The 115,858-nt window shown below is 41.0% G+C and overlaps 1 protein-coding gene across 6 annotated transcripts; it reads left to right on the top strand.

Annotated features, from left to right (window-relative positions):
* The first annotated feature begins 47,204 nt into the window (after positions 1-47,204).
* On the top strand, positions 47,205-105,241 carry ZBTB44 (zinc finger and BTB domain containing 44). Of its 6 annotated transcripts, none has more exons than XM_086383115.1 (6): positions 47,205-47,733; positions 77,201-78,274; positions 90,626-90,710; positions 94,352-94,515; positions 95,908-96,208; positions 97,976-105,241. In XM_086383115.1, exons 2-6 carry the CDS (start codon positions 77,257-77,259, stop codon positions 98,253-98,255), a joined length of 1,848 nt encoding a protein of 615 aa, XP_086239241.1. In that variant the 5' UTR covers positions 47,205-47,733; positions 77,201-77,256; the 3' UTR covers positions 98,256-105,241. The 6 variants fall into 6 exon arrangements, with proteins under 6 accessions (XP_086239241.1, XP_086239244.1, XP_086239242.1 ...); XM_086383118.1 differs by having other exon boundaries at positions 95,908-95,991; XM_086383116.1 differs by having other exon boundaries at positions 94,403-94,515; positions 97,976-99,793.
* The last annotated feature ends 10,617 nt before the right edge of the window (positions 105,242-115,858 follow it).

Consider the following 115,858-nt stretch of genomic DNA (forward strand, 5'->3'; position numbering starts at 1 on the left):
TTTAGATGAAAGAATGCTATGTGAAAGTGCACTGCCAATTATCACATGCTGCAGAAATGTAGGGAATTCAATACGCTGAATCTTGGGAGAGTGGACTTGCTGGATCAGGATTTTGGTTACAATTAAATCCCTGGGTTGGAGAAGGATGCAGGCAGAGAAGGAGAAAGAAAAGCATGCAATTACCTAGCTAGGGAACACCAGAACTGGTAGCATAAGTCCTCTGTATGATGACAAGTTGATGGGGATTGGGCGGAACCAAAGAGCCAGCCTGAACGTGCCAGCCCCAGTGGTCCAGGGCTTCACCTCCAGTGGCAGACTGGGCAGATGTTCAAAGGGTGGGCCACACTCCTCTCCCCTCCCAGTACTGAGCCTTGGGAAATAAACACAAGCTCTGATGATCAAATAAACTGATTTATATTTTTATTACAATAGCAAAAGATTAGAAACTACCAAATGCCTGTCATATGGGACGTGTTAAATTATGGAAATTCATTCAATGATACACTACGCAGCCATTTTAAAAGGTGAAAAAAACAAGGATGCTGAACAATATAGTATGCTAGCAACTGTGGGGAAATATATGATTTGTTTGCTAATGTACATTTAAAACATGTGCAGAGGACCCTGGTGGGCTCTACAGAGGGACTAAAGCGCTAAGGGGCAGGAGCGTGGGAAGATGTACATGCCCGTTGTGTCTTCTGCACGTTGAACTATGTGACTGTGAGACCACCCGCCCTGTGTGCACCTGTGTGTGCGTGCGTGTGTGCGTGCACACACGTGTGTGTGTACAGTTTTATTGGACTGGATCAATGTCTTGAACCTGAAGCCAATGGACTCTCTCCTTCCTAACACTTGGGTCTCCACCCTAATCTCAGGCCCTATGAACCGCACGTGCAAAAATCAAATCCAGACAGCAACATGCATGATAAAAGCAACAGAACACGTGCTGTCGGTTCCTGGGAAGCAGCCTAGGGCTGTGGACAGCAGTGTGGTTCTCCCAGTCTCAACAGTGGGAAGAGAGGGCTTGGACGCTTCTCCAACCGGATGGCCTTTCCCTGCCGTGTCAATGTAAACGGTGGGCTGACAAGCATCCTCCCTAACAGTACAAGAAAAGTCAGCATCAAGTGGAGGAAGAAGAGACAGACCACATGTGTGAAACAGTTGAGGCTGGGGAGGTGGGTTCAGAGAAAGAAGTTGATCAGAGTCTGCAAAGCTAAGTCAAAGGATTCTGAGAAAAATTAAGTGGTGTCAGGGTGTCATGGGTCACAACTTCCGCTAGGGCCAAGGACCCAAATATTTTCTATTGCATCCATTAGTAAGAGGGAAGCATACAAGGGACGTAACCTTTGACCTGGCGTAATGAGCGGGTACACTGACAAAATGGGTGCGTGATTCATTCCGGTTCTAAGGAAGCCCCTCGCCTTCCTGGTCCCTCACTGCCTTCCTGCTCCCCACTTGCTTCAGTGTTCCAGCATTCTGTTTTACATTTGGCTTTGTTCAATCCCTGCATCTGCTTAGCCAATTTCTGCTTAGAAGCTAAAGTGCCAAGAAGCTACACGAGAAGACAGGGCCTGGGCAGGATCAGAACTGCTGGAGATTTTGCCACCAAGATTGCCAGGAGAGCTTTGCAAATGGAATCAATCTGAATGCAGCTGATGAGAAACATGTGAATGAGCAAAGCCAGCACAAACAGAAACCGTTGAGTTTCCCACCGCAGTAGCCTGGAGTGGCTTCTCCAGAGAGTCTACTCATATGTGTTTGCCTTGCTGTCACAAGGAGGACACATGCTTCTTCTTGGAAACGCTTCCAGACCCGCTGATTAACCCTAACCTTACAAAGCCCACGTCTCCTTGGGCCCACTTAGCGTTCTTTTGTGTGTAGTTTGCCCAGTAGCTGACTGGTTCCTCTGTTTGATATGTGTTTATGGGAGACAGGTGGGAGGTAAGTTTTCTTCAATATATGGTGCCTCCTCTTCCCTGGAATTTGAAAAGGTTAGAAAAGCTCTCCCCTGACTAGGTATGTCCTTATCATCCCCAAATAAAAGAAAATCAAGATATCTCTCAAATTTAGTCAAAGAATTTGGGGCATTCTCTTGTAATTTCCTCAGAGAGACATTCCTGATGCCAGCCATTCATTGACGTCATTCACTGTGACACGTCTCAGGTGAGGTTATAATAAAGGAACACGATTATTTGCCTAGAGCTGAGAAAGAGTCAGATGGTAACACCTGAACAGAGAGGTTGTCAAGCAACTTCTGAGGAAAAAGGCACTCTGATTTCTACTAATTCTTGCCCTGGAGCCCAGTCTGCTGTGTGTTCAGAGTAGAACAATCCCAACACCCCCATGAGATATGCACCTCAGAGAAGCATCGTTCTGGCAGTGTCTGGTTTCCTTTTCCTGGTTCCGTCTTCACCACACGGCCTTTTCCATCTCAGCTGAGAGCAGTTGGCCAGCTTCCACGGTCCTGACAGTGCCCATTAGCTACCCAGATGTTATGCTGTATCTCTCAGGTGCTGTGTCTTTAGCTGGCATGATTTGGGGCAAATGCCACATGGGGATTTGGCATCTGCAAAGCTTTGGTCCAGACCTGGGACTGATGGTTATTGATGGCTTTGTGATTTAATATTTGGGAGTCATCTAGCCACCAGTCCAGAAACAATTAAACCACTGGTCAGGGAGTTGTTCTGCTCCTTAGGTTCGCTGAAGGATAACTTAGCTATCTGTTACTCTGAGCATAAACATTACACTGACCTCGATCCAGGAATTTAAACAGTGTCATTTAATGTAAACGCTAGCAAATACCTTCTTGCTGAAGTGGTCTGTTTTCAGAATGGCTTAGTGTTTCTTCCCTCCAAAAGTACTTTAGGGCAGTGGACTTTAAACTCTTCGTCAGATCTGTGTTTCTTCTCTCATTTACATGGCTTGGCCTCCGGAGCTTCTAAAGTTGAGGGAGCCCTCTGCTGATGGCCCGGGTGTAACTTCACAGCACACAGCAAGGAGACTAAGGGAAGTCTCCAGAGCTCCTGAAGTTGAAAACCGTCACCTGTCTCTAGACGCACAGCAGACTTCGCTGTGAAAAGTCTGGCTCTAGAAATTTCCTTTATTTCCTCAAAGAATCCACATTGTTTCCGACTTTATTCTTCCAGGAAGTAGAAGAAAAAAGTCGTCTGTCTGTCTCTCTCTGCAACTGCAGTGCCATTATCCACTCCAGAACAACTCTGCTCAGCATGTGTCCTGCAGTAAAGGAGTGGGAGCTGCCAGAATATATACAGAATCCCAGCATCATGGGACTGGATTTAGGAACATTTACCCTTTGTGGTCAGAGAAGGCAGTGGCACCCCACTCCAGTACTCTTGCCTGGAAAATCCCATGGATGGAGGAGCCTGGTGGGCTGCAGTCCACGGGGTCGCTAGGAATCGGACACGACTGAGCGACTTCACTTTCACTTTTCACTTTCCTGCATTGGAGAAGGAAATGGCAACCCACTCCAGAGTTCTTGCCTGGAGAATCCCAGGGACGGGGGAACCTGGTGGGCTGCCGTCTATGGGGTTGCACAGAGTCGGACATGACTGAAGCGACTTAGCAGCAACCCTTTGTGGTGTGTCCAGACGGAGAACTTGATGAGGCCACAACTTCAAGGAGGAATTATTCCCAGTAGCTGTGGCCTTGATGCTGGAGGTTAACAGCTTAACACCAGGGTGTGCAGCCCAATCCTGAAGTCTGAAAATTTACGGTGATATGGACAGGCTGCCTGCCAAGGCCTGCAGTGTGAATCCCAAGAGGAGCACCTTCTATTCTGAGACCTCTCTCAACCCAGGGCACACCATCCTGTGCTTTGATGAGTGTCCTACCTCTCTGCCTACATGCTTCTTTCTCCAATTCCTTTATTTCTAAACTTTCTTTTCAATCTACAGACAATGAGGAAAACTTACTCCCTGACCCATCTGACTTTCGGAAAAGAAGTCATGAGGTAAAGTGAGTGAAATACCTGCCCCAGATGTCAGCAGGGAGAACCAAGGTACAACTTCCCTTGCCACAGGCATCAAAAGGAACGTAAAGAAATGGCAAAGAGTATCAAACCTGGATGAAAGGGAACAAAAGAACAATAAGATCCTTTTCCTTGAGACGGCTCCGCTGGAAAAAAAAAAAAAGTGAAATCTCATGCCTCATAACACAACCAACACTGCTAATAACCACAGGCAGAAGGAGCCGTCTCTGGAAAATCAAAAGGTCTTTGGTGCTCAGAATTCTTCAGTGAGTCCCCATGGCCCAGTGCAACCTGAAGTTTTCAAGAGGATATTCAGCTTGCTTTGCTTTTTCTGCTGCAGTCCCTACCTGACCCAACACATGGACACAGAGCTCACTCTCATTTTGCAGTTAGACCATTTTCTCCTCATGTCTTCCTGTTCCCATCCCTTTCTCCTCCATTTGTCAGGGGCACAGCCCCCCACCCCATTCTTCAAGACTGAGCACAGATGTCCCATCCTCCGTGAAGGCTTCTCCAGCACTGCCAGCAAGAATAAACTCCTCTCTCCCTTATCTTCCCAAGGGTTTTTGTTGACATCCTGCTCCACCCCCACCATTATCATACTGAATGTACAGTCCTGATAGTCATCTCCTCTGCAGTTTACAAATAAGATGAAGCCACACGTTCCTTCCTCCGTCTCCCCTCGAACCCCCTCCTCCCCCAGGTTTCCTCACACCCTCCCATTCACCATCCTCATTCCTCCTGCCAAGGGACTGCCATAGCATCTTTCATATTGGACATTCTCAACACTCTGCTTGTTCCATTAAATTACCTTAATAACAAGAAGATCAGAGATTATGGTTCACTCTAAAGACAGAAGAAGGCAGTAATATGACAACAGGTAAGTGAGATATTACTTCAGATCCTAAGTCATAAACACCCTCATTTGTCAACTCCAAGATGGCTTATCTAGAATCATCTCAAAATTTCTAATTTCTCCAGTTTTCAGACCCTGCCTTCTACATGTGACCATAGAGCACTGAGAACAATTTCTGAGCAACTGTGAGTTAGGGACCACTCCCCCACCCACCTTGTTCAAGACACTTTACTTCCATCTGCTATAAATTTGTCATAAAAATGATCCAAACATGCTATGAGCAGGGGCCAAGTGCTGACCCCAGAGCTGTGCCATGACTAGCCCAAAGTGGCCTTGAACATGACAAGTTGAAGATATCCAGTCAAGATATCTTGTCCTTCAAGATGATCATCACAGTGGTCGATGGACTTTGGAGTCTGACAAACCTGAATTCAAATCGAAGTTAAACATTTTAACCTTCAGTTTCCATACCTCTGAAATGGAGCTAATAAAATCCCTCTTCATCATCAGGTTGCTTTTAGGATTAAATGGGATTTTGAATATTAAGTACTTAACTACTCACAAGAAATGCTCAGTAAGTGAAAGCTATTCTTTACAGTAACACTTCCATAATTTAATACATTTCTGAAAGTTCTCTTTTGGAATCACCTTCAAAGCCCTTTTACAAGTCACATGTAAAAATCATGGGTTTTTTTTTTCTAATTTTTTTTTATTCTTTATTTTGTGCTAAAACAGTACCATCTTCAAGTCTCTATTTTATTAATCAGATTTATCTAAACATTTTATTTAGAGGTTCACAAAAGTCAAATCCACTATTTAAAGAACAAGTGTTGCAATCACTGCCTATATGTTTCAGGTACTTACAGAATTCCAAAGGCATTGTTCAAAACCCAAATACTGTATAAAAGCATTTATATCTTACACAAACATCCCAGACCCATTCCCCACAATACCTAGTAAAAGGTTAGAACCACTATTCCTAGCTTAATTCAAATCAAGTATTTTACTGAGCAAATATATGAAGGTTATTGAGCGATGACAACTGTAAAAATCAGGTCTTTTGAGTCCATAGACTAGAATGCCAAGAAACCCCAAACTGTGGAAGCAACCCAGCCTGGAAGCTGAGTTAAGCTGCCATTCTAGACAGCTTCAGGGCACTTCAGTGGAGGGATAATTTCTCTGAGCTCCCTTCGGGACCTGAGAATAACTTCAAATATTACCTAATATTCCCATTTTTCACTGCGTAGCCAGAGAATGTCCTTGAAAGGCCACTAGATTCACTCACAGACACTGCTAGAGTGCTGCTTCTTCAAGAGTGGATTATTATTCATTTAGAGATGGTTGGATGAAATCACTGACTCAATGGACATGAGTCTGCGTAAACTCTGGGAGTTGGTGGTGGACAGGGAGGCCTGGCCTGCTGCAGTCCCTGGGGTCGCAAAGAGTCAAACACTACTGAGCAGCTGATGACTGACTGAATCGACAAGCACTTCCTGGCTCCTCTTGTATATATAGCACTTAACACCATAGGAAGATAATGCATGGCCCCTGACCTCATGGGGTTTTCATTCTAGAGGAGGCTAGAACCTAGAATTTCAATGTGAAAAATGTCCATTCTAAATAGAACATGAGACTACAAAGAATCTATCATAAGTAACGTAGTGATTCATTGAGTAAACAGTAGAAACAATGCATGCTATGGAGAGAAAGACACCTATGAAGGGAGTGGTCCTGGAGGCCCTGGAAGGAAACTCAGCCCAAACAGCGAGAAAGGCTTTCAGTAGGCAGAGAGAAGGGGAGTGATTTCAGGGAAGGGGACCACCGCAATAAAGCCAAAGTTATATAAGAGGCCTTGGACCAAGACTCATAAATAGAGTCTAAAGTAAGGATGGAGTGGTTATAGAATGAGAAAGGTAGTTTGGGACCAGATTGTAAAGCATCTGAATGGCAGGAATTCATACTTAATCCTATAGAGTCTAGGACTTGACACTCCCCTGTTGTAGGCTGGAGAAAGTTAGGCAGGAGACTAAGCTTTCAATGGGCCCTTTTGACATGAGCTCCATAATCAAAGGGTCTCACAGGCAACTGAGTCTAAATTTTCTGCCTTAGAAAAAATAGGGGGATTAGCTGTACATTTTAGTCTTCTATGTTCACTCTGGCCTCTCTGACTGAGGGTCACCAGTGATGGGCAGCTGAAGCAGGAAGAGCCAAAGAAACTCAGAGCTGCTGGTGGCTGGAAAGAAATTGTCCCTGGCAGTGAAATCTGCCCCACTGATGCCTGGGATAGAGCAGTGGGATTAGGTGGTTTGCTGGGCCCCATGGCATGGTCTGCGGTGCTGTCAGCAGCCTTTCATCAAAACCTGATGGTGCAGCAGGCAGTGGTGGCTGTTTTATGTTCTGGATATGAAATGCAGGCTTACGTGTCCTCTATTTATACATGCACCCAGGCCTGCTGGATGACTGCCATTCCATTCAAAGGAGGTAAAATAAAACCTTCTCGTGTAGCACACTGACACGCACACCACGCATTCCTGGAAGCAGCGGGCAAGAAAGGGTTTGACCTCCAGCCACAGAAAGAGAATCCAGTAGGGGAAACCGCACAGCGGCCTAACAGACCACAAAGAAATCCATTCTCAGAGTGTGGAAAGCTGGTCGTTATAAAAGCAGTAAGTGGCATTTTGAACAAACCAAACCAATTTTGAAGACAAGATGAAAGGCACTGGGGGCACCACCTGTCCCATTTGCATCAGCTTCACTGTCAGACTCCAGTCTTATCAAAATTCTTACATCGGGAGCCCACATAGTTTACACTAGCTTCATCCCCCATGCCTCAGGCATATCCTACAGCAGAAACTAAGCCAGTTTCAACCCAAAGAGAAGCAGATTGCGGAAGTCAGCATGGCTGGTTGTGTGGGGAATGGCTAAGTGGAATTTGAAGGCTCCTAGAGATACAGCTGGAGAAGGCAATGGCAACCCACTCCAGTACTCTTGCCTGGAAAATCCCATGGACGCAGGAGCCTAGTAGGCTGCAGTCCATGGGGTCGCGAAGAGTCGGACACGACTGAGTGTCTTCACTTTCACTTTTCACTTTCATGCATTGGAGAAGGAAATGGCAACCCACTCCAGTGTTCTTGCCTGGAGAATCCCAGGGACAGAGGAGCCTAGTGGGCTGCTGTCTACGGGGTCGCACAGAGTCGGACACGACTGAAGCGACTTAGCAGCAGCAGCAGAGATACAGCTGGGACTCCCTAGGTGGCACAGCCATAAAGAAGCCGCCTGCCAGTGCAGAAGATTCAGGAGACAGGGGTTCGATCCCTGGGTAGGGAAGAGCCCCTGGAGGAGAAAATGACAACCCACCCCAGTATTCTTGCTTGGAGAATTCCATGGACAGAGGAGTCTGGTGGGTTACAGTCCATGGGGTCACAAACAGTTGGACACAACTGAGCAACTAAACAACAAGAGAGATACAACCAGCAGGCGGAGTACTCTGACAAAATCCACTACTTCATGGACCTTACGTTTCAACCCCCAGCCTCCCGTTCCTCCCAGATCCCCCACACATGAGCGTCTATAAACAGACCCATATTTTATCAGCCACCTCCTTCCTAATGCTTTCCCAGGTTTCTAGGACTAATGCCACCTCTTCTGAACTTGTGATAATCTCATGGCACTTTTCACATACTTCATTTTGTCTGATTATTTACATATACAGCTTTTCCCCTGCTAGTTTGTGAACCCCTGTGGGTGAGATATAATCTCCCTCCTCCCCATATCACCTTAAACATCAGAGATATTCAATAAACTCTTATTGAAAAATATATACAGATACTTTTTGTATCATTGGGAAACTATAAATCATTTAGGAAAAAAATGGACACTATCAAAGGTTTATGAGTGGGAGACCACTTAGGAGATGACTGCCACAGTTCAAGGGACAGTAAGTGAGCATCCAAACTTAAGGAGGCAGGGGTGGTAGGCGGACAGAACGAGACATGCGGCCTCGATACATGCTGCTGACTCCCTCACTGACTTTTAGAGCAAAGTAGCAACTTAAGCAAAGCACAAATATCCTCCAGGATGAAGATCACAGTCAGATAGCATGCTCTCTGTCCAAACTTTGACTGGCTCTAAACAGATAATTGGGTACTAAAACCAGTACTATTCAACTGTAAAAGTAGAAGGACCCTCAGATTTGATGTGGTGACCACCGACCTCGAGGAAAAGAAGGAAATGTGAGCATTTTCCCCTCCAGCATACCCTCACCTTCATCCTTCCTTCCCTTCCCCAAAGTCATCTTTTCCCTACCCAGACCTCACAGCCCCTTCTCTCCTCTACCACCTGAGTTAAATGCTCACTGTCCCTTGAACTGTGGCAGTTGTCTCCCACTGATAAATAGTCTCTGGTTTCCATTTTTTTTCTAAATGGCTTATAGTTTCCCAAACATGTCCCACACATTCCCACCCCCAGATCTCTGGTGAAGGCTTTGTGGGCCAGTGGAATATTTTCCCCCATGTCTGCCTATCTAAATTTTATTCTTCAAGATTCAATTTAACCACTTCATCCTTCATTGAGTCTTCTCTGAAATTTCCTGGAAGCAATTTCTCTTTTTCTGAACTCTCATAGCACTTGGCATCTTTTTACTATATTTAGCACATTCTATATTACATCTTTCCATGTACATCTTCACTCTCCAATTAAAATGGAAATTCCTGAGGGCACGAATTTTATCTCCATGGTATTATGCATTGTTAATTTCATATATGTCCTCAATGAATATTTGTTGGGTGGATGATATTTGTTGTCTGAATGAATGAGGATATAAAACAATATAAATAATTGAATGAAAGGGATGGACTTTCAGTATTTCCCAGATTTAAGGAAAGGGAAAGTCACTCCAGATATTTTTGAGGTTGAATATCTTACTTTTTACCTTTCAGACAAAGCAACTGAGATCAATGTAGACTAAATGCTTATGGAAATCATACTGCCCAATGCAAGGCTCTTTATTTTATGCCATTCTGCTTGAAGTTAGTCTCTATTTTTTTTAGTATCTGGCACATATATCATGGGATTATCTTCAAGAAAACAAGAAAAATAACCTAGTTCTTTTTATTCCCTTCTCATTAACCCTGTTTTAGTTCCATGCCTTCATAGAGGGTACAGATGAGCACTTACTTACAATAGGAAGATGTCCTACTCAATAGAAACAAAGCAGACATGGTCTAAGTATATCCGAAAAGCAAAAGTCTTTCAGGATCAAAAGTAATTACCAAAGAATTTCCTGGATGTCCAATGGTTAGGACGTGGCACTTTTACTTCCATGGACAGAGTTCAACCCAAGGTTGCGGAACTGACATCTCACAAGCCATGTGATGCAGCCAAGACAAAACAAATTTCCAGATTAGAGTCTATGGACATGATGAGGAGTAAACTTTTATCAAAAGAAATGGCCTAATTGTGTAGAATATGAGGAATGACTCAATCACAGGTGCCTCCTTCCAGGCCAGGAAAACAGCTGGCTGCCAAGTGTTCCTGTCTCCCCTGGTCGTAACACCACCAGGATCTCGTTGGTAGATGGCTCCCTGGACTTGGGTCAAAGCCCATGAATGGAAACTCTCAGGGCAAACTTATTCTTCTTGCTGCTGGCAAACTGCCACAGAAACATTCCAACCCCCTGTGCTCCACCAGGAAGCAGGCATCAGCAGAGCACCAGCTACCAGGGCCAGAGTGGACTTGGCTCAGTAGAGGCCCAAGGCTCCAAGAAATGGGAAGATCACTAAACAGGCTGATTCTGCTGCAGCAGGAAGACTTAAGGCCTGCTCCTGAGAAATCTCTGGCAAATTTCCTCACAGTTTGAGTTGTGAACAGCAGTTCCTGATGAAAATTCAGAAAGAAGATAGTAGCTATTAACACCCTCTGGGCTGAGGTCTACAACTCTCTTGACAGTCTTTCTGCATGTTAGACAAAGGTGTGCAGAAAATCAGAACAGTTTACAGGCGGGTGGGGACTAGAGCTGCAGCTTGGAATCAGAAGGTAGTTCTCACCTGGCCTTTCTAAGAGATAAAAAGATACATGGTTTTGTGCCTCTATCTCCCCAACTGTTAAAGGGGTTTTCCTGGATTGAGACTGCTGTGCTTGTGTGTAAAATGCTGGAATTCATGCTCTGTAAGTATCAGCCAAATGTCCTGCAACCACATCAGCCTGGAGTGGGAACCCCAATGGTCACTTCAGGCTCACCTTCTCAGGGGCTGCTTCATCCTGGCAACTCAGTCTCTGGACATTGTTGCCCTTCCTCTGGCTGCAGCAAGCCCACTGGATCCCCAGTCTGGGGATCCCACAGCACAGAGCTGTGCTGCCCCTGCAAACACTGGTGCGGCGTTATAGTGCTTGGCTCCAGCCCTCTCTCCCCAGAGGGTAGGCATCTGCTTCTCTCAGATTGCTTTACATCCTCTTCTTGAGCTCCCACACACAGACCTTGAGGGAAGTCTGACTGGTTTCTGTGGTTCACTAAGCTTCCTTGGAGGGTTGGGGTAAAAGGCCATTCAAAAGGCAATTTCATCATGTTATACTCTTCTAAAGTGTCCTTATCTTGGGACTTTCCTGCCATCCAGTGATTAAGACTTTGCCTTCCAATGTGGAGGGTGTGGGTTCAATTCCTGCTTGGGGAGCTAAGATCCTACATGCCTTGTGGTCAGAAAGCCAAAAATATAAAACAGAAATAATATTGTAACAAATTCAATAAAGACTTTAAAATGGTCCACCTTAAGAAGAAAGCAAAGTGTCCTTATCTTAATGTTGAGGACATTTTTAAACATAATCACTATGCTTTCTTATTGCACTCTGTATTGCAAATTTCAGACTTAAATTGAAGAAAGTAGGGAAAATCACTAGGCCTTTAAGATATGACCTAAATCAAAACCCTTACAATAATATAGTGGAAGTGACAAATAGATTCAAGGGATCAGATCTGATAGATAAAGTGCCTGAAGAACCATGGATGGAGGTTTGTGACATTGTACAGGAGGTGGTGACCAAAACAATCCCCAAGAAAAAGAAATACAAAAAGGCAAAATGGTTGTCTGAGGAGGCCTTACAGATAACTGAGAAGAGAGGCAAAAGGCAAAGGAGAAAAGGAAAGATAAACCCATCTGAATGCAGAGTTCCAAAGAATAGCAAGCAGAGATAAGAATAAGAAAGTCTTCCTAAGTGAACAGTGCAAAGAAATAGAGGAAAACAATAGAATGAGGAAGACTAGAGATCTCAAGAAAATTAGACATATTAAGGGAACATTTCATCCAAAGATGGGCACAATAAAGGACAGAAACGCTATGTACCTAACAGAAGCAGAAGATATTGAGAAGAGGTGGCAAAAATACACAGAAGAACTATACAAAAAAGATCTTAATGACCCAGATAACCATGATGGTGTGATCACTCACCTAGAAACAGATATCCTGGAGTGCAAAGTCAGGTGGGCCGTAGGAAGCACTACTACAAACAAAGCTGGTGGAGGTGATGGAATTCTAGCAGAGCTATTTCAAATCCTAAAAGACGTTGCTATGAAAGTGATGTACTCAATATGCCAGGAAATTTGGAAAACTCAGCAGTGGTCACTGGACTGGAAAAGGTCAGTTTTCATTCCAATTCCAAAGAAGGGCAATGCCAAAGAATGTTCAAACTACCACACAATTGCACTCATTTCACACACTAGCAAACTAATGCTCAAAATTCTCCATGCTAGGCTTCAACAGTATGTGAACCAAGAACTCCCAAATTTTCAAGGTGGATTTAGAAAAGGCGGAGGAACCAGAGACCAAATTGCCAACATCCATTGGATCACAGAAAAAACAACAAAATTCCAGGAAAATATCTATTTCTGCTTTGTTGACTACGCCAAAGCCTTTGACTGTGTGGATCACAATAAACACTGGAAAAGTCTTAAAGAGATGGGAATACCAGACCACCTTACCTGCCCCTGAGAAACCTGTATGAAGGTCAAGAAGCAACAGTTAGAACTGGACTTGGAACGATGGACTGATTCTGAATTGGGAAAGGAGTACATGAAGACTATATTGCCACCCTGCTTATTTAACTTATATGCAGAGTACATCATGCGAAATGCTGGGCTGGATGAAGCACAAGCTGGAATCAAGATTGCAGGGAGAAAAGTCAATAATCTCAGATATGTAGATGACACCACCCTTATGGCAGAAAGTAAAGAGCAACTAAAGAACCTCTTGATGAAGGTGAAAGAGGAGAGTGAAAAAGCTGACTTAAAACTCAGTATTCAAAAACTAAGATCATAGCATCCAGTCCCATCACTTCATAGCAAATAGATGGGGAAACAATGGAAACAGTGAAAGACTTTATTTTCTTGGGCTCCAAAATCACTGAAGATGGTGACTGCAGCCATGAAATTGAAAGACACTTACTCCTTGGAAGCAAAGCTATGACAAACCTAGACAGCGTGTTAAAAAGTAGAGACATCACTTTGCCGACAAAGGTCCATATAGTCAAAGCTATGGTTTTTCCAGTAGTCACGGATGGATGTGAGAGTTGGACTATAAAAAAGGATGAGTGCTGAAGAATTGATGCTTTTGAATTGTGGTGTTGGAGAAGACCCTTTAGAGTCCCTTGGACAGCAACAAGATCAAACCAGTCTATCCTAAAGGAAATCAACCCTGAATATTCATTGGAAGTACTGTTGCTGAGACTGAAGCTGCAATACTTTGGCCACCTTATGCGAAGAACTGACTCATTTGAAAAGACCCTGACGCTGGGAAAGAGAAGGCAGGAGGAGAAGGGGATGATAGAGGATGAGATGGTTGGATGGCATCACCGATTCAATGCACATGAGTTTGAGCAAGCTCCAGGAGTTGGTGATGGACAGGGAAGCCTGGTGTGCTGCAGTCCATGGGGTCGCAAAGAGTCAGAGACGACCGAGTGACTGAACAACAGCAACTGTGCTTTCATCACACTTACCAAAAATAACAATAATTCCCTAATGTCCTCTTTTACCAATCCCCATGCATATTTCCTTGATTTTCCCAATCTTCTTGTTGATTTGTTTCCATCAGGATCCAAACAAGGGCCTCACAATGTATTTGGTTATGTCCTCTGAGTCTGTTCTACCTGATAATAACTCACTCTCCCTTTTTCCCTAATGCCATTTTTGTTGGAGCAGAATCCTCATTTGTTGGAGAAACTCGATCACTTTTCTTACTGAATGTCCCAACTTCTGGATTTAGCTACAAACATTGTATCCTTGTCATTTGGACTTCCCAGATGGCACTAAGGGTAAAGAACCCACCTGCCAATGCAGGAGACTCAGGTTCAATCCCTGGGTCAGAAAGATCCCCTGGAGTAGGGCATGACAATCCACTCTAGTATTTTTGCCTGAGAAATCCCATGGACAGAGAAGCCTGGTGGGCTATGGTCCACAGGGTTACAAAGAGTTAGATGTAACTGAAGCGCTTAGCATGCATGCACACACACATCCTTGTCATTTAAGTAGTTCTTCCAGCCCCTGTATCACCTATAAATTAATAGCAGTTCTGATGACTTGATTAAAGTCAGGATCGATTTTTAGGTGAGAAACATTCTAGGAAACACTGTTGCATCAGTGCATATAATGTCTGTGCTGCCCCTTTTGCAGAGGGTAAGATTGATCACAGGGTGTAGGTGGTGTCAGCCTGATCCTCCCTTTATAATGTTCCCCACTGACATTTCAGTTAATAATTTTAGCCTCTTTAATGGATGTTGCTGGATCAATTATTTCTTTAGAGGTTGAAAACAGTGTATTTTTAAAAATTCTGTTATTTCTTCTGCATTTATTAGTTGGGATTCTTCTATTATAAGACCTACTTTTATCAAAGATGTAGTTACCCAAAACATATGGCATAGGAAAGATAAAATATATACTTTCTCAGTATTTATCCATTTTCAGAATAATAAGTTATTACCTTAGCAACTCCCAGTGGCAAGTTATTACATTGTTTACAGGGTTTTTTGGTTTCATTATGAACTCGTGGTTTTTGTGTATGTGACAGTTTTTAATCCATTATAGTTATCCTTCTTTTTGATCCAGAATTTGCCCTATTTGAACCAATAGGAGTGCCTTTAAAGTGGCTCCTGTGTTGTTTTGACATGATTTCAACTAGTCTGGTAGAGCTTTCTTGCAAAACAAGTTGTCCATGGCTCATCATGCAGATTTCTTGTCCGAAAGCTGAACTCAGCCATTTCACCATGAGAAAGGGTATTTAGAGACTCACTTCAGGATTTTTTTTTTCCCAATTAAGCATTGCAAACATAATTGAGACTTCCTGTGCAGACATCTCTCAGATCTCATTGTCTTTTTTTTCCCATTGGAGGTAAATACTACCGTGAATATGTTATTTATCACTCTTGTTTAGGTTTTTATTCTTTTACTATGTATTTTGGGCACGTATATTTTAAATGGCATTGTCTTGCAGATATTTGAATCTTATTAGATGGCATTACACTGTGTGTATCTTATTTCAACCAGTATTTCCCACACAGTGTTATATTCCTTATATTTACCCAGACTGGTAGATTGATTGCTGGTTCACATTAACCTCTGCGTGTTGTTTCACAGTATACACATACCACAACTTTTTTCCTGTTGATGAATTCTTTGGTTTTCAAATTTTGCCATTACAAACAAAACTTCAGTGAAGATTGTTGATCATACCTCACTGCACACTGCATGAGAATCTCTAGGGTATACTTCTAGATGCAAACCAGCTCAGTCATTGGGTATGAGCACTTCCACATCTACTAGATATTGTCAACTGCTCTTCAGGATGGTTGTACAAATTTATGCTTCCACCAGCAGTGTACAAAAGTCCACACTTTCTTCCTACATCCTCACTCAAACTTGCTATTATCAGATATTTTAATTTGTGAAGTGATTTCTCCTTGGCACCTTAATTTTTAATTTCTCTGCTAGTGAGATGAAAATTCTTCTGGTGTGTGTGTTGACTCTGTGGGTTGATGTTTCTATTGCATTTGAAAGTATAGTAATTAAGACCATAAGACTTGGAGCCAGAATCCTAGGCTCAAGCTCAGCTACATCTCTTAACTATCAGTGACATTAAGCATGCTATTTAACCCTTTCTCTATTTCTTTACCTGCAGAGTGGGGGCGATAAACATTTGTCTCATAGAAATATAGTGAAGATTAAATGAGTTAATATATCTCAAGTGCTTAGGACAGTGCCTGGCTATTATAATCACAATCATTGTTATTGGTTTGTCGAGTTCTTCCTATATTCTGGGTACAATTTCTTTGTCAGATTTTGCATTTTACATGTCTTTTCTCAAATGTCTGTGATTCATTTCTTACTTTGTTTTTTGGTATCTTTTGCTACTGCAGAAAGTTTAGGGTTAATATAATAAAAATTTGTCCTTACTTTTTCCTATAAGTTGGAAGTTTTGTTGTAAAGCATAAAGAATCTTTCTTAAATCTTTCACAAGGTCATAAGGCCTATATTTTCTTTAAAAGTTTTTAAAGATTCTTTTATCCCTTGTAGGATTTTTAACTTACTTGTGAGGTAAGAGAGAAACCAAACTTTGTGTTTTTCCCCACAGATAATCGATTTTCCGAGCACCATTTATTGAACAATCATTGTTTTCCCATTTATTTATAATTCTGCTTTTATCATGTATTGTGTCCACATACATGTGACTGGGTTTCTGGGCTTCTTTTCCAGTTCCATTGATTCATTTTTCAATTTTTTCATCATCCCACTATGTCCAAATACCTAAGATACATATAAAAATAAGCCTTCATATTTCACAGAACAAGCCCCATCTCTTCTTTTTTGAGATGGAATCTAAGTTCTTGGCCTGCTTCTCCATAGAGTCTCCTAGAGCCTGAAGGATAGTGAACACTGTGTCTAACATCTGAGAAATCTGGACGAGAGACTGGCTGGTAGCTGCTCTCCTGGCAGAGCAAACTTAGGAAGATCCCACCGTCCCAAGATTTATCTGAGCAAAGTACAGATATATTTCCCATGAGCCATCTGTGGGCCATAAGAAGAGTATTTGCCCTCGTGGGATCATCTGAGACCCATGTAAGAGGACTAGCTTTGACAAGGAAGTAGAGTTGTTAATAATCTAAGTAACCAGGGTGCCTAAGAACCTATGGTTTCACTTTAGTAACCACTCTAGAAGTCTTGTAAATGGACAAGTTTGTGGCAATACACAGAAAGAGACTAAGCATGGGCTTTGGAGTCAGGCCAGAGCTGCATAATGACTCACTCTCTAACAGTTGTGGGCTTAGAATATGCCATTTAATCTCCCTGTGCCTCTGTGTCCTTATCTAGAAAAGGGGGTTTGTTGTACCTCCCTGGTTGGGTAGCCATAGGATTAAACAAGAGGACTAATGTAACACACTCTGCGCAATGTCCAGCACTTGGTAAATGGTCATCTTTATTATGGACACTCTTCAGGGAAAAGGTGTCAGGCTTAAATTTCTAGCCTACAAAGGCATTCATTTGAGAGGTTAAGATGAAGGGATAGTGCCTCAGTTCTTCTTGTTTGCTCAGCAGTCAGTCCCATTGTTCTGGTAGCAGGGATCATTTTTTCTTAGACAGTCATCACCACCTTCTAGTGCCAGTTCATGTAGTTCAGGCTGATGGACTTGACCCTGCCCTCCACCTCTAGGGCTGAGAGTGATGAAGGCCTAGCCAATCAGCATCCTTCATTCCCCCTGGCTGCCTTAATTGGTTCTGAATAAGGAGCATGACCCAAGTTGGTCCAATGAAATCCAACCCTGGGACTTGCACTAGAGCTGTGGGCCCAGAGCTGAGCTGCCAGCTGCTCTCTCTCCAGAGGAAGGGAGGGCCTGAACCAGCAGTAGAGGAGAGAAGGGCCAAGATATGGGGACCATGGGACCAAAACTCAAAGATATTCTGAGCCCTGGAATGAAGATATGCTGAAGCAATTCCATCCTGGGACTTTTCAGTTATGTGAAACAATGCATTTTTTTTAACTTAAGACCGTTTGAGTTAAATTTTCTGTTACTTGCATTCAAAAGGGTTCTGACAATGATTTTTAAGGCATTTCTTCTTCTTTAGTCTCCAGCTTACTGTATAATCATGTAAGCCCCTTTTGTCTGCTGCATTTCCTAACTTTATTAGGAAGAAGAAATCCCATGGCCTTAGTATTTAGACTTGATGGATAATGGAAATTGCTAAGGCATGATCACTCCCTGAGGATTAGAAAACGCAAATCCTTTCCATCTAAATGGATTCTTTTCTCTCAGGGTGGGAAGAAGCTGATATTTAGGTAAGTCTCTGTTTTTGTTCTCCAAACTCTGAGAAAGGTTGCTGTTAAAGGGCAACACAACAATTAAAAGCTGTTGGATATGAGAATGACAAGCTTGGCTGGTATGCAATACTGTGCAGCTGAGATGATTATTCTCAATTAATGGGCAAACATTACACAATTGTCTCTTTCAAGTCCAGAGTGCTAATATATAATACACAATCAGAGGGCATTGTACATCAGAATATAACTCATTAGCCAGTGCCAATTCTTTACCCCCTAGAAATAAAAGTCCGTTGTGTATGAAAGCTGCAATTTTGAGTCTTTTAAATTTGCAGCTATATAGACCAGGTGAAGGATTTCTATTTAGGAAGAATCCAAATGGAATTGGGAGTTGAAATTCCTATTGGGAAATCATTATTAAGGCAAATTCAGCTTTTGTAGAATTGGGGCAGGAGTGGACTCTGATCTCCCGTGACTCTTGCCAGGAACCCCATTCAAGGACTCTTGGCCAATCTGACTGAGGCAGCATCTGCCCTGCTGAGGGACATCCCAGAATGGACATGTCCCTGTGTGACTGCTCAGTGAATGCCAAATTGATTGGGTCATTTTATTCAAACCTGGGGAACTTGGCTGCCCAGGCACATGCTCTGTGGATGAACTCACTTTTGCTTTAGTCCACATGGCTGGCAAAGTCTGTGGCTCAGACAACAAGGGACAGAGGTGAGGAGAATGCAGGGCGGGAGATCAGAGAAGTCTGTGGTGGAGGATTGAGTTACTGTCAGATCACAGGGTGTCGGAGACTCTGGGACAGATTGATGGCAGAGCCTACCCGGCTGGCAGGGAGCTGAGAACCATCAGCACAGACGGCTGTGCTGACCAGCTGCCTTGTGTGCACATGCAGAGTGCAAGCTAAACAGGAGTAGTGAGTCTTAACTGTTACCAAAACGCTAGGCCGTCCATCAGCCCACCTAACTGGAAAACAAAGCAGGCCTTTAGACTCCAAATCCCCTAGACCAAAATGATACCTACACTGTTATCCAGTGTCTTACTTCCCAGGGCATGTCTCTACCAGTCTTTCAACACACACCTATTAAGAGCTGCTAAATGTCAGGACTGGCTGTGCTAGGTGCTGGGGATGTGAAGGAAACATGAACAGTACTTCACTCTAAGGCTCTTACCACCTACTAAACAATTACAAAAAGGGGTGGGGAAATGCAGTAGGAGCTGGAGTAAAAGAGAGCACAAATACTGAAAGAGCCCACTAAACAGGCGCCAGCTCATGTAAATTGTGATGTAAAGCTAAGGAATTTGTATCTTCAAACATGCATGAACCACTCTTCAAATGCCACCCAACAGTTGTCTCTCATCCAATCCAGGCTCATATCCATGACTTCAACATGATAAAAATATCCCCCAGGGTACTTAAGGTCTAGCAATAATTTAATATTTTGTTCTTCTCTGTATGTTCTCTGATACATTTTCATATCTTCGATGTCTTTCTTTTTGAGGGTGTTATTTACTCTGGTTGGTAGGATATGATACTAAAGGTCAAGGCTTTAATTTTGTGGAACATTTAGCTTCATTTGGAAAGAGAATTAAGCCCCCACAACCAGAGGTTTGCCCCTCAATCACAGAGTCACAGTCATTCACAAATGTCAACTATGTCCTTCCTTACTGGGACCAGAACAACAGACAAAGAGAGGTTCACTCCATTCAAACCCATCATCATTACCAGACAGTACATCATTGGCAGGACACAGCCGTTAGGTAATGTGGCAGCATTCCTGTGCTCATAAAAAATAGTAAACATTGGAGTGTATGTATTTGTGTGCATGTATAATGTCTTGCAGTCTTCTTGAGGACACTGGAAATAGTAATTACTATGAATGACAAGCAGAACCCCAGATGCTAACAAGTCACACTCCCTCGTACCTTGCATGACTGTACTTACATCGCCTCAGAAAGTCTTTCCCTCATCACCACTAGAATGTAAATTCATTGGGATTTTTGTCTATTTTGTTCACTGTCCACAAAATTAAAGGCCTAAGCTTTTTAAATATCATATTCCACCGAGTATATTAAACAACATATTCAAGAAGAAAGATGACATATATAGGATGAATAAACAACAGGTGTTACTGTATAGCACAGGGAACTATATTCAGTATTCTGTAGCAAACCATAATGGAAAAGAACATGAAAAAGAATATATATATATATATATATGTATAACTGTATCACTTTACTGTACAGTAGAAACTACCACAACATTATAAATTAACTATACTTCAATAGAATAAATTTTTTTAAAAAAGAAAGATGACCAAGCTGTGAAAACATATACAAAGAATCTACGCAGAGAACACAAACATTAAATTGTTACTAAAGCTATATGGCCTGGGATATTTTTACTCTGTTTAGGTCATGGATATGAGACTAACAGGATAAGAGAAAACCACTGGACAGATGTATTAGAAGCTGTGGCATCTGAGAGTGGCTTCTGTGGCTGAGAATAGTCACCAATTCTTCAGCTTTACATCACGTTTTACATGATGTGGTGTTACCCTCCGGGCGTGGCTCCTAGAACAGTGCCTGCCATATAGGTGCTCAGTAACTTTTTTTAAATGTCAAGTGCTCTTTAATGAAGCTTTCATTTGGTTCCTTTAACAATTTAATTTTGTAACGAGGTAGTATGTTGACATAGTTCAACATTCATTTTAGTGTAAAAAGGTAACACAAAACCTTGTTCTAATCCTGCTCTCTGCCTAACCAGGTTCCACATCTTACACAGCAAACTTGTCCTATAACCATTTCTATTACTTTTCTTCCAGACTTTGTTTCTGCAAATCAAATACAACTATATTTTTACTTTATTGTGCAAAAGATAACTCTGATATTAACCTTGATTTTATTTGATAATATAACTTGATGAATGGGTAAAGAAAAATGTGGTATATTTATATAATAGAATATAATTCCACCATAAAAAAGAAGGAAATTTGCCATTTGTGATAACATGGATGTACCTTGAGGGTATCAGGCTAAGTGAAATGAGTCAGACAAAAAGTCAAACACTTCATGATCTCATTTATATGTGCAATCTAAAAAAAAAAAAATCAAACCCAGAGAAAACAGAGAACAGGTTGGTGGTTGCTAGACGCTGGGGGTGGGTGTGGAGAAATTGAGTGAAGGCAATCAAAAGGTACAAACTTCTAGTTCTAAGATAAAAAAGTTCTAGAGATATCATGTAAAACATGGTGACTATAGCTAATGCTATATAGTGTATTTGAATGTTGCTAAGTTCCCATCACAAGGAAAAAATAGTTGTAATTATATGAGGTGATGGATGTTAACTAAGCCTATTGTGGTGATCATTTTGCAATATACTCGTACATCAAATCATTATGTTGTACATCTTAAACTAATACAATGTCATGTCAATTGTTTCTCAATAAAATGGAATGGAAATATATAGTTTAGAGATTCTTCATATTCAACTTAGTGTCTTCAATTTTTTTACAGTTCTAATCAATTCTACTGTTTAAATATTCCACAGTTGATTAAACCAGCCCATATGGATGAACACTTGTGTTGTTTCCAATCTTTAATTAAAAAACGAAACAAAAGTACTTAATACTATATAATAGTATAAATTCCCAGAGATAGGATTGCTAGGTCAAATAGTCTATGTATTGGTAATTTTATATACATATTGAAAAATTGCCTTCCAAAAGGGTTATATAAATTTATATCCTCATCAACAATGTAAAAAAAAAATGTCTTTTTCCCACAGCCTTTCCAGCAGAGTCTTATCACATTGACAGTTTTGCTAATCTAGTTAGTAAAAAAGAAATACCTCAGTATGGTTTGTACTTGCATTTCTCTTGTGACACAGAGCATCACTTTATTTCTATGAATGAACACTTCATATTTTTCTTATGTTTCTGTTGGGTTAATAGTCTTTTTACACTTGGCTTATAAGAGGCATATTACATAGAGGGAGAGTAGCCCTTTCTCTGTGAATTTCAATTTTTTTTTTTCCAGTGGTGTCTTGGCTAGTGTTTAGTAATGGTCTCTGGGGAAAATAAATCCTGTTTTATAGCATGTGCTAATATTCATGATGTAAACGTTCTCTCCACAGCTACCAACATGACATCTGTGGAATTTGGGAGAAATGTGTAACACCAAGCCATTATGTAATATCTCCATGATACAGACACAATAGATGTCAATCACTCCAAAAGCATGAATGATAACAAAACGTAGTTAAACAATTAGAGTGATGAGTTTTTGAGTATATATTATCTTTGTTTGTAACATTCTTTATTTATAAGTTCACATAACTTAATTTTAAATAAGTTGACAACCAGCTTACAAATTTTCTAAAATTTAATAGTCAGCTTCTATGAGCTAGTGCAGGGCATCTCCAACACCCCACTGTCTTTTATTCTATTTGTTTTCTGCCTTTTGACTTTTTTTTCCAATGATATTTTTCATCACACAAATGTTTTTGATGTAGTTTTATCAATCATATTCTTTATGAGTTCAGAATTCTGAATAATGATTAGGAAGACCTTCCCCATTTCAAGATTATACAAGAATTTTACCATGTTTTCTTTGAACACTTTTACGGCTTCATTTTTACATTTAAATCTTTAATCCATTTAGAGTATATACTAGTGTGCGAAGGCGGGTGCAGCTCCTCCTTGCATTTTTTTTTCCAGATGCTTATTCAGTTGTCTCACAACAGGCGTTGAATAGTCCATCTTTTCCCACGGATTTGTAAAGTCATTGTTATATGATGCAGCTTTCTTGATTTTAATGAACATGGTATTTATAACTACCTGAATGATGTTTTAAGTATGACTCTAGTTTATAAACAGCTTCTTTGTGTCTGCTTATTTGATTCTTTAATGTGCAGTAGTAGGTTTGGTAGATTATAACAGCTACAATATTTTCATGCCCAGCTTAGTTTCCCATCCTCTACCTCCTTAATCCTTTAGGGAATTCTCCCTTCATGCATGTAATCCTAGAGAGGCAGTCAGGTGTGTTACCCTGGCCAAACACTGGGTTATACATCTGACCTAGGATGGCCAATCCAAAAATCCCAACATGCAGTGATTGATTAGGTTTGGACATCTGACCTGAGCAAGGCAATATCATCTTTAAAATGATATTTGAAAACAACTTTCTCTTAGAATCGTTAAGCTGGGAGATGTGTTCTTTAGATCATCTTAACTGAAACAAATTAAAACCATTTAAGGAAAAGCCAAATAAAAACAAGCAGAAATAATGCAGGGCCAAAAATTTTTAAAGGCATCCCTCTTTGACTCCAGCTTGCCCAAAAGCCAAAGATCTTGGACATCCAGGAATAAAAACCTAAAAATTCCTTTTTTTAAATTTCTGGTTTATGTTCACATGTTCAGTATGGCTTCTTATAATTTCCAATCAAAAGAGTTCTAACACTCTTCAATAGATATTACTGCTCCCACATTACAGAGGAAGAAACAGAGGCTGGAAGAAGTTAAATTCAATCAGTGATAAAGTGATAATGTGTTTCCCACTCTTTGCTCTTACTTTCTGGGACCTGTCCTTCCAGAACTGGCAGTTTCTTAATTTGTATACTGTATTCCAAAGATTTTTTGATGATGACTGGGAAGAAAGGCCATATAATATACAGAGGCTGCGTATTCTCTTCTAAAATAGTCAAGATTTAAATTAGATTTGTTCTAATTTATTATTAGAACAAATTTATTATTAATTAATATTAATTAATTTATTATTAATTTATTATTCCTCCTCACCAGCCTTTCCTTTCCCATAGCCAGGTGAAAATTTCCCTGACTTGACTTCTCAATATGGTCAAAGTTTTGGCTTTATCCTTGGTACCTTTGACTGGAAAAGTATAAAAGCTCATTATCCACTGATGTAACATTCAAATCAGCCTCAGAGCTTCTTTTCATACTGGGAGGAGATATTTTATTTTCTAAAGCCCTTTTATAATTAGGAATTTTTTATACTACCTAGAATAGAGTAGACCCTAAAAAATATTCTGAGTTAGAATTGGTCCTCTAAAAATTCTCTTTCCCATGGAATATCTGGGCTTCCCTGGTGGCTCAGACAGTAAAGAATCTGCCTGCAATACAAAAGACCTAGGTTGGATCCCTGGGTCAGGAAGACCCCTGGAGAAGGGACTGGCTACCCACTCCAGTATTCTTGCCTGGAAAATTCCATGGACATAGGGGCATGGAGGGCTACAGTCCATGGAGTCACAAAGAGTCAGACACGACTGAGCACCTAACACACACACACACACACACACACACATACGGAACAACTAATAACTTAGAGCTTCTCAATTAGAAATGTTTTTTTTTTTTTTTCAGGACTTTCCTGGTGGTACAGTGTATACGAATCCACCTGCCAATGCAGGGGACACAGGTTCAGTCCTTGATCCAGGAGGATTCCACATGCTGAGGAGCAACTAAAGCTGGTGGGCGATAGCCCCATGCTCTAGAGTCTGTGCTCCACAACAAAAGAAGCCACCTCAAGGAGAAGCCTGAGCAATGCAACGAAGAGTAGCCCTTGTTCACAGCAACTAGAAAGCCTACGCAAAGCAATGAAGACCCAGTGCAACCAAAAATAATAATTAAAAAAAAAATAAATGTTTTCTTTCAGCATGAAACACAGAAACTTCTGTTAAAATGCAAACGGTCCCTAGATAGGCTTACATACAAATCTTGTTGGCCATATGCACCTTAATGTTAATTAATTTAGCAGATCAGAACATATTTTCACTGAGGGAATAGGAAACAGAGGAGAGTAAGTAATTGGAGAAAAAAATGGAGAGGAGAGGCAGGGGATACTACTGATGGGAGAAGGAGTGAAGACATGGAGAGGCGGAGACAATTACTAAAGGCTTTCCTCCCAAGTCACTACTGAGATACAGCTGTGAACCACAGCCAGGGTCAGGACAAGCTGATATGACAGCTACCACTAGGAATGAATTGAATTAGACAGATTCTCTGAGCTCTGAAGGGAGAATCTAATTTACCACCAGAACCATATCATTATCTTCACATTTTCTTCTACTTGGTCATTTTTGGCATTACTTAAGACCCCTCATGAGCTGGAATTAGTATGCCTCCAGAAATCAGACCCGACCATTTGCAGCATGTAACTGCAGCTGTCCCACACTGTCAGCAAGCACCAGCTCCCTGAGCAATTTACTACCTGGACAGAACTGCATTTCACAAGCCTATCTGTTCTCAACTGTCACCCAATAGCCTAGTGGATTCCTCATCTATAAAATTTCAGCTTTCCAAGCAAGTTCCTATTTCAGGCCTCCTTACAGTGGCTCAGAGGTCTTTGTTCCACCATTTTTCAGTGACTGCACACACCTTCTCTTAGATTACATGCCAAGTGCTCCTTGTTGAAAGTCCAAAGTGAAGGTGAAACTATGTTAAAGAAAAAGACATCAGCAAAATGGTAGCCTAGGAAGTTCAAGTATTCATTTCCCAACAGAAATGTATTTTAAAAAGGCAGAAACTGTCTGAACCATACTTCCCGGACCTCTGAAAAACACTCAAAGTTTTATAACCACCAAACAAATACCCAGTCAATAAAAAGCCATCTTCAAAATGGTAGGAAAGTTTTATAGCATCTTCACCTACCATTACTCTACCCCTTTCACACTGGGCAGTGATTTTGGTTTTGCAGTGGTGGCAGCCTTGTTTCCAGTATCATTACTCAAACTAGAAAAAGCAAAGCAGAAATTATTTGCAAATTATTGTGTATATTTGTCCTAAACTGTCCAGTGGATACCTGGAGGACTGACACAAGAGCCCGTCTGTTATATCTAACTCAGAATTCAGGTGGTAAAAGTGGTGGATGCCACTCATAAAACTTGCAAGATGACTAGAGACCCACAGAACCCTGGAGCAAAAAATTATAGGTGGAAGCATACCATAGACCTTCTTAGACACAGAGGAAAAGCTGGGGTAAGACTGAGTATCTAGGACATTTGAAAGCAGCCAAAAACATGGCAGAGGAGGGGGATTTAGTACTGCACAATAAGGGTTGTTTGAACCCTTGGATGTCAAACAGAAGGTTTGGAGGATGAATTCTAAACTTATAACCAGATTTTCACTGTGTGGAGGTTGGAACCCCAACCCTTAAATTTTCAAGGGTCAACTGTACTTAATACTCAAAAGAATGAATAATACCCAAAAAGCAAAAAAAAAAAAGAAAATTACAAGTGTTTATGAGAATGAGGAGAAATTGGAACCCTTGTTTATTGCTGGTAGAAATGTAAAATGGTACAGCTACTATGGAAAATGGTATGATGATTCCTCAAAAAGGTAAACAGAGAACTACCATCTGATCTAGCAATTCCACTTCTAGATACATATCCAAAAAGATTTGAAACCAAGGACTCAAACAGATACTTGTACACCAGTATTCATAGTAGCATTATTCTCAGTAGCCAAAAGGTTGAGACAATCCAAGCATGTGTCCATCAAGAGATGTATGGATAAAAAAATAGAGTAGGTATATAGAATGGAATATTTTTTTAGCCTTGAAAATGAAATTCTTGTACATGCTATAATATAGATGAACCTAGAAAACACTATGTTCAGTAAAATAATACAGATACAAAAGGACAGATACTGTTTGAATTTTAAGAATTGCACTTGTATGAGTTACCAAGAATAGGCAATTCACAGAAACAGACAGTACAGGTGACCAAGGGTCATGGGGAAGGTGGAATGTAGAGTTTCTGTTTGGGATAATGAAAGCATTCTGAAAAGGGTTAGTGGTAATGGCTGCAAAATAAATTGAATGTACTTGGTGTCACTGAATTGTATACTTTAAAATGGACAAAATGTTAAGTTTCATGTTATATATATTTTACCACACACAAAAAAATTTAAGCTAAACTGAAGATAAAATGCGTTTTCATAGCCCTCTCAAACCACCCATTGTCATTTAATCTTTTCCCCTTATTCAACCAAAATATATTGATTGCGACATATATATACCTATGGCTGATTCATGTTGATATTTGACAGAAAACAAACTTCTGTAAAGCAATTATCCTTCAATTAAAAAATAAAATTTAAAAATTTTAATGTATTGATTGCTAAACAGATATCAGCTGATAGGTTCTCAGCTTTCAAAGATATACAGAATAGTCTTTGTCATAAAGAGCTTTATAATCTGCTTGGAAAGGCATGAAAGTAAAATTAATGGATCAAACCAGGTGATAAATACCATGATATTGGTATAATGCACAGAATTTAGGAAGCACATAGCTAACACAGTAAATATCTGGAAACACTTTCTGAAGGATGTTAGTGACAGAGCTGAGTCTCAGCACACACAAATGGCTAATTCCTGGCTAGGAGAAAGGGGATAAGCTTCAAGGCAAGAGAAGCAGTATGTAAAAGACACAAACAGTAAAGTGAATGTGAAGGTATTGGGGAAAATAGGATAATATATGAAATTGGTGGGGTGGGGTGGAGAGAAGAGTATGAATATTGAAGAGTTGGAAAGGGTTCAGAAAACACGTATCTTTTTTTTTTTTTTTAATACTTTCTTGGCCACACTGCACAGCAGGTGAGATCTTAGTTCCTGACCAGGGATTGAACCTGCACCCCTTGCCTTGAAAGCAAGAAGTCTTAACTATTGGATCACCAGGAAAGTCTCAGAAAATGCATGTCTTATCTGAGAGTTTGTACTTTATCCTAAGGGCAAAGAGTAGCCATTTTATAAGGTTTCAGAAAGAGGAATCACGTGATCAGCTATGTTTTTAAAAGAGACCTCCCTGGCTACACTAAGGACAATGGACAGAAGAGGGGCGGAGCCAGGCATACGAGTGAGAACTAATGGAAGGCCTGAATAAGGCACTGGCAAGACCCACAGAGCCCCGTAGACAGAGTGAGGAAATGTTCATGATAACAACTCATAAGACTAGTTAATGTTTGGATGTGAGTGATAGGAAAACTCTTGAGTTTCTAGCTTGGGAAATTTGGTGAGTGGTAAGACAGTTCACTGAAATGAAAAACCCAGAAGAAACGGGTCTGGGGCAAGAGAGGTCCTTTCCGTTCAGAAATGTTGCACCGGAGGCAACTGTGGAGCAAACACAAAATAGATGGCTATTTAGGTGTGGGGTTTAGGGAAAATGCTTGACATACATATAGATAGGAGAGCCCACTAAAAAGAAAGGAAAATGTGCCTTAAAGGAACCAATGTCTAAATGTACAATCACATTATAGAAGTAGTTATACTCCCATCCACCACAGGGTAACTCAAGGAATGGAGCAGGTCCTCTGTGGGACATCAAAGTCAAACCATATGAGCAGTCATTCACTCAGCCTTCCATGTAATAAGGCTTATGAGAATAAACTGATTATCAGTAAACCTGCCAACGTTCCAAAGGTTTTCATTCTGAAGCAAAGAGAACTTCTGATATATATCTTGTGTGTGGCAAATCAAATCCTAAATGTATATTTATATTTGAGATCGATCCTTTGGGCATCTTGTCAACAATCAGAAAAGAGTAGCTATAAAACAAAACAAAAATAAACCAAGTTTTAGTGTACTCTGTTCTTTTTTAAAAATAGGCATCTGTCCATTTTCCCCATATTTGTTCTTCTTTCCTTCCAGTGCTGACAAAAATGTTTCTTCCAAGTAGGTAGATTTTACCTACAGAATTCCAAAAAAATAACTGGATCACATTATATACAGGAGACAAAGACAAGGCTTTGAGTATGAAAATCCTGAGTTTGGATTTTATTCCATCATTTAAGCAACAAACATGTATGGATTTCTATATGATATGTCTTGTCCTAAATACATATATATACTTAGCTGAAAGTGCAAAGTGTTCATAGACCAATGAAGCGGCAGCTATGCAAACACAATATCACGAATAAGGTAATTTCTAGAAACTTGGGAAACACCGTTCACCTGACTCTGCTTTTTAGAAAAGCTTTACTGAGACTTGAAGGGGGAGATGTTCAGCAGGTAAGAGAGATGCTAAGAACTGTAAGAGACTAAAGGACACTGGAGAGATGGGAAACAGAGCGGGAGGGGATTCCTGGTAGAAAGTGAGACCAAAGTCTAGATGGCATTAGAAAGTAAACATTGGGTTCTAGTCATTTTTATAGGGCAAGTACATGAATGACAGAGATAGGTGTGAGGCTTGGCGCTCAAGCTGGTTCCACATCATGCACGTTCTTCTCGCTTTGTTGCCTGGAGGCACCATTGAGGCATCCTCCTTTCCCTCCACTTAGACACAGGAACTACTCCTCTGTGGGGTAAATACTGCCTTTTCATATTATTGCTGTCTCATATCTCTACTTCAGAAACTCACACTCATTATTTGGGGACTTTGACATTGTGTTCATATGTTCCTCTAAATTCTGTAGCATCCTGTTACTCAGGGGTTCTTCAGAGAAATAAAACAAACAGGATATAAAGGTACAGAGAGAGAGATTTTAAGGACTTAGCTCACACAATTGTGGGAGCTCACTTCAGTTCAGTTCAGTCGCTAGCAAGTCCAAAATCTGCAGGGCAGGCCAGCAGGCAGGAATTCAGGCAGGATTCCATGTTGCTGTTTTGAGGCAGAAACTGCAGCATTTAGGCTTTCAGTTGATCTAATGGAACACATCCACATTATGAGGGTAATTTGCTTTCAACAAAGTTGGTGTATATATGGGCTTCCCAGGCGGTGCAGTGGTAAAGAATCTGCCTACCAGTGCAAAAAACACAGGAGACACAGGTTCGATCCCTGGGTCAGGAAGATTCCCTGGGGTAGGAAACGGCAACCCACTCCAGTATTCTTGCCTGGAAAATTCCATGAACGGAGGAGCCTAGCGGGCTACAGTCCATGGGGCTGCAAAAAGTCAGACATGACTGAGTGACTGAGCATGCACATGCATGGTTTATACATACAGGAGCGGGCGGAGAGAGAATGTTAATCACACTTAAAAATACATCTCAGAAACATCTAGACCGGTGATTGGCCAAATCACTGGGTACCATAACCTAGGCCAAGTTGACACATAACATTAACTGTTGCACATCCTTTGAGACTTCTTTTTATAAACTGAAATATACTTGATTTGAAGCTTCCCTGATAGCTCAGTTGGTAAATAATCCACCTGCATGCAGGAGACCCCGTTTCAATTCCTGGGTCAGGAAGATCCACGGGAGAAGGGATAGGTTACCCACTTCAGGATTCTTGGGCTTCCCTTGTGGCTCAGCTGGTAAAGAATCTGCCTGCAATGTAGGAGACCTGGGTTCAATCCCTGGGTTGGAAAGATCCCCTGGAGAAGGGATAGGTTACCCACTCCAGGATTCTTGGGCTTCCCTTGTGACTCAGCTGGTAAACGATCTGCCCGAAATGCTGGAGACCTGGGTTTGATCCCTGTGTTGGGAAGATCCCCTGGAGAAGGGAAAGGCTACCCACTCCAGTATTCTGGCCTGGAGAATTCCATGAACTCTATAGTCCATGGGATTACAAAGAGTCAGACATGACTGACTTTTTCACTTCAACCTTATATCTTGGGTTCTAGAGCCATATTGCTTATATCTGAATCCTGATCTTTACTATCTATGTGAACCTGTGCAAATGGCTTACTTTCTCTTCAGTTTCTTAACTGTCAATTAGAGATAATTATAATATCTACTTCATAAGATAAAGATTATAAACAGCATTGTGAGAATTTAGGCCAGTACCTTGCACTCAGTAAATGTTAGTTATCTTCACTCTTTGTCTCTTATTTATTTTTCCCAAATTTGACTTCAATTTGTGATGAGTTGCTCAGTCATATCCGACTCTCTGTGACCCCATGGACTGTAGCCTGCCAGGCTCCTCTGTCCATGGGATTCTCCAGGCAAGAACACTGGAGTGGGTTGCCATTTCCTCCTCCAGGGGATCTTTGCATCCCAAGGATCGAACCTGTGTCTCCTGCATTGGTAGGCAGATTCTTTACCACTGAGCCACCTGTAGCTTCAATTCAGTGTTCTTCAATTCAGCATTTATTTTTTGCACACATACTATTAGGCTGGCCAAAACATTTGCTTGAATATTTCTGTAACATCTTATAGAAGAGTCCAAACAAACTTTTTGGCTAATCCAATATTTTCCAAGCATTAAATTAGGCTTAGAAAAAAATATGGTACCAAAGTAGACATGGTCCTGCCTTTTTGGATCTTTTAGTTTAATAAGGGAGGAGAAGGCGATGGCACCCCACTCCAGTACTCTTGCCTGGAAAATCCCATGGATGGAGGAGCCTGGTAGGCTACAGTCCATGGGGTTGCTAAGAGTCAGACATGACTGAGCGACTTCACTTTCACTTTTCACTTTCATGCATTGGAGAAGGAAATGGCAACCCACTCCAGTGTTCTTGCCTGGAGAATCCCAGGGATGGGGGAGCCTGGTGGGCTGCCGTCTATGGGGTCGCACAGAGTCGGACACAACTGAAGTGACTTAGCAGCTTAGCAGCAGTTTAATAAGGGAGGCAAATATTAAACAAATAATCACATCAGTTCAGTTCAGTTCAGTCACTCCGTCGTGTCCGACTCTTTATGACCCCATGAACCGCAGCACGCCAGGCCTCCCTGTACATCACCAACTCCTGGAGTTTACCCAAACTCATGTCCATTGAGTCAGTGATGCCATCCAACCATCTCCTCTGTTGTCCCCTTCTCCTCCTGCCCTCAATCTTTTCCAGCATCAGGGCCTTTTCAAATGAGTCAGCTCTTCGCATCAGGTGGCCAAAGTACTGGAGTTTCAGCTTCAGCATCAGTCCTTCCAATGAACACCCAGGACTGATCTCCTTTAAGATGGACTGGTTGGATCTCCTTGCAGTCCAAGGGACTCTTAAGAGTCTTCTCCAACACCACAGTTCAAAAGCATCAATTCTTCAGTGCTCAGCTTTCTTTATAGTCCAACTCTCACATCCATAATCACATAGATAATCTTAATAGAAGTTATAGGATGTGCTATGAAGGACAAGTAGAAGGTAGTATAAGAGGTTATAACTGGAACACCAATCTAGCTTCCTTAAGAAAGTATTGTAAGAGTTAGTAATGGAAGAGTATGTTGGAGAAAGCTTTCTAGGTAAAGGGTCATGATCGAAGGCCTTTTGAGGCTTGGATATAGTGAGAAACAGAGGAGGAAAATATCATGACATGAAGCTGGAGAAACAGGCAGGGACCAGATGATTCAGGACCTCGAAAGATGAGTAGGGAGATGGGAGGCTCCCCAGGTGGCACAATGGTAATGTGGGAGATGCAAGAAATGCAGGTTCATTCCCTGGGTCAAGAAGATCCCCTGAAAATTCCACGGACAGAGAAGCCTGGTGAGCTTCTCTGGGTCCAGTCCATAGGGTTGCAAAGAGTGCAGACACGACTGAGTGACTGAGCACACAGCACAAGTAAGATTAATAAGGCACAAGATCTTGGAGGTTAGAAGAATTTTGGATCTGGATGGTAGCAGTTGAAAGAGTAGACAGGGCTAACAGGTACTTAGTGAAAGGGAAAGAATCAAGCATTTACCCTGCTTTTTCACATAAACTATACCACTATGCTGTGGAAAATTCTGAAGAGATGGGAATACCAGACCACCTGATCTGCCTTTTGAGAAATCTATATGCAGGTCAGGAAGCAACAGTTAGAACTGGACATGGAACAACAGACTGGTTCCAAATAGGAAAAGGAGTACGTCAAGGCTGTATATTGTCACCCTGTTTATTTAACTTATATGCAGAGTACATCATGAGAAATGTTGGACTGGAAGAAACACAAGCTGGAATCAAGATTGCCGGGAGAAATATCAATAACCTCAGATATGCAGATGATACCACTCTTATGGCAGAAAGTGAAGAGGAACTAAAAAGCCTCTTGATGAAAGTGAAAGTGGAGAGTGAAAAAGTTGGCTTAAAGCTCAACATTCAGAAAACGAAGATCATGGCATCTGGTCCCATCATTTCATGGGAATAGACGGGAAACAGTGGAAACAGGGTCAGACTTTATTTTTGGGGGCTCAAAAATCACTGCAGATGGTGACTGCAGCCATGAAATTAAAATATAGCACCACCTATGAGGGTATCTTGCCAAAAAATTAAACTTGAATCTGATAACATCTAGATCTTACTACCAATTTACAGAAAATAATAGAGGACAAGGTACCATGTTCAAGTATGCCTTGGGGATACAGCTGACAAAATCCAGATGGTGGCAAAAACTAAAGGACAAGCAACCTAGTCCCTTAAACAAAACAACAAAACAATCCTGGGAAAACAAAGGAAAAACAAATACAGATGACTTAAAAAAAAAAAAACTAACATTTAAGAGTCTATTAGAAATGTGCATAGTAACTGGATATTTTATGATACTGAGAAATTATTTTCATTGTGATAATAGCATTGAATTTAAAACCTTATCTCTTCTAGAAATACAGACTAAAATATTTACATAGAAAATCATATGGTATTAGGGATTTTCTTCAAAATAATATGGAAGGGGGAAAATAGATGGGGGTATGGATGAGGCAACTTTGGCCTTTGACTGGATTTGGGGGCTTGGTTATTAGGCACAAGTTTTAATACATTTTTAACTATTCTATGTTTTATATGTTCTAAATTCTTCACAATAAAAAAAGTATTTATATTAGAAGAAATCTAGAAAGCAAAATTGACATAAAATGATAATAAATTGGGTAAGGGAGATGTCAGGGATGACCCCAAGTTCTGATTTTTGTGCATGATTCTAAAATGGTATCCTTGAGTGATTAGAAAACAATGAACAAGAACTCAGTCTCCAGGAGAAGGCCATTTGTCATCTTGGACATGTTGAGTTTGAGATATCTCTGCGATAACCAAGCAAAGTGAAACTAGCAGATAGGCAAATCTGGAGCTAGGTAGAGAGATCTGGTCTAGCAGTGTGCATGTAAGAATCAATGGTTCAACTTCCCTGGTGGTCCAGTGGTTAAGAATCTACCTGCCTGGAGAAGGAAATGACAACCCACTCTAGTATTCTTGCCTGGAGAATCCCATGGACAGTGGAGCTTGGCAGGCTCCAGTCTATGGGGTTGCAAGACTCGGATATGGCTTAGTGACTAAAACCACCACCACTACCAAAATAACTATGGTGAAAATGCAGTAGTTTTTTTTTTTTTTTTTTTCCTTTATTTTAGTTCATGTCAATTATATTTTAAAATATTGAGCTAATTTTTTTATGGATAAACATGGTCTTTGTATTATGTTTGTGGCCACTATAAATGCACTGAACCTATTGTCGTTTTTTAAGGTTTTGTTCTTTTTTTAATTTAGGAGGGAAAAATGCAAGTAACAACTTACCAGGCATTAATTATCTTATTTTGGAGTTGAATTCTGTAATTTGAAAAAATTCAGTTAAACAAGTAATAATAATAAATTCAAAGTGATGTATTAAAAAAAAGAATCTGCCTGCCAAAGCAGGTATCACAGGTTGAATCTCTGGTCCAGGAAGATCCCACACGCATCAGGGCAACTAAGGCCATAAGCTGCAGCTACTGAGCCGGCTTGCTGCAACTACCGAAGCCCAAGAGCCTAGAGCCCACGCTCTAGAGCAAGCGGAGCCACCACCACGGGAACTCTGTGCACTACAATGAAGTGCGACCCTGTTTACTGCAACTAGAGAAAGACCACATGCAGCAATGAAGACTCCGCACAACCGAAAATAAAAAAGAATCAACGGTTCATAGAGTTCGCGTGAGTGGATGCATTTACCTGGGCTCCGTTTCTTAAAGTTGAGCATGGGTTTAAGTTACCTGGAGAGTTTATTTAAACACAGATTGCTAGGCCCCTATCCTAGAGCCTCTGAATCAATGGGTACAGATATGATTTAAGAATTCACATTTCAAAAGAAAAAAATAATAGTTCACATTTTTAACAATTTGACAGTTGATGTTAATGCTATGGTTCTGGAGACCACATTTTTGAGAACCACTGGCCTTGGAAGACAGTTAACATTGGTTCTCAACCCTGGATTCACACTGAGAATGTTGCAAAGACAAGGCAGGGAGCGTTTCAAGTTGGAGTGAGTGTTCAACAAGACCAAATACTGTTCAAAAGTCCAGTGAGACAGGGAATTTCCTGGCAGTCCAGTGGTTAGGACTCTATGGTTTCACTACTGTGGGCCCATGTTCAATCCTTGGTCAGGGAACTAAGATCTCAGAAGATGTACAAAATGAATAAAAAAAAAAAAAAGAAAAGTCCGGTAAGATGAGAGTGAAAATAAATATCCGTTGGATTCGTAGCATAGAAGTAATTGGTGACAGTAGAAGCTGGAGTGAAGGGAAAATCAAATTAGAGGTAATGAGAAATAAAGGAGATGCAAAAGTGAAGACAGTGAGTGCAGACAATAGTTTTGAGAAGTCTGGCTGTGAATCCTGTGAAGAAGAAGAAAAACAGTGTGGCGGGAGAGGAGAGGGGGCTGAGAGCAGACAAAAGCATGAACGGCAAACCACTAAGACCAAATCACAGTCTTCTTCCTTGAATTAAAAAAAAAAGTTAAACCACCAATTTGTGTTCTGACAATGAATTGCATTTCAATAGTTTCATCTTAAAGAACTAATGAGTCTTCAAAAATCAAAAGGACGGACTTTGTGGATATTCTGGAGTCCTGCAGAACAGGTAAGTCTACTGAAGCACAACTTTCTTCCCTGAGGTCACAGGTCTTGGGACACTCCCATACTACTATCTGATAAAACTGGCCCCCAGATTCATTTATTTCATAATATTTTATTAATCATGATTAATTCATTAAACATTTATCAAATACCTATTAGGGGCTAGACAGCTGGGCTCTGGGATTAAAGTGGTGAATGATGAGTGCCTTACAATGGTAATTAGAAGTGTTGGAGAAATGTGGGGTGCTCTAAAAATCTATAGCATAAGATCCAACACAAGCTGAGGAACCAGGGGAGGAGGTCTTTAAAGAGTGACTGTCAAAAAGAGAGCTGAATTCCATTTATGTGAAATGTCCAGAAGTGGCAAATCTGTAGACACAGAAAGTAGACAGGTCAGTGGTTGCTTGGGGCTGAGAAGCTGGGGAGGAAGGGAGAGTAACTTCTAATAAAAGTTTCTTCCTAGGGTGATAAGAAGGTTCAAAGATTGACTGTGGTGATGACTGTCAAATCTGTGCATGTACTAAAAAACACTGAACCGTAGCTCTTTAAATGGATGAACTGTATGGTATCTCAAAATGTTCATTGTTGTTCAGTTGCTAAGTCGTGTCCCACTCTTTGTGACCCCATGGACTGCAGCACATCATTTTTTCCTGTTCATCACTATCTCCCAGAGCTTGCTCAAACTCGTGCTGGGTTGGATGAAGCACAAGCTGGAATCAAGATTGTCAGGAGAAATATCAATAACCTCAGATATGTAAGTAACACCATCCTTATGGGAGAAAGTGAAGAGGAACTGAAGAGCTTCTTGAAAGTGAAGGAGGAGAGTGAAAAAGTTGGCTTAAAATTCAAGATTCAAAAAACTAAGATCATGACATCCAGTCCCATCATCTCATGGCAAATAGATGGGGAAACAATGGAAACAGTGACGTACTATTTTCTTGGGCTCCAAAATCACTGTAGATGGTGACTGCAGCCATGAAATTAAAAGACACTTGCTCCTTGGAAGAAAAGTTATGACCAACCTAGACAGTATATTAAAATGAAGAGACATTACTTTGCTGACAAAGATCCATCTAGTTAAAGCTGTGGTTGTTCCAGTAATCACATATGGATGTGAAAGTTGGGCTATAAAGAAAGCTAAGCACCAAAGAATTGATGCTTTTGAATTGTGGTGTTGGAGAAGACTCTTGAGAGTCCCTTGGACTGCAGGGAGATCAAACCAGTCAATCCTAAAGGAAATCAGTCCTGAATATTCATTGGAAGAATTGATGCTGAAACAGAAACTCCAATACTTTGGCCCTTGATGGGAAGAACTGACTCATTCGGAAAGACCTTGATGCTGGGAAAGATTGAAAGCAGGGGGAGAAGGGGACAACAGAGGATGAGATGGTTGGATGGCATCACCAACTCGATGGACATGAGTTTGAACAAGCTCAAGGAGTTGGTGATGGACAGGGAAGCCTGGCGTGCTGCAGTCCATGGGTTTGCCAAGAGTCAGACATGACTGAGAGGCTAAACTGAACTGATATCTATTGAGTCAGTGATGCCATCCAACTATTTCATCCTCTGTTGCCCCCTTCTTCTCCTCCCCTTAATCTTTCCCAGCACCAGGGTCTTTTCCAATGAGCTGGCTCTTCACATCAGGTAGCTAAAGTATTGGAGTTTTGGCTTCAGCATCAGTTCCTTCCAATGAATATTCAGGATTTATTTCCTTTAGGATTGACTGGTTTGATCTCATTGCTGTCCAATGAACTCTCAAGAGTCTTCTCCAACACCACAGTTCAAAAGCATCAATTCTTCAGCGCTCAGCTTTCTTTACAGTCCAACTCTCACATCTATACATGACTACTGGAAAAACCAGAGCTTTGACTAGACGGACCTTTGTCAGCAAAGTGATATCTCAGCTATTTAATATGTTGTCTAGATTTGTTATAACTTTTCTCCCAAGGAGCAAGTGTCTTTTAATTTCATGGCTGCAGTCACCATCCACAGTGATTTTGGAGCCCAAGAAAATAAAGTCTGTCACTGTTTCCATTGTTTCCCCATCTATTTGCCATAAAGTGAAAGGAATGGATGCCATGATCTTCAGTTTTTGAATGCTGAGTTTTAAGTCAGCTTTTTCACTCTCCTCTTTCACCTTCATCAAGAGGTTCTTTAGTTCCTCTTCACTTTCTGCCATTAGAGTGGTATCATCTGCATATCTGAGGTTGTTGATATTCTTCCTGGCAACCTTGATTCCAGCTTGTGTTTCATCCAGCCCGGCATTTTGCATGACGTATTCCGCTTATAAGTTAAATAAGCAGGTGATAATATACAGCCTTGACATACTCCTTTCCCAATTTGGAACGGGTCCATTGTTAAATGTTAGGTTCTGTTGCTTCTTGTCCTGCATACAGGTTTCTCAGGAGACAAGTAAAGTGGTCTAGTATTCCCATCTCTTCAAGGATGTTCCACAGTTTATTGATTGTGATTATTTGATTGTGATCCACACAATCAAAGACTTTAATGTAGTCAATGAAGCAGAAATAAATGTTCTTTTGGAATTGCCTTGCTTTTTCTATGATCCAGCAGATGTTTGCGATTTGATCTCTGGTTCTTCTGCCTTTTCTAAATTCAACTTGTACATCTGGGAAGTTCTCAGTTCATGTACTGCTGAAGCCTAGCCTGATGGATTTTGAGTAAAATCTTACCAGCATGTGTGCTAAGTCACTTCAGTCATGTTCAACTCTTTGTGACCCTATGGACTGCAATTTACCAGGGTACTCTGTTCATGGGATTCTCCAGGCATGAATACTGGAGTGGGCTGCCACACCTTCCTCTAGGGGAGCTTTCCAACCCAGGGATCGAACCCGAGTCTCTTACATCTCCTGCATTTGCAGGCAGGTTCTTTACACTAGCACCACCTTGTAGGTCAGATAGCATGTGAAATGAGCACAACTGTATGGTAATTTTAACATTCTTTGGCATTGCCCTTCTTGGTACTGGAATGAAAATTTACCTTTTCCAGTTCTGTGGCCACTGCTGCGCTTTCCAAATTTGCTGGCACATTGAGTGCAGCACTTTAACAGCATCGTATTTTAGGATTTGAAAGAGCTCAGTGGAAATTCCATCACCTCCACTAGCTTTGTTCACTAGCTTTCTAAGGCCCACTTGACTTCACACTTTAGGAGGTCTGGCTCTAGGTGAGTGACCACACCACTGTGGTTATCTGGGTCATTAAGATCTTTTTGTACAGTTCTTATGTATATTCTTGTACTTCTTAATTTCTTTTGTTTCTGTTAGGTCCTTGCTGTTTCTGTCCTTTATTGTGCCTATCTTTGCATAAAATGTTCCTTTGGCATCCCCAATTTTCTTGAAGAGATCTAGTGTTTTCCATTCTATTGTTTTCCTCTACTTCTTTGCATTGTTCACTTAGGAAGGCTTATCTCTCATTGCTATTTTCTGGAACTCTGCATTCAGTTGGGTATATCTTTCCGTTTCTCCTTTGCCTTTCACTTCTTTCCTCAGCTATTTCCTCAGACAGCCACTTTGAGAACCCCATGAACACAATAATGTTCATCAGTTCAGTTCAGTTCAGTTCAGTCACTCAGTCGTGTCTGACTCTTTTCGACCCCATGAATCGCAGCACGCCAGTTCTCCCTGTCCATCACGAACTCCCGGAGTTCACTCAGACTCATGTCCATTGAGTCAGTGATGCCATCCAGCCATCTCATCCTCTGTCGTCCCCTTCTCCTCCTGCCCTCAATCCCTCCCAGCATCAGAGTCTTTTCCAATGAGTCAACTCTTCACATGAGGTGGCCAAAGTACTGGAGTTTCAGCTGCAGCATCATTCCTTCCAAAGAAATCCCAGGGCTGATCTTCAGAATGGACTGATTGGATCTCCTTGCAGTCCAGGGGACTCTCAAGAGTCTTCTCCAACACCACAATTCAAAAGCATCAATTCTTTGGCGCTCAGCCTTCTTCACAGTCCAACTCTCACATCCATACATGACCACAGGAAAAACCATAGCCTTGACTAGACGAACCTTTGTTGGCAAAGTAATGTCTCTGCTTTTTAATATGCTATCTAGGTTGGTCATAACTTTCCTTCCAAGGAGTAAGCGTCTTTTAATTTCATGGCTGCAGTCACCATCTGCAGTGATTTTGGAGCCCCCCAAAAAGAAAGTCTGACACTGTTTCCACTGTTTTCCCATCTATTTCCCATGAAGTGATGGGACCAGATGCCATGATCTTCGTTTTCTGAATGTTGAGATTTAAGCCGACTTTTTCACTCTCCTCTTTCACTTTCATCAAGAGGCTTTTTAGTTCCTCTTCACTTTCTAAAATTCAGCTCAGTAAACTTGAGGCTCTAATTCAGCTTCTTCGAGGATTCCTAAATCAGGTAGTAGCCCATCTGTTAGGAAAAGTGTGGTCTGAGGGATTGTACAAAATGGAAGGTTTCACAGAAAGAAGAATGAGGGCAAAGGATTTTTAATAAAACAATATGAAGGATTATCTTTAGGCCAGAGCATCTTCTTGGAGAAGGCAATGGCACCCCACTCCAGTACTCTTGCCTGGAAAATTCCATGGACAGAGGAGCCTGGTAGGCTGCAGTCCATGGGTTCGAGAAGAGTCGGACACGACTGAGAGACTTCCCTTTCACTTTTCACTTTCATGCATCGGAGAAGGAAATGGCAACCCACTCCAGTGTTCTTGCCTGGAGAATCCCAGGGACGGGGGAGCCTGGTGGGCTGCCGTCTATGGGGTCACACAGAGTCAGACACAACTGAAGTGACTTAGCAGCAGCAGCAGAGCATCTTCTTCTGTGGGAGAGAGGGATAGCAAGGGTGTTACCATGCAGACTGCTTGTCTTCCTGGGGTGGGATGGGGTGGGGAATCCAGCAGGTCCATATGACAGACTGCCTCACTAGTGTTGACTTCAGACTTTCAAGTTCAGTTCAGTCACTCAGTCATGTCTGACTCTTTGCGACTCCACAGACTGCAGCATGCCAGGCCTTCCTGTCCATCACCAACTCCCAGAGTTTACTCAAACTCATGTTCATTGAGTCGGTGATGCCATCCAACCATCTCATCCTCTGTCGTCCCTTCTCCTCCTGCCTTCAATCTTTCCCAGCATCAGAGTCTTTTCAAAGGAGTCAGTTCTTCACATCAGGTGGCCAAAGTATTGGAGTTTCAGCTTCAACATCAGTCCTTTCAATGAATATTCAGGACTGATTTCCTTTAGGATGGACTGGTTTGATCTCTTTGCAGTCCAAGGGACTCTCAAGAGTCTTCTCCAACACCACAATTCAAAAGCATCAATTCTTTGGTGCTCAGCTTTCTTTATGGTCCAAGTCTCACATCTATACATGACTACTGGAACAACCATAGCTGTGACTAGACGGATTTTTGTCAGCAGAGTAATGTCTCTGCTTTTGAATATGCTGTCTGGGTTGGTCATAACTTTTCTTCCAAGGAGCTGCTGCTGCTTCTGCTGCTAAGTCCCTTCAGTCGTGTCTGACTCTGTGTGACCCCATGGACTGCAGCCTACCAGGCTTCTCCATCCATGGAATTTTCCAGGCAAGAGTACTGGAGTGGGTTGCCATTGCCTTCTCCATTCCAAAGAGCAAGTGTCTTTTAATTTCATGGTTCCAGTCACCATCTGCAGTGATTTTGGAGCCCCCAAAAATAAAGTCTCTTACTGCTTCCCCATCTATTTGTCATGAAGTGATGGGACCAGATGCCATGATCTTAGTTGTCTGAATGTTGAGTTTTAAGCCAACTTTTTCACTCTCCTCTTTCACTTTTTATCAAGAGGCTCTTTAGTTCTTCTTCGCTTTCTGCCATAAGGGTGGTGTCATCTGCATTATCTGACGTTATTGATATTTCTCCCAGCAATCTTGATTCCAGCTTGTTCTTCAACCAGTCCAGCATTTCTCATGATGTACTCTGCATATAAGTTAAATAAGCGGGTGACAGTATACAGCCTTGACGTACCCCTTTCCAGATTTGGAACCAGTCTGTTGTTCCATGTCCAGTTCTAACTGTTGCTTCTTGACCAGCACACAGATTTCTCAGGAGGCAGGTCAGGTGGTCTGGTATTCCCAACTCTTCAAGAATTTTCCACAGTTTGTTGTGATCAACACAAAGGCTTTGGCACAGTCAGTAAAGCAGAAGTAGATGTTTTTCTGGAACTCTCTTGCTTTTTTGATGATCATGGATGTTGGCAGTTTGATCTCTGGTTCCTCATAGGGGACTGGAATGCAAAAGTAGGAAGTCAAGAAATACCTGGAGTAACAGACAAATTTGGCCTTGGAGTACAGAATGAAGCAGGGCAAAGGCTAATATAGAGTTTTGCCAAGAAAACACACTGCTCATAGCAAACATCCTCTTCCAACACACAAGAGAAGACTCTACACATGGACATAGCCAGATGGTCAATTCTGAAATGAGACTGGTTATAGTCTCTGCAGCCAGAGATTGAGAAGCTCTATACAGTCAGCAAAAACAAGACCGGTAGCTGACTGTGGCTCAGATCATGAACTCCTTATTGCCAAATTCAGACTTAAATTGAAGAAAATAGGGAAAACCACTATTCATGTATGACCTAAATCAAATCCCTTATGATTATACAGTGGAAGTGACAAATAGATTCAAGGGATTAGATCTGATAGCCAAAGTGCTTGAAGAACTATGCATGGAGGTTCATGACATTGTACAGGAGGCAGTGATCAAGAACACCCCCAAGAAAAAGAAATGCAAAAAAGGCAAAATGGTTGTCTGCGACTTCCAAACTGGTTGATTAACATCAATTCCCGGTAAAGGTTGAAACTAAATTAGGTCAAGTACTAAATCTAGTTTTGCTATCATGGGCTTCATCAAATTAATGTCAATTGGGTGTGTGGTTTTTCTCTTTAAATACTTATATATGTAAAAGAGATGTCAACTGAGAGGAATTAGCTAAGGAACAAAGTGTATATACACAGAGGGAATCATGTACTCATTGGAGGAAAGTGTGTGGCATTTTGAAGATTCAAAAAAAAAAACCCTGCAGCTAGCACATTCCTTTAAAGAATATAATGAGAGTTGAAGCTGAAGTTATATATTGAACAGGCTCATGTTATGTAGCTATGAAAGCCATGACAAAAGTTTGAGATTTTATCCTAAAAACAGTACTCCCAGTGAATTTAAGGTTCTTTCTTTGCAGCAAAAGAATTTACAGACAAGCAGGGAGGTTAAGAAAGTAAGAGCTTATTTAAGAGAAGGGAGTGGCAGAAGACAAAATGGCTAGATAGCATCATAGACTCAATGGACATGAATCTGAGCAGTTTCCAGGAGATACTGGAAGACAAAGACCAACAAAATGTCTGTTTAGTCAAAACTATGGTGTTTCCAGTGGTCATGTATGGACGTGAGAGTTGGACCATAAAGAAAGCTGAGCACCGAAGAATTGATGCTTTTGAACTGTGGTGTTGGAGAAGACTCTTGAGTGTCCCTTGGACTGCAAGGAGATCCAACCAGTCCATCCTAAAAGAAATCAGTTCTGATTATTCATTGGAAGGACTGATGTTGAAGCTGAAACTCCAATACTTTGGCCACCTGGTGCAAAGAACTGACTCCTTGGAAAAGACCCTGATGCTGGGAAAGATTGAAGGCAGAAGGAGAAGGGGATGACAGAGGATGAGACGGTTGGATGGCATCACTGACGCAATGGACATGAGTTTGAGTAAACTCTGGGAGTTGGTGATGGACAGGGATGCCTGGCGTGCTGCAGTCCATGGGGTCTCAAAGAGTCAGAAGCAACTCAGCTACTGAACAACGATGCTCTCAGAGGGCAAACAGGTGAGGAGCTGCTGCCCTGTGTTTCTTTGGCAAGTTGGTTATGAGGGGCATACAAATGAAGGGGCAGAATATTCACTGGGGAAGGAGTCTAGGCACTGTATTCCTTAGAATAAAAATTTTCATCCCAGCTCCATTTTCCTGAGGGGAGGAGGGATTTTTGTCCTTTAGCTTAAATCAGAAGTGTCATCATCACTTCAGAGCATGATTGGTACTTATCTGCAAGGCTAATTTTATTGTAAGAACACAATGAGCAAGGTTACAGTTGGATGCAGGAGATTCCCGCTTTTCCCCACCTTTCTTTGTCTGATTCCAAGTCACTTATCACCTCAAAAGGGTGGTTTCCTGTCTGTCTGGAGGTTCCTGTTTTTCTTTGTCTGCCCGTGGACCCCCGCTGTTTACAAGCGTTGCAAGATTTCCTGCCACCTGGTCCCTGCCCCCATTCTCTGCTCATACCTAGCTATCTGCCTGCTGTAACAACAGGAAGCCATTGTTGTGTGATACCAAGCATTGTAACTCCCGCTACCATGCAGAGTGAAGAGAGGGGGCAGTATATTTGGGAAACCAGGTAGTCGGTATTACAATTCTCTGGACACAAGGTATTGGTTGTTGTTAGATTAGGACGGTGGCCATAGGAATGGCTTCCCTGATAGCTCAGTTGGTAAAGAATCCGCCTGCAATGCAGGATACCTGGGTTCAATCTCTGGGTTGGGAAGACCCCCTGGAGAAGGGAAAGGCTACCCACTCCAGTATTCTGGCCTGGAGGATTCCATGGACTGTATGGTCCATGGGGTTGCAAAGCATTAGACATGACTGAGCAACTCACACAGGAGTGGACAAATTCAGCAGGACATGTTGATGGGTTGGAACTGAGATGTGGCAGAGCACTGAAGCTGATGTGCTCAACTGGACAGATGATGAACTGAGAATACTAGAAAAGGTCCAAGTTTCAGGGTTGGGGAGCAAGATTAATTTTGTTAATATACTTAGAACACTAATGAGGGAGCAAGGGTGCTGTGTGCAGTAATGAGTTCTCTACTGGAATTATCCAAGTTGGACCAGAGATCTCTGAGCTATGTGTTCACTGTTTGTGCTTTGAAGTAAGTTGTGGACTAAATAACCAAGTTCCTATTCAGCCCTAATGGTCGACCACAAGCTAGTGCCATTTCTGCAGAATTTGGTTCCCCAAACAGTTCACGACTAAAATAAAACCCTCTTCGCCTGGAATTTGAATTCCTCAGAATCACCCACACTAGGTTAATAATTAAAGGTTCCTCATACTGTCTACCTGTGTTTGTTTCACCTGTGTGCAGGATTCTAGTTTCACAAAATCCTCCCAGCAGTATTATTTAATCTAGTGTCAAAGAAAGGTGTATATATTCCACCAACCCAAGGACAAGTCTCTACTAGCCCAAGAAGGTGGGAGGCTGCAGAAGCCACAGAAACTGACCCTGCCCAAACCCAAAACAGAGGAGAGGACTCCTACAAAGCTAACCTTTGTATTTTTTCTCACACCCTATCCAAGCATGGCTCAGCTGGTAAAGAATCCACCTGCAATGTGGGAGACCTGGGTTTGATCCCTGAGTTGGGAAGATCCCCTGGAGAAGGGAAAGGCTATCCTCTCCAGTATTCTGACCTGGAGAATTCCATGCACTGTATAGTCCATGGGGTCGCAAAGAATTGGACACGACTGTGCAACTTTCACTTCACTTCATCCAAGCATCTAGCACTGTGCCCTTATGGCCCCACAGCCTTCAGGTAGCCCCACAGTGTGGCCCCACAGATCATCGACTGATCCTCCAGTCCTAGGGTGGGGGTGCAGTGAGAGGATGCTAATTTTCAAACATAAAATCAAAAATAGAAAAGTATAAAAGGGGAGAAGAAATAAGAGAGTAATATATATTTTGTGTTAGGGCTGTCTCCTCAGTCCCCAGGGAAGCAGTAAACGCTTCCCTAGTGGTCCTTTATCGATTGTCCTATTAGATGCTCTAGAAGTCGAGGGGATTTGTTTGACAGCTTTATTCCCACCCGATTCTTCTCCAGGTGCTAAGTTGCACACCTACCCTAACACAAGGCCCACCAGGACTTCAGGCTCCTGCCCTTCCTTCAGACTTGCTCTGTTGCTGCTGTTCCTCTAAGGGTAAGCATTTCGCCTTCTTTTCCTTCTGCTTCAAATCTCAGCAGAAAACTTTCTGGGCCTCACTTGCATCTTCCTGACTTTCCTCATCTCTGAAACGGGAATAATAAACACGACGGTGGGAGTAACAGTAAAACTGACCTATTACAATTGTTGTGAGGATTAAACATTACATATACTTGAAAATCTGCTGGAAACCGCAAAAGACTATAAAGTTAGACGTTGTTTTCTGGCTTTTATTTCTAAAGTATATTTCAGTGGTTGGAATGGGTGGGTACCAGGGTGCTGTTCTCTCAGGGAGATTAATGCCAGGCGTCGCCAAGCGTTTCAGAAGAAAACGCCACTCTGCTTCAAAAGGGACGTCAAGCCCACCTTGCACAAAGGCTTTTGGTGGTCTTTCGGTGCAAGAGCTGGGGGCGTGGGAACACCATGTATGCAGATGCGGGGCGCCTCGGGAGTCGCAAGCCGCACCCTCTCCGCCCCCGCGCAGGCCTCCGCTCGCCCGGGGCGCGCTTCTTCCCACAGCCCCGGGCGCCCTTCCTCCCCGGCCGCCTGGGGACGATAAGGCATGGGGTCTCGGGAGCTCTAATCCTGGGCGCGATTCTGCAGGTGACGGAGAACTCTCGAGGCCCCGGCAGAACTGATCACTTCGGGGCGTCCGGAACACGCCCTCGTCGGAAAGTCAGGTTAGTGGAGGTGGAACCCAAGGAGGCTCCAGGTGTGGAAGGAACAGGCCTAGATGGGAAGCGGCTCTAGGTGCCCTCGTGTTGGGGGAACGAGGTGGATCTCGCCATCCATTTCAGAGCTGGACGTCCCGCCAGGCGGCCCAGGGACTTTCTAGAACAACCCCATGCGCCGAGGCCGCAGGGAGTCGGAAGCCGGCCGGGCGCGGGAGCCGGCGGGGCTCGGCGTCCTCACCTGTCTGGGGCCGCCTCTCCGCAGGCCTCAGTTTCCGTGTGTGAGAAATGGGCTGACTACGAGCTCACCCTCTCACCGAGAGGAAGCGGCTGGGGTGTTCCGGCTCAGCGCCTCTACAGAAACCACTCGAGAAAACAGAGTCTGTTTCGGTTTTAGTTCAAAGAAGAAAAAAAAAAAAAAGCAATAGCTGTGAACCTTGCCCAGAAATGCTTGTCAGGTTGAGCGAGAAGCCGGCTAAGCGAACGAGCATAGGAAGGACGAATTGGCCAGGTGGCGGGTAAAGGTAACTCGGCACTTGTGAAGATGCACCGGCCGTATCAGCCCCGGCTGTCTCAGGAGACTGAGTCGCACACGGTTGAAGTAACAGATACCGAGAGCGGCCTCCTCTGCGCTTGCGCAGTACCCGCGTCTCCCCCCCACCCCGAGCTCGCGCCCCACCCCCGAGCTCGCTCGCGCCCCGCCTACTCGCCCTCCCCTTCCCCAGCCCGGCCGCCCGCGCAGAGCATTGTGGGACACAAACAAAGTGCCCCCAAACAGGCTGGAGTGAGCCGAGCGGCAACGGCGGCGGCGCCGGCCCGCACGCGCGCGGCGGCGGCTCCCTCCCAACCTCCCCCTCCCTCCCCCTCACTCCCCTTCCCCTTCCCCACCCCGCCCCGCCGGGAAAACGCGAGCCGTCGCCGCGCTCCCCAAACCGCTGCCTGCCCTCGGCCAACCGCCCCCAACGGCCGCCCGCGCGTGGCTCGCCGGGCCCCCTCGCTCCTCCCCTCAGGCCCCCGGAGCGCTCCCCTCCCTCTGCCTCGCTCTCTCGCACCTCGCAGGGTTGCCGCCGTTGGGGGCTGCCATGCCCCTGCCGCAGGCTGTCCACGGGCCTAGGCGCGGCGGCCCGAGATAGGGTCCCCTCCGCCTCCCGGGGGAGGAGAGAGGCAGCGGGCCGCGCGCTCCGCCCCCTCCCCCCGGGCCGCCGCCACCTCGCCGCCTCAGCCTGGCGGGGAGGAGGAGGAGGAGCAGCAGGCCTCCGGCCTCCGGCACCGCCGCCCGCAGGTAACCGGGAAGGGAGGGCAAGGCCGGCCCTTCCTCGCCGCCCGTGCCCTCGGGCGGCCCCCCATCTGGGTGCTGGGCGGAAGGGAACGCCGGGTCTCATCACCCCCATCCGCCCCGGGAGACACCCCGCAGGTTCCCCTCAAAGGCGTCTAAGCCTTCAGGGAGGAGATTGGCCCTGCGCCCCGCCGTCTGGGAGATTTTACCCCGATCTCCCAGGGCGCCCCTCGACCGCGCGCGCGTGTGCTCAGCACCCTGACCCCGAGGAGGCGGGGTGCTAGCGTCTCACCTGGTCGAGCCGAGACACACAGCTCCCCCTCTCTCCCCCGCTTCTTTTTCTTTCGTATTGGAAAGAAAGGGGTGGCATTTATTTAAAAAACGAAAACCTTTTTTCTTCCCAACCTGGGGCACAGTCTGCGTCTAGTCGTTTTCTGCTGGCCTAACCAGAAAAGGGTTACCTGCGAGTGAAATGATGAGTACGTTAGAAGGAAACGGCATGCTTGTTAGTGGTTTGAAGCTTAACCAGAATTTAGAATAAAGCCTAATAATGGTGTGCCTTATTGGAACTTAATTGTAGAAATGAAGGCCAAAGCTTACATTTTTTTCGGCATGTAAGTGAATTATAGATTTTGGTCAAGAAGACATTCTAACTTCCACTTATTTTCTTACTGTTTTATTCGGATAGAGGCTAATACCAAAAGCAGACTTCACAATTTGAGAGCTACTAATAGTTTGGATAGGTGGGTTTTTTTTTGTCTGGAGAGTTTCAGTTGGAATTACTGCATTTAAAAAAATACTGTGTATATCTTCATTTATACAGTCAGTTGCTCCCATTACTTCCCTTTGACTGCCAATGGATATTTAATTTTACCTGATGTAGTTTCCTAATCATAGAATGGGGCAATAATGAAGGGAATGTTTTGTTATTATATGTTTTGTTATTGTTATTATTATTGTTAGTCTTATATTTATCAGTGTTTGCATTAATTATGAGAACCTTTTCCATATCTGATCTGATTTGCAGAACAACCTAATGACTTAGATGATATTGAGTTTTACAGGTGAGAGAAACTTAAGTAATGTTAAGTAACTTGCTTTAGGCCACACAACTAGTGATAAAGGTGAGATTTATACCCAGATATGTTTCCAGTGTAGGTGTGTTTTCTACTGTACCTTCAGTACAGGTACACCTTTTTTTTTTTTTAACACTTATTTATGAAAAATAATCAGTCTCTTTGAAATTGAGGAAAAATTTCAATGAATATCCCAGTACCTAAGTTCTGTGATTGACATTTCTGCCATGTTGTTCCCTCCCTTTCTGTGTGTAATCACTTGAAAGTAAATTGCAAACACCATGACACTCCAATATTTCCTCCTGCGGTTATACTGACCCCAGTATCATTATCAACACTTTTCTAAATTAGCAATCCATATGCAAATATCTGGGGTCTCTTTGGGAAATCAACCCCCACCCCACCCCCCAGCTGTATTCAGTTAAGATTCACACATTGTATTTGTTAATTATGCCTTGGATCCTTTTTTTAGAAGACCAGTACCCATCTCCTTTCATTCTGCCAGTGAACCAAACCACTTGCTTTATAAGAATGCTCCCACTTTTGGGACTTGTCCGTTTCCTGATGGTGTCATTTAATGTAATTCTCTGTCCTAATTTTCCTGTTACTGGAAGTTAGGTCTAAAGAAAAGCTAGATTAGTTTAAGGAAAACTTTTATTTGGCAAGAATATTTCATAGATGATGCTATGTACCTATGTACTTTTATGTTACATCATGCTACAGTATTTAGGATACTAAATGCGACCACTTGCTCAAAGTGGTAACTTCCAGATTTACTGTAACGGTTTGGTTTGCCTGTTTGTGATTTGTATATGATCTTGGGGTAATATCTTGACCCCAAGCAAACAACCTGTTTCTGGGTACCTTTTGCTCTGTGATAGCACCCATTGATGACTGTTGCTTCAATCAGTTATTTTATTGGAGATTTTCTGTCAAGATTTCTTTCATTAACTAGGAGTGAACTGAACTTTCTCCTAAAAATGTTAATGTCCTCCCTTTAGTTATCAATATTCAGGGTAAAGAGTTCGGGAGTTAGTCACCCCCACTGCGTGCATTGCATAATGGTGGCAAATCAGATTTTTTTTCTTCTTTTTTGTGGGAATACTATGGACTGATGAGTTTTGATTTTTTTTTTTTTTAATATAACCGTTACAGTCGTTTTTCTTTTTGATGATCAAACTGTCCCAAATTTGGGCAGTAAAACCCTTTCATGTTGGTTCCTGTGTCTTTTTAATGCTCCTGCTCACCATTAGTCTTGGAACACTCTCTGGTGCAGAATATCCCAGGCTCGCCTTGTTACTTTCCTTGTCCCAGATCTGGAATGGGCTTTTCATCCAAGAAGTCTTGACTCTTTTTAGTGAGAAATGTTGTATAGAAACCAGGATCTAACTGTTTGGCATATTCATACTGCTGGAGTGTCACTGGGTCTAGGCCCTTTGAGAAGGGAGAACAAAAAATGGTGTTTTGCTTGTTTGTTTAAGCAAATTCATAGGGATATATCCAATTCAGATTTAACATAGCAGGTTTTTCTTTTCTTTGTCTTTTGTCTTAAAAATCGTAGTTCCTAATAAAATGAACATTCTCGCCGTATCCTACTATATATACTTAAAATCATTTCAATATTTTACCAATATCACTACTAGCAGTAAACTTCTGAGTAAAGTTTTAAGATTTCTTTGCATTTATTCTTGTCGTTAGAATATATTGCATGAAGGCTGTGTAATCAGAGTACTTACTGTGTTCAGAAGTCACTTGAAGTACTTTCTCTGGTTATGCTGCCAATTTGATATGGTTCACTGGTTCCATTTTTTATTTTATGGTTTTCTTTTTTTTTTTCCCCAAAAGAAATAACTTTTTATTGCAGTATAGTTGATTTGAAACTTGTTAGTTTCAGGTATAAAGCAAAGTGATTCACATATATATATTCTTTTCAAATTCTTTTCCTTTATAGGTTATTACAAGATATTGAATATAGTTTTCTGTACCATACAGTGGGTCCTTGTTGTTTATTTTATATCTAGTAGTGTGTATCTGTTAATCCTAAACCCCTAATTTCCTCCCTGCTTTGGTGGCCGTAAGTTTTGTTTTTGTGAGTCTGTTTCTGTTTTGTAAATAAGTTCATTTATATCACTTTTTTAAGATTCCACATATAAGTGATGTATGATATTTGTCTCTCTCTGTCTTACTTCCCTTAGTATGGTAATCTCTAGGTTCGTGGCATTATTTTAGTTTTTTAAGGAACCTCCATACTGTTCTCCATAGTGCCTGCACTAGTTTACCTTCCCGGCAACAGTATAGAAGGATTCCCTTTTTAAATTTTATTTTTGAGTATATAAATTATATGTGCTTAGTCGCTCAGTCATGTCTGACACTTTGTGACCCCATGGACTATAGCCCGCCAGGGGGGCTTGTCCATGGGGATTTTCTAGGCAAGAATACTGGTGTGGGTTGCCATGCCCTCCTCCAGGGGATCTTCCCAACCCAGGGGTTGAACCCAGGTCCCTCAATGCAGGCAGATTCTTTACCATCTGAGCCACTAGGGAAGCCCAAGAATACTGGAATGGGTAGCCTATCCCTTCTCCAGAGGATCTTCCCGACCCAGTTATTAAACAGGGGTCTCCTGCATTGCAGGCAGATTCTTTGCCAGCTGAGTTACCAGGGAAGGCCATATAAACTATATACAAGGTTCAGAAGTCAAATATTTTAAAAGTATTTTTAAAGAGGCCTTACCCGAGTTAGTTTTAAAATGTAGTGTTATTTAACTCTGTCATACCTTTTAATATCTAATAGATTCATATATCTTCACTGTAAGAGGATTAACAGTGGACAGAGTGTGTTACTTAACGTGAAGTGATATTGGAGTACATTTATATTTTGCAGTTACATTCCGATTTCTCTGGCAAAGAGAAAGCACTAGACTAATCTTTAGAGGTGAGCAGAGAAGTAGATTTCAGGCTTATTTTTGCAAGCTTTACTTTGAAAAATCACTTTATTGATGGGTCAGTTCTTCTTTTTTCCTTTTGGCCATGTGGCCTGTGGGATCTTAGTTCCCCAACCAGGTATTGAACCTGGGCCCTGGCAGCAAAAGCCTGGAATCCTAACCACTAGGCCACCAGGGAATTCTGAAAATCATGTCTTCAAAGAGGCAGACAGTTGATACAGTTTTATAAATCCATTTACTTATATGTAACACAACAGAACTGACGTACATATGCTATCTGCAGATATAAAAGGTATTTGGATGTGTGATCAGTGAAGATAGTACTTTTTTTTGATTGGGCAAAATGTGATAGAATCTATAATTATGCCTTCAAATGAAGATTTAAGAAGGAGCAGTCAATGGTTGTCTGAAGTGAGAATACAATTACAGAGTTTATCAGCTGCCTATCACCCAGGAAAAGATGAGTGCACGGTGTGGTTCCCTCTGTACACCACCACTGCTTTTGTTAACAGAGCAAACATTCTTCCTCAGGGAACGGAGTGGGGAAATGAACAATGCTTATGCATTGGGCCCATTTGCCTTTATCCTGTCTTTAATCTTGGTAAAATATACTGCTGAAGATTATTAGGAAACACAAAGTGATGAAAAAGTGCCACAAACAGTAGCATAGGTGTATATTCTCACACATAGCAGCTGGAAACTGTTTTGGTAGACTGAGTGGGCTCATACAGTTATGAGAATTGCCAGCATTTGTTGAGCCTTTCAAAAAGGTATCACCATGCTAAATATTTCATACATCATCTCATTCAGATCCTACTTTAACCCTTTGTTATTGCCACTTGTATCTTTGCAAATAAGTAAAGTGATATCCAGGCGTCAAACTAAAGTCTGTCTTTGGTGTTGCACTTAACACATTACTGCATCTCACAATTAAATGTGTCATAAAATTGGATATATTTTCATTCAGCATGAATCACAAGAAATACATGACTGACATTAGTCCTACCGCAGCACTGAAGATTGCATCTGAAATTTTCCATAATAAAATGTTGGAGGTTTTAAACTTTGAGGAAGTCTTTTTAGCCTTGTAAAGGATAGAATTCTCTTGTTACTGAAAATGGGGAAGCATCAGAGATTATTGTAAAGGGATTTCATATTGAATATATGTGTGTGTATATATATAAATACATATCCCCCCCCCTCACCGTGGTTTCCTGGCATTTTGTAGACTACAAGTGAGCATATCTTTATATATGCTATAATGGGATGTCTTAATGCATGCAACCACCACATTCATGATTGAAACAGTTCTTCTTGTATCTTGACTGATTTCTTGAAATTTATCTCCTATTAAACTGAAAGCCACTTTCGTTTTTTCCTTTGTTCTTTATATCAGAAATACTTCACTCCATAATGAGCTGGAAATCTCTGGATTTTTAGTCATGGCATCTAAAAATAGTGATTGTTTATGTGCCTTTAAAAAGATAAAGATACATTAAATTTATATTACACTCCTGCTTGATGGGCACTTTCTTCACTAACATTATTATTAGTGCCAAAGGTGACTTCAGCCAGCACATTTTTACATAACTGATTCTGGAGTAAATCACTGACTTACATCATTGTGGTCCTTCGCATTGATAATTCTGTCTTGCTGCTGCTGCTAATTTGCTTCAATCGTGTGCGACTCTGTGCGACCCCATAGATGGCAGCCCACCACGCTCCCCTGTCCCTGGGATTCTCCAGGCAAGACTACTGGAGTGGGTTGCCATTTCCTTCTCCCATGCATGTGTGCTAAGTTGCTTCAGTCGTGTCTGACTCTGTGACCCTATGGACAGCAGCCCACCAGGCTCTTCTGTCCACAGGATTCTCTAGGCAGGAATACTGGAGTGGGTTGCCATTTCCTTCTCCAAATTCTATAGAGTGAAAATTGATGAATGAAACTAATGTCTCAGTTTTCTAGGAGAACATCATTTCTGTTTCCATATTGAGTATTCTTCCATTTTACTAATGTATACCTTTAAAAAAACCTTAAAATTACAAATGTTTGATACCCCAGTTTCAATATTCTATACTGTTATCTGTCTATAGGTATTAAATGGTGTATGTAGGTTTTTTTTTTTTTAATGTTGACATGATTTGGTTTTAACAGTTTTTGATGCAGTCAGCTTACAAACAACTTGAGGTTACATATAACCAAGAGTTTGAATCTTTGGAATCAAGATTTTGTGGAACTACTACCCTCTGGCTTCTGAAACAATGTAATTCTTTGTAAAAATGATTTTCCCTTGATTCACATCTTAACCTAAGTATCTGATTATCACCTACTGTTAGCAAGCAAGCTTGTTCAGAACTTTGTTGTTTTTTAGTTGATGAGTCGTGTTCAGAGCCTTTGTAGCTCCTTGGACTATAGCTCCATGGGCTATATAGCACACCAGCCTCTTCTTTCCATGGTGATTTTTCAGGCAAGAATACTGAAGTGGGTTGCCATTTCATTCTCCAGGGTATCTTCTTGGATCAGGGATTGAACCTGTGTCTCCTGCACTGGCAGGTGGATTCATACTACTGAGCTACCAGGTTAGCCCCTATTTGGAACTATCCTCTGTTAAATGTGGCATGTTTAGTTTTGTAGGCTGGATAATTTCATTAGGCTCATGAGTGGGAGGATTATTCCAACTATTTTGGGGAAGGGGCAGAGAGTTCCAAGAACTGGGCCACTGCCCACTTTTTGGGCTTTATAGTCAGCCTTGGAACTATCTTGGGGGCTTCCCAAGTAGCTCAAATGGTAAAGGAACTGACTGCAGTGCCAGAGATCTAGGTTCAGTCCCTGAGTCAGGAAGATCCCCTAGGGAATGGCATGGCAACCCACTCCAGTATTCTTGCCTGGAAAATCCCATGGACAGAGGAGCCTGGCAGACTACAGTCCGTGGGGTCGCAAATAGTTAGACACAGCTAAGCAACTAACACACACAGACACACACACACTTGGAACTATCTTGGCGCCTGTGGATGTTTAATTTAGCGTGCTGATTGTTATAGTGAGTGAGGCTTAGTGTCTAGTGGAAGTAGACTTGTCTGCCACCTTGGACCTACTTGCTTTATGTCATGTCCTCGGGCTATGTTGTTCTTTTAAAGGCTGTGCCCTGCCACCTTCCCTCCTGTTTCACATTTGGAGTGCTTCCTAGGCGGGAAGTGAGCTACTTTAGGGTAAGTCACTCTGGTGTATACAGCTGGCCTCAATTTGGGCTTTCTCTCAAGTCAATTTGTCTTGCATTTGATTGGCGTACCCTGTTGAAGAGAGGAATTGTTAGACTGCCTGATTTGGGAACCGGTTCGTTTGCTTTTCCAGAGCTAGGCTTGCCCATTTGTTTGAAGGCCTCCATTTGGGAGTGGAAGTGGAATTTTAGACCACACCTCTTCTGCTTTTCTGTGTTACCGTAGCTTAGTTGTTGTTTATGTTTTTGTGTATGTCACTTTGGGATAAGCTACATATGGTCCTTTTTTTCTGGGCTGCATTTCGTCTGATTATTTCTTTGTGGGGCAATGTGTTTGTTGTTTGTATGTGTGTTAGTACCTGCGTTGGCCAGTTAAGACATCTTTGGTGAATAACAGGTCTGGGATGTGACAATACCAACTTTCTTATTGCTTAGGTTTCGCCTGTGGTGGTCCATTGGTTAGGATTTTCCCTTTTGAACTATCCTTGGTCATTCGTTCAGCTTTATCTCTGATGGGACATTGGTTGGGATTCTCCCCTTTTCGGTGCTAGGAAACTGTGACACTGAGAGAACAGTTTGAATTGCTGTTTGCTTGTTAATTGGTGACACCAGCCGTGAATAATTAAGTGTAGATGATCAGAGTTTTTACTTCATCTTACAGTCCCCCAGGGTTATTTGCAAAACTTAAGAGATCTGTAGCTGTGCTTTGTAAGTGAAAGAAAATGTATCAATCAATACTCCCTGAGATCTGGAAGGCAAAGGCCCTGTGTCTTTCGCAGTTGCTTTTATCTTGAGGGTATGTGTGTGTATGTGAATGAGTGTCTTGGTACCTGAATCCAAATCTCTTTTTCTCATTTTGCTGAAAGAAGACTTGTGAATGTGAGTGGATGGTATGTATTACTGTATTTGTTTAAACTGGCTTGTTAGTGTAATATCCTCAAGGTTCATCCATATCATAGCATATATCAGAATTTTCTCCCTTTTTAAGGCTAAATAATATTCCATTATATATATATATACCACATTTTGTTTATCCATTTATCTGTTGATAGATATGGGCTATAGTGAATAATGCTCCTGTGAACATTCATGTTACAAGTATATGATCATGTCTCTGCTTCCAGTTCTTTGGCGTATATACCCAGAAGTAGAATTGCTGTATCACATGGTAATTCTGTGTCTAATTTCTTTGAGTAACAGCCATAGTATTTTACATAGTGTCTATACTTACATTCCCACCAACAGTGCACAAGGGCTCTTTATCCACATCCTAGGCAACACTTATCTTCTGTTACTTTGTCTTTTATAGTAGTCATGTTAATGAATGTGAGATGGCCAAGTGAGTGGGGATAGGTCATTGATTTCTAGACCGTCTTCTCTTTGTGTACATTTAAAGCTATAAATTTTACTCTAAGCACTACTTTAGCTGCATTCTACAAATGTTGATAATGTTGTATTTTCATTATTACTCAGTTAGAAATACTTTCCAGGGATTTCCATGTCAAGTCCAGTGGTTAAGACACTGTACTTCCAAGGCAAGGGCCATGGGTTTGGTCCTTGGTTGGGAAATTAAGATCCCACATGCTCTGTGGCAAAAAAAAAAAAAAAAGACAAAACAAAGCTTTCTAATTTCCTTTGTTGATTCCTTCATTACTATGGGTTATTTAGAAGTGTGTTATTTAAAATACCTGGAATTTTCTTGATAGCTCAATGATTTCTAATTTTTTAATTTGTGATTAGAGAACACACTCTGGGTGCGTTCATTCATTGTAAAATTTATTAAGATTTGTTTCATGGTCCAATTGGTGAACATACCTTGTTGCACTTGAAATGTGTACCAATGATTTTGTGTCACTGGTAATACTTTTTGTCATGAAGTATACTTTGTCTCATGTTCAGTTCAGTTCAGTTCACTCGCTCAGTCGTGTCTGACCCTTTTCGACCCCATGAATCGCAGCACGCCAGTCCTCCCTGTCCATCACCAACTCCCGGAGTTCACTGAGACTCACGTCCATCGAGTCAGTGATGCCATCCAGCCATCTCATCCTCTGTCGTCCCCTTCTCCTCCTGCCCCCAATCTCTCCCAGCATCAGAGTCTTTTCCAGTGAGTCAACTCTTCGCATGAGGTGGCCAAAGTACTGGAGTCTCAGCTTTAGCATCATTCCTTCCAAAGAAATCCCAGGGCTGATCTCCTTCACAATAGGGATAGCCAGTTCTTGCCTTCCAGTACTTACAGTTTGCATGGTATATCTTCTAACATACCTCTTTGGTTTTTTATTTAAAGTAGATTTCTTATATAAAGTGCATGTAGTTGGGCTTGCTTTTTCAGTCCTGTGATAGTGAAAGTTGCTCAGGCGTGTCTGAGTCTTTGCGACCCCATGGACTATACAGTCCATGAAATTCTCCAGGCCAGAATACTGGAGTGGGTAGCCTATCCCTTCTCCAGGGGATCTTCCCAACCCAGGAATTGAACCAGGGTCTCCTGCATTGCAGGCAGATTCTTTACCAACTGAGCTGTCAGGGAAGCCTAGTCTCTCTTCTTTTTAGTTGAAATGTCTGTTAGTCCATTAAAATTTAATGTAGCTATATTTTACAGTATTTCGAAAAACAGACACATATTTGTCTGCTCCCGCTGCTCTAGCAAAAGTACCACAACCCGGATGGCTTAAAGAGAAAATTTTGTCTCAGCTCTGGAAGTTAGAAGTCTGAAATCTTGATGTTGGCAGGGTTGGTTCCTCTTAAGGGAAGGAACTTTACAAGAGAAGGAGCTCTTCTTGGCCTCTCTCCTTGCTTTTGCTTGTGGCAGCATAATTTCAGTCTTAACATGGCCTCTGTCTTTGAATTTTACTTTATATAAGTACATCCTAACTACCTCAGTTTAGTTTGATTACTTTTGTAAAAAGCCTGTTTCCAAATAAGGTAACATACTCAGGTACTGGGGATTAGGATTTCAACATATCTTTTAGGGGATACGCTTCATAAGACAGCAGTGCAAAAGTGTTTTAGGTAAAGTCACTAGTGTACATATTTTAAAGCACGCAGAGTAGGACTTGGTATGAACACTTAAAAACTCTTTAGGGAAATACAGAGCTCTTTAAATGCTAATTGACTATAAAAGTGACTTAAATTTGACTTGCTTATTAAGGATCCAAGAGACTGAAATAAGATATACCCTTTCTTCAGGCTTTCTTTTTAGTAAAAAATGATTTGATGTTAATTGCTAGTATTCCTTAAGTACTGTGGTTGAATTCTTGTAAATGGCAACTTCTAAGTTGGGGACAAGGGACTGAATCTGTGTTTTTTAGTCAGATCTTTCTTCAAATCCTGGTTTTATTACTTCTATTTCCTCCTTTTAACTGGATCTTAAAAATTCTTTCCTGAAAATTGTGACCACGGTGAGATAAAGACACTTGGTGGGAGTTACTCAGTGTATATTAATGTATTTTCCCTGGATGTAGAAATTAATAATAAGCACAATTCTGGTTACCAGCAATGAGAGGAGTTTCTAATAATGTTACTGGTTTTATTGATTTATTGCTGTAACTCCAGGTAAATCTCATTCTTTTTCTCAGAGTGCTGAACTAGAAAACTTAACTCATGGAATAAAATAATTAAAAATTTTACTTGATTAAAAAGTGGCTAGTTATAAAAGTTAAAATGACCTTTTTTTTATAACTCAGATACAGTAATTCATTTGGAATTATTTGTAAAAAATAAAGACTTAAGGAAGACCTTTGAGGGTTAAACTGTTGTCAGATAAAGATCACATGCACTTTTATTAGTGTTCATGCTCTCAAATATGAGTACTCATATGAAAAAGTTTAGTACTCCATTCAGAAAAAAAGGTGTGATTCCTTTCATGGAAAAATACAGATACTTGTTTTTGGTTAGATTGACAACATAGTGACAGTTTTTCTTAGAACAAAATTTAAAGTATGAGGCACTGTAGCATTTGTCCAAAACACTTGATTCTAAAGGAAATGATAGTGAAAAACATTTTTTAACAATAACTTTCTGGAGAAGGAAGTTGGTAAGTTGTAATTTTCACTACTTCACTCATATTTCTATGTAATTTGAGCATGAACTTTCTTCTTTCATCCTTGCTTAAACCATGTATATTGACAAGTTTTCTATAAAATATTTGTATTTTAATTTTATATAAAATTATAATTTTATACTTTAAAATATTTGTATGTTAAACTCCTTAAAATATATATTTTAGGTATTTTGTCTGAAGCTTTATTTTGCTGTCATTTATAATTGTACTTTTATTAATAATATGAGTGAACATAAAAATGTGCTTATTCCAAAAGTAAGCACCATAAATCACATTTATTCAACTTTTTTAAAAATGCCCCCTGTCTGTGTTAGGAAGTTAAAGAATATACACAGGCTCAACGTTTTCCCGCAAGTAGCATATGGATCCGTAGGAAAGCAAGATCTGTAGGCACTAATTGACTACCTGTGATACATAAAATGCTAGTTAAAAGAACAGTGATCTTTTTGTGGCCATAAAGAAATGCCCAGTTGAGAACCACTGCACTATGATACGCAATGTTATTGATAAGAGTGTAGCACATGTTAATGGTGTAGACAGAAATGATTAAGAAAATGCTAGTATGTTTACATGAAGACTGCACAAATAGTCATAGCAACTTTATTTGTAATGGCCCCAAACTGGGAACAACTCAGAGTTTGTTCTCTGTTAGGTGACAACCAGACAGTGGTAATTGCACACAATGGAATACTATTCAGCAGAAAACAAGAAGTAACAAAAATTCTGGAGCCTAACAACATAGATGAATCTCAAAATAATTATATCCAGTGAAAGAAGCTAGATGATTCTATATATATTAAAATTCTAGAAAATGCAACTAATCTAAAATGAAAAGCAAATTAGCAGTGGAGGTGAGAGGCTGGTGGGAGAGATTGTGAAGAGGCACAAAGAAAATTACAGGAGTCGTGGAAGTGTACCTTATCTTGATATTCTGACATCTGTGTGAAAACTGACCTGATTGTGTTGCAGGGCCCCTTCCAGGGCCCAAAAGTGGGCTCTTGTCTAACACTTGGAAATGAATTGTCCAAGGAGACACATGTGCTGACAAAGCAAGAGATTTACCGGGAAGGGGCACCCAGGCGGAGAGCAGTAGGGTTCGTTCTGACTCAGGATTCTTCCTGGTGGTGCACCCATTGCTCAGCCAAGATGGATACCACTGAGAATTATCCTTGGAGGTGGTTAGACACATGGTGTCTCCTTTTGACCTTTCCTGAACTCTTCTGGTTGGTGGTGACTTACTAATTACTTTCTAGGACTAGGACCTCTTGTCATAAAATAACTCACACAAATGGTTACTGTGGCGCCTGGCCAGGGTGAGCGGTTTCAGTCTGTGTGCTTCCTCTAACAATTGTACACTTCAAATATGTTTAGTTTTACATCACTTATACTGCAAACATTTATAAAATGATTTTTAAAGAACATGGGTATCATTGATTCCAAATATATACTGGAATTTTCCTTGGAGAGATAGGACATATATCTCATAAACCTAAATCGGTGTGGTGTCACATGCCAGATCATTGGTCAAGACAGAAAATGCTATAGGAGTTCAGGGGAGGAAAGGCAGCATAGTTTAATAGTAAAATGAGGAGAGGATTAAAGTCAGAGTGTCTGATTTTTAGGCCCTGTTAGGCCACTTATTTTCTCTGATCTTTGTTTTCCTTGATCTTTGAAGAATTTCCTCATCTACTTCAGAAGATTGCTTAATTTTTTTATTTAGCTGCGCCAGGTCTTAGTTGCAGCATGTGGGATCTTTTATTTGCAGCATGCAGATCCTTAGCTTTGGCATGTAGCATCAATTCTCTGACCAGGGACCAAACCCAGGCCCTTGGAGCTTGGAATCTTAGCTGCTGGACTATCAGGGAAGTCCTTCATCAGATTTTTTTAAGATCCAAAGAAAATATGTTTTAAAACACAGTATAATCTGAAAAGTGGCATGCAAGTGGCAGGTATTGCTGATATCCAGAGTAGAAGAAAGAACATAGTAGAGTAGTATTTGACTTGTTGAGAAAAATGAGGGAATTCCAAAATGAGACCAGAGATGGAAAGTGGAGATAATGTGTAGTATGTTCAGCTACTGCTGCTGCTGCTAAGTTGCTTCAGTTGTGTCCTACTCTGTGCGACCCCATAGACAGCAGGCCACCGGGCTCCCCCGTCCCTGGGATTCTCCAGGCAAGAACACTGGAGTGGGTTGCCATTTCCTTCTCCAATGCATGAAAGTGAAAAGTGAAAGTGAAGTCGCTCAGTCGTGTCTGACTCCTAGTGACCCCATGGACTGCAGCCTACCAGGCTCCTCCGTCCATGGTATTTTCCAGGCAAGGTATGTTCAGAGAATGGTTCAAAAATCAGTTTGGAGCAAAGAAAAACATCTAAAACCATAGCAGAGTAGAGAGAATATGAGGTATTAATGAGAAATAGTAGCATCAGGATGTCAATTGCTGTTTACTAGCCTTATGACCTTGGATAAGTCATTAATTCTCTGAGCTTCGATTTCCTCACCAATATAATGAATGGTGAGATAATAGTTCACCTTAGAATACCTAAACAGACATTTCTCCAAAGAAGACTTAGACACAGCTAATAAACACATGAAAAGATGCTTAACATCACTCATTATTAGAGAAATGCAAATCAAAGCTACCATGGTATCACCTTACACCAGTCAGAATGGCCATCATTGAAAAGTCTACAACAGTAAATGCTGGAGAGGGTGGGAATCCTCTTGCACTGTTGGTGGGAATGTAAATTGATACAACCACTGTGAAAAACAGTATGGAGATTCCTTAAGAAACTGGGAATATGACCCAACAGTTGCACTTCTGAGCATATACACTGAGGAAATCATAATCGAAAAAGACACACATACCTCGCTGTTCATTGCAGCACTATTTACAATAGCTAGGAAATGGAAGTAATCTAGATGTCCATCAGCAGATGAATGGATAAAAAAGCTGTGGTACATATGTACAATGGAATATTACTCAGCCATAAAAAGGATTGCATTTGAGTCAGTTCTTATGAGTTGGATGAACCTGGAACCTATTATACAGAGTAAAGTAAGTCAGAAAGAGAAAAATATCACATATTAACATATATATGGAATCTAGAAAGATGGTACTGATGAACCTATTTGCAGGGCAGCAGTGGAGATGCCAACGGAGAAAACAGACTTGAAGACACAGTGGCGGAAAGAGAGGGTAGGGCGATTTGAAAGAATAGCGTTGAAACATGCACATTACCATATGTAAAATAGATAGCTAGTGAGAATTTGCCGTATGATGCAGGGATCTCAGACCTGGTGCTCTGTGACAGCCTAAAGGGGTGGGAGGGAAGTGGGAGGTTCAAGAGGGAGAGGACAAATGTATACCTGGGGCTGCTTCATGTTGGCATATGGCTGAAACCAACACATTATTGTAAAGCAGTTATCCTCCAATTAAAAATAAACTAATAAAAGTCTGCCTTATCTCAAGTATTTTACATATTGAAGTCAATTGATATCAAACGATATAAATGCAGATGCTAAGAATTATTCAGTGCTGTTAAGAGTTGTTCTGGGTGATAGCTAAAGCATGAAGTAATTGCTGGACTAAAATGATTGGATTTTAAACAATTTGAACAGTGGTGAAGGATTAACTCAACATCCTGAGACTAAAGGCAGGAGAACAATCAGGATGTTTAAGTAGCCCAGGGCAGTGGGCAAAACAGAAAGGATTGATTTGATATAGGCCTTAGTGACCAAGTCTGTGTTTGGAGGAAAAGTGAAGGACAGAAGTTGTATTAGTTTCTTGCAGCTCTTGTAATAAATTATCACAACCTGGATGGCTTTAAACAGCAAACTTATCCTTTCACAATTCTGGAGTCTAGAAATTCATAATTGGTATCATTGGATTGAAATCAAGATGTTGGCAGGTACCGTCTTTCTCCAAAGACTCTGGTCAAGGTGGGAAATCCATTCCTTGCCTCTTCTAGTCTCTGATGACTGTATGCATTCCATGACTTGCAGCCTCATAACTCCAATTTATCCCTGTCTTCCCCATCACCTTCTCTGATATCGGTGTCATATCTTCTAACTTCTCTCTTAGAAGGATGCTAAAGATTGTACCTAGGGGCCACTTGGATATCCAGAGATGTCTCCCTATGTTGGGATACTTCATTCCACCTGCAAAGTCCTCCATAAGAACCGTTTGCAAATTCCAGGGATTAAGACATGGACATATCTGAGGGAGTGACTTTTTTTACACTACTGTAGAAGTCAAAGATGACGCCCAGGTTTTTTGCTTTTTGGAATGATTGTATCTTTATCTTGGGCCAGAGAATTTGAAAAAGAAGAGTACATTTGGAGAAGTGATGATTAATTCTTTTGGACCTGTTGAAGTACCTATGGGAGATCCCTATGTGGATATTTATTTTGTGGATCAGAAAACTTTTAATGGAATGAGTTAAAACACTATTTCAAAACAAAACAAATTCTAAAGTAAGGCAGCTTCAGAGTTAATTACTCTGCAATTCAGTGACATCATCAAGAGCCTCAGTTCTCAACTTTTTGCTTTGCCATCCTTAAGTTAACTCTTATTGTGGTTCCGAGGTGACCTGCCACAATTCCTAAGCCTTAAGTCCAGACATGAAAACACCTAACTGAATTTTGTGTGCCTTTTTTTTTTTTTTTTAATCACCCTAACCCCTGAAGCTCTGGAGCAAGCTCTATTCCTTTTAGCCAGATAAACATTTTAATGTTTTCCTGGTTATCTTTTACCTAAATAGACCTATTATGTCTATGTTGCAATTGGAACTTACGATTATCTTATGTGACAAATGGATTTTACTGCTCTTTGATGTGCGAATTTGAATACACAAACCATGTCTGCGGCCTGGCTCAGAAAAGCAGCCTGTTCACCTTGTTGAGCCTTTTCTTTTTTTTTTTTTCCCGCCCCCCCTCCCGAGCCTTTTCTATTATTAGGTTCTTGTCTAAAAATTTCTAACCATCTCCTGATTTAACATTAAATGTTAAGGCATTTAAAAACATTTATAATTTTTCTGAATTTGCCTATGAAGGAGGGAGTAGCTAAGGAAAAATTTCCAGATTTTTAGAGGAGATGAATCAAAAATAAGTACTAGATTTTAAGCTCTGGGTGAATGGTTAATTAAAAGCATCTATCATTAGCAGTTAGAAATCCTATAGTGGAGTGTCAGCTGAGAAGAATTTGAGTTGTTTCAGGCAGTGAATTTGAAAGATAGCAGACATATCCAGATGGAATTGTCTAGCATTCTCACTGATCATACAGAGGAGCCTGGTGGGCTACATACAGTCCATAGGGTCACGAAGAGTCGGACACAACTATGACTGAGCCCACATGCACTAGCTCATCACAAGAGGCCCAGAATTGGAGTTCAGGAAGGGTGCTGGGGTTAGAGATTTGAGACAAGTTGAGCCAAAGGTGATAGAGACCTGGCAACAGAGATTCATCACTCAGTGCTGTATGGCGTTCTTCTGTGTATGCTGTGTGCTAGGCACTGGGCACTTCCCGTGTACTTGTTTTATCTTGCTTGACTCCTGCCACATTTAACTAGTTTAAGGGCATCCAGTAAGTTCAGTGATACAGACATTATTAAGATCCAAGTTTGTAGAGGAAAATAAATACTATATGATACTGCTTATACGTGGAATCTTAAAAAAAAAACAAAAACTAATGACTATAACATAAAAGAAGCAGACTCACAGATCCAGAGAACAGATTAGTGATTACCAATTGGGGTGGGTGATACAAAGGTGCGGTGAGTCAGAGGTACAGCTGTTGACTATAAGACAGACTCAAGTATGTGTTCTACAACATGGGGTATATAGCCAATATTTTGTAATAACTATAAATGGAAAGTGACCTTTAAAATTGTATAAAAATAAAGCAGTTTTTTAATTTTAAAAAAATTCCCTGGAGGTCCAGCGGTTAGGATTCTGAGCTTCTTACTGCAGGAGGCATAGATTCAGTTCCTGGACCCCTGGTCAGGGAGCTAAGATCCCACAAGCCATTTAACACAGCCAAAAAAAAAGGACACCGAAGCAGACTCACAGACGTAGAGAACAAGCTTATGATTACCAAAGGAGAGGGATGGAGGGACAAATTAGAAATTTGAGATTGTAACAGATACAAACTACTATACATAAAACACATAAGCAACAAGGATTTGCTGTATAGAAAGCAGGGAATTGTGCCCAAAACCTTGTAATAACCTACAATGGAATATAATCTGCAAAAAAAAAAAAAAACACCCTGAATCACTGTCCTCTACCCTTGAAACTAATACAGTATTGTAAATTAACTATTCTTGAATAATAAACAGATTAGAAAACAGTAATAACCACAAATATCCAGATTTGTCTGAAGTACAAAGCAATGCTCTTCCTACTATATAAACTATTTCTGCTGCTGCTGCTAAGTCGCTTCAGTTGTGTCCAACTCTGTGCGATCCCATAGACGGCCTCCCACCACGCTCCCCCATCCCTGGGATTCTCCAGGCAAGAACACTGGAGTGAGTTGCCATTTCCTTCTCCAGTGCATGAAAGTGAAAAGTGAAAATGAAGTCGCTCAGTTGTGTCCAATTCTTAGCGACCCCATGGACTGCAGCCTACCAGGCTCCTCTGTCCATGGGATTTTCCAGGCAAGAGTACTGGAGTGGGGTGCCATTGCCTTCTCCAAACTATTTCTAGGCAACATTAATTTCTAGGCAACATTAATTTATTAATTGATACTGAATTGAGTATAGTAAAATAAAGAATGCTTAGTTATACATGAGGTGGAGAAGTCTGTTATTGGACTTGGGCAATGTGAAAAGACTTTACTTAATTAATGCATTATACTGTGTCAAAAGACTTAATGTATTTATCCTTATAGCAGTTTATCATTCAGAGGGACATGGATACCAGGAGTATCTATCTTTACATATATCTAGAATTTAAAACCTTAATAGCAATTGAGTTATGATGTATGATATATTTTGCTCATTGGGGAGATGTGAGATGATAGTTTCTAAGAAAATTCAAATTAAGACGTGTTTTTTAAAAGAGCTTATTGTATATTTCTATACAGATTGAAGAGTTGTAACTATAAACATATTTTTGGGGGGCAGTCAGATAATCATAATAGGCTAATGTTTGGTATTTTCACAGTCGCCTTTTCCTCTTTAGGTTATTTTGCAGCAAAGACTAAACAGCTTTTAAAATTCTGGTCCAACAGCAGTTTCTTTATTTCAAACATCATTTTGTTACAGAATTTGCCTAACTAAATCTTTGACAATTTAAAAAGGTATTTAATGAGTCCTAATGAAGCGACTTAGCAGCAGCAGCAGCAACCTTTTCCTATCCCAAGCTGTTTCCAATTGTTCCTATATGGAAACAGTTATTCTTATACTATTATGAAATCAATGGAAAGAGTACTTGTTGTAATTTAGGAGTACTGGTTGCAGGTCCTATTTTTAACTGTGATTTTTGTATAAAACAGTAGACTCCAAGAATCAAGTAATCTGAGGCTCCACTCCTGTCTTCCATTGAGTTGTAACTGGTTAACCTTTCTGGGCTTTTTAGCATAGTATTTATATTTAGCACCTGATAATGTTTGTTGAACTAAACTTTTTAAACCATAATCTTCTTTCAGCTTTAAAATTCAAGTTCCTTCATTCTATTTTCTGAGAGTTTTTTCCCCATTGAGGGGGAAAATTTGCCTCTTTTTGACCTATTCCTCCATTATCTCTTTAAGCTCTAAGATAATGATCAAGCCATGAAAAGTAATATCTGTAGAGTAAGAGAATGAAAACTATCAGTTCCAGAGACATAGCTCACAGTCCGGCATACAGTTCCTCTGGAAACACTTAATATAGTATTGACTGTATAAAAGTGTAATGTTTTTCCATAGTTGTCTGTATCTTCAAATACTGTTGATGGCCAGAGTTCCTGTTCTTGACCAGTTTGAGTTAGGAGTCTTCAAAGGACTGGGTCTTATCAGAGGTTTTTGTTTTTGTTTTTAATTGGAGGCTAATTACTTTACAATAATTATGTAAATGTAAGCAAAGGAGAAAAGGAAAGGTATATGCATCTGAATGCAGAGTTCCAAAGAACAGCAAGAAGAGATAAGAAAGCCTTCCTCAGCGATCAATGCAAAGAAATAGAGGAAAACAACAGAATGGGAAAAACTAGAAATCTCTTCAAGAAAATTAGAGATACCAAGGGAACATTTCATGCAAAGATGGGCTCGATAAAGGACAGAAATGGTATAGACCTAACAGAAGCAGAAGATATTAAGAAGAGGTGGCAAGAATACACAGAAGAACTGTACAAAAAAGATCTTCATGACCCAGATAATCACGATAGTGTGATCACTGACCTAGAGCCAGACATCCTGGAATGTGAAGTCAAGGGGGCCTTAGAAAGCATCACTACGAACAAAGCTAGTGGAGGTGATGGAATTCCAGTTGAGCTATTTCAAATCCTGAAAGATGATGCTGTGAAAGTGCTGCACTCAATATGCAGGCAAATTTGGAAAACTCAGCAGTGGCCACAGGACTGGAAAAGGTCAGTTTTCATTCCAATCCCAAAGAAGGGCAATGCCAAAGAATGCTCAAATTACCGCACAATTGCACTCATCTCACACGCTAGTAAAGTAATGCTCAAAATTCTCCAAGCCAGGCTTCAGCAATACGTGACCGTGAAGTTCCAGATGTTCAAGCTGGTTTTAGAAAAGGCAGAGGAACCAGAGATCAAATTGCCAACATCCGCTGGATCATGGAAAAAGCAAGAGAGTTCCAGAAAAACATCTATTTCTGCTTTATTGACTATGCCAAAGCCTTTGACTGTGTGCATCACAATAAACTGTGGAAAATTGTGAAAGAGATGTGAATACCAGACCACCTGATCTGCCTCTTGAGAAATTTGTATGCAGGTCAGGAAGCAAGTTAGAACTGGGCATGGAACCAAGACTGGTTCCAAATAGGAAAAGGAGTACGTCAAGGCTGTATATTGTCACCCTGCTTATTTAACTTATATTCAGAGTACATCAGAAGAAACGCTGGACTGGAAGAACCACAAGCTGGAATCAAGATTGCCGGGAGAAATATCAATCACCTCAGATATGCAGATGACACCACCCTTATGGCAGAAAGTGAAGAGGAACTAAAAAGCCTCTTGATGAAAGTGAAAGAGGAGAGTGAAGAAGTTGGCTTACAACTCAAAATTCAGAAAACAAAGATCATGGCATCTGGTCCCTTCAGTTCATGGGAAATAGACGGGGAAACAGTGTCAGACTTTATTTTTTGGGGCTCCAAAATCACTGCAGATGATTGCAGCCATGAAATTAAAAGACGCTTATCCTTGGAAGAAAAGTTATGACCAACCTAGATAGCATATTCAAAAGCATAGACATTACTTTGCCAACAAAGGTCCATCTAGTCAAGGCTATGGTTTTTCCAGTGGTCATGTATGGATGTGAGAGTTGGACTGTGAAGAAAGCTGAGCACCGAAGAATTGATGCTTTTGAACTGTGGTGTTGGAGAAGACTCTTTGAGAGTCCCTTGGACTGCAAGGAGATCCAACCAGTCCATTCTGAAGGAGATCAGCCCTGGGATTTCTTTGGAAGGAATGATGCTGCAGCTGAAACTCCAGTACTTTGGCCACCTCATGCGAAGAGTTGACTCACTGGAAAAGACTCTGATGCTGGGAGGGACTGGGGGCAGGAGAAGGGGACGACAGAGGATAAGATGGCTGGATGGCATCACTGACTCGATGGACGTGAGTCTGAGTGAACTCCGGGAGTTGGTGATGGACAGGGAGGCCTGGCATGCTGCGATTCATGGGGTCGAAAAGAGTCGGACACGACTGAGCGACTGAACGGAATTGAACTGAACTGATGGTGGTTTTTGCCATACATCAACATGAATTAGCCACGCATGTGCATGTGTCCCCCCATCCTGAACCCATCCCCTCCCCACCCTATTCCTCTGTTTTGTCCCAGAGACTGGCTTTGAGTGCTCTGCTTCATGCATCGAACTTGCACTGGTTATCTCTTTACCAGAGGTTTTGTGATTGCTGTTAGTCAGTTGTGAGTTAAAGCTAGAGCTATTGTATAGAACCATTACTAATGTACAGTACCACTAACAGTTGTGGCAATTGTGAATTATTTATGTGTGATTATCATGGTTACTTCTGTTTTATTCTATCCATGAATAAATTTTTAATAAAATAGATGAGTCAGCTAGGTGTCAATTGCATGTCCATATTGCCTATAAGCATGAATGATTCCATGAAAAAATTTGTAGTAACGTACAGTGTGATTCTGTAAATTTTACCTACCTATGTGCTGCTTTTTTAATATTGCCTGTGGAGTAGAGAATCAGAAAAATAAAATCAGGATTCCTTCTTATTAAATAAAGCTCAATTTTTAAAAATGAAATTGAACATACTTTCTTTATATAAAATGAAGTTTCTTGATATATTTAAATGATGAGCTTATTTCTTACACACTTTGTAAGATTCTTTTGGGACTATCATGCCAAAGTAAAGTCTGTAATGCTTTTGTTCTCTGCAGTTCTTTTGAGTGTTGTCAAAATCTATCCTTGTCAATGACAAAATTTTAGAAATAGGTAATGGTGCTATCTGCACAGCAGTGTGAATGAACTTTATGCCACTGAACTGACAATTTAAAATGGTTACAATGGTAAATTTTATGTTAACGTATATTGAGCACAGTTTTTAAAATCTGCCCTTGCCCATGGAGGTGTATCATACATGTGAATATCCTCTGTCATATGTGCCATGGCTAAATTAAAATACTGGTGGTAGTTTCCAACTTGGAAAAGAGAAATGTGAACAGCTTAAAGTGGTAGCCACTCTTAAGATGATACAGAATTTTACAGTTGTGATAATTTGTGTCAAATGATTTAAGTATTAGAAAGCTATGGAACTAAATGACCTCTAAGATTGATCTCTACCTGGAGATTCTTCGAATTTGTAAATAAATCGTGCTTTCATTAGTTAAGCAGAGGATGAATATGTAAATAAAATATACAATGGGATATTATACAGTCTTTAAAAAGGAGGGGAATTCTGGTACATGCTACAGAGTGGATGAAGACTTTGTGCTAAATGAAATAAGCCAGTTGCAAAAGGACAACTATTTGATGCTTCCACTTATATGATGTACCTAGAGTAGGAAAATTCATAGAGAATTAGAAGGTTGGCTGCCAGAGTCTGGTAGAGAGTGGAGAATGAGGAGTGAGGAGTTATTGTTTGATGGATACTGTCATTTCGGAATGATGAAAAGTTCTGGACATACTGGTGATGGTTGAACAACAGTGTGAATGTCCTTAAAGCCCTGTACTGTACACTTTAAAATGACAAATTTTGTTTTATTTTGCCACAATATAAAAAAACCTTTATTAACTGCAGATTAGTTAAGTAACTGAGAATGTGGGCATTTTCATTTATAATAGAGTTTTGGAGAACTTTTTTTAAATGAAGTGATACGTGCACATTACTAATTCAGTACAAGTGCTTTTTTTGCATATTACTTTAAATGTGTCTAGTGTGATTGAGGAGCTGAATTTTCAATTTAATTGATTTAAATTAAAATTACCACATGTGACTGGCAGTTCCTTCGTTGGACAGTATAATTCTGTATTTTTTTCATCGTTTTATAATACTTTAAACCTCCTTATATCATTATTTTGAAATGAATGTCTTATGGATAGCATGTAGTTGGTTCATGTTTTTAAAATACCCATCCTACCAATCTTTGTCTTCTAGTTGTTTTTATTTGGACTGTGTACATTCAAGGAAATTATTGATATGTTGAGACTTAAGTAAACCCTTTTATTTTTGTTTTTGTTTGTTCCCTCTGTTCTTTGTTTCTATTATTTTCCTGCCTTCCTGTGGCTTATTGTACCTTGTTGAAAATTTCATTTTGATCTATCCTTGGTGTTTTGAGGGCATGTCTTTTTACATATTATTTTGCATCTGCGCTAGGTATTATATGTACGTAAATAACTTATCACAGTCCCCTGATGGCAGTACAGTATCAGTCTGAGTGAAGGCTTCCCTCTTTTGAAGTTACACTCCCCTGTTTATAATTGTCTTAAATATTTACTTTACATACTTTGAGAATCACATCAGCATTAGGATAGTTTTTGCTTCAATTATGTGAAACATAATTTAGAAAAGTCAGAGGAAGAGGGAAGACTATAACCTGTACAGTTGACCCTTGAACACGGCAGCAGTTAGGGGCACTGAGCTGACTCTCTGCAGAGTAGATAATCTGTGTGTAAGTTATAGTCAGCCCTTCGAATCTGATAGTTCCTCTGTATCCACGGTTCCACATCTTCAAATTCAGCCAACCACAGACCCAGTAGTATTGTAGTATTCACTGTTGGAAAAACACCCACATATGAGTGGACTTGCACAGTTCAAAGACTCAGTTATATGTTTTTACTTTTCATTATTCTTCCTTTCATTTCAGGAGCAATCTGAACTTTGTGAGTGAATCTGCTGACAACAGCCGATTCTCTAGTTTTCATTCACATGAGAATGCGTTGATTTTCTCCTTCTTCCTGAAGGGTATTTTTGTTGGCTGTAGTGTTCTTGGTTGGCTGTTCTTTATTTGGGTACTTAGAAAGTGTTGTGTCACTTCCTTGTTACCTCATGGTTTCTGATGAGAAGTACTCCATTATTTGAATTATTTTCCCCTTATAAGTAGGGAGTCATTCCCTTCTTACTGCTTTTAAGATTTTTCCCTTTGTCTTTTTGTTTCCAGCAGTTTGTATCTGAGCATGGACTTATTTGAATTTATCTTGTTTAGGTGTGTTGAACTTCTTAAATCTCTAGGTTTAGATTTTAAAATTAGTATACCATACCCTACATATTCACCTATTTAAAGTGTACAGTTCAGTGACTTTTAGTGTATTCGCTGATTTGTGTATCAATTTTAGACCATTTTCTGTTATCTAAAAAAAAAAATCCCTGAATCCCTTAGCTGTTAACCCCAAATTTCCCCTACTGCCCCCCCAACCCTAGGCAACCACTCATTTACTTTCTGTCTTTATAGATTTGCCTGTTTGGAACATTGCCTATAAATGGAATCATACAATAATGTAGCCCTTTGTAACTGGCCTTTTCATGTAGCATGTTTTCAGATTTTATCCATGTTGTAGCATATATCAGTACTTAATTTCTTTGTTGTGAAATAATATTCCATTGTATAAATATACCACATTTTATTTGTCCATTTATCATGGTGGATATTTGGATTGTTTTCACTTTTTGAATATTATGAATAATACTGCTATGCTCTGTGAATGTATGTCCATACGTTTCTGTATGGACATGTTTTCTATTCTTTTCGGCGGGTGGGAGTTGCTGGGTTGTATCTAAAGGTCCCAGTGTTGCATCTGCTACTAAACACAGTCAACGAGTACAGACATTTTCGTATGTAAATTCCACCTGGATATTCCTGTTGGAGGCATCTTAAACTCAGAAACATCAGAAACTTTCTTTTCTGTCCTTGATTGGTTTTAATGAGAATATAGGAGGGGAACAAAATTATATCTGGCATTTCCCAGTCTAATCTTCATCTTCCTCCCATCCCATACCTCCATCTTTATTATGCTGTGTACCATATGTGTGTAACCATTACGTTGTACAAACATGATTTGCAGAAGATACTTAGAATTTATTTTATTTTTGTCTTCCACCATACATATAAATTTGTTCCGTAGGGTTAGTACTCCCTCCAATTCCTTGAAGGGCAAGTTATCATAATTTTTCTGGTCACTTTTAGGGAATAGAAACATTATTTTCAAGAACTAATAAACTTAATTCAGAGTTATAGGTTTTCTTATTTGCCCACCGCAGGCCTACTACAGGTCTGCAGTGGAAAGAGATTTGTTTGGCTTCCTTTTTCTTTATGTTTTTCCCCTCTGCCTTTTTATTCTTCCGTATTTGGTGACTGTGGTTTCAGGCCCATCAAGGATTGGGAGAGGCACAGGATTGAGTAAGAAGAAAGGTCTCTAATAACAGTAGCAGCAGCACCAGGACTGGTGTTCTGTAGCATTTATTTCATGCTGAGTACTGTTAAAAGCACTTCACATGTATCAGGCCAGTTAATCCTCAGAACTCTGAGGTAGGTTGTCTTACCCTGTCTCACTGCTGAAGAAATGAAGGTGCAGTCTAGTGACTTGCCTAAGGTCCCACAGTGACACACAGCAGAACAGGGCGTGCACCCAGGGCTGGGGCTCCAGAGGATCCTTGCCACTCCAGGTATTGCTTTTATTTACTGTTGGGAGGTGGTAAGCATACTTCCTAGTCTTGGCTAGAGTTTAAATCAGACTTGTATCCTTTAGATTTGTTTCAAGTGTGACACATTTTGCACAGACCTAAAACAAAGGGCAAACTTGCCTCAACTCCTTTCCCTTACAGGGGAGTAGAAGGGAGTGGGAAAGGGTTTGGAACTCAAAACACACTGGTCTCTCTCCACAGGACTCGTTTTCTGATATTTAACTCTTTACCTCCTTGCGTAGGTTGCCTTGCACCTCACTTTGAAATGGTAGTATCTGTTGTTTGGAACCTCCACCCAAATTGCGATTGAGATGTTTTCAAAATCCCGTTGCACATGGTCTCCAAATACACTATTTGATTTCTTGCCTTCACACCTTTGTTCATGCACATGGTCCCTGGATTATGAGTGTCACTTGCTTGAAGGCATGTTCCTGCCTGAACCATGTGATCTCCATCAAACTAAGTGCTCTTGATGGCTGGGCTTTTTAAAGAAGCCAGTTTACTGGGGTGTAGCAAATGAACAAAAAACTTAATGTAAAACCTTCCCATTTTTTTTCCTCTTCATCTCATTCCTATGAGAGAGAAATCAATAAGTATGTTGAATAATACTTTGGTTAGATCAATCCTAGCTGCTTGGTGTCTTACGATTACTTGTCTTTGGGAAAGTAGAATGGAGCAGGTTTATGTTTGAACTGTTACCTTTGATGTGGTTAAGTTAATTGTTTCAGTGGCCTTACCTGGCTGTCTTGGCACAAGGTTTTATGCCATTTATTGTGTTATCAGACCAAGAAGATTCTTAGATTGATCATTTGGTCCTCTTATATTAGAATATTCAGTGGATTATTTGTATCTATTCAGCTGGAAATCATCAGAATGTCTTTTTAAAAATTATTTCCCCTTCACGTGTACATTTACCTACAAAGAACATTCAAAGGGGTTGTTTATGTAATGGATTGATGTTTGAACTAACATTGACCTCTGCATCCTCACATTTAGAGTAACTTGCCTGGTGGCTCAGATGGTAAAGCATCTGCCTACAATGAGGGAGACCTGGGTTTAATCCCTGGGTCGGGTAGATCTCCTGGAGAAGGAAGTGGCAACCCACTCCAGTATTCTTGCCTGGAAAATCCCGTGGACAGAGGGGCCTGGTAGGCTACAGTCCATGGGGTCACAAAGAGTCAGACACGACTGAGCGACTTCACTTTACAGTGCCATTAACAACAGTTGGCCAGTACAGTGCACCCGAGGCATGTCAGGATGGTGAGCACTCACTGAGCTCGTGTGAGGTCCCACGAGAGCTTGGTGCTCCTGTTTGCTTTATCACCTGCAGAGTTCTTTCATGAGGCCCTGCCCTCTGTGACTCTTCTTCTGCCTTGCACACTCAGAATGGAAAGTTTCATTGTTTGCTTTCATGTAGCACTAGCTGTGTAGTCTTAATTAAGTACATATGTCATTTTCATAAAGACTGTAAGCTTAATGAGGTAAAGGACAATGTTTTACTTGTAATTGTGTTCCTCTCTTACATAATAAAGTTCCTCACATCTAATAAGTCAATTATTAAGATTTCATTAGTGTAAACAAAATCAGTAGTATGGCTTCACTGTCCCAATACCCAGTTTAGTCTTATTTGTGCTGAGATAAGGAAGGTAAAGATAATAAAGTTATGCTCAAGTTATAATTCTGCCATACCTGTCAATTTGTATGCAACTCTTTGAACCAGTCTTAAGGGAATATGGGAAGTGGAGATTGTTGCGCAGAGCAAGGATATTCATTAAATTTTAAGAGGCACTTAGAGGGACAAGGGATGTTTAGCTTATAGAAGAGAACCTTAGGAAAGAAATGTGACTGCCATCTTCAGTTTTTGAAAGCTTTTTCAAGGGGAAAGAAAAAGGCCTACTCTGCATGACTTTCGGGGTCCAAACCAGGAGAAACTGAAGCCTTCGTATGTGTGTGCATGCTCAGATGCGTCCAACTCTCTACCCCATAGCATGTAGCCTGCCATGCGCCTCTGTCCATGGAATTTCCCAGGCAAGAATCCTGGAGTGGGTTGCCATGTCTTCCTCTAGGGGATCTTCCCTATCCAGGGATCAGACCCAGGTCTCCTGCATTGGCAGATGGGTTCTTTACCACTGAGCCACCTGGGAAGCCTCAAGCCCTATTACGGTGCTTTTTAAAAGAAAAAAAAATGTTTAATGTGAAAAAGAATAAATACCCATATGTTTTGCATAAATATGAAGAAGCTACCATCTATGCATGCAGACATCTTTCTGTGTACAATTTCAAGAAGATCATGGCCCCTTAGTGAATCCATGAATCTCTAATTAAGATCTTATGTTCTCTTGCTCTGTTTGTGTGTTGGTGTGTACAAATACATACACATATGTATATATTTCACAAAGATGGTTATTGTCTGTGTACTCTGATATTTTTCACTAAACACATAACTACTACTATTGAGTTCACTGTATTTAGTGATTGTGCATTATTTAATGCTCAGAACCACACATTTTCCCAGGTCAATTAAATATTCATCAACTTTTAAACATCATTTTTTTTAAAACTGGTAGCTCTAATTTTGAGGTATTTGAAACTTCTTTATCTAAAGATGGCTTACAAAAAATATTTCCCCGAATATGCTTTGTTTTGTCTTTTAGTACTTTTTTTTAAAGGTTATTTATCTTAGATAAAATAATAGCTATGTGTTTTCATATTGGAAAAGTACTGTGATCAAACAGTAAAAAGACTCAGATCTTAGCTTCGGTTATCATTTGTTAGTCACTTAACTTCCCTGAGCATTATCTTTCTTATCTTTATCAAGGGGCTAATATAAGCCTCCCTGACTTCACATAGTGGATGAAGGAAATGGCACCCCACTCCAGTACTCTTGCCTGGAAAATCCCATGGATGGAGGAGCCTGGTAGGCTACAGTCCTTGGGGTCGCAAAGAGTCGGACACGACTGAGCGACTTCCCTTTCACAACAGTTTAAGGGGAAAGTACTATAAACTAGTATTTAGAAGTATTATTAGATTTTAGAAATTAAAAGTATTTAAGAATGTCAGTTTTCTTAATTTTTAGTAAATGTAAAATCTGATAAAGGCAAATCAGTCTTTTTTTTTTTTTTTTTTTTTTTAAGGAAAAACCCAATCAAGTGTCGGATTTTAAACATTTGTTTTATAAATTTCCTTCCAGAAATGTGGTTTTGTTGTGTTAGTAACATAAAAAGCAGTCACTTTTCTCTTGTTGTGCATTCACAAAGTGCCAAATACCATGCTTAAGCATGTACTTCGCATGTTTCATTTAGTTCTTATAACAACCTTGGAGGAATTGTTGAAGAAAGAATGCAGACCTATTACATTCTAAGACCTAGACTCTTGGCCACTTGTACTTACTCATCTCATGTCCTAAAAGAGGCAGGATAAAGCATTGAGGTTTAGGGTGCAGATTCTGGGGCCAGCCTGCCTGGATTTGAACCCTGGGTCTGCAACTTAACAACTTTTGATTTCTTCAAGGTAGTTAGCCAGCCCTTTTCTCTTCAACAGCAATAAAATGTACCTATTAGTAGAGACATCATGACAATCAAATTATGAAATGTGATGCATTTGAACATTATCTGGCATGTGGTTTGCAAGCAGTGGCAGTTATAGGGACTCGTCTTGTGTAAGCTGTGCGTGTGACGTGAGCACACGGACTCCTCTGGGAGGATGCTTCAGGGAGCAGGCACCGGGAGTCTATTTTAACATAGCTCTTTCCTTGGACTTTCCCCTGGCCATCTTTTACCTTTCTATTTAGCATGGTGGCCTCATGAAAACAATCTCAATCACCTTGTATTTCAGCTACTGATCCATTAATTAATTCTTATTTTATGTATCTTTTAGGACATTTCTGATTCATTTGCATCCTTGAAGAGCATCTATAGAAGAGGAAGGGAAAGATGGGTGTGAAAACATTTACTCATAGCTCCTCTTCCCACAGCCAGGAAATGCTTGGAAAGCTAAATATGCTTCGAAATGATGGACATTTTTGTGATATCACTATTCGTGTCCAGGACAAAATCTTCCGGGCACATAAGGTGGTATTAGCAGCTTGCAGTGATTTCTTTCGCACCAAACTTGTAGGCCAAGCAGAAGATGAGAACAAGAATGTGTTGGATTTGCATCATGTTACAGTGACTGGCTTTATACCCCTTTTAGAGTATGCGTACACAGCTACTCTGTCAATTAACACAGAAAATATCATTGATGTTCTAGCTGCAGCCAGCTATATGCAAATGTTCAGTGTTGCTAGCACCTGCTCAGAGTTCATGAAATCAAGCATTTTATGGAATACACCCAACAGCCAACCAGAAAAGGGTCTAGATGCTGGACAAGAAAATAACTCTAACTGCAATTTTACGTCTCGAGATGGAAGCATTTCTCCAGTGTCTTCAGAGTGCAGTGTGGTAGAAAGAACCATCCCTGTCTGCCGAGAATCACGGAGAAAGCGCAAAAGCTACATTGTTATGTCTCCTGAAAGTCCTGTAAAGTGCAGCACACAAACAAGTTCTCCCCAGGTGTTGAATTCTTCAACTTCCTATTCAGAAAATAGAAATCAACCAGTTGACTCTTCTCTAGCTTTTCCCTGGACTTTTCCTTTTGGAATTGATCGAAGGAATCAGCCTGATAAGGTTAAGCAAGCAGAAAATACCCGGACTTTAGAATTACCTGGCCCATCTGAGACAGGGAGAAGAATGACTGATTATGTGACTTGCGAGAGCACAAAAACTGCCTTGCCTCTGGGTGCCGAGGAAGATGTCCGGGTCAAAGTGGAAAGGCTAAGTGACGAGGAGGTCCATGAGGAAGTATCCCAGCCTGTCAGTGCGTCTCAGAGTTCACTGAGTGATCAGCAGACAGTGCCAGGAAGTGAGCAAGTGCAAGAGGACCTTCTGATTAGTCCCCAGTCTTCCTCCATAGGTATCGTGTCTTCTGTGTTTTCCATGATTCTATAAAGTATGGGGAGGCATTTTTAAGTGCTTACTAGATAAGTTTTGTGCTGTATCCTATAGGAAATATTAAGAAGAATAAAACATGGTAACTGGGATTTTTTAGGTGCTATCAGTCCTACCATATATTTTGGTAAGTTACACATGAGTAGAAAGAAAGTAGTTGAACAGTATCTCATGGGACACATATATTATGGCACAGTTCACATACTAATGAATTGTGAATTACTTTCAGTACAAAAAGTACCAGTTTTAAAAAATGCAATTTGTGTTTTATTCTTTATTAAAATTATTTATTAAAAACTTAACCATGTGCCAAACTTGGGGGGATATATGATGAAAATGACAGTGCTTGCATCCGAGGAGTTAACACCATTAATTGAGAAAGCAGATGAGTAAGTCAGCAATTAAAACTAGGCCAGAGGTATAAACAGTGTGACAGGCTCACACAGAAAAGATCAAGTTAACACTGCATGTTTGAGCTGGATCTTACGTAATAAGTAGGAGTTTACCCAAGCGAGGGAATAACATTCCTTTGAAAATGTATAGAAGCTCAGAGGTGTGGAAGAACATTCACTGCATGTTTGATAAAGCAGTGAATTCAAAGCACAGTGATGTGAATAAAGCATGAAAACCTGCAAGTATAGACTATAATGGGAAAGAAGAAAAATGAGTGGTTGAGAACATGTTTGAAAAGCCTCAAATGCTAGTTTCAGTTAGAATTGCATTCAACTACATACAACAATCCCTTCAAATTGGCTTAAACCAAACAGGATTTTTTTTTTTATTGCATAAAATGTTCAGAAATAGAAAGTCCAGGAGTAGTATAGTGGCTCTACGGTGACCTAGGCCCCTTGTGTTTTTGCAGTCCACCATCTTTAGTTTGTCAGATGTATACTTATTACTTCGTGGTTGTAGGTTTTTTGCTTCATCTTTAGCCTTGTATTTTAGAAAGGGGTAATGCTTGTATGGAAAATGTTTCTAGAACTCTCAAAAGAACTGCCAGATGATGTCACATGCATGGCCTTTCCTAGCTGCAAGATGATCTGGGGCTATATACATATATATGTATGTTGGGTATGTAACTGCCTTACAAAATTATAGAATAGATATTGTCTGCAATTAGCAGTGTCTACCACAGCTAGGCCAAGTAAGCTTGGGTTGTATCCTAGTGGTAATAAGGAGTCTACCTTAAATGGAATGAAAAAATATTTTCAGATATTTTAGGAAAATTTGATACTGGTCGAATTCATAGGGGGTTGGCTGGGGAGAGACAGTCCAAAGGCCAGTTACGGTACAGTTGTCTTTGTGTTAAAGAAGATACTTGAAGTCATACTGTAAAGAAAATGGGTGTGAAGAAACTTTGTAAAGGAAGAATCATTACTACCTGAGGTTAATGAATATGTGGTTTGAGGAATAAGAAAGTCAGGTTCATGGATGACTAGAAAAAGAGATAACATTATTGTCATTATAAGTCACAGTTTTTTACATTTTATTATCTCTAAATTCAGATATGCTTTACAATTAATAATCTTTACAGTTACTTTTTCTTTCTTAATGGTGCAAAAAATAATGGTAATCATACACTTGATCAGTTCAGTTCAGTCGCTCAGTCGTGTCCGACTCTTGGCGACCCCATGAATCACAGCACGCTAGGCCTCCCTATCCATCACCAACTCTCAGAGTTCACTCAGACTCATGTCCATCGAGTCGGTGATGCCATCCAGCCATCTCATCCTCTGTCATCCCCTTTTCCTCCTGACCCCAATCCCTCCCAGCATCAGAGTCTTTTCCAATGAGTCAACTTTTCACATGCACTTGATAGGAATCTGTTAAATACCATAACTACTGTGAAAGTCATTGGGAGGAGGTAGAAGCCCAGTTTAAGAGTTAACTCAGCAAGGTCAATTCTTGTGAACTGTGCTTGGGTGATGACCAGGCAACATGCCTCAGAGCCCTTGAGGTCAGGACTGGAGGTGACCACTTTAGCACTTTTAGCAGGGACACATTGACTCTCAACAGGAAAATGTGTTTGTAAGAGCCAGAACCAGAGAACTGCTCCTTGAGAAATAATCTATTTTCAGGGAGAGAAGGAAAGCCAACGGAGATGAGTGAAGAGGATTTCTCCAAGGTTGGAGAACCATGAAGGCCGTGTCGACGTTGTTAAGTTCTTAGATTCTGATGCACAACATGAGTTTCCCAGGGTTGCCACACCAGCCACTGCAGACTTCAAACGGCAGAATTGTATTCTCTCGAAGTTCAGAAGGCCGAACTCTGAACTTAAGGTGCTGGCAGGTCTGTAGGGAACGATCTTTCTTTGCTCCTTTCTAGCTGCTGACAGTCACTAACACTCCTGATGGGCCTCAGAGTTTAGCTGTATGTCTCCACTTTCTGCCGTCATCCTTCTGGGCCTTCCTGCTAGATCTCCCTCCTCAGGACACCAGTCATTAGATTATGGCCCACCCTACTACAGTATGATCTCTTCTAACTTGTATGTTAGTTAAGTATGAAACCACCTCACAAAACTGTAGGAGAATGGATATTGTTTGCAACTAGCATTGTCTACCACAGCTAGGTAGAGGTGACCATATACTCTGTTGTTGTTGTTTAGTCGCTAAGTTGTGTCCGACTCTTGGCGACCCCGTGGACTGTAGCCCACCAGACTCCTCTGCGCATGGGATTCTCTAGGCAAGAATACTGGAGTGGGTTGCCATTTCCTTCACACACTCTAGGTAATGGTAATTACCTAGGTCTCTGCAGAGACCGACCCTGTTTCCAAGTAAGAGTATCTTTACTGGTATTGGATGTTAGGGCTTAAGAATGCCTCGGGGATGGGGAAGAATGCAGTTCTTCCCACAATACCTATTAAAGATAATATTTCTAAAGTTGGGTCAAGATACTTTTGTACTTTCCAGACAACCACACGTTGAATAATGTATTTGATGGCAGGAGATCCTAGCTATGTGTCAGTATAACCCGGTTTTTGTTAAATAACTGACATCTTTAATCTTGAAAACACCTTTGTACCTTCTAAATAGTGAACTAATAGGTAATTATTAATACTATTAATTATTTATCTGAGAACTTAGGAACCAAATACTAATATAACTGAACATCTTGCTGACTTGCTATGTGAAATAGCCTTATTTTAATCACTCTCGAGTATACCTAATCAGTTCAGCCTTTGCCTTAATATATTATTAACACAATTAAACAGAGGGGTTAGGACCATAAGTACAATAAGCCTTACCGTTATCTAAGAATAATTTCCAGTATATACTATAACAAATGTACATTCTATTACAAATCAGACGTACAGAAGAACTCTGATCTGAATATATATAATCAAATAATCCAAATGAGTTGTCTTTTCTTTACCTTCAGAGCAAACTCACTAATTACTCTCAGCTACCCCTGTTAACTCCAAATGTATACACTAAACACCTTACGAAAAGTGAAATTCAGTGAAATTTGTTTAAGTGAGAAGGACTCTAAACTCTAAAATCTGCCATTAAAAGAGAAGTGATTGTTACGAGGGTCAGTTAAGATTGAGAAATAGTTTGACAGTTTCTTGGTAGCAGTAGTGAATAGATAAACTTGTTGAGGTGAGCAGTTAGAATGATGGAGGAATTTGCAACACTGAGCGTTATGCAGTATGGGGAAATGATTAAAAGTTGAGGACTTGGAGTCAGGCAGGTCTAGAATCTGCTCTCAGTTTCTGCCACTTATCAGATGTGTGACTTGAACAAGTCACTGAGCCTCACTAGGTTTCCATAACCGTAAAGTAATGATAGTCTTAACTGTCTGTTGTATGTCAGTGCTCTCCAGCAAGACTGCCAGGAATACACCTGGAGTGAACACATTGAGATGGTGGTTTGAATATCTGAAAATCCCTAACAATTAGCTAACTGTACAGGATAAGTTAGTGTGCAGCAAGCTTGCGTCAACCCCGTGTCCACATAGAAGTAGTGTTCTAGTAGTGGGCGTATTGAAAGTATAAGAACTGGTCACTGCAGCAGGAGTGAGGCAGTTTTGGTCCCTTAAAATGGACAGATTCTTTGAATGGAGTTAAACAGTTTCTGCAAGTCAGACTCAAGTGTCTCTGAAGAGAACCAACTGGCTATCATAATTGGGATGGTCCCAGGATTCTGGTCTTTCTGACTGAACAGGTCTTGCTTTTAGGATTGTAATTGCAGCAGAAGCATGTTGATTTGAGGTCAGGGTCCATTTCTCTGTGGCTGAAGGCTGGAATATGATATATAATGTTGCCTATAAAGGAGTCTACCTTCTGTGGTGCTTAAAAGAACAGTTATTAAATTTTTGTCAGCAGGGTCAGATGGAGGATAATAGATCCAACAATCTGTTAAATTCATATTAGTGACTGTGGTCTGGGGTGGGGGTACAAGAGGTTTTTTCTTAAGTGGCAGAAGAAGATCTTAGGAGGTCAGAAACAATAGGATGAAGATGAAAGATCGTATTGGCTTTAATAGGAATGATTAATAGTAAAGAGAAGAGTACTAAAGAGTCAGAAAATTAATCTGATTTTGCCATCTTGGGTAGGAGCTGTCCACTTTTGAGGTCATTATCTTCTGGAGAATTCCTTAGAGGGAATGGATGTACAGGAGTCAGAAGGATGTGATGTCTTTCAAGTTAGAAACTTGAAAGAATCCAATGAATGTCCCCTCGAACTGTTACTGCTGAACCAGTGGTTAGCAACCTATCAGTTCCTTTCTATAGATAACCAGTGGAAAGTTTTCTCTGGTGCCATCTTTTCCAGAAGACCAAAACTCCAGACTTTAAATCATTCATAGGCTCTTCTGTGTTTGTAATAAACCTGGAATATCATTGTAGTATTTAATTGTATTAGTTGGTAATCAGGTAGCACCTAAGATTTAAACCAAAATTCCCACCTGAAAAAGCAATGTACTGTTACCACATAAGGGGTCACCTTGTGGATCTTAGAGATGATTTATCTTATTGCCATCAAGACTCTTGGCAGTACTTAGGACTGTGGAAGTTTGAGGGTTTTTAAGTGCTTTGATAAATATAGTTTTAGAATTCTATTTATTCTCTTAACGTTTGTGGATGATGGGGATGTTGGAGAGTCTGTGTTTTTAAAAGGTCATGCTTATGGGGTTTTTTCAAAGCAACATCAGTGTAATGTGTGGTCCTATTACTTGAGAAATAGTTGCTATTTCCTAGTCAGGAATACAGAATCTGCTCATTTTTCTTCTGCCATTATAGCGTAGCTCTTTAGCATGAGGAGGCCTCAGTCTACCTTAAAAGTAAACAATAAACAACTGATAGCTCATTTGAAGGTGTTTAAAAGTGTACCTCAGTGCTTTGTTCTTGTCCCTGTCTTAACCAAGGTTGTGTCAGTGCCAGGAGGACCATACACCAGCAGCATCCATGGGGGTACCTCTTGAAGTCCCTGCTGCAGTGTTGGTACAGTGTTGATGTATCACAAATGAACGATCTTGTTCATGCCTGAAGCTCCCCACAAATGGCTGCTTCCAACTCCGAATTGTCCTTGGTGAAATTGAGTCAGCTGAGAGATAAGTGTAACGTGTTAGTTACAGAGAAAGCATGAAGGAAGCAGATGTTTGGCCAGAGAGAGATGCAATTTCAGATTGAGACACCTCATGAGAACTGTAGCAGTCCACAAGAATAATGCTTGTGTAATTTTTTATTTCCAGTTACAGAGGCCAGGGATCAGACAAAATCTGGTTCTGGGCATTTGAAACTAAGCAAACCAATTCTCGGGACACGAAGACAAACTTGAAGTCAGGTCCTTATAAGATTTTTTTAAACATCTTTATTGAAATACAACTTAAATATCATAAAATTCACCCATTAAAAGTTTATACTATAGTGAGTTTTAGTATGTTCACAGAGTTGTATAGTCATCCCCCCAAAAGAAACCCTGCAATCCCTCTCTCCAGGACCCACCCCTAGTCCCAGATAACTGCTTATACACTGTCGGTATGGATTTGCCTGTGGTGGGTATTTCCTATAAATGAGAGCAGCAGTGTGTAGTCTTTTCTGACTGACGTCAGTCATTTTACATTATATTCTCAAGATTTTCATATATGTCATCCCTTATAAAGTTTTGAAATGTTTTTGCCAGTCAGTGGTCTTTCTGACCTCAGCCTCCAGGGCCAGTTTATAGGGACTGATCTTATCTGTGTCTATCCTCTCATTACAGTGTATTCCTCTTGTAGATGCGAGTCAACCCTCAATAGATTATAGGAGCAGGTGTTAGAAGGTCAGAAAATAGTTTCATCAGGGAACAGTGACAAGTCTAATTGGATAACCCATATATTCTCCAGACACCTTTTTCTAGAAAAACGCAATAAACCCAATACTAAAGGGCTTCAGTGAAATATTTGAGCTCCATTCAGCATGAACTTACCTCCTAGCCAAAGGGCAGGTTGCACCTCAAAAGGAGTTTTAGATACACACTTTGTTATCGAGGTTTCCAATGCAAGGCAGTAAGAACTTCAGCCAGATGTCCATGAGCCCTGCATTTCTGCCAGTGCCCTGTTGCCAGAGACCACCAGGAGCCACCTATAATTCAGCAAGTTGAATTCAGTGCCCATTTGCAGTGTGGGAGATCACATACTGTAGGGGGTTGGAGGGGGGAGGCGGTGGAGGGCTTCAGGGCTCTTTATAAGAACGTGTTAGAAAGGACCTAGAGGGTTTGGGCTTGTGTTATGTATTTGCAAGGAGGATTCAAGGAAGTGAGGTTTGCTCAGGGACTGGTGGTGTCAGAAAGCCCAGATGACTGACTGAGAATCTTAACAGAGATCTAGGAATGCAGACCAAAGTGAACCTAGAGCAGCAGGGACATCCATTACTTTTGCAAGGGGAGGTTCAGTTTTTATGATTGCACAATAACCTTGTTTTTGTCTGTGCTTAAAAAAAGTTATGTGTTTGAGACCAGTGTGACAGGGTCTGATGTTGGTGTTCTGTGAGGTTGTTTTATGTCCAATAGAAAAACGTGTCAGTGTCAAGCCAGTTTCTCTTTCACAAGTATGAAATAAGGTGTGTTTAACACATGTAGAGCAGTGGCTGGCATATGGAAAATGCTCAGTAGTAAATGACCACTGTGATTATTTCTCACCACCAGAAGGGTTTTTTAAGCGTCTTAAGTACTTAAACAATGGTTAGCAAAAACAAGACTCATTTTGATGGAACAGCACTCCTTAATGGTAGAAGAGAGTATTCTCTCTTGATAAGATAGCCTTAACATATAAAGCTGGTAAGTCAGAATTCTTAATCCCCATACCACTGAGAGCAGAATTCTTATAGTTTAGAAAGGAAACTTTGTTTTAATAATTTAAGAAACATCAGTATTACCTCAACAAAGTAAATGCTGTGTATCCTACTATTAAATCGGTTCAAGTAACATTCCAGTTAATATGATTACTTGCATTGATGGGCAGAAACCATCATGTCAGGAAAAAAAAAATTTACAAGATTTATTTTTGTGTATTGTTGTGTAACTGATACAACACTATGTGTTAAAATGCCCACAGTATGGATAGATTTCTAAAAGTCTGTTTTAACTCTTAATTTAGCTTGAAATGGTTTTTATTTTTAGCTTTTGGCACATTTAATGTGTCACGGACAAGAAGAGAGTGCCCTTTGTTTTACTTTCCATCCTTACTATCCATCAAGTTAGGGATCCAGAGGCCAAGGTTTAGATATTTTAGAATGTGGAAGTAGATTTGTTTTAAGAGGGACCATCTGTTAGGTATGTCTTGTTCTCCATTTTAGTTCTTTTTGACCAGCTTTTAAAGCAAACTCTTGGTAATACCAGAATCAATCCGAAGCACAGTGGGTTTTATTTCTACCTCACCATGACCCCACCCTCTCCTGAAGTATTATAGCTTGCCTTGCCTGGTGGTCATATGTCAGTTAGGTCAGTCTTCGTGGCCTGCCCAAATCACACCACTAGGCTTTTTGGTTTTTTTGGCAAATCTTTACCTAAAAGCTTTAATGTTGCCTGCATTCTGAACAACTGCAGAATACTATAAAGTAGATTTGTGTGTGTGTCCATGGTGACCAGGTCCAAATACCAAGACTTTTCCAGTTTTTATCTTAGGACAGATTGAAATGTTAGAGTTCCCTCTTCTTTAAAGGAAAAAGTGACAATGGGAAGAAATTGACAAGAGCTCTTTCTTAAACAAAATGCAGCATAATCTGGTCTTCCAACCCACATCTGGTTTAAAAACCAATGAGAAGGATCAGGAATAAGTTGGATAAGTAGGCATAGGGAAAAGGCATAAATGTCTTGACAGTAAGGGAAAGAGAAAAAGAAAAGGCATGCACTGATCTGCCAAACACAAACCAGTAAGGGAGAGAGCATGGGGGCAGAAGGAATAGAGGTGCAGTCGGGGATTAATGTAAACACATAGGGTCTTGTCTCCTTTCAGAAGCCTCTGTCAGTGTTTTGGAACAAGGTGTAACAGTTGGTGTTCTTGAGTCATCAAGAAACAAGAAAAAGTTATATTTAATGTTCTGTATTTAAGAAGTCAAGGCAAAGTACAATTCTGGCACAAATTTTGTAGTGCAAATGATTAAATAAAGTTTGGATGCCTTAAAAGGGATTAGGTTAGTTTTTTAGGAGAACTTTACTTTACTTAAGTAGAAAGCGTATTCATTTCCTGATGTCACCTGGTTCAAGTGTTCCAAGAGGGAAAACTGAAGTGGTGCTGGATTCTAAATTTTCACTGAAAGGAGATTTAATCTTACGTGTCTGTTAACAGATGATGTTTATTAAATGTTCACGTGTATGTGGTGTTGTACAAACTGTTACAGTTAGTACATTTTAGCTTTTGTTACAACACTGCCACCAGAAGAGTGTACAGCTGCAGAGGCTCCTTGGTTCAGTTGGGGCAGCACAGCTTTCTGCACGTGGTAGAGACATCGACCAAGTTCAACACCTGATGAGAACTGGCGAGATTGTTTGGATCTACCCTCCCATTGAAAACAAAAATACCTTTTTTTAAAGTCACCTTTTAAGGTATTTGAAAAGATGATCAGGGTTAATTTTAAGGAAGAGTCTGACCTGGAGAGGTAAGTACTCACCAGAGCACTAAAACCTGTTTTTCCCTAGACATTTGACAAAACACCAATGGGCTTTGGTTCATCAGCTTAAAGGTGAGGGAGACAGAGGTCAACCCAGAGCATATGGAAGCTGCAAAGTCTTAGAGAAGGCGCATGCATGAAGTAGGAGCCCCAGAGTTCACATACCACAAGGACTACACCTGCTCACCTTCCTTCAGACTCCAGGGGAACTTTGGAGACCGCTACCTTGGCAATGGGCTGCCTAAAAGATGAAAAGGGGAAAAAATGCACCCCTGAGAATGATAGATAGAACTCTTGCAGATTTCTGTCTTGCTTGTTCCTTGCAGGTGAGGCCAAGGAATCTCAAAACAGTAAATTGGTTTAGATAATGCCTACCTTCCAGGAACCTCACAGAGGCAAACAAACCTTTTCTGGAAGAGGGCACATTCATCCTCCCCTCAGCAAGTCAGTCTTCTCCAGGGTGTTTTCAAGGGCAATAACCACTGTCAGAAACAACCAGCCCAAAGGAACTATGGCTAATCAAATATTTTGGCAGCAGGTTGAATTGAGCAGAAGAGAGAATTGTTGAATCAGAAGATAAATTAGAAGAAACCACCCAAGCGCTGCACAGACAAACTGTTAGGGTTCTCCAGAGAAACAAACCCAGTAGGACGGATAGGCAGAGGCATATGCAGGGTGAGGCGGCAGCGGGGGATTCGCTCACATGACACTGGAGGACTCGAAGTCCCAGAGTCTGCTGTCTTCTGGGTGGAGGCCAAGAAAGCCGGAAGCGTAGTTCCAGCGCAAATCCTAAGGCCTGGGAACTTCAGGCCTGGTAGTGTCAGTCCCAGTTCAAGACCAAAGGCCTGAGAACCAGAAGCACTGATGTTCAAAAGCAGGAGACCACGGATGTCTCAGCTCAAGCAGAGAGCAGTTTGCCCTTCTTTCACCTTTGTGTTCTGTTCAGCCCATCACCAGACTGGATAATACCCACCTGCATTGGTGAAGATGATTCTCCTTACTCAGTCTACCAAAATGCTAATCTCTCTGGAAACATGCTCACAGATACACCTGGAAGTGATATTTTACCTGCTCTCTGGTTACCTCTTAGCCCAGTATGTTGACACATAAATTAACCATCAGAACACAGGTGTAGAAGAGGGTAAGGCTTATGGATGGTACAAACGTAGGTATATTTAACTTCTTAATAACGTTAGAGACTAATGAAATGATCTTTTTAATGTGCTAAGGAAAATTAATGTGAATCTAGATGTCTGCACACAGTGAGAGTATCTTTGAAGAATGAAGGTGAAATGCATTCTCAAAGAAAAATGATTCAGAATATCATCACTAAAGAAACATTTAAGGGTAGACTACAGGTAGATGTAAAGTGAACATGGAAGGTTTAATATACAAAAGAATGAAGAGCAAAGGTAAACATGAACAGATGTAGACAAACATTGCTTATATGAAAAAGTAGAGGCTTTATCCAAAAGAAGTAAAATGTCAGGCAGTAATTTGTAAATTGCAAAATGGGTGTATATGGGAAATGAAGTTAAAATTTCTAAGATCCTTCTATTGTCCAGGCGGAAGTAAAGTTTTCTCTCAATTTTGGTAAATATGTGTCTAATTTCCAAAGCAACCAGTAAAGTCAATCGGAAAAGATTGTGTAATTTCCAAACTGATAGAAAGGGAGAAATTAAATAATTATCACTTACATTCAGTAAGTTAATTCTAAAATGTATAAAGAAATGCAAAGATATTCAGGAAGCAAATGAACAAGGTAAGAGGATTTACTCAGCCTGACATCAAGATTATTCTAAAACTGCAGTAAGTACAGCGTGGCATTCATGCAAATATAGACCAGCAGATGGAACTAGTAGAGAACCTGGAAACAAACCCATGCATTTAGAGCTCTCCAGGGCAGAGAAGAAAAGACAGACTTTTCAGTAAGTGTGTTCCCTTCACAATATCAACTCCAGGTGTGTTCAAGAAAGATATGCGTGTCAAGGGCAAAATCTAAATCTTTCATAAAAGTAATTTGAGATAGGAAAGGATTTTTAAAAACAAGCCCCCAAAGCCATAACCATAAAGGAAAAGACTGATCAGTTAAGGTATAAATCTTTGCATCATCAAAAGAAACCATGAAAAGACAAGTCATGGAAGAGGGGGAAATATTTGTAACATCTTTCACTGATAGAGACTTTGTATCCAAAACATGAAAAGAACTTTTATAATGAAGAGGGCAACTCAGTAGCAAGACTTGAAGCATTTCATAGAAAGTTAAAATGTTAGTCACTCAATTCGTGTCTGACTCTTTGTGACCCCATGGACTAGCTCACCAGGCTCCTCTGTCCAAGGAATTCTCCAGGCAAGAATACTGGAGTGGGTTGTCATTTCCTTCTCCAGGGTATCTTCCTGACCCAGGGATTGAACCCCGGTCTCCGGATTGCAGGCAAACTCTTTACCAACTGAGCCACCAGGGAAGGGTTCAACAAATACATGAAGTTTAAAAAATATATATCCTATGACCAAGCAAATCCATTCCTGATTTAGATACCATAGGAATAAAAACCATGCGTACATGCACTGTTGTACAAGAATACTCACAACAGGGAATTCCGTGGTGGTCCAGTGGTTAGGACTCAGCACTTTTACTGTTAGGGGTGCTGGTTGAATCTCTGGTAAGGGAATATTCCGCAAGCCACATGTCACAGCCAAAAAAATGAAGAAGGGTGAGGAGAAAAGGAAACAAGTTATTACCGTGAAAAACAGGATGATGGTTGCTCTTGGAAAGAGGGGTTTGTGATCAGGGAAGGGTAATGGGGACTTTAAGGATGCTGCCAGTGTAGTGTGTTAAGGTTTGTGAGAATATTGTACACATGTTCACCCTACAGCTGTCTTTTTAATTTTGTGTAAAAGGTGTATGTACAACAAGTCAGCTGTGTGTCACCATAAAATGTCTTTAAAAACAAAACTTGTCAGTGATTCCTTAAATGTTACATTAGTTAATTTTATGTCAATTTTTGTTTCATTTATATTTGAATTTCTGTGCTCCTTTCTAAAATTAAATACTCAAAGAAATAATCCAAAGAATTTAAGTAGTAATATAAGAATCTGTTGTTTTACACATGATTTTTAAAATCACATGTAGATAATTTGTTCAAAGTTTTAGAGACAGAGCTTGCAATTTATATATCCTGGTTTATTTATTTCACCAGAGTACTGACAGCTGTCCTCTTGTTCACAGGCTCAGTAGATGAAGGCATCACGGAGGGATTGCCTACGCTTCAGGGCACTTCTAGCACCAGCGCTCACGTAGATGATGATGATCGGTTAGTACCAACACAGTAGGACGTTTTCTTGTAAGGGTTCCGCATGTAATTCTGAATCCAAGCATTTTATCTAGGATTACATAAAAGTTTACTGAAACTTGACTTCTATATATTTTGTAATCATGAGGTAGCCAATAAATTAGACAAGGTTTTTCAGGTATTTCTTAAACTTCCCAGCTCCATTGCTTTAAATAGTATCTGTTTCAGGTGTTGGCAAACCTGTGGCCCACAGGCCAATTCTCCTACCACCTTTATTTGTAAATCAAATTTTATTGGGACACAACCATGCTGTGTCTGTGGATGGCAGAATTGAGTGGTTGAAATAGAGATCATGCAGTATGCAAAGCCAAAAATAATTACACCTGTCCTGCGACCAAAACAGTTCACCAAACCCTTTTCCTTATACTCGTGATTCCCAGGTCATTGTCTTCACATTGACCCTTCCTGCTGATATCCTCACATAGATGTAGCAGGGCCATTTCAGACTTAAGACCAAGACAGTGCTCCAGCCTCCTCCCTCAGACCTGCTCTTCTAGTCTTCCTGTCTCAGTAAACTGTGTCATTATCAAGCCCAGATTTCTTCAGCAGCATCTCTGTGAATTATACTTGATATTTTTCCCTCACACCCACCCCTGTATTTAATCCACAAGTCCTTTCTGCTCTGCATCCAAAACATGTTCCTTGTCAATCCACTTTTCCTCTAGCTCTGCTGCAACCACCCCAGCCCAGGTCACCACCACCTTTTGCTTTGACTACTGCAGTAACCTTCAACTGGCCCCTGATTTCATGATCCCCTCTACTCCAGTCCTTCTCCATGTAGCAGCCAGAATTTTGTTTTTTACATTAAGTCAGATTGTGTTGCTGTTCTAAGTAGCAAACTCTTTAAATTCTCCAGTAGTTCCGTTCAGTGTCCAGTCAGTTCAGTGTCCAGTCACTCAGTCGTGTCTGACTGTGACCCCTTGGACTGCAGCATGCCAGGCGTTCCTGTCCACCACCAACTCCTGGAGTTTACTCAGACTCATGTCCATTGAGTCATTGATGCCATCCAACCATCTCATCCTCTGTCATCCCCTTCTCCTCTTGCCTTTAATCTTTCCCAGCATCAGGGTCTTTTCAAATGAGTCAGTTCTTTGTATCAGGTGGCCAAAGTAATGGAGTTTCAGATTCAGCATCAGTCCTTCCAATGAATATTCAGGATTGATCTCCTTTAGGATGGACTGGTTTGATCTCCTTGCTGTCCAAGGGACTCTCAGGAGTCTTCTCCAACACCACAATTCAAAAGCATCAATTCTTCGGCGCTCAGCTTTCTTTACAGTCCAGCTTTCACATCCATACATGACTACTGGAAAAACCATAGCCTTGACTAGACGGACCTTTGTTGGCAAAGTAATGTCTGTGCTTTTTAATATGCTGTCTAGGTTGGTTATAACTTCCCTTCCAAGGAGCAAGCATCTTTTAATTTCATGGCTGCAGTCACCATCTGCAGTGATTTTGGATATATGTCTGTCACTGTTCCCACTGTTTCCCCATCTGTTTGCCATGAAGTGATGGGACTGGATGCTATGATCTTAGTTTTCTGAATGTTGAGTTTCAAGCCAACTTTTTCACTCTCTTTCACTTTTCATCAAGAGGCTCTTTAGTTCTTCTTCGCTTTCTGCCGTAAGGGTGGTGTCATCTGCATATCTGAGGTTATTGATATTTCTCCTGGAAATCTTGATTCCAGCTTGTTCTTTCAACCAGTCCAGCCTTTCTCATGATGTACTCTGCATATAAGTTAAATAAGCAGGGTGACAATATACAGCCTTGATACCCCCTTCCGGATTTGGAACCAGTCTATTGTTCCATGTCTGGTTCTAACTGTTGCTTCTTGACCTGCATACAGATTTCTCAAGAGGCAGGGCAGGTGGTCTGGTATTCCCATCTCTTGAAGAATTTTTCACAGTTTGTTGTGATCCATACAGTCAAAGGCTTTGGCGTAGTCAGTAAAGCAGAAGTAGATGTTTTTCTGGAACTCTCTTGCTTTTTTGATGATCCAGCCAATGTTGGCAATTTGATCTCTGGTTCCTCTGCCTTTTCTAAATCCAGCTTGAACATCTGGAAGTTCATGGTTCACAAACTGTTGAAGCCTGGCTTGGAAAATTTTACACATTACTAGCTTGTGAGATGAGTGCAGTTGTGCAGTAGTTTGAGCATTCTTTGGCATTGCCTTTCTTTGGGATTGAAATGAGTAGATTCTTAAATCGAAACTCCTCGCCATGCCTTGAAAGCCATACACGATGTGATTCTAGCCTGACGCCCTTCAGACCACACTCCTCACAGACCACGTTCTGGCCATGCTGACCTTCAGTTCCTGGAGTAGTCCATGTTTGTTCTGGTTTGCAGGCCTGCCATTTTAAGGCCTTTCTTTTGCCTTAAATGCTTTCTTCCCTAATTTTTACTTTGCTCCCTCTTTCTTCATTCTTCAGATCACTGTCAGTTCTGAAGGTTTTTCCTGACCACCAGTCTAAAGTAAAACAGCACCAATCATTGTTGGGTCACTCAACTTTAATTCTCTGTTCTGATCATTTTTTTGTGTGCTTATTGTCTGTCTCTGACCACTGAATATAAAACTTCACTGCAGTAACTCCTCATCATTAGAGTCCAGGACAGACTTTAAGAAGTGTGTTTATTGAAAACTCGAAGGATTCAAAGAATTCAAACATGATTTACTGTATTTGAGAAGATAACCTGGTAGAGCAGGTTGTGAACCAGAGTCCTTTGAGTAAATTATTGAAGGTGTAAGCAAATGTAAATATGCCTAGCTTCCTTAATTTCAAACATGAATGGGGTTGTCTGTTCTGTACTAGATACTCTGCTGAGTGGTGGGGATATTGAAATGAAACATTACCCTTGTCCTCAAAGAGGTCACACCAACACTGGGGCCAGGAGAGGGGTTAAAAACAGACAAGTAAGCAGATAATCATGAGTGGTCTGCAGAGGAGTCTATTGCTCTGCATAGGAGAGTACCTACCTAAATCACTAATGAATCAAGGAAGGCTTTCAGGAGGAGGAGGTTAACTTCTTGGCTACATCTCATAAAATGACTGGTGTGTTATCTAAGCAAAAAGGGTAGGCAGGTAGAGGAAGTTAAATATATGAAAGCATAGCACTGAGAGAGAAGTGTTAAGGAGGAACTGCTTGGTAGGGGTATGTTTGGGGAGTATGACAAGAAATGAGACTGAAAAAGTATACAGACCCAGATCATGAGGAGTCTTGTATGGCTTCATTGTAAAGATAGCAGTGAGCCATCACAGGACTGTTATCAAGAGACTGATTTAATCAGATCACTGTGAAAGGGGTGTGGGGCAAAATAGAAAGAGATAGCCATATATTGACCAGAGCCTGAATTGAAGCAGTAGTAGGAACAAAAGGATTATTAGATTAAGGATACCTAAAGTAAAATCGTTTATATGATCTTGGTCACATGTCTTTGCTTAACTTAGGATGTTGGACATTCTGGACAGTAACACTTTTTCCTATTATAAATGAATCTTGTAATCTAACTTTTAAATTTATTTCCTTTTGTTCATTTAAACTTGTGCAGAACTGTTTATTGAACTTAAAAATCAGAGCCTGGTTGCCTTCTTTGGTCTGTTTTTTAGATTGGAAAATGTTCAGTATCCCTACCAACTCTACATTGCTCCTTCCACCAGCAGCACAGAACGGCCAAGTCCCAATGGTCCAGATAGACCTTTTCAGTGTCCAACGTGTGGGGTGCGATTCACCCGTATTCAGAACCTGAAGCAGCACATGCTGATCCACTCAGGTAATGCCATCGTTCCTCTTGTGGCATAAATGAACCCTCTAGAACATTTTATTTTGGAATTCCAGTTAAAAATAGTAAACAGATGCTTTTGAGTTAGGAAAAAGTATATCTCTGGGAAATCTAGTGAGAACAGATAAATTCAGTTCTGTTGCTGATTTGTGACATTGTGAGAAAGATATTTGCTTAATACATTGGCCACAGGCATAAATAAGTCTTCTGATTGGAACTGGGGGCAAGTGTGATGTGCACACGACATACGTGAAAAAGAGATCAGATACTTGTGTGTGTATATGTGAGGGAGGAAAGCACAAGTGCATTTGGTAAAGCAAATGGGGTTAAAAGGGCATATATTGGTGTTCTCTGTGCTATTCTAATTTTTCTTAAGTTTGTAATTCCAAATAAAAAGTGTTTTTAAAAATTAAATACAATAATTTTATTTTAATTGTGCAATCCTAAATTTCTCTGTGCCCTGAGAAATTTCTCTGTGCCCTATTCAGCCAGCCTTGCAGTATTATTTTAGCGTAAAAAAGATTTTGGATAAATGATGTGTAGAACATACTTGAAACTTAAGTTCAGTGTTCACATAAAGGCAATAAAATTCTTATAGGTAGAACACTGGCCTCTGATAAGGAAGAAATCTTTGCTACTATTCTCAGCTGTTTAACTGTCTCACTTTCCTCTTCTTCAGATAGGTCTAACAATCCTGTGCTAACACTAATTCCCTTTGACTTTGTTGAATCAACAGATTATGTTTTGAAGGTTTTTGAAATTTTTTTGCTAAAACTGTGATAATGAATTGGAAGAGACCATAAATGCACTTTACATTTCATATATTAATTTCTACATATTTATGTCACTATTACATTAAGTACTCCAAAACTTAACCAAAGGTAGTTCTGTTACAATCACTAATTATGTTCAGAGATGTTAGAATTTTCTTTTTTCTTCTCATTTTTCTCTGAGATAGGAAATTAAGATTAGATAACTGATCAGTTTACACATTTTCTTGATATAAACCTTACTACTTTAATGAAATGAAATAATAACAGGTGAAGAATTGGGGTCTGCTTAAATAAATACTCTTGTTAAATTGTATTTTGAAGTCTGAGAAGATTTGGAAGAATTCAAAAATCAAATGGAGTATATATCAATTTGATTACCCCACCGCCACCCCATGGTGCCTTTCTTGCCTGCTTGCTTTTTCAAACACTAGTGACTTCTCAGGTGTTTTGTACTTTTTCTAAGATACTGAATTTGGGACTCGTTTCTGCTGATGGTTTTTATCTTTTCAGATTATCTGTTGCTACAAAATTAGTTCAGAAATTTGTGAAGTTTATGACATTTCCATTTATTTTGTTTTTAGATAATATTTTGTATCGCTTTATTTTATAGGAATTAAACCATTTCAGTGTGACCGCTGTGGGAAAAAGTTCACCAGGGCTTACTCGCTAAAGATGCATCGCCTAAAGCATGAAGGTAAACGCTGTTTCCGGTGCCAGATATGTAGTGCCACTTTCACTTCCTTCGGGGAATATAAACACCACATGAGGGTTTCCCGGCACATTATCCGCAAGCCTCGGATTTACGAGTGCAAAACATGTGGCGCCATGTTCACCAACTCTGGAAATTTAATCGTGCACCTGAGGAGTCTGAACCATGAAGCGTCAGAGCTAGCAAACTACTTCCAGAGCAGGTGAGGTGCACAACGAAAACCGAACCAGGGAAACTGCTTTCTAGACTCTCTCTTCCTGTTGTTAGGGCAGCCTGCTGTGCTTTGTTTTGTTTTTTTAATCAGGTTGCCAGCTAATCAATCACATTCCTTAAAAATTCCCACTATCCAATAACACTCTGCTCTCCTGATAAAATTTTGCTAATTCTGCTAAGTATAAACAGTTTTAAATACTTTTATAGTTGGCATTAGAAATCTTTTCCTACAGAGATAGACCACTTGTTTTGTGTTTTGGGGGGTTGTTGCCGGGGGGGGGGTTTGTTGTTGGTTTTTTTTTTTAATATAAGGTTAAAGTAATTCTGTAGTCGATTTTAAATAGACCTGACTGGAAAATTTACCATGTCAGATGATATTTGGTGACAGTGGATTACTTCCCATTCTTTGGATGTTGGTTAAATTCTTGACTACTCCTCCTTTTTTTTCCCTCTCTAAATAATGAGAGGAACTTCAGCAGCAACTATAATTGATAGTTTACATCAAATGAAGTTTTCCTCTTTTTCTTTCAGTTTAGAACTCCATACATTGAATATTAAAAATTTATGATAGAGTTAACCTTTCTGATTTATCGGGTAGCTGAGGATCGGGTTCTAGTTCTGGCTCTGCCGCTCCCTGCTGGTATGATTGAACATATCACTTCACAGATGAAGAAGCTTGAACTTAGAGAAGGATAATGTGTAAGCTTTAAAGATGATTGCTAAGGTCTCCTCTAGATATAAAATTCTGTTGTCTATTTGTAATACTTTATCAGAATTGTACATCTGTAGGAATCCTTAGTTTCTTATAAAATGAAATCAAATTTTACACCACCTTTATTTTTATAATCTTATTTTTCTATAAATTTTTTTCCTGCATTGATTTTGGTTTTCTCTTAAAGCCAGACATTTTGCCAAATGTAATCATTTCTGACTCTTAGTGTCTGGTTATTATATCACTAAACTTATATTATATACAACATATCAAAGTTTGTTCAGGACTAAAATCGTGTCCCAGTTAACTGCACAGGCTGTTTTCTGTATCTTCCCTGTGCTGAGCCCTCTGTCCTCCACTCTTTAACATATGAAGACTTTTATAACCGAGGACATCTTAAATTGCTTTGCAAATGAGCAGATTTCAATTTTTTTATTAATAGTGGAAAAATTATAAAATAACCTAAAGTATATTAGATATTGAAATTATAAAGTATAATGAACTTTTTTGTTCAACAGTAAAGATTTAAATAAAGCATCTAAGTAGTTTTTTACATTTTTCTATATAGTAGATTGTATATAAGGTCATTTATGCATGAGGATTAGTTTAACTATATCCAAGAAGTAATAAAAAGCTATGTTTATATACCTTATAATTAGTGTATAATCCAAGAAAGGTTACACATAAGTTATTCAAATGCTCTTTGTTTAAATGAACATGCTATTTGCGTTTGCTTTGTGCACAGAAACTCTTCTCCATAGGAGGAGAAAGGCTGTTTAGGTGTCCACAGTGACACCTAAACACCTAAACACCTACCATCTCTCGTGATGGTAGGGAGAGTTGATATACTTGGGTTCTAATGGATGGTTTGGGCTCATATTTAGGAAAATTTAGAAGCTGAAAATTCCTGAGTTATAATCTTCATTCAAGAATTAGAGAATGAAAATTCCCAATCTTGTTTTACAAATCAGGTCTTTTTATTATGTCTTATTTATTCTTGGCTTGAAAATTAACTCCCTGTTTCATCCTTTGCCTCTTACCTAGTGATTTCCTAGTACCGGACTACTTAAACCAGGAGCAAGAAGAGACCCTTGTTCAATATGATCTTGGAGAACACAGTTTTGAAAGCAACTCTTCTGTTCAAATGCCTGTAATTTCACAGGTCTCCTCGACCCAGAATTGTGAAAGCACTTTTCCCTTGGGGTCTCTTGGGCTGACAGAAAAGGAGGAAGAAATGCCAGAGCAGCCAAAGACCAGTGCTTGTGCCGAGGCAACCAGAGATGACCCCCCAAAATCAGAGCTGTCTTCTATAACTATTGAGTAATTTCATAGTTTGGCTTCATTTTTAATTTTTGGAAAGTGCCTGTGCTTGGTCTTGTACATTTGAATTTAATTTTTTAAGCAAAAAAAAAGGGTTTGGAAAAATCTCCCTTTTTACTTTGTAAGTCCTGCAACTGATGTTTTACTTTTCGTGACTGAGAGATTGCTTCTGTAAGTGCACAGTAACATGGTGTTGAAATACAGTAGAAACCCTGAAACTTAAGGAGAGGAAGCAGTTAAGGAGAGGAAGCAGTTGACGTCACACTTATATCAGTTTCCTCTTCCGTCATCAGGAGTAGGCTAACAACATACCATTAGGTTGAGAAGAAATCAGATGATTACTGACCTTCCTGAAATGAAAGGGTACACCAGAAACATACTACTAAACAAATTTGGCAAATGGCCTGAATAGATGTTACTCCTATACACAGGACATTGTACAATCTTCTGTAAAGCCTGTTGTTTCTGGAAATATTTATGGTGAGCTTTCTTAAAAATTATTAGGGTGTGTACTTCTGGAATTCCACGTATTCTTTTTTTTTTTTTTTAAGCTTTGTCATTATGATTTTTTATGGTGAAAGTTTGGTATTGGGATAGGTATTCCCTGTACCTTTATAATAGTACTCTCCAAATTATCTTTCTTCTATGAAAGACAGCAGAGAGCCACGGTTGAGAAGAGTCAAGCTGTGCATGAAGAGACCAGGAATGGGGAATATAGTGTGTGAATCTCAGCTTCATAGGAACTCTCATACTGCTTTTCTGGTTAAAATCATTGTTTACCTGGTCTTTGAATGTTAATGCCTGGCTAATGAGGTCATTGCCTAGATCAGTTTATTCTTACCCTGTCAACAGTACTTTCTTTTGCCTATACTTGGCGTGATCCCATAAAAAGGAAATATACTGGAGATGTTCTATATTTTATATATAGGTTTGTGTATTATTGAGGATGTTTTCATTTTGCTGTTTGGACAAAATAAAGAATTCTCTGTTAAGGCTATGTTCTTAACCCAACTAAGATTGTTTACAAAATACCATGTGACAGTGATATATTGTCCTTATTCCAAAATGTTTTTAGACATTGCCAAATGTCATATTGAAAGCAGTTAGTATAGTTTTTACAGAATGTAAGCAATAATGTAGAAGAGAAGAGGCTATAAAATGATGATCTGTGACTCAGATCTATTTGGGGGAAAAAATTGTTAAGACTAAAGAAAAACTAAAAACCTTAAGGTAATGAATATTACCTCTTGCTGCTAAAAGAAAATGAAACTTCCTGGTTTATAGTTGAAATACATATGATACTTTAGACTGGAGTATATATTTTACCTGGTGCCGTTAAAGCATCGCTTACCTTGATCCTAAATTTCATGAGTCCATGAACAATCTTTTGAGTAACTTTTTTTTCTATGTATATACCCAGAGTTTAATCATTATGAAAACACCTGATTTAGATTAGAAAAAGAAAATACAGTTTCTTATTCAGAACACAAGATCTCAGTTTTGTCTGGGTGCTAGACCTCAATAAAAATTTTTTAAGTTATAGTGATTTGTTTCATTTTTTGATTGGCTCATTCTGTAACTTATCTCTTACAAATGTAAAGAAAGGGAAAGTGAACTCCTTGAAGTTTTTTTTAGGCTAATGTTCTTTTTGTTTTCATATTCTGCTGTTTTTAACTTGTTTCCAACTCCTTTTCTCACTCAAGAACCTGTTGTTTCCTTTTTGCTCCCCAAATAGCTATAGTACCTTAAGGAAAATGAACACATACAGATTATGATTGCCCTCCATCATTTATGCATCTTTATCAGTAGGTTGAATTACTTTTCTTCGGCAAGACTATATGATACTAATAGCGGTACTGCTGTGTCTCAACTGGAAAGGTCAGGAATTTTTATTTTTAATATTATATAGATTCTTTGGAAACTGTTATGCCTACCAATAGATAAATCTCAAGGTTAATTTTAAAATCTTATATGGACAAGACAAGAGTAAGTGAAATTACAACCAGGAGTCATTGTTGCCCTCAGTTCTAAGAGTTATTTTTTTTAGAATAAGGAAGGAAGAAAAGAAGGAAAGAAAATAGACTTGATGAGAAGATACATCAGAACTTGGAGATTTGTTGATTGAAAGTAATTTAGCATACCCCCTGTCCTGAGAATTGTGTACTGAGAGTCCTGCACAGTTTTGCCTGTTCTGAGGTGTTCTGTGTTCTCAGAATGTAGGATTACCATCACTGGCTATTTTTTCCCAAATGGAAACTTTAGACTTTCATTGGTAATTACAAATTATACAGATTTCCAAGTTTTATGAGACATTTGGACCTACTGTGAAAATGCTTATTGCTGGTTGTCTGTTCCCCACATCTTACCAATACAGGTAACTAATACTTCACATGTGATATAAACAAAGGCCTTTTTTTCTATTTCAGTGAGGCTCTACATTTTCTTGATACATAGTTTAAGGTTACTTAGCTTATGGGCCTGTTTTAAGAAACTAAGCTACAAGAAAATAATTGTATATAGTGTTACTTAGATTTATTTAAAATTCATCTAAGAGAAGGATGCCTGGATGTATAATTTTTACCAGAATATACGGAGAAAAAAATACAAAGAGATGAAAACCTGTTACATTGTCTCATCATCAGAAATTACCAGTATAATTGAACATTAAAAAAATTCCAGTTTAGAATAGCATAGCATAGCAAAGTAATTAACCTCCAATTAAAATAAATAATTTATATTTAAAAAAAATAATAAAAATAAAAGAATACCGTAGCTATCTTGCTTAAATTAGGCCCCATGAGGTAACTTTGTGATATTTAAAGGGCTTAAATTTTAGGATGCAAGATAAATTGCCTTTTTAAACCAAGGATTTTATATAATAAAAACATTTATTTTCATTTTAAAGCTACCAAATAGGTATGCTATACATACTTCACAGATGAGCAGAGATGTGTGCTCTGGTTCTGGGTGTTTCAGCACCTGCAGGCATCCTTTCCACTTTATAAGGCTGTGTTCTAACAGTGAAAGCACTTGGCATGTTAGTGATTGCACTAATTCACAAACAAAAATTTAGTGCTCATTTTTTTTTTTAAAGTTTTCAAGAAAGGGATGCAGATGGAGGTTATCACCCACAAATATATTTAAATGAGTGTTTCTTATTTTGAAAGTAATCCTTAAGTAATTAGCTATCTATTTCATTACATTACCAGTTTTTTAAAGTTCTCAATTTCAGTGAGATAAAGTGTACTGAAATGTTTAAATAGCCTCATTTGTTCTTACATTCTGGCTTACAGAACTTTACATTCTGGTTCCTTGTTATGACACATGCCCATAGGTTTTAAAAACAAACAAACAAAAAACCCTTCTGTTTTGTTAAAATATGTTACCAAGTGGAAAGAATTATGCAGCACATCTAATGTACTTACTGTTGGTAACTCTGTTACCTTCTGACTACTGAGCCAGCCTCTCCTGATGTATAAGTGGTTCCCTGGGAGCCTTTGGAAGCCGTATTAACTCTTTCAGTTTTATTTTACCTCTAACTAATTTTTATTCTCATACTTAATCTAAATAGAGGACATTTATCTATTTCAGTGGCTTTTATTTTGAAGATTGTCAGATCACGGTTTGCTTTCTTTCAGCTTTGTAGCCCCTGAGAAATACATTACCTTATAATGTAATGGCAGTGTATGCTAGAATAACCACGTGGAGAGAATTACTACTTGATGAATGAACAATCCTAAAATTATAACTGAAAGGACTTTGAGATTTAGGGAATTGATGAAGAGAACTAGCAAAAATGTGAAGTCATAGCTTTGGAGTATACATCCTAGTGAGGGAGAGTAGTTTTCTAGTTATTAGTATTAATTGGGAGGGGAAAAAATGAGAAAAATTCACATCAGGAAGTGACCCAAAGTTGCTGAAAGATAGTAAATGCTGTTTTCAGTGTAAGTTATTGACAGAAGATGATTTAATTTAGATTTTGAGAGTTAATGAGAGAAGCATATATACAAACTTGATTTTCTGAATCAGAACAGAATGGTGGATGGGTGCTCAATTAGAGTAACCATGTCTATGCGGAATATTAAAGCTAAGCATACGCCTACAGGCATTAGGCGCAGATCATCCAAATTTAAGTTATTCTTCATTTTGTCTATACCCATTTTTATCTTTGTGTCATTTTTGCCTGACAGAATGTTGGTGACATAGGGTATTTTTATTTGGAAAGTCCTCAGCAAGTCTAATTGCCAAAGCAATAATGGTTCACATTAACTATGAAGTGGAATTAATATCCAGGTTCAACTAAGGAGTGGACATACTATGGCTATTTCATTTTTAGATTATAAACATGTTGAGATTTATTAATGGGGAATTAAGCCTATGTCAGATTATGGGATGACTCTTCATGACATTATAGTTGTACTTTAACTTCATACTCAACTAATACACTTAGATATTTATACTACATCATAGTGATTATATTTTTATGATAAAAAAGCAAAAGTTCCATATCTTTACGGATGGTCTCTGCAGAGATGTCAGGCGATGGTGGTGGTAGCATCTCAATTGACAGTATCTGAAAAATGAGACTGCCTTAAAATGTACATGCTACAGAGCTCACTCTGCATATGGTCCAGGCCAGTTCCAACTAACATCAAGGTTTTTATGTACATAATAGTTTACAAAGAATTTAAAGGTTTGGACTATTGGTTGAAAACAAAAACTTAAAAAAAAAATTTTTTTTTTAACTTAAAATTTTTAAATTTCAGTTTGAAGTGCCTGGTTTATAAAAATCAGATTCTTTGATTATTGCCTTTCTCTTTTAAACTGACTTTTTGCTGATTAAACTAAAGCCCTAGGCTCAATCGTGATGATTTATGGATAAAATTGCTGCTTGATGGTGTGAGGGCCTGTCAAGATTTTATTAAATTGTCCTTGTTTTTCCAAATACCAGTCTAACCAAATCCAAATTTCATCATTCAGGTAAGCAGGTTAAAAAATCGTCCTGTGAATGAATGTTCAGATTACCAAAGTACATAGTCTGCTGAGGAAAGGTCAGTTTTCCCTAAATTAATTGTATTCATGGAGGTTGTGTTCAGTTAAAGATGGGCAGCCTTTCGTGCCATTCCTAGAAACACCTGTTTTTCCTAGAAATAGTTTTTTTTGTATTTTCTGTAAGAGCTTTCTCTTATTTCAACCATCAGTTTAATTTTCAGGTTGACAAATGCCATGTAAAGTGTCTCATACTGAGAGTGGCCCATTGAGTTATTGAAAGTCACACTGCTGTTCATCGTTCAGGTACCTGAAGTGAATGCCATCAGCTGAATCAGGAGTAAGATTAGTCATTTTCTTCCTTATACAAAGTAATGGCTTCTCGTGCTTATATTTCAAGATATTTTTTAAAAAGACCACAGCCCCTACTAGAGTACAATTTGATCTCAGTTCATGTCCCAATAATATGTTTGATGTTTCTCTTGTTGCTGGTGCCTCCTGTTGCATCAGATAGAGATTGCCTGCCTCTTTGTAGGGCACCCTTGTGGCACCTTATGTCCAGTTGGAAGATGGCGTATGGCTTCGTTTTGTGCCTCTGCTATCTTCTCAAAAGCCATTTTATAAAAATCCTAGGTAGCCTATTTTAATATTTAAATATATATATATTTGTGAGAGATACTTTTAGAACAGACTTTTTTTTACTTTAAAATTCCTGTATTCCCATTTTTAAGAGTAAATTTAAATTTTCCAGGATTTGAACTTTTTCCACAGCAGCATAATGAAAAAGTCAATTTGAAATAATAGAATGTAATTCAGTGATAAAAGAGATTGATGTCTGGTTATAGGAAACAGAAGGGAAGGGGGAAAAAGTTGTTTTGATGTAACAAACGAATTTTTAATAAAAATGTTTTTGTTTTCTGTAATTTTGTATTTACTGCTACAGTAGCTCAATATTTTACAGAGCTGACATATAGATCTGGCTCCATTCAGAAACTGGAGTACTTTCTAGTACAACCAACTGAGGAGGAAGGTGTGTACCACAGTCTTCCAGAAAGGTGACTGGCGGCCCTGTTTAGCTGATGCATGCTTTAAAATGCGCCTGTAGCCCAACATCAAGGAAGTGTGGGAGAAACGTTTATCTTGCTAGTTAATAGCATTATGATTCTTTTGGGGCCCTGGCATTTTGTGAAACCCTTGAGGGAGGGAAGGTGATGCTGGAGAAGAAATGTGAATTAAATTTTGTAGAAGGATGTTTTCATGCTTCTGTCCTCTCCTAGAACCAGAACAGCTTTCATATCTGTGCCAGGCTCTAGTTCACCAGCTATGTATCCAGTCATCATCTCATTCACATTTGGCTTCACTTGGTGACAGTGGCCATAGCTAAGTTATTTGGCATGTTTGACTTTCAACAGTAACAAAAATGGTTTTGGATTTTATTTCCTAAAAATGTATACGATGTCGAAACTTTACATTTTATATACTAGTATCTGGCTATTAGTATTTTACAGGAACCATAGTTCTTGGTGACTACATATATATATATATATATATATTTTTGTGACTTTTTTGTATACTAAGTGCCGTTTCAATGTTACAATCATTTTTAGAGTTATTGTAATCAATGTGAATATCATGTTTTTTCAAATCTGTTCTGAGCCTATAGTGTTTGCTTTGTGAATATATATGTGTATTGTATATATTCTGTATAGTTACATTGTACTGAAATATTAGCTTGTTTGATATAAGGAAAGTATGTATTGAGTACTTTTTGCTAGTTTGGTTGTTTAATCTTTTTTAAAAAGGTTTAATCTTTTTAAAAAGCAAAAACTTTAAACTGGCCTTTATTACATGGTCACAAATAAAGTTGCAGTTAGAAGGGATGGGCAGGGAAAAAGATAGTTTTGGGTGTCTTTGAATAGAAACAAGACTAAGTTTTTAAGTTTTGTTTGGTTCCCTTCCCCCCTTCATTAAAATATCTTATTAATGCTTTATGGAGTAAAACTTCCTGCTGTTGTCATTTACTGTTGGCTGGAAGGAAGAATTGCTGCTGCTGCTGATTGAGGTCAAGTGGATAAGAAAAGTCATCAGAGTAATGTGTTTCTTAAGTAAGCATCCGTTGAGTGTGTACAGACCAGAGAGTCCTCTGTGAGGCAGCACACATCAGCTTCCTGGGCAGCTAAGAAAAGAGTTCATGAACACCATCTCTGAAATCAAAAGGAATATAAAGGAGGCTAATAGTGAAAGTCATCAGATCCCAGAGCGATTGAGCCAGGTATCTTGTCGGATCTGCTTTCCTGAGTGCTGGGCTGCATTTTTCTGAGCCTGTGCGTTATTGATTAGAGACCTGTTGGTGATACTTACATAATATCTTACAACCAAGGAGTAGAGATAGTACTTCCTGGGGAAAGCTGCTCGTCGCATAGGTGAGGAGCCTGTGCAAGCCCTGAAGGAAGACCTTCCTAACTATAGGTTCCTCTTGCTATGGATTTTGACAGTGAGTGGTCTGCAGAGTGAGAGTAACAGGCAGGGGAAATGTTCACTGACCCCAGGTACCAGGATCACTTCAGTTCTGGGAGGAAATGGGTAAATTTTTAAGAAGCATTTTCTGTCATTCAGTGAGTGTGTTGAGTATTTTTAACAACAGTTTACCAGACTACTCAAGGTCAGCAAACTGCTGGGATCCTCAGTAGCCCCAGCCAAGGGTGATCTCTACAAACCCAGAAGGCAGCATCCATAGAATCATGCCCTATAGTTTATTAAAGACCAGAAAGATTGCTTCTAGAGAATGATCCTTAATGTGATAACCGAAGGTGTGTGTATCCTTGGCACATGGCATAGGGATTGATAGCTGCTTTTCTGAACAGAATGTTCTAAGTACTAACCCTGAGAGATCTGCAGACATACCGAGTTTCAGTGGACTATACTTGCCCATAAACATCAAATCCCAAAGTGTAACATAATTCCCTTTCCACATGAGTAAACTTTTATACAGATGGGAAAACTAGGACGGGACAATCAATCCCGAAAGACCTTCCTCATCAGCAAGATGATGAAAACTAGGGTTTAAACAGCCGTGGAGAGGAGGAGAAGGCCGTTTTATTAAACTCTTCGTTCATTTACTTAAATTCTTATACCAAAAATACTGAAATTTCTATACTCACCCATTTTATAGATAAGTCATTGCAGAGGCTGTGGGCAGAATTGTCTTTAGAATCCTGTCGGGCTTCTGTGCAGCCCTACACCCTTCTGTCTGTTCTTGCCTATATGTGTGTGTTTGTTTTCCACAGCTAACATTTCTGGATGCCTTTGGCTGAAGTCTAAATGACTGAATAAGTGTATGAGTGAGTCTCATTGACCAGAGAACCTGAGCATCCACACATACCCACGGCCTCTGGTAAGCCTGGCTATCTAGAGATCCTTGGGAAGGCTGCTTTAAAACAGAAGAAAAGGTCACACCAAATAGAGCTCCACTCGTCCACTCTAATCGAGGGCGCGGGGCACATGTGCTGTCTGGGGTTCAGGCATCACTTGGGCATATGGCAAGACCTGTGTGCATGATTGATAACTTGTCCAGAAACAATTCTTGATTGCAAACAAGTCTACCTGCAGGATGATCAAAGATTCCTTTTCAGTATGTGTTACAGTTTGTAAAAGGCTAGCATTGTGAGTGACTTGGTCTTCAAAGACCCAGTGACATAATAACAAACATGTGACCTGCACAGATAGCTGGCACCCTTCCTACCCACTGTGAAAAGGCATAAGGTCCACCCTGAAACCTCCAGGCACCCACAGGGCTGGAGCCTGAGAGGTGTTGAGCTGACAGAGCGCTGTGCTCTGCCAGGCCCAATGATGGGCAGAGACGCCAAGAACTTGACCCAGCCAGTGCCAGCATCAGTTCTTTGGGGCAGTAGTATTTGGGGAGAATCCCTCGGGCAGTGCTGGCAGAAAATGTGAGTTCAGTTATGCAAGTGGGTGGTTCTGTCTTTCGTGCCAGGGCCTAGTTCTGAAGGAGAACCAGGTTAACTTACTCTTGTGATGTATAACAATTGCACGTGACCTTGTCCTGTGTAAACTTTTGTAATACGGGTGTTTTTACCTAGCTAAATACCACCTCTGGACTATCCTTCCCACCCCTGCTGGTAATACCATCTTATTATTTTCTCCATCCCTACTTCTGGTACTTAATTGGAGCCTTTGTTATTGCTGGCCTAGCAACAAAAACAGCCCTGTCTCCTGCCAGGCCCACTCTGGTCCATCCTTCCCATTTCTGTTGGAGTCATCTTTTAGTGGGCCACTGCCCTACTTCAAATCTGCCTTCCTTTCTCTTGGGAAATGTCCCAGCCTGCTGAACTTGGCTAGCTGTAGTTGGACTTCACAGCACACATCAGGCTTCACCTCCTCTCAGAACCCACCCCGCCAGCCCCCATTCGCATCTTCCTCCAGTTTGGGGATGCAGTCCCTTCTCTTTATTCCCCTAGCATATTTCGTTTAGCTCCCAACAAGCCACATCTCAATCACATCATCTTGTAATCTACTTCATGGGGTGGTTGTGAGAATTAAAATGAATTATATGTAAAATGTTTACAATTGTGCCTAGTGTGTATATCAGTCAGTTCAGTCGCTCAGTCATGTCTGACTCTTTGCGACCCCATGAACAGCAGCACACCAGGCCTCCCTGTCCATCACGAACTCCCAGAGTTCACCCAAACTCATGTCCATTGAGTCGGTGACGCCATTCAACCATCTCATCCTCGGTCGGCCCCTTCTCCTGCCCTCAATCTTTCCCAGCATCAGGGTCTTTTCAAATGAGTCAGCTCTTTGCATCAGGTGGCCAAAGGATTGGAGTTTCAGCTTCAACATCAGTCCTTCAAAGAACACCCAGGACACACAGTGTGTATATAGTGGCCACTTACTAAGTCCTGTTTATTACTCGTGTGTCTCCCTCAGCTGACTTAATTCTTGACATCAGGGACTGTGTCTTCTGTTTGTATATCCCCTGTAGTGCCAGGCACATAGTAAAACTCAAAAAATGTCGAATGAATAATTTAATGTCCCAGGAAATGCTCACAGGTAACTTTATCCTCACCAGGGAACTTCAGGACAGAATACCAAGAATCATGTCACCTGGTAGCTTGCCTCCATTTCCACTTCACCATATACATCAGAAGCCTACTTATCCTTAAGTGAATGAAGGTCTGAAATGTGAGGCTGTACGCAATTTAATCCCCAAGTCGTGTCTGACTGCAGCCCCATGAACTGTAGCCCACCACATTCCTCAGTCTGTGGGATTTCCCAGGCAACGAGTATAACTTCAGATATAATCCTCAGAACAACTGCCATCAGCCTGACCAAAATGTCTTCAAGTTATCTGAAACACTGGTCCTGCCATTTCTCTCCCCTCATCGGGTTTACTCATCCATCAAGTCCACAGCTGCACTGGCTTAGGACTTGCCTGTCAGGTTCACAAAGCGTCCTGTGCTTCTATTACAATGGTAATTGAGGATTCAAAAGCAGTCCATTAGATTCAGTGCCATTAGGACAGGGCCCTTACCCATGTCTTGTACTAAGGTGTCCTCGGGGCCAGGGTTGATTGAATGAAGCCTCAGACCTTAGGAATTAACGGTTTCTGAATTGAAGAATTATAGAAATAAGACTAATAGAGATATAACTGCCCTCAGAACCACCAGAGCATGTGCTCTGCGTATTTGGAAGGCTCTGAAAGGACATGTTGGGGAGGGCCCTCCCTGTCTAGAGGCCTAGGATTTGTGCCAGTAGAAATGGGGAGGGCGCGGGGGTGGGGGTGGGGCGCGCAGGAAACAACTCTGAGCATGGAAGGTGGAGTGTCCACAGGTGACGGTGGTTCAGCAGCCCTGAAAGGACTGAGTGTGGGAAAGCAGACTGGGGTCGGATCAGAGGAGGTCTTTTAAGAACCTGGACTAATCCGGCAGGAAAAAAAGGAGCATCACACATTTTGAGGCAGAGAGCTCAATCAGAGCTGGCCCTGGAAAGATGAACAAGCGTGGAGTTGTAAGAGGGCTTACAGGCTGAGCTGAGATCACAGAAGAGTACGTCAGTAGTTCAGGAAAGCATTCAGAGGGTGCCCTGAGGGGCTAGAGCAGGGGTCTAGGGAGGGCTTTGATGAGATGTGGGCCTGGGATCTGAAGACACGTGTTACCTCTGGACAGTGGACAAGATGCTCTATTTCAAGCCCTCACAGTGCTACTTCCTTGACCTTGTCAGGTTCTCAGGCAGATTCCCCTTGTTTCTGAGGAGGAACTTTGTATCCTAGACAGTAAGAGTCAGGCAGAGTTCCAAGCTGGGTTCCAGAGCTGAGCTCAGAATGAAAGTGAGAGGTTTAAGAATAGTCCTGCAAGAAAAGTTACGTAGCTGGGTGACTCTTTTCTAGCGAGCCTGGCTTCTACTAGACCAGGTTGCTGGGGTTGAAAGTTTCCCTTCGCTCTCCTTCTTACATTCCATCTACTTTGCTTCAACAGCCTGCTGCACAGGGCACTGTTGTAGGCACTGCAAACACAGCATAGAACAGCACAGCAGAAACCTTGCCCTCGTGGAGCTCATCGTCTTGGTGGGGGAAGGGGTTTGTCCAGCAATAAGATGAAGTGTGGGAGTGGGCAGGGGAGCAACTTTAGGTACGCTGGCCAAGGTGAGCAAATGGCCAGTAAGCCGGGTCCAAGCACATGAGGGCCAGGGCGCTGCACACAGAGGGTCACCAAGGTCAAGGGTGCTGCCCAGCCTGTTCAGGAAGGAGGCCGGGCTCCTCCCCACCTACTCTCTGGGAAGAAGCCAGAGTAGCAGAGGCTGTGCCAGGAGATTATAAAGGGAAACTGAGCTTGGAGAATGGAGGAAGTTTGTTTCCAGGTGTGATGTCTTTTCCTGGACAAACTCAGAGGAAGTCTTTTTCCCCAACACAGGCCAAGGAACAGGTTGCTCGAAGTCAGAAACTGAGCTTAAAGGCCAGTCCTGGCAGCGGTTGTAGATGTAACAACATAGCTGAGCTCGTTCTCTAATCCAAATTTTTGACCTCTATCTAAGATGGCATTTAAGAGACCTCTGCTTGTGTCAGATATCTGGATGCAGCCTTTTCTGCAGAGATGGACTGCACACGAGCTCCTGTGCACACAGCCCAGAAACGAGGTGTAGACTGCCAGCATGTAATCCCCATTCACCCAGGAGATGGGAAGCAGCTTTTGTAATACAGTTGCTCTCCCCTCAAGAACCCCCTGACCCGCGAGCAGACATGTGTAACTGCCCAGGACAATCTTACGTGCCTCCCAAAGAGGTACAAGAGGGAGGTCTAGGGCAAGCAGGAGGTTTAAACAGAAACATGCACTAATTCGTGCAGTCCTGCTGAGTACGTGCCAGGTGCATCCATGCACAATTTCTAGCCAGAGTCGGGGTTCCACAGCACCCCCAGCATCCTAGGTACGACCGTATGACATCTGTGAGAGCTCACATCCACTGTCTGACATGGCAGGCTTTCCACACAGTCCCAGGAGAGACTGGCACAGATCAGCCCTGGAGAAGGCCTCACTTTGCCTTGCACGTTGGAAGTGCCACAAAGCAAATATATAGATGCAAACACACACAAAGTAAGAGCAAATGAAGAAGGCACACTTCTCTACTTCAGTCAGGGTCCATCTACAGCTCTGGTCTCCCCATGTCTTTGGAGAGCTGCTGTGACCAGGAGTCCTGCCTGTCCAGCACCCCTGCCCCAGGGCTGCTGCCAGGCCCTCCCTGCTGGGGCCCCACGCCTGCACCCCTGAAACACGTGAGGCCAGAAGCCCTTTAGTGCCCCCACTGGAGCTGACACCACCCCCGGCCCCCGCTGCCACTACTTCCTTTCTGTCAGCAACAGCCACCATTCCAGAGCGAAACGATTCTAGCCGTGTACTTGCCTCTGTTTGCAGGCACCAGGTGTGGAAGGCTTTTCCTCAACGTGCTGAATCCCTTCCCACCTGGACTCTCGCTCAGTCACTAGTTCACCCTAGCACTAGTGTGCGTCAGTGGATTTTCTGGCTCCTCTTCCACCATAAAATATAGGCTGAAATGAGGGTGGAGGGGTGAACGGAGCCAAGAGCAAAGGAAAAACCCAGCAGCTCAGTGTGCCCAGCAACCCCCAGGCTCTAGTGGGAGCCAGACGGCCCCCCCAGGCCCAGCCCACAGCGCCTGGGCTCCAGCACCTTGGAATGCAGGCCTCTCCCTGGCTGCCCACACGTCACTCCAAGTACATTACATAAGCATAATCTGTTTTCAGCGTAGACTTGAAAGTTTGGTCCTTGCTTCCCAGAATTTATCTATAATGCAGTCCCATGAATAATCTAAGCACAAATAGAAGGGGCTCACTAATCCCAAGGAGAATGAGAAATATGTGGGGAGGTCAAGTCTGAACATAATTCAGACTGAGTCCAAGATAATGTTAATCTAGGATGACAGGAACATGTGGTAACAAATGTGCTTAAGACCTTTGCAGAGCCAAAACCTCATCTGTGAGTCGCTGGGCATTGGTAAGTTTTCCATGAAACCATCAGCTCTGCCTCCTGCCTCTTGACATTTCTTCCCCTCCCCTGATGGACACACAGGACAGACAGGTGTATAGGCAGCTGAGCCGCTTACCTCTCCGGGCCTCGCTTTCCTCCCCAGTTACCATGGGTGCAGCTCTGGCCCCCCACAGCCTGGAGCGGGCCTGGCACACGCTGAGAGGTCAGTGAGTGTCCTTGGAAAGATTCGGTGAGGAGGGACAAATGCACACCCTGAAAATGGGTTCATAAGATTATCTGATCACAGTTAAACAAATAGGTGTAACACGTGTAACCCCAGCACACTTCCTGCCTCTCACTTTCACCCTCAGCAATGGACCACAGCTGACTGCGAGCTGCTCATGGAGGAGCAAAGCTCCTCAGCAACTTCCCCAGACCTTGATATGAACACGACTGAGAAGCCAGAAAACAGTCCCAGGGAGAAAAGCCTGACAGGAGTGTTTCCACATATTGTCTGTGCACTCTGTCGTGTCCAACCCTTTGTGACCCCACGGACTGTAGCCCTCCAGGCTCCTCTGCCTGTGGGATTCTCCAGGCGAGAATACTGGAGTGGGTTGCCATTTCCTTTTCCAGAGGATCGTCCCAAACACAGATACATTGCTGCTGCTGCTAAGTCACTTCAGTCATGTCCGACTCTGTGTGACCCCATAGACGGCAGCCCACCAGGCTCCCCTGTCCCTGGGATTCCCCAGGCAAGAATACTGGAGTGGGTTGCCATTTCCTTCTCCAATGCAGGAAAGTGAAAAATACAGATACATTAAGTGGGATGAAATAAATCCACGCCTTGTAAAAGGTGACCCAAGGAGCTTCTACGGGGCCTCTACTCATCCCCCGCCAACCCCAAGAAGAAAGAAAAGAGGATACTGTATCTCCATGGTAGTGACGACGATCCCAAACCCCCTGGGCCTCCTGTAAACCTGCTCCAGCCTAGGAGTCAGCCAAGCAAGGTGGCGCCACATGCAGAGGTAGCAGCCCAGCGCCTGCCAGCCTCTCCAGGATGGTGGGCTTCCCACGGGGACCACTGCCCATGAAGTTCACGTCCTGGAGTGAGTGGCCTGCAAGAGGACACGCAGCATTACCCCCCTGGAAAGCTGCCTTCATGGGGGCCCACACGTGGTGTTCCCACACTTGGCGTTCCCACACTTGGCAACACAGGGTTCCATCTGTTGCAACACAGGGACGCGAAAGACTCACCATGAATTGGGTGGGAGAGGGTGGTGGAGAGAAGCTGCCCACCACGCCTTCCTTCTGGATGTGGCTGCTTCAGCCACTGTGCCTGTGACGTGCAGAGCGTGGGCGCCCTCTGCTGCCCTCACCTAGAATGAGCCCCAGGGTGGAAGAATCTCGGCCTTTAACCCAAACTTACAAACTACATATATGTACGCATGTGTTTGGCTGCACCACGTGCCACGGGTAAGTTCACCAGATCTCAGCTGCGGCACATGGAATCTCTTAGCTGCAGCGTGTGGGATCTAGTTCCCTGACCAGAGATTGAACTTGGGCCCCTTGCGAGCACAGAGCCTTTAGACCATGAGGGAAATCCCAAACTTGCAAAATATTTATTAAGCCTAATCAAAAGGCTTTTGTTTACAATAGATACCCAGTGAGACAATTCAAACTGTTAGCCACTCACATATTTTTCAAAAGCCCTTAAACTAGAATGAGATGGACTGTCTTTTCAGCTCTGGGGGTGATACTCCCCCAGGTCCTAGTGAAAGTCCCTGTCATTGGTGACCAGAAGTACTTCTGTCACCTCACACATGCTCATTTCGTGGCTCGCTCCTGGGAAGACTCCCCAAGAAAGGGGATTTCCTGGACTCAGCTGGCTTTCCGTCAGCCCTCCTTTTCCAGGCTCTCCTCCAAGCCCAGGTGCCCCATCACTTTTGGCCTCTGTTCCTTTTGCTCCAGCTTCCCCCAGCGCTCAGCAGAAATGGCTCCAGGGAGCAAAGTGGGGCAAGAATTGATCCTTCTGAATCACAGGTCAGAACATGTTGTTCAGCTGCCCACGGACGAGACCTCAAGGAAACATTTTCTCCCTCCAGTCCATGCTAGCCTCAGTCAGAGGGACAAGGGAAAAGCAGATGGTTTGGCCCCTTGGAGAGGGAAATATCCAGGGACTGCCGGGGCTGGCCAAGGAAATGGGGACGGGGAAGATTTTTAAATGCTGCAGGAGGCCTTCCAGAGCCCAGCTAGCTCATTCTGACCTCGTCCACGCGTGCCTGAGCCAGGGAGCTGATCACCTGGCAAGAGGTCCCGGATCCTTGAGACTTCAGGTGGGGAGTGCCTTGCTCCCGGAAGGCAGTGCAGGACGTTACTACACAGTGGCTGGAATTCATCCCTCCTCTTCTCTTTCTACTTCTTTTTAAAAGTAGTTGTTCTTTTCTTTTTTAAAAAAATATTTAATAATGGCCACATCAGGTCATAGTCATTTCTCGGCCTTTTGGCTAAGATCAAGTGTAGTATGGGGGCTTCCCAGGTGACTGCCAGTGCAGGAAATGCAAGAGACTCAGGTTTGATCCCTAGGTCAGGAATATCCCTGGGAGAAGGGAATGGCAACCCACTCCAGGCTTCCCTTGTGGCTCAGCTGGTAAAGAATCCACCTGCAATTTGGGAGAGCTGGGTTCAATCCCTGGGTTGGGAAGATCCCCTGGAGAAGGGAAAAGCTACCCACTCCAGTATTCTGGCCTGGAGAATACTATACAGTCCATGGGAATGCAAAGAGTTGGACACAACTGCGTGCCTTTCACTTTCAGTTTCCTGTATCCTTGCCAGGAGTATCCCATGGGCAGATGAGCTTGGCGGGCTAGTCCGTGGGGTCACAGAAGGTTGGACACGACTGAGCTAGAGGAGAGAGCATATGGGATCTTTCGTTGTGGTGTGTGGGCTCTACAGCACACGGGCTTAGCTGCCCCATTGCATGTAGGATCTTAGTTCCACAACCAGGGATCGAACCTACATCCCCTGCATTGGAAGGTGAATTCTTAACCACTGGACTACGAGGGAAGTCTGGATTCCTCTTCTCTTTTGGAGGAACCTTGAACCAGATGCTCTGGTGAGGAAGCAGTGACGGAATACACACGCAGCACTCAGCACATGATGCACCTTGTTACTGACCCCTCCTAGATATCATGGGAGTAGCTGATCAACCGGACCCTCCCCTGCACAGACAGCGGCGGGAGACATACAGATGTCTCGATGACTTCTAACAGTTGGCAGGGCAGGTGTGTGGACGTCGGTGTCCTCGTACCTGGAAGTCTGTCTCCCAGTGTTAAGCAGGTTCCTACCCACCAGACCTTTGAGTTTCTTTCCAGCTGTGAGATTGAATGGAGGTGTCCTCCCAGCTCTAAAACTCAGGCAGTTGTTATCCTACCAAGTAACAGCGGGGGAGGCACAGAGCCATCCTGGCAGGCACCCGGAAAAGCCACCAACATAGGCCCAGGAGACAGGTGGCCAGATCCAGGGACCCCACACCTCCCAGGAACGTGAACCCCCAACCTATCACTGCCTGTTTCCCCTGTCATGAAGAGCACGGGCCGGCCCTCAGCAAAATCTTGCTGAATTGACGACTTCCTTCTCCATCTTCCCTCTGCTACCAGTAAGCTTGTTACCATCTTTTTGCAAGGCACGTGTTTCAAACATAGATTTCAATTTTCTCTAGTCCCTGTACACATTTTTCCTGCCCTATTAGTTATCTGGACAGTACTTAGGTTATGAAATTCAAAGAGGTATTGGATGCCCTGTTTACTCTGGGAGCTGGTGGTCCCTGACAGGAGAGAGGGAGAGGGGAGAGACGGAGAGACCTTCCCCACCCTTCTCTCTGGACCTGGTCCTTCTCGCCCACCCCACCCCAGCCTCCTTCCCCAGCCCCCCTCCCCACCCCCACCACACACAGCTCTTTGGAAAAAGAGTAGGCTAAGGGGAGAAGAGTTTCCTTTTCAAGTTAAACAAGTCCGTATGAAGTTCCAGCAGAGAGATCTGGTGGAGAGACTGAGTTATTCTGGACCACTGAGGTGTGGGCAGGGAAAATGCTGATAACCTCAAGGTGAAGGAAGCATGTGATGGA

The sequence above is a fragment of the Bos grunniens genome, chromosome 29 (assembly GCF_055505025.1).
Source record: "Bos grunniens cultivar Pamir isolate PY7600 chromosome 29, Bosgru_T2T1.0, whole genome shotgun sequence".
Classification (NCBI taxonomy): Eukaryota; Metazoa; Chordata; class Mammalia; order Artiodactyla; family Bovidae; genus Bos; species Bos grunniens.

Excerpts from the sequence above, each read along its gene's own strand:
- ZBTB44 (XM_086383115.1), top strand. The coding sequence starts at position 77,257 with ATGGGTGTGAAAACATTTACTCATAGCTCCTCTTCCCACAGCCAGGAA. Across the intron at positions 78,275-90,625 it reads TCCCCAGTCTTCCTCCATAG|GCTCAGTAGATGAAGGCATC; the intron begins GTATCGTGTCTT and ends TCTTGTTCACAG. Across the intron at positions 96,209-97,975 it reads GCAAACTACTTCCAGAGCAG|TGATTTCCTAGTACCGGACT; the intron begins GTGAGGTGCACA and ends CCTCTTACCTAG.